Source organism: Homarus americanus, unplaced genomic scaffold, assembly GCF_018991925.1.
Source record: "Homarus americanus isolate GMGI-L3 unplaced genomic scaffold, GMGI_Hamer_2.0 scaffold47967, whole genome shotgun sequence".
Taxonomy (NCBI): domain Eukaryota; kingdom Metazoa; phylum Arthropoda; class Malacostraca; order Decapoda; family Nephropidae; genus Homarus; species Homarus americanus.
The window spans coordinates 1,905,813-2,008,196 of record NW_024731965.1 but is presented as its reverse complement, the minus strand read 5'-3'; the positions used below and the strand labels follow the sequence as shown (position 1 = coordinate 2,008,196).

Genomic DNA, 102,384 nt, shown 5'->3' with positions numbered 1-102,384 from the left:
TGTCTTTAAAGTTGTAACCACGCTGCCTTCCCAGCACCAAGCTGCATTGTACATCCAATACAACATGTATATAGAGAGCACATTGTGAGTTTCCTTTCTCCATCCCATCCTGAGTGTGAACCAAACAACACATACCCCACACTACCTTTTGGCAAAGTAGATAACCAACTTTCCGGGAAAGTAGATATTTCCCATTTTCTGTGATACAAATTTCCCGTTTTTTATGATAATCTACTTCGGAAAATTAGGTAACATTTCCCCGAAAAGTCGACAATCAACTTTTCGGCAAAGTAGATTATCGACTTTTAGGGGAAGTAGATTATCGACTTTTTGGGAAATACCTAATTTTGCAAAGATTATCATAGAATAATACACAAGCCCCAAGAAATGACCTCGAAAACCCATAAGTGACAAGTAATTAGCATTGCAAAAGTAATTAAAATTTTCTAAAAGCCATTTGAACAAACAATAATCCAACTTGGACAAAATTGGTTGGATTATGTCCGACTAGGTTCCAGTAAGTCGAAATGGGTCCAAAAAGTCCAAAAAACCGTAAAAAAGTTAGGTTTGGTTAGGTTAGACAGGGTTTTGTCCAACTGGAATCATACCCTATTCTAGGTATGAATCTATTGTAGTGGAATTCTCCCCTACAAACGCTGTTTGTCGCTGCCTAGCCGACCCCACCAATTCCCCAGTGTATGCCTCGTGGTCTAGGTCAACCAGCGCCGCCATACATCACGGAGCGGGGGTCAACTACTAAGCCACGCCAACCCCCCGCTATTTAAGACCTGACCTCGTGGTGATCTGTCTCTCTTTCTACCTACACCAACCAGCCAGCAACACCTTCGCCTGCCTGGCGGTCCTCTCTCCCGCTGGCGAGCATGGCGACCCACAAGCTGTCCTTCTCTGAGCGTCCTCACCAACCAGCTCTCTCTACATCACGCTTGTAACCATGCTGCCTTCCCAGCACCAAGCTGCATTATACATCCAATACAACATGTATATAGAGAGCACATTGTGAGTTTCCTTTCTCCATCCCATCCTGAGTGTGAACCAAACATCTTGAACCCCACAAATGGTGACTCCCGGAGATTCGCACTCACACAGGATGGAGGAGAAACTGATCACGCTCCCAGTCTTCAAGCAACATGGAAGATTGGCTTATCCACACAAAAGCAGCTCTCATCGACTCTACAACTACTGTTTCTACACCGCAGGTTAGACACCCTAGAGCAGCTCTGCTACTCTAAGCAGACACCAGCTCCTCTTCCTGCCCCAAGCACCACGTCCTGCCTCAGACGCCGACGCCGACCCCGGCCCAGCAGTAACCCCTGCCGCCCCTGATGCGGCCTCTGTTCCTAAGTGCGGACCCACACACCCCTCTTTTCTCCCTCAGGTACTCCCTGCTAACGTCCTGCATCCTGCTGCTGTCGTGGACCCAGCTGCTGTCACGAGCCCTCATCCGCTTCTGCTGACGCAGCCCCTGCTCCTGATCCAGGCCCACACACCCTAGCAGGCGCATTTGGCGACTCTGTACCTGCCGTGAGGGAAGCACAACATTCATCGCCTCCACACACCCTTTTTCTCCCTCTCTACTCCCACAGATAGTGTGTATATAGACAGTTGTATCCAGCGACCGGCTCATCCACGCCATCGCCGTTGTCTCACATGAGGCATGCACCGCCCGTTCTGCCTCACATGTGCTAAGCAACTCTGCAGACAACAAGTCTCCTACACCGCCTGGAGGGAAGGGGGAGTATTGTAGTGGAATTCTCCCCTACAAACGCTGTTTGTCGCTGCCTAGCCGACCCCACCAATTCCCCAGTGTATGCCTCGTGGTCTAGGTCAACCAGCGCCGCCATACATCACGGAGCGGGGGTCAACTACTAAGCCACGCCTACCCCCGCTATTTAAGACCTGACCTCGTGGTGATCTGTCTCTCTTTCTACCTACACCAACCAGCCAGCAACACCTTCCGCCTGCCTGGCGGTCCTCTCTCCCGCTGGCGAGCATGGCGACCCACAAGCTGTCCTTCTCTGAGCGTCCTCACCAACCAGCTCTCTCTACATCACGCTTGTAACCATGCTGCCTTCCCAGCACCAAGCTGCATTGTACATCCAATACAACATGTATATAGAGAGCACATTGTGAGTTTCCTTTCTCCATCCCATCCTGAGTGTGAACCAAACATCTTGAACCCCACAAATCCTTCCGTATTCTGGGGTGGAAACCTAACGTCCTCTTGGCAAGATTCCTACCCTATTATGGGATGGAGTCCCACCATATTCTGAGGCGGAATCCTACCGTATTCTGAGGTGGAATCCAAACCTCTCCTGGGGCAGAATCCTACTGTATTTTTGGCACAATCCTACCCTTTTCATGGGCAGAATCCTAACATATTCTGGGACAGAATCCTACCGTCTTCTGGGGCACAATCCTACCCTATTCTGGGACAGAATCCCTACCGTCTTCTGGGGCGGATTCCTACCGTATTCTGAGGTGGAATCCAAACGTCTCCTGGAGCGGAATCCTACCGTATTTTGAGGCGGAATCCTACCGTCTCCTGCGGCAGAATCCTACTGTATTTTAGGCGGAATCCTACCCTATTCTGGGACGGAATCCTACCGTCTTATGGGGCGGAATCCTATGGTTCTAGTATTCCAAAGAAGCACTTTTACAATTTGTGAATATAGCCTGTCACAAAAAGACAAGTCAGGCAGTTTTCTTTGTTGGAAAATCAAACAAAACCTATTTAATCTGATGGATAACTCATATATTTTCTAATTTTTATGTTTTATTGGTTAGGTTAGGTTAGGTCCAAATAGGTTAGGTTAGGTATGATTCTGGCCAAGAATAGGGTAGGATTCCGCCTAAAATATGGTAGGATTCTGCCCCAGAAGACGGTAGGATTCTGCCCCAGGAGACTGTAGGATTCCGCCTCAGAATAAGGTAGGATTCCGTCCCAGAATACGCTAGGATTCTGCCCAAGGAAACGATAGGATATCGCTCAAGAAAACGGTATGATTCTGCGCCAGCAGACTGTAGGATTCTGTCCTCAAAGACGGTAAGATTCTGGCCCAGAAAGTGGTCGGATTCTGCCCAGAATACGGTAGAATTTCGCTCCAGATTATGAGAGAATTCTGCGACAGAATACGGTAGGATTCCTCCCTAGCAAATGGTAGGAATCCACCCCAGAAGACGGTAGGATCCCGCCCCAGAAGATGGTAGGGTTTTGCCCCAGAATACAGTAGGATTCTGCCCCAGAATATGATAGGATCCCGCCCTACAACATGGTAAGGTTCTGCACCAGAATAGGGTAGGGTTCTAACCCGGAATAGGGTAGCATCCCGCCCAAAAATAGGGGAGGATTCTGCCCCAAAATACGGTTGGATTCTGCCGTAGGAGACGGTAGGATTCCACCTCAGAATAAGGTAGGATTCTGTCCCAGAATAAGGTAGGATTCCACCACAGAATACACGAGGATTCTGCCCAAGGAGACGGTAGTATATCACTCCAGAAAAACGGTATGATTCTGCGCCAGCAGACTGTAGGATTCTGTCCTCAAAGACAGTTAGATTCTGGCCCAGGAAACTGTCGGATTCCGCTCCAGAACACGATAGGATTCTGTGTCAGAATATGGTAGGGTTCCTCCCTAGAAGATGGTAGGAATCCGCCCCAGAAGAGGGTAGGATTGTGCTCCAGAATACGGTAGGATTGTGCTCCAGAAGATGGTAGGATTCTGCCCCAGAATAAGGTACTGTAGGATTGTGCCCGAGAATATGGTAGAATTCTGCCCCAGAATAGGGTAGGATTCCACCCCATATATGGTAGGATTCTGCCCTAGGAAACGGTAGGATTCCTCCTCAGAATAAGGTAGGATTAGGTCCCAGAAGAGGGTAGGATTCCGCCCCAGAATACGCTAGGATTCTGCCAGAGGAGACGGTAGAATATTCCTCCAGAAAACGGTAGGATTCTGTGCCAGCAGACGATAGGATTCTATCCTCAAAGATGGCAAGATTCTGGCCCAGGAAAAAGTAAGATTCCGCCAAGAATACGGAAGGATTCCGCTCCAGATTACGGTAGAATTCTGCACCAGAATATGGAAGGATTCTACCCCAGAATACGCTTGGATTCTGCCAGAAGAAACGGTAGCATATCCTTCCAGAAAACGGTAGGATTCTGTCCTCAAAGAAGGTAAGATTCTGGCTCATGAAACGGTCGGATTCCGCCCAGAAGACGGTAGGATTCTCCTCCAGAATACGGAAGGATCTCGCCCCAGAAGAGGGTAGGATTCTGTGCCAGAATAGGGTAGGATTCCGCCCCAGAATAGAATAGGATTCCGCCCAAAATACGGTAGGATTATGCCCCAGGAAACGGTAGGACTCAGCCTCAGAATAAGGCAGGATTCTGCCCAAGGAGACGGTAGGAGATCGCTCCAGATAACGGTAGGATTATGCACCAGCAGACGGTAGAATTCTGCCCTAGAATATGGTAGGATTCTCCTCCAGAATGTGGAAAGGATCCCGCCCCAGAAGAGGGTAGGGTTCTGCCTCAGAATAGGGTAAATTCCGCCCCAGAATAGGGCAAGTTTCCGCCCCAGAATAGGGCAGGATTCCGCCCCAGAATAGGGTAGGATTCCGCCCCAGAATAAGATAAGATTCTGCTTTCGGAGATAGTAGGAATCCGCCCAAGAAGACGGTAGGATTCTGCCCCAGAAGACGGTAGGATCCCGCCCCAGAAAATCGTAGGGTTCTGCCCCAGAATAGGGTAGGTTTACGCCCCAGAATAGGGTAGATTTCCACCCCAGAATAAGATAGGATTCCACCCAAAATACGATAGGATTCTGCCCCAGAAGACGTTAGGATTCCACCTCAGAAATAGGTAGCATTCCTTCCCAGAATAGGGTAAGATTCCGCCACAGAATACGTTAGGATTCTGCCCAAGGAGACGGTAGGATAACGCTCCAGAAAATGGTAGGATTCTGCGCCAGCAGACGGTAGGATTCTGTCCTCAAAGACGGTAAGATTCTGGCCCAGGAAACGGTCGGATTCTGCCCAGAATACGGTAGGATTCCGCTCCAGATTACGGTAGAATTCTGCAACAGAATACAGTAGGATCCCGTCCCAGAAGATGGTAGGGTTCTGCCCCAGAATAGGGTAGGATTCCGCACCAGAATAGGGTTGGATTCCACACCAGAATAGAATAGGATTCCTCCCAAAATACAGTAGGATTATGCCCCAGGAAACGGTAGGATCCCGCCTCGGAATAATGTAGGGTTCTGACCCAGAATACGCTATGATTCTGCCCAAGGAGACGGTAGGATATCGCACTAGAAAACGGTAGGATTCCACCCTTGAAGATGGTAGGAATTCGCCCCAGAAGACGGTAGGATCCCACCCCAGAAGATGGTAGGGTTCTGCCCCAGATAGGGTAGGATTCCACCACAGAACAGGGTAGGATTCTGCCCCAGAATAGGGCAAGATTCCGCCCCAAAATAGGATAGGACTCTGCCCAAAATACGGTATGATTCTGCCCCAGGAGACGGTAGAATTTTGCCCCAGAACACGGTAGGATTCTGCGCCAGAATACGGTAGGATTCCGCCCTAGAAGATGGAAGGAATCCGCCCCAGAAGAGGGTAGGATTGTGCTCCAGAATACGGTAGGATTCCGCCCCAGAAGATGGTAGGGTTCTGCCCCAGATAGGGTAGGATTCCACCCCAGCATAGGGTAGGATGCTGTCCCCAAGGACGGAAAGATTCTGCCCCGGAAAAGGGTCGGATTCCGCCCACAGTACAGTAGGATTCCGCTCCAGAATACGGTAGAATTCTGTCCCAGAATACGGTCAGATTCTGCTCCAGAATACGGTAGGATTCTGCTCTAGAAAATGGTAGGATTTTGCCCCAGAATTAATCCGCCCGAGAATAGAGTAGGTTTCTGCCCCAGAATAGGGTAGGATTCCACCCCAAATATGGTAGGATTCTGCCCCAGGTAACGGTAGGTTTACACTCCAGAATACGGTAGAATTCTGTCCCAGAATACGGTAGGATTCTGCCCCAGAATACGGTAGGTTCCCACCCCAGAAAATGGTAGGTTTCTGCCCCAGAATAGGGTAGGATGCCGTCCCAGAATAGGGTAGGATTCCACCCCAGAATACGCTAGGATACCGCCCCAGAAGATGGTAGGGTTCTGCCCCAGAATAGGGAAGGATTCTGTTCGAGAATAGGGTAGGATTCTGCCCCAGAATACGCTAAGATTCTGCCCAAGGAGACGGTAGAACATTGCTCTAAAAGACGGTAGGATTCCACTCACAATAAGGTAGGATTCCGTTCCAGAATATGGTAAAATTCTGCCCGAGAATACGGTAGAATTCTGCGCGAGAATAAGGTAGAATTCCGCCCTCGAAGATGGTAGGAATCCAACCCAGAAGACGGTAGGATTCCACTCCAGAAGATAGTAGAGTTCTGCCCCAGAATAGGGTAGTATTCTGCCCCAGAATAGGGCAGGATTCCGCCACCAGAATACTGTACAGTAGGATAGCATTCCTCCCAAAATACGGTAGGATTCTGCCCCAGAAGACGGTAGGATTCCGCCTCAGAATAAGGTAGGATTCGTCCGAGAATAGGGTAAGATTCCGCCCCAAAATACGCTAGGATTCTGCCCAAGGAGACAGTAGCATATAGCTCCAGAAAACGGAAGGATTCTGTCCCCAAAGACGGTAAGATTCTGCCTCAGAATACGGTAGGATTCCGCCCGAGAATAGGGTAGGATTTTGCCCCAGAAAACGCTAGGACTCTGCTCAAGGAGATAGTAGGATATCTCTCAAGAAAACGGTAGGATTCTGCGCCAGCAGACGGTAAGATTCTGCCCCAGAAAACGGTCGGATTCCACCCACAATACGGTAGGATTCCGCTCCAGAATACAGTAGATTTCTGGGCCAGAATACGGTAAGATTCCGCCTTCGAAGATAGTAGGAATCCGCCCCAGAAGATGGGAGGATTCTGCCACAGAAAATGGTAGGATCCTGCCCCAGAAAATGGTTGGGTTATGCCCCAGAATAGGGTAGAATTCCGCCCCAGAATAGGGCAGGATTCCGCCCCAGAATAAGATAGGATTCCGCCCCAGACGACAGTAGGATCCTGCCCCAGAAAATGGTTGGGTTATACCCCAGAATAGGGTAGAATTCCGCCCCAGAATAGGGCAGGATTCCGTCCCAGTATAGGGTAAGATTCCACCCCAGAATACACTAGGATTCTGCCCAAGGAGACGGTACGATATCGCTGCAGAAAACGGAAGGATTCTGCCCACAATACAGTAGGATTCCGCTCCAGAATACGGTAGTATATATTAAATGCGTCCTCCAAGCGTGAAATTGCTTCCAGAGTTTAAGTTAATTCATGTACAGTATAATTCTTCTGATAAACTCCCTATGTGCTTATGTTTGAAATAATGAATGTACAGTATATACAGTATCTTTCTCGTCAGAAACGGTCATCCCAACGATTATAAATAAACTCATTTAGAAATACATCATTACTTCAGGACGAAATCAGATTGGTTTGCAACAGCCAATCAGCTGTAGCTCTTGAGGGGGTGTAGGGCATCTCTTCTCAGCTGAGAATAAATGCACTATAGTGCTGTGGTGAACATGTAGTACTAGTGTTGTACAGTAGGCTCTCGCCAATAACGACTTCCACAATAACGTTTTCGACAATAACGGTAAGTTACAATAGATACCCATTTTTGATAATGTCTGGATTCTCTTGAATAACGAAAATTTCGCAGGAAGCGTCCGAGCGCATTTGTTTGCCGCCATGTTGACGACGTAGTTGTCCACTCCGCCTCACTCTCACTCACGCTCAGTGGAATACAGCGCTGCGCCCATGTGTGAGATTTTCGCCACTATAACCAGTGGTTGTTAGGGTCGGTGATCAATAATGGCTTCCGCATTTTTGCCTGTGGGGGCTAGGGGAGGTAGTGGAGGGAGTGATTTGCCACCTGAATGACTGGGAACTTTAAAAGTGAGGAAATTGAACTGTCCTGAGTCTACAGTGCAAAATATTAAGAGGAACTTAGAGGAGACCAAGAAGAGTATTGTGCTGGCTAAAAATATTTCGGTAGTGATGGAAATGCGAGGCGAGCTATGAATGATAAAGGCAATAGAAACAGGTTGTTAGTGATAACAGAGCATTTTCTTGTGAAATGGTTAGCTTGTATAATGAAAGACAGTGCAAGTGTTAGCCGCCCTCAGATATGGAACAATCATCACACCAAGCACCTCAAAAACTAAGTGTTATATTACTCAAACTCTTTATTTTGATGATTGAATAGCAATTCTTTTTATTTCAGCTAACAAAAGTGTTAGGAGGGCTTCAAGGGGAAAAAATGGGTGAAATTCTTATGGCGGCGGCACCAATAAACCCTTTTTACATGTATTTTAATGTCACACAAATAACGTTTTTGCTAATAAGGGTGTTTTTCAGGCACCTATTAAACGTTATTGGTGAGAGCCTACTGTAGTGAACAACTGGACTTTTTACAAGAAATTAGGGTTGTTTGTGTGCAAGGAGAGTACAAGGGATCCCCAGGTTATGAACAGGTTCTGTTCCTGAGGACATTCTTTAGTCGGATTTGTACGTAAGTTGGAACGCATTCTATGTGCATACCGTACTTAGAGAACAATGTTTAAAATTATACTACTGTATATCATACCCTAAGTCTTTATACAGGGTGTTACTCATAATTCAAGGTGTGTATTCCTGAGACATAAATAAAGATAAATTACTAAATGATCAAATTGTCAATTCTCAATAGTTTCAGAGTTACAGCACATGACATGTATGGTAGGAATGTGATGAAACCTATGGTTACCTGACATAAATTTCCTTGATTTTTACCTGTGGGGTCACATAAAAAGCAAGGTGTATGTTACAGAGGTTCGCAAACTGTGAAGAATTGTGGCGCCGTGTACAGGACAGTGTGACAAACTTTTGCAACACCCCTGGGGCTTTGAACGTGTGGGACACTCACTTGTGACGGGTTGAGCCCTGCAATGAGCAAGAGGGGCAGAACTTGAACATTTCCTCTAAATGTCAATACCAATACAAATCACCTGGCATTACAGGTATTATTGTTAATAAACGTCACTAGCACAGTGTATTGGATGTTTCAAATACACCCCATATAGGTTTCATCACATTCCTACCAAGCATGTCATGTGCTGTAACTCAGAAACTATTGAGAATTGACGGTTTGGTCATTTATCTTTATTTATGTCGCAAAAATACACCCCGAGATTTATGAAAGGTATTTGTGGGACACCCTATAAACATTCAAAATCCCTTAATTTAAGACAAAAGAAGAAATAAGAATGACAAAATATAGTAAATGAAAGTAAAAAATAAGTCATCAGGTAAATAAAATGCTATAAAGTTCAAGTTCAACCTTGTGCCTAAGGCAAGTATAGGCAATCGTCATTACAGTACAGTTGGGTCTTCATTTATGCGGTCAATTGAACCCGCGGAGTACCGCGTAAAACAAATAACAAAACATAAGGGATTAATTGAAATAGAGACTGGGCCGACCCCCAAACTCCACTTTTTCCGACACAATACGTACCTTGTAGTCAAAATAACATCTTAATTTTATGATGGTATGCACACACAATTAATAATTAAGAGAAATATCAATAATATTAGGTTTTCTAACACTTACATTAGTAGAAAAGATGGTTGGGCACACGGGTAATGGGGGGGTTGGTTCCGAGGCAGAGGGCAGATTATCAGCCCTCACGTGTATCACTATCCACCACAGAGGCTTGCAGGGCCTCTTTGTCAAACCCCTCAAAGTCCATACAAGTCCATATCCTCACTATCACTGACTTGGGCCAGCTGTGGTGGGTGAAGAACTCGGTAATGTTTTGATGACTGGGCGACCTTGTGCGCACCCTGCCCGCGCCGCTTCCCGCGTAAATGACCAAATTTGCCGCGTAAAGCAAGCATTTCAATTCTGGCAAGGCACCGCTTAAATGACAAAACGCTTAAACCAAAACCACGTAAATCCAGACTCAAGTGTATTTTTACATCCAGGTCTCGGTGAAAGAGAAGAAAAACAACATTCAAAGTATGCTTGAACACTACAAAATTTATTTTGTTAATATTCATATCATCCTTAATGCCATGGCATTTTCTAAGGGATCAATGTTACATGAAATTGGGTCACATAAGATTTACAGCCCAATTAGGACAGTGTGAATGCAGCACACAGTATACCAAGCCTTTGGTATACAAGGAGGCAGGATGGTTTACACTGCATTTGATTGACCTTACTTCCAATTACAGCTGGGTGGACTGCGATGCCTTGGACATGACTCAACACCCTTAAAGAATGTAGATAAGCATGGTCTCCACTAATGTATGTAAGCACTATATTCACTCAGCTGCCTCACTCCACAAAAAGGAATTTATAAGAATACAACTGGAAACCTAAGACAGTTTATTTTCTCTAAGTTATTAATATCTAGAAAACATGGGATGTGTGACGACGTAGCAACCATGTTGGATATGAAAGTGGCACTCTAGTCAGTCCTCGTCTGCCAGGGACGTGATGCAGGAGTTTTGGCAACAATTACACCATATATCATAACATTCCTCAAGTTGTATTTTGAAAATACACAGTACAGTGTTTCACTTATAAAACGTAATAAATCAATAGTTTCATGAATTAATTTAATTTCATGTTATATTCTTGAAGTGGAATATCAGGAATGGCAAGTCTTTTCACATGAGAAATATGTAAAACATATTATGGGATAAGAACATTTTTCACAAGATGGATAAAATTTTTTAGTCTCTCAACGGAGGTCCCCTTAATTTCAATTACTCAGAATGTTAACCACAAAATTTCTTATGGGATTATGCATGCAGTGCCAACACTTGGAATGTTATGACAAAATGGATAAAATATTACTGAAAAGTTTTTTTGTTTTGTTTTTGCCTTGTTCACAAGGATTATATAGCCAACCAACCTGCTAGTTCAGTTTAACAAAGAGATGGGGAGAAAGATATTAACTATAGTTATGCACAATTTCTACAAGATTGAAAAAAGAAGAATTAACAATATCTTTAATCTTCTTTAAGTTCAATAAACTCAGACATTTAATATGACTTGTTCAATAACATTAAGAGAAAAAACACCACTTATTTTTACTTATCAAACACAGATTAGAACAGGAAATGTATAAAACAGCAAAGTAAGGATCTCCCACCATGCACCTCCTGCTAACACTAAGACAAATCACAGTGACTGTCCCCAGCAATGCCTCTTTCCTGACCAGTGGCAAACAACACAACATAATACAAGCTAGTAAATTTCCAATGTTTTAAATAAAGTACCTTATATTTCTATTGTCATTTTTTTTCTTAATTTTGTTTAGGGTCTATCACCATTTACTGGGATTTACAGGGAAGACCTCTTGTAGCCCCACAGCATCAGTGAGACATGTGGCCACTGGTCCCATTAACTGCTCTGGTGAATAACAATAGCAGGGGTACTGCACTGACTAACCACGTCTTGGAAATTATTAAATATCAATAATTTATAAACTACAAACACTATACATGGAAAATAAGAATTCTTCTTTACAAATGGTTTCTACACAATATACAAATTTGTCCTCACTGCTATCTAATGGGAGACTGGTGTCACGAAATGACATGCTACTGCTAGATAAAAGCTTCAAACATTACCCGACCATCAACGAGGTCTTTTATGACAAATGCATAAAGGAAGCATCAGTGTTCACGAAAACAACATACAACTTGTACATGACCTACAGGAAAGTCTGGTGACTTTGACATTAAAACAACTTGTCATAACCCACATAGAAGAGTGGCTGGCCTTGGCAAATGTTCACCCACAAAAAAACTTTGTTCTAATCCTCCAATTCTCTGAACTTTGAATTAATGCTAAAGAACTTCAAGCAACTAATGCTATACATATAATGTGCCAATGGTGCCTAACAATATTAACTAAGGGCCCAATAGTTTCCTACCAACGAGTCCATGTAAATGCATTGCACACGCACATGGTGAGGCACCCCAAGGATGTAGCAGAAAAAAAACTTCAGTATTAAGTACACATAAAGACATCATCTTTAAACAGCGAGGAAACACAAGCAGAACACAATGTCACCGAGAGCTTCACCAAAACCACAGCCTTCAACCTTTTCTCTTGAATTATTCCTATAACCTGAGGGAAGCAGACTGGAAATAGTAAATGTTTTCTATTACCAAATTTCCACCTGACAACTCCAACATGGCAACTGTGAGGTTGTACAGCAACATGACAATGAGGGACAAAAATATACACAACAATGGAAAAATTCCATGAACATGACAAATGAATATGAGTACATTAATATTCATATTTTGCAATTGTAACACATTCAACTCTAAATTTGTGAGTAAAAACGTAAAAATCTTTGAGATAAAGGAAACATAGTACAATAAAGTATTTACAAAATGACAGGGACCAAAGAATGCAAGTGTCTAAGTATAGGTGACTTCATTAGACACACAAGCTTGAGACTGTCATGGTCTCTGTAATATCACAATGGTAGCAACACAACCAGGCCTTGTGGCATCACAACAACTCCACACAACTTTACACATACAAACAATCACCAGGAATGATTTCAGTAGCTGAGCTACTTTCCTTAACATTTTAAGACTTGTCCAGAAAGAGAGGAAGATTTCATCACAGGCTGCAAGTGTCTCCTTACTTCTTGTTGGAGTAGACATGCCGCGGTCCTGCCCAAAATACACACAAGTGTTGAAGGCACAAATCAGTGCCACTTGGGACTGCAGGCAGGCCAGCGGTGGGCCAACCCTAGGAGGTACCCTCTTTCTCCTTGCCTGCCTTGAACAGTTCCCGTTTTTCTTGTGCAGTACGACGAGATTCTCGCTTACTGTCTTCTCTGCGCAAATCCCTCGAGTCTCTACGACCACGGCTGTCGCTACGAGCTTTTTCTCGCCCCTCTGCATGATCCTTACTGCCTCTCCTCTCAACCATTTGGCAACTCCCTTGACCACTTGGTATAGGAATGCCTTGTTGAGATTTTTCTTTGCAGCATGATGATCCTGAAACTCCGACGCCCCCACAGCAAGCATTGTTAGTCCCTGGCAGTGATCCTCTGCCTCCCTGGGGGCCCTCACAAAAATTTGCTCGCGCCGCCTCTTGTCTTTCTGGTGAATCCAATTCCTCTGGCGCCTCTTCCAAAGTGCCTGATGGAAGTGTGGGCGGAAGGCTGACTGCACTGCTAAAGCGCTGGGTAAGCAATGTGGGAGCAACTGATCGAACAACACTTGGCGTTTCATAATTTGGAGCCGACTGTGATGTTATTGTGAGTCTTGGTGGATTGTTCGCCAACTTTGGAGAAGGTGTAGCCAAAGGACTGATGGTTGCAGTGCCCTTTGCTTCCGCTGATCTTGGGTGGAGACGATCAGGTGACAGTGCTCGACGAAGTAATGGAGAACCAGGTTCTGCACTTTTGGGCCTCCCTAAACATTTTTTGGTAGCTGGTCCAGGAGTGAGAGATGATCCAGGGGAGTAAGTCTGAGTGGTATTGGAGGAACCAGGACAATGATGATGATAGTGATGGTGGTGATGGTGGTGGTTGTGGTTGTGATGGTGAACCAATGGTGAAGGGGATCTCGTTGGAGAAGCTGGTAAAGGGGAAGGGGAAGGAGTGCGTGCTAGAGGAGAGAGGGGAATGTGTCCAACTGATTTCCGTCTATTTGGAGAACGGTAACTTTTTACGTTTGTTACTTTGTGGTTAACAACATGCAACGATGAAGGGCGCTGATGAAGTGTTGATGACCCTGCTGGGGAGTTAGGCACAGAAGATGTTGGTGACGATGATCCAGAAGAATTAAGGGGAGACTGAACTTGTTCCACAGATGGAGAGAAGAGTCTTGAAGTTGGGGGCGAGTGAGGAGATTTGCAGCGAGTAGGGGAACTGGGGATGCTGTCCTGAGAGGAAACTGAGCGATTCAAGGACTGAAAGCTTCGACTTGGCGTCAACATTGGTGGCGATGCCGAAGCAGCAAGCTGTAAAGATAAATCCAGTTAAGTTAGCTATTACTATCAATCCATTTGTACCTGTAAATTCTTCTAGGAACAACAGAAGATGAGACGTTAGATAAATTACTTAACTGAAGCTTTAGATATCCACCAGCACAGAATATGTCATGTAAAACTCTCAACAATAAACCTTTAAGGAGAATCAAGATCATTAGCTACACTCAAAGTAATATTTGGTCAATCTTTATAACTACTCAAAACAGTTACAGTATATATATATATATTGTAAAATAATTCAACACAACTGATGTTAAATATCAAGTCTGTGATACTGACAGTCTTTCAAAGTGGGGAACAAATGCATTTAAGAAAAAAATTTGAATGAATATTAGTGACATGCAAGTGCTGCAGCTATCTAACCTTGTCTTACAGGTTAACCCTGAAACTTATTTTTTTATTAAACTGGACTATTTTTCATGGGTGGGTCACTTTGTTGTCCCATAAGTATTCTATTCTAAGAACTATTACTATACAGAGACGACTATATTTGTACAACAGAAACTACTCCATACACAGGCTTGAAAGTCATGTTATGTACAGGAGGACAGGATCAAACACTGATGGGTGGACACTATACTGGGTTCCACAACTGCACCCTTACCTTCCCCCAATACCTACTGACAACACTGCCAAACTTAAAATACACTTTACAGGGAAATAAGAAAGGGAGAGTAATTCTATTGGTAAACTTGATAAATCATAAATGTATAGACAAGGGCCACCTGAATTATATACCCAGAACTATTGGTGTTTGGAGAGATCAAGAGAAGCAATATTCCAATGCTTCTGAATCTAGTACAATACCGTACTATAAATACCATATGTTTTAGTGTCTGCCTTTGCTTACTAAGTTGAAAGGGAAACAACACAGCTAAGATACTGGTGGTTATGGAACACATATTCTTCACATTTGGGTGAAAGTATATCATTCCAAGACAGGAAAGCTGTTGACAATTATCTTCCCAATGTTACACTAAGGGAAGTAACATTTACTAACAAGTTTTGGTACTATATAATTTTAAGTATAATCAACTTATTACATACAAGCTAATTCCAAGGTTTTGAAATTGTCAGAGAAATATCCATAAGAGTATTCTCTCTTAAGCCCTTCAGTTGATTTTTATTTGTTACAATTTCATTAAATAATGGGGCAAATAATAAAAAAAAAAAACATAAATGCTCTCATCATATGGTTATGAAGATTATTCGTGTGTACCAACAAAAGAATCCCCACTACATACTATCCTCTTCATATTTGGTGTTGATGTCAAGTATCGTCCTGTATGTAATCAGACTCCATCACAAAGTGGTGTTTACAAAATTATAAGGGGGATGAGTCCTTACAATTCTCTAATTATTCACATGAAGGATACAACTCCACGACTGTATTATGTAGTTGATTTAAACATGAATATTCATAGGTTTATCTTATCATCCTCCCTTTTCAAAACCTCTTAAATATTTACTAGACGACAAAGATCATACGTAGTTCCCAGTGACCATCTTAAAATACCTTGCAAAAATTTAATAATTATGATTTTCAAAAGAATCCATAACCTGCTGTAAGTTCTCAGAGACACTAAATTTTATATTCCAGAGATCAGCTAAATGGAAAGACTCAAGTTTGGCCTTAGTGTTTTATATTGCAGCTACCACAAGGTGCCCCAACAGGTTTGTTGTATTGTACTTTAAAACATCAATGATGATTCTGACTCGTGTGACCATGGATGTAGTGGAAATCCTGAAATTCACCCATTGTTAGTGTCCAGGGATTTGTTAGGGTGTAAACCTGTTAACATAATTAGCTTTTACAAAACACTGAACAATTAGTTGAGGAAAACTAATATTAAACAAAATAACTGGTTTCTGCAACAATTAAACACACTGGGGAAAAACAGACTGTCATAAGCCCCCAGCAGTGAACAAACACTTGGTAACAAACTTGTACTGCCCACAGCAACACGTAATACATATACATTGTAGTTTTGTTATCATATTTAAGAGTTTTTTTAAATGGAAATAAAACAAAATTCTGTGTAAGCATAGACAAGAGGGCCTCATAAGACCTAGTGTGTTAAGGCCCCTTCAGATTAAAATCTTACATACACTGTCACAATACTAAAGTGAGCCTAATAGCTAGTCAACTACCCTTTGTACAATCTAATTTTGAAAACACTGCAGTACAGTAGTCAGAGTGGCCAAGCTACAGATATAATACAAGACAATATTTTCAAACCTTGCTTAGTATGAGTACATATTTTTTGTTCCATTGACCCCTTGTAGCCAATTACCATGAATGCACATAACTCTTATTTGCTATTTTGGTTAAATTTTGGAACCCATATGAGAATTCAAGCACAAAACTTAAATAATCACAGGTGTTGACAGATAATATATTGTACAGCATTAGAAAACAAAATGAGAAAAAAAAAAAAAAAGAAGCAGCAGCCAATGGTCAGGCATGGTTTGCAAACAGTCGTCAGTGATGAGAGAGAAGTAGGATACAGGCAACAGAACTAGGTCAGGGGCTATTGCTGCAAGAAGCACATTATCGTACCAAAGTAGTTGAGAACTGAGGCACAAAATCAGGAGATAAAACAGGAGCCGACTGAGGGGTAGTCAGCTGCAAAAGAAATGGATGAAACGATAAAACATCATTCCAAAACAACAGAACTTGTCTCTAGTAGTGGTGAGTCGTGCACCGTACTCTGATGCTGTAACACAAAACATGTAAGTTTTAACACAGGTGTAATTAATACTCCTCATACACCTCCCTGCCAAACTCTATCATGGCAAAATCTGTTTAAAAATAAATTCATATACACTTCCTAATGCTCTGTAATCTCAGGTAAAAAGCTAAACCATAATATTCTATGATTTAATTACTCAAAAGTTTCCAAACACTACAAATTAAACCAAACAAGAGTTAACAAAAAATATGAAATATCAACATATTAATTCATTAACTAAACTTGATAGAACATTCAAAGAAATTAGTGAATATTAACTGATGGTAAAACTAAAGAAAACTAAAGTAGCATTGACAGCGAACATAAATGTTGCACATTATTGTATATACGTCCAATCTGTCTGGGAGCACCGTTTACTGTATTGTACACAACTTGGTTTTGTAGTAAACTTGTGCTAAAATGAGTGATCATCAACACACATTATTTACTTTTCCCACTAAATAAGTTCTTCTATTATGGGCTACACAAATTTGATTACACAACATTCTATTTAAGTAAAAGTGCTAGAATTCCCCTTGTTCTTTATACCGAGTTGGCTAGCCAAAGTGAAATGTTCAGTCAACATTATACAGTATTTGATATTCAGACCCCTTTAACCACACTACCTCACTCTTTATTACATCACTTCAAAATTCCTTCTTACGTCTTTATTACTAGAACATGTAGCATACACTTTGACCCTTTTTGGCCTGTATTTATTTTAGTACAGTTTTCCCTGTATTGTATGTTAAACTTTCTTTATGCATCAAGTTCAACCTTTATATATACTGTACATCACTCCCTCTACCATTACATACCCTTCTTCCCCCTTTTCTTCTTAAAATATGATATGAATAACAAGTTTTGGGAAGAGGATAAGTCCTCAAAATGTAACAGGTCTATGCTGGATACAAGCTTATGATGGGTTGAATGGACAGAGAAGTACATATATATCAGCTGTGACTGCTTATGTAATACAGTCAACCCTCGCTTTACGCGGTCCCACATTCCACGTTTACGCGGTACCCTGCCGAAACCAGAATGCTCACATTCCGCGGTGCGTGTACCCCTTTACGCGGAGAGCGGCTGGCGAGCCGCGCCATTTTTGGATCCAAACCTCCCGCCATCTCTCCCGCCCTTCGCCATGTTGTGTAAGCGGCGCGAGCAGGGTGCACACAAGGTCGCCCAGTCATCAAAACTTTACCAAGTTCTTCACCCGCCACCCACCACAGCCGGCCCAAGTCAGTGATAATTATAGTGAGGATATGGACTTATATGGACTTTGAGGGGTTTGACATAGAGGCCCTGCAAGCCTCTGTGGTGGATAGTGATACAATTGATACAAGTGATACAGGTGAGGGCCAATAATCTGCCCTCTGCCTCGGAACCAACCCCCCCATCCCCGTGTGCCCAGCCATCTTTTCTACTAATGTACAGTAAGTGTTAAAAAACCTAATATTATTGATATTTCTCTTAATTATTAATTGTGTGTGCATACCATCATAATATTAAGAAGTTATTTTTACTACAACGTAGGTATTGTGTCTGAAAAAGTGGAGTTTGGGAGTCGGCCCGGTCTCTATTTCAATTAATCCCATATGTTATGTTGTTCACTTTACGCGTTTCTCACTTTCCGCGGTACCCTGTGGGTTGAATTAACCGCGTAAAGTGAGGGTTCACTGTATAGGAAAGACATGAGCTTGGAGAGTTGTGTGTCATGGCAGTGAATAGTCGTAATAAAATTATCTTGTGTACAGCCAACAAAAACTGTCAAAAATACAAGTGAGGAAAGATAATCTGTATAAAGATATTCAATGAAAGGTTGACGGCTACTATGTCTTGATGAGGTGTGGTGTCCTCGGTTCAATGAACATCAAGATGTGGATGCAAAGGATATGATATATAGTACTTGGCTTTGTATAATTTCTCTCATTTGAAGGATGAATCCAAGATCATCATTACAAACAAGTCAGTTACCCTTCCAGTCCTATGTTCAGTCTATTTTTTGCATCCCCCAAGCCTATTTTTTTCTTTGACGAAGAAAAAGAAAAAGAAAAGAGCTTTCTAAAATAATAAATATACTGTCATGTTAAAAGCCATTAAAAAAATCGTGGTAAGCCACTTCAGTTCCTTTACGACAGCTTGTTTATATCCATGAATTAAACTTTATCATCATCATGTTCTGTTATATCACCATTTCCATCATAACTGAATATTTCTTCCCATGTTGCCACACATTTACATTTGTATTTACCACGTGCACGGGTATCACTCTCGTGGCTGCCACCTGTAGAACTTTGATGGTTAATTATTACTGCTTCTAACATGTGGCATCACTACAGGTATCCCCCGATCTGTGATTGAGTTGGGTTCTCGAAAAACCCATCGCAGGTCAAAATATCACAGACCGGGAGGTTGCTGATCAGTCGGACACTCGCCTGTATCACCGAAAACATAATTCCTACACCATAACTGAACAACACTCACCACACCATATTGAACCAGTCTGGTCATCATCACTTGTTCTATTTGAGGCTAAGGGGATTCTTGGAGGTTGAATTGAGATGTCACTCATACTCCCACACAGCCTCGGGGAAGTCTCATGCCTCTTCTCAGACATTTTCAAAGTTACACTGCTCACTTCACAAAAACATTATACAGTAATAATGATGGGGACTCAATTCTTTTATGAAAAAATGTAAGAAATGTTGATACCAGAGTCTGCAAAAGCAGTTCTAATTAAGTTAGAAACACCATTTTTCTACTAAAATAATCCTGAATGGTTTATTCAAAAGTTTGGTGAAATAAATACATCTGAGATATGATGAAGCACTCTCAAAATGGTGTAACGCATGCTACCCCGGTGATTGACAGTTTAAGCAGTTGAACTGTCAAATTGACCAAAGGATGGTTTGCAAGTGGAAGCTATTCCTTGTACGTATAATAATATATACTATAAGGAATAAATATAAATCATTCTAATAAATAAAATAAAAGAAAAAATACCATATTGTCAGTTGCAATAAATCCTCCTGCTACAATCTGTGGGTCCGTGGGTGTTATAACGACCGCACTCGTAAGAAATGTTTATTCCCTTTATGTTTTTGACCTTACAGTACAGTATGACAATTATTTCTTTTATTTTTATTGGCACAATCTGTATGAATGATTGTGTATGCAGGTAACAGAGTATAAAAAACAAACAAACATAGATCTACCCGAAAACACGATATGAAAAATAACAATAACACAGCTGACTCACGCTACCACCAGCGGTCCACCTGCTCCACAACAACACAGCCAAAGCACTTTCCATTCAAAAACAAACAAAAAATCACTCGGTCATGAAAACAGAGTATAATGTGTACTAATTAATGTATTCTCACTGTGAGAAAACAAAACAAAACACCGATGATGACCGATAAACACAAGTGACCAAGAGGAAACAATGGTTGGACTGTAGTTCACCAGATGGCCACAAGGCAGTGTTCGAGTATATGACTCTACTGCTGACAAAATTTAATGCAGTAAGTGATGCGTTCCATATTCTGAGTTGGCAGGATAATGAATATCATTAATGTGGGTTTGTTTATATTGCAAATAGGGAAGTAATACATGAGCATCATTAACGCAGATCATCGCAGAACGGGGAATACCTGCACATGGCTGCTCCAAAATACAAAAAAATGGGACGGTAAAATTTAAAATTCATCGCGCATAGCCAAAGGTCTCTGGTCCCAGGTGTACAAGGCACAGTACATCAGTAGCACCGAGAGGGCTAATGCACCATATAAATAAAACAGCAGACGAGGGCCACGTACACTCTTTCAGGCTCCTTCCCATCCCATGCATGGTGGCCACAAACAAAAGCAAACAAGCACCCTTCATCACTATCTGCCATGCTCGCTCTCCATTTACTTTACTCTTGCAAACTGCTGCTGCTGCTTCCTGGATGTCCAGCCCCTCACATCTAGTGCCTCCTTTCTCCATATCCTTCTTGGTCTTCTCTTCCTCCTAAATTCACTCTCTGACATACTGTAGTTGTGTTTGTATCATTTTTTTTATTTCCCATTCACCCAACATATCTATACAATCTTAACAGGTCTAGATTTCCTCTCTACCAAAAGATTGTATCGATTCCCCATATCCATCTTCATTATTTCTCATTCTCTGCATCCAATTTACCTCGCATAAAAGTCTACAGTAGGTTATTTCTGTTACTTTTAATATACTGTATATGTATATACAGTATCCTGGCTCAGGTTCCTGTACTTCACCTCCTCCAGGTTTCTCTTTGAGTTTGTTGCCCTCCCAACTCCAAATGTACTCTGGGAGAGATAAGTAGTCACCAAAGTGAAAGTATATGTGTAGTCCCACAACAGTTGTTTACCATCCTTCCAGGAAAGTAACATAATTCTGTCTGGACACCTGTTGTAACGACTGTAGACCTGCGGTTTACTGTGTGTTGGGCAACCTGCAGCTGTCAGAATCCTGTTGTTGAGGTTGTTAAATTCATTATGTCTTGTGTGCCAACCCCCATAGACCCCATATGCAATGGTGTGGTTGCTGTGTTGGTTTGCCCACTCATTTCCACAGATACACTTGTAAATGGTGTGGATAGGTGCCACAAGACAAAGTACTACTCCACCAGGTTGGGTCTGGGGACTGAAGCGAGTACCTGAGGAAGTTTGGGGTGGCCAATATCAAGTCCCCAACGTGAGGAGCAGCACTCACTGCCTGCGAACGAGCCCTCTCCTGGTCATTTATGGAGATGCAGCTCCTCCCCGACTTACGACAACCTGCACTTACGACCTGCCTCAGTCGTACCAAAATTTTGTCAAATTACGTATTTTCGAGTCCCAACGTCAGTACACAGACAAAATTCTCATTTGTAATTCACTTTAAAATGGCTGGCAAGCTTAAAAGTGAGAGTTTTGTGGTGCTGAGAAGAAAAAGAGACACCCATTTTAGATTTTCTATGTATTATTTAAGCATTTTCAACTTACGACATGGAGTTGGGTCCCCAACCCGGTAGTAAGTTGGGGAGGAGCTGTACCTGCATCCCTCGCTATCCGAATAATTGTTATCTGAAAATTTGCGTATGTGAATATTCTCTTCTTACACCTGTTTTAACTATTTGATGATGATATTCCCTTATTTGAATGCTGGTCCAATTGAATAATCAAATCACGTGCTCTAGAAAGCCTGGGAGACAGCTGGGGAGGCCACTTTGGGCCCCAGATGCATAAGGTGGTAAGGTACTGTAACATATACAGTGGTCCCTCGGTTAACGAGCGCCTCGGTTAACGAGATTTCGGTTAACGAGTTACCTTCCATAAGATTCTTAACTTCGGTTAACGAGCAATCCCTCGATTAACGAGTTTCTTACAAGCCGACCTGAACATGTTTTCGCTTGCATTTGGCGGTCCACCAGCTGTAGTATTAGTCCACCAGTACAGTAATCAGTTCTAGGGCTTACATTCCTTACCATTTTAGTAAATATCAAGAAGTTTATACTATTCAATAATCTTTAAAGTTTAATATTAAATTTTTTAGTAATTTTAACAATTATTGAACATGCCATCCAGCCTGCCAACACACCATACAGGCGTCAGTCTTTGTGTCTTTTCAGTGGAGGTAACATCTTGCTTGAGACTCTCTTCAACTAAATGCTTATTTTTTGTGTTTGCAAACAAATTATTGGTCATTTTGAAATTTATTTTACATATTGACAATATATAATGCAGTGCAGTGTTGATTTAAAGAAAATAATCTTGAATTACACCAAGAGAACTAAAATTTTATGGGTGAAATGGCACCATGGGGTGACTTCTCTTCCACCCCAATGCCTTCTCTTCTCCCTTCTCCTCCACCCCCATTCTAATTCCCATCATCATCATCATCATCATCCAGGAGCCTTCTACATACACACCTCAAAGTGTACTTTTTTACCTTTTTTGTTGAATTTAGGCAATTTTTGGTGAGCTGGAACCAATTACCCAAAAACCCATTGAAACAATGGTTTCGGTTAATGAACGACCTTCTGGAACGGATTGAGTTCGTTAACCGAGGGGTCACTATACGTACTTTCGAGTCCCGACATAAGTGATCGCGCTGTGTACTGACAAAATTTTCGTTTGCGATTCCCTTTAAAATGGCTGGCAAGCGTAAAAGTGAGAGTTCTCGTGGCGCTGAGAAGAAAAAGAGACCCATTTTAGATTTTCTATGTACCGGGTATTATTTTTGCCTTTTCGACTTACGACCTGGTGGTCGGGACGGAACCCCGTCGTAAGTTGAGGAGAGACTGTATATATATATATTAAATAATAAATAAATTTGATCAAGGATAGTTGACCAAGCCATGAGAGGCTTGTTTCCAGTAGCCCTTATGCCAGCACCATCTGGTGTTCTTAGAGCAAGGCAGTCGGTCACCCATCCAAGTACTAACTAGACCCAACATTGGTTAACTTCATCGATTGGACAAGAAGCGATGTTTCCAACGTGGTACTGTACTATGGTTATGTTTTTGTTGGTATTTTATACAGTACTATATTGTATTTCATGTTATTCTTTTCAATTTCCAAGTGTTTCTGTACACACACACAAAAATTCTTTTAAGAGGCATGATTGTGAGAATCATATGAAGTTATTTGACAATAGATATTGAGTATTGTAATTACAAGTACACAAATAAAACTGAACACAGCTTCTAACTTATGATATTTTGATAAGCAGGAACACCAATAAGAGAACTGATGCAACACAATTAATGATTACGTATGGAAGATCAAACTCCTTCCTTGTGCATGAACCACTGCACGCTTGGCAATAAAATGAGTACTGTATATACCATATTAGGTGGTCTTGCTGATGGCTGAACAACTCTGGTGAACTGAGGGGGTAAGTTAACCTATTATCTCTTCAGTGCTAAGGAGTACCACCTGTCGATCCTCAATGCATCATAGCAAGAAAAAATCTTTGAAAAAATCCACAGATGCAGCAGCAGGATGGCCACAATCAAGTCTCTCTTAGCCCTGTCATGTACTCCCCTTTTAGCGGCTGTGATAGATATTTTCTGCAATGGTAGTCCTCTTGCACGACAAGACCTAGGGTTTCCTAACGACTTTCCCATCACTTCATAAAACCCAGCCTAACACATAACCATCACTTATATTGTGTATTTATTTATAGCATTGTACAACCTGGTCAATGGTCAAAATAATTATAAAAAGTAAATGTGCACAATACCCTGTCTAGTCTAGAGGTGAAATGACAAAATTATTTGTTAGCTTTGTAAAATAAAGTTGAGAAAAGAAGCAGTTCTGAGTAATGTATTATACTGTACATATTAATAAAACAGATGTATAGAGCCATTTGCATTCTGTTAATATATATCTAAGTTTAATGATGTTAATCAAAAGGATATTTTTACAATCTAATTGGTAGGTATAAAGTTATCCCTAATCTAACAATATTAATAATAAAAATTTCACCATTAATAATAACCAGTAAGTGGCAGAGGAAAGTTTAGTTTTATGTGAAGCATCGTTCCTCCTGGTTATCAAGTACTGTACTACTGCTTAGGAAAGAACGCAAGACTCTTGGACCTCACCTGTTGAATTTCAGCAGAAACGCGCTTGTTGGAGACTTTCCGGAAGAGAGAATTTTTCCGTCTTTTGTCCGAGTCTTTCTTTGTCCTCCTGTGTTTGGCAGGCAAACGCTTGGCCAGTTTTGATGCTCCGGGATTTCTTTTCCGTCCACCTACACGGCAGAGGATAAGTGTTATTCTATGGAAGTAACGGCTAACAAAAATTTTTGAAGACAACAGTATTTTATACATGAGACATACTTGTATACTTGAACATATACAGCCATACATAAAGTAAATACAGTATAAAGTACTGAACTGTATTACAGCTGTAATCAAAATACAGTACTGTACAGGGGGTAGTCATTGATAATGAAACCATTTAAAGGGAAATTAATTTCCGTAAGAATTACAAGGAATAGTGTCTAATTGGGACCATCACATTGCGACACACAGTTTAATTTGGTATCTTTTAATATATATATATATATATATATATATATATATATATATATATATATATATATATATATATATATATATATATATATATATATATATATATATATATATATATATATATATATATATAATATATATATATATATATATATATATATATATATATATATATATATATATATATATATATATATATATATATATATATATATATATATATATATATATATATATGCTGATAACCACAAGGAAACAAGAAAACACGAAATTCCCAAGCGCTTTCGTGTAATTCACATCTTCAGGGGTGAGTACAGACTAAGGAGAAATATTTGACAAGGCTAATATATACAGTAGCGGAGAGTGAGATCAAGTCCCTAGGGGACAGCAGGGGTCCACAATGCTACGGTCATAAGGCAGTGACCCTTACTAATCTTCTAAATCCAGAAAAATTTACCATGCCATCTCTAAGCACAACAGCTGTCTGTAGTCAGGTCATAGGGTAAGATGACCCAACCTTCTCACCTGGTTACAAATCTTCTTAATCACAAAATTGTCTAGTTTGTACATACCATTACTCAAATTCATGTTGACAGATTCGGTATGTTTAGTGAGACTGGATTCTATAATGTTCCTACTGACAATTGAATTACAAGGTAATGTTGAGGAGGCATTATCCCAGTCAATGCAATGCTTATTATCTATCAAGTGAATTTCACGAAAGTGCTTGGGAACTTCGTGTTTTCTTGCCCCTTATAACACCATCTGTGAGGGAATTACTACACCACATCAGGCCCCTCATAACACCATCTGTGAGGGAATTACTACACCACATCAGGCCCCTCAGAACACCATCTGTGAGGGAGTTACTACACCATGTGATGCCCCTCATAACACCATCTGCGAGGGAATTACTACACCACATCAGGTCCCTCATAACACCATCTGTGAGGGAACTACTACACCATGTGAGGTCCCTCCTAACACCATCTGGGAGGGAGTTATTACACTTCGTGTTTGCTGTTCAACACCTGCATTAATCTGTATGTTGATTGTATGTTCCTTTACCTTTCTCTAATGAAGGCTTTTGTTAAACCACCAATGTATGTAATAAGTCATTTATGTCCAATGTAGATTTTCAGCCTTCGGGCTGCAGAACTTTTTCAATAAACCGTTAATTATTATTCTTATTAAAAACACACACACACACGCACGCACGCACACACCAGCAATTAACAGGAACCAGATGTACTTTATTGTTGTCTGTTAAATTCCCTTATTCATATAACCACACTGTGCAGTAGTTAGCTGAACTGTCATCACTTAGTGACTGGTCACAACTAGTGTAGTGTTGACTTCAAAATTTGGTTCAGTTCTTCTTATGGCACTATTAAATAAATACAATGTAAACTTATATTTATTAATATACTATATATTGTACACTAATATAGACGTATGTACAGTATCGCTTAAAATCAACATGTAATAATTATAAGTTCATGTAAATGCTGTACTGTTCTCACCTGCTCTGATAGAGGTCTGGTCAAGTGGCATGGACCTGAGAGAGACGTGGTCGGTAGAACTCATTAGTAGAGTGACAACTTGGGTATGGAACATGCCTTGAATGGGTTCTCCATTAATGTGAGTAATTAAGTCCCCAGGGCGCAGACCAGCTTCAAATGCTGGACTACGTTGGTCAACATCCTGTGAAACAAAGATGAAAGTTCAGTTTAGTTTATATATTAATATAAATATTAATACTTACTGAGTAAACAAGTCACTATAATAAAAGAACATGTAATTTTATTGCTAAGCAAGTTCCTTTACTTTATTTATATAAACCAAAAAATTTACTTAATTCAGCTACACGTGCCAATATTGCCCTGCACTTACCATCACCAAGTGATGTACAGTATAATAGTCAGAATCCCCAAAGTAAACCCTAATGGCTCGGATAGTAAAACCAAAGCCCTGTGGACCTCGGCGGATGATTGTAGGAGGTTTTAGGGAGTTGACAAGAGGGGAAATTTCCCTGGAAGGTGAGGCATCACGAGATGAAGCAGTGCTGGACCCTCCTGGAGACTGTATGGGCTGAGGCACGCTATCTTCTGGAAGCAAGAGAAAGCTATTTTAGGCTTTCACACTAAGGAAAAAAGAATATAAAATACTGTACCCTGTACGAACTTTATAAAATTCTTTATGTAAAATATTCATGATGAGGTTGAAATGGTTAATTTTTTCTTCAAAATTTGCTATTTCACAATTCTACATTACCTTTTAAAGACTTATTTCCTAATTTAATGTTTTTTTGCTACTTCCTCTACCCCTTGAAATAAATTGTGTGGCATCCATATACCATAAATATTTCCTGTGCAATAAAAGGTTTAGTTAAAATCTCTTCACAAAGTTCTACTATTCTGTCATTATAGAGGCAGTCTTTATCCCCTCTTGGTGTGGAGGAATTTTACATTTCAACATAAACTGAACAGACCATCTTTAATACAAGTCTTCACAACATGAGTTATCCATTAACCCAAACCCCAGTTATCAAATGGGGGTGTAGCGTGGATGGTTAAGCTTCCACAACTGATATATGTAGTAACAAGAATATTATAGTGAAGGACATCAAGATTGGAAGGAGGACAAAACAATTACTTCCTGTTGCCTATAATTTTTTTCTGACCAAACTTCTTCCCACAAAAATTTTCAAACATGATGCCTAAAACTTCTTCCCTGCCTTCATCTCCTCCTCAAGCTTGATCTCCCCGATCTGGTAGGTAAACCAGATTACCCGCCTAGTTACAGTGATTCTTCTTTAACCTTTGGAATAAATCATACAATCGTGGCTCTCAGGACGATGGCATGGCAGGGCTTATGACCCAATACTGTAAGGAAGAAGACAGATAACTTACCTGAAGGGATCATCAAGGATAACCCAGACGCTGAAGCACTTTTGATCACTTGACGAGTTCTGTGCTTGAAGGCCGGTGATGAAGGTGGGATATTGACTCGAGGTGTAGACAATCGTTCAGACGCTCCCGGCCGCTCATCAACTGGAGAGAGCTCGCGCAGGCTCCCGCTTTCCATGCTGGGGAAAAGCAAACTACCGTGTCTGTCATCTACCATACTCACTCAACAATATTTGTTATGACCATTACACACTAAAGAACATTTTTCTAAAACAAAAGTGGTACAAAAGATCACAAACAAAATAGTTTCATAAATAAAAATACAATTAACAGTTTGGTTTCATCTTTTCACTAAAAAAGAGTAAGCCAGAGTCCTATAAAAATCTGTTGTTGTACATTTTTTGTAATAAGTTCGACTAATATTGTGTTAATTCTTATCTTATGCATTTTTGGCACACTAAGCACAGGTGAGTGTTATCCAGACTCAAGGATCATTGACCATATCCACAACTCAGAGTAGAGAAGGTCTGAAGCCAAGCCTGAAACACTTGACAAAGGGTTTGGCTAGCATGCAGGTAAAGCAGCTAATGCCCGTGTGTATTCTAAATAAATAAGAATGTGTGGAAAAATTGAGGATTGCCTATAGGTTTTAAGCACTGGGCATTATTCCAGAACAGAAAGATGATGAATTACAAGGATTTATGAAAAACATATACAGTAAAGCCTCCGATAATGACGGCTCTACTAACGACGATTCATATTTAAGACCCTGGTTAATTTAGGACCCAATTCAATTTACGCCATTATTTTCTTCGTATTTACAATGAAATTAGAAGAAAAAAAATTCATTTTCATACAAGTAATAACTAAATCCCGATATTTATTATATAAAAAATAAAACACGCCTTGCGCACGGAGGCTGCCAGGCTTGTGAGTGGTGACGCCAGCATCACTAGTATAAATAGTCACAGCTGGCAGGCCCTTTGTTTTCACGCATCTGAACAGGAAAAGGAGAAAAACATTCTCAGGTTTCTTACGGCATTTTTGCGTCTCTATTCAACATGAGCAAGTGATGGTAGTGCTGGTTCAAAATCTAATAAGTGTATAACCTTAGCCGAGAAACTAGATGAGTTAAAACAATATGAAAAAGGTGAGAGGACTGTGGGTATTATAAGGAGCAAACAATGAACATATTTTCTGAAGTGGATCCACGAACAGAACAAAGCATTAAAATTAAAATAAATGCAAATGACCTCTATATAAAGATGTATAATGAGAAAAGAAAGCAGCTGTGCAAGGTTCTTTTGACAGCTTTATTAATCGAAGGCCTAAACCACCAACTTCAGCTACACCATCAAATTCAGCATCATAAGCAGCTTCAACAACAACTTCAGGTTCAGTAATGGTTTTATGGAAACCTACAGCTTCAGCCAGAGTTGAACCTACAGCTTAAGCCACAGTTGAACCTACAGCTTAAGCCACAGTTAAACCTACAGCTTAAGCCACAGTTGAACCTGATGACTTCATCATCTGAGCAAAAACTCACACATCATCATTGGCTGCCCTTATGTTTTAGACTTTACCACCATTGGTGAGTAAAATTTTTGTTTTACATTAGTAAGTATTATTTAAAACATATGTGAACAGTAATAAGTGTAGAGAAATGACGATGTTTTCACATGTACGCACTTACATACGAGGAGTTCCCAATTTATTTTGTTATTCTTTACTGTTAACGGTTAGCTACTTCTATTTTTCCATTTATTAACATTAAATAACATTAGTTAAAACATATTCATTTTTTACATTAATTTTCCTACAGCAACAATCAGTCTTAATTTCCTTAGTTTCTTATGTAGAACCATCGTCACGGACTCACGGGTGTAAACATTAACAAAAACAGTGCCGTTTTGTCTCCTCTTGTGTGTTTTAATACTCTACATATTATTAATGAATTGTATTGTTCATTTCCCATATATAAAGATAAATTCAATCAAATGCATATTCAGTAATAAACAATAATGAATCTTTTGTACATATTCTTTAGATAAATGACGCGGTATCCTTAAATGTGCACGTATATATTGGCGTTCCCAATCCATCTCCCTTTTTTCTTTGCCATTAATGGTTAGCTACTTCTATTGTTCCATTTATTAACATTAAATAACATTACTGTACTTAAAACATATATACTAATTTTTTTTTTACATTAATTTTACTACAGCTACAACCAGGGTCTTATTTTCTCCATTTTCTCATGTAGAACTATCGTCCTGGACTCTCGGCTGTAAATACTAATGAAAACAATGGCGTTCCATCTCCTCTTGTGTGGCCATATTATTATTCATTTATATTGTATAAGGTGCATTCATAAACATTATTTAAAGAATATAGTTGGCATTTTTCATAATTGTATTGTTTTGGGGGAAAAGAGGGTAAAAAGCCACACAAAAGATATGAAAAGGTCACAGTTGGGAACGCATCTCATTATTATTGCTTTATTTTAATAGTAATTAATGATTCACGAAACAATGATTCACCTTACACTGCAATATTGGAGGACACATTACAGTCGCTATTTGAGGCTTTACTGTATAGGAAAGTCGTATAAAACAGAGTAATACGGTACCAAGAGAGACAGAAAGAAGATGAAGTACAAGGAATTATTCTTAGTCAGAAGGGTAAGTCTGTGGCATTTAACCATTTTCACTCGGTCAAACCATGGAACTCTCTGTATTTGTGCTGTGTTACGAGTGCCGTGGTGTGTGTTACGAGTGCCGTGGTGTGTGTTACGAGTGCCGTGGTGTGACCGAGTGAAAACTATTAGATGCCACTGTTGGGTCATGCGATTCCTGATAACTCTCAGGATTATGTCAAGTCTTTCTGTAATATTAGGCTACATTTATACACAATATTAGGTACCTAACTGATAATAGTTATTCGGGTATGGGAATTATTTAGGGTTCTCAAATAAAAAAAAATCACCCTGTGTATTAACAACTCTTGATATCCACCCTTGAATCTCAGCAAAAGTTACCAGTGACATCATCCAACCTCCCCTAATGTTTGGCCCCAAGGTAAGGCGACTCTCTGTCTGGGAGAATGACAACCTATGATAGTGGAAGCTGTCATGAAGGATGGTGACTGTCCTCCTTTCTCACGATAACTGATCTTTACTGGCCACTAGCCCACGATGTGTCTGACAGTACAACTCATCTTATAACTCTAAAATTATGTTACCTTTTATACCTCCTATTAGTTTCTCATTCTCTTCCTGATTCTCCTTACACGCATGCACCCCCCCACACACACACACATTGTCTATTCATTTATACTGCTGTAAAATAATAGTTCCAATAAGGTATGTACTCATCACCTAAGCAGACCTGGATTCATTCTACCAAACACTTCTTTCTCTTTCACATTTTATTTCTGTATTTTGCATTCCCTCTACTTATTTATCACATATGTTGCTCTCAAACACAGCATTTCTATTGTTCATTCCTCTTACACCCCAAGTCCAAGGTTTGTGCCTCAAAAATAATAATAATAGTAATAATAATAATAGTGGTTCAATCTCACTATGCTGTATAATCTCATCTTTTTCTCTGTATATTTCAAAATCCACCCATTAACTTTCTATTCCTTAACTACTCTCTGGTTCATTGTATGTCTTCATTCCCGAACAGTAAAACCTCCATATAACGGACTTCTCTCTCCGTATAATCCGTCAGTTAGGGGGATTTCACGAGTAATAGACCCTAGATATAACGGAATTTCGTCTCCACGTATAGTCTATTAAATAAAGGTTTCATTGTATCCAACACCTCCACTCCTACGTCTCTGAAACACTATAACACTTTCTCTTGTCTGTCACCAATCAGGCTAACTTTTCCATCTCCATGTATCTCTCTTCTCCCTTTATTTTAATCACTTTAATTTTGTCCACAGTCACTAACAACATTCTCCTAGTACAGTAAACAAACATGCCGTAACTTTTCTTCTGAATTATCCACTGTAAACTGCAGCCGATTCACTTCCAATTTAAATCCCACACCATTACTCATCAAACATGCATCTCTCTTCAATACTCTTACAACATCCTCATTTCAAGTAGTATCCCCTTGGCCATGGGTTAGTCAAGACATCCCCATCCTCTCCCTCCTGAAGGGAGAGGGACACCACACAAGAGTCCTCCACCACCACTCCGTCCTGTGGACCGTCGTTGACACGAGACTAAGCGTGTTAACCTAGGTTGTTATCCCCGTGGAATTATCACGTGTGGATGCCTGGTTGCAACAAGAGCAATCCAGGCTGGCCTATCAAACCTACAGTAAATGATTAATCAATTCACGCTTAGAGTTCTCCTGCATGACATCCGACTACAGTGACCGTGATCGACACGAGACTAAGTGTGTTAACCTAGGTTTGTTATCCCCGTGGAAATATCACGTGTGGAAGCCTGGTTGCGACAAAAGCAATCCAGGCTGGTCTATTGCACCTATGTGGTTAATTCAAGTCAAGGTTACCAGTTCTCTTTGCCGCGACAACCGTCTACGGTGACTGTCAGTGACAGGAGACTACAGTATGTGTGGTAACCCAAGAGTACCTTTTTGTTGTTATTGTCCGTGGAAAGAAGTTCTTGTGATGAAGCCTGGTTGCAACAAAAGCAATCCAGGCTGGCAGTAAATGTATCACTTGAAGAATTAAGGCTCTGTTAGGTCATACCCACAGAAGAGTAATCACATGTGTCCCAAAGTTGAAATTTCCCTCTTTTAGAGATTAATTTTATACAGCGTGAACGTGAGTGACTCGTATATCCATGCAAATTGTAAATCATTGTATGGAAGCTTGACAAATAAATGTAAGTGCAATTATCTGCCCGTATCTGTGATCCTATCTTATTATTACTAAAGGTAATGCCTGATTGGTTATGACAAAGTATAACCAATAACTGAGATGGATGTTGAAAATTAATGGAACTCATTAAATCATCATTTATCAAGTATATATCATGGAATGTCGGGCGGTGGGGTGAACTTCTACGTAGATATGCCATAATCTCCTGTAAGTAACCAGTGTGAAGGTATCGAACTCTACGGTAAGAAATATAAGAAACACAACATATTATAATCTTTATACAGTAGTACCCCATTTTTACGCGGTCAATTGAACCCACAGGGTACCGCGGAAAGTGAACAACAGAACATATGGGATTAATTCCAATAGAGACTGGCCCGACCCCCAAACTCCACTTTTTCCGACACAATACCTATGTTGTAGTAAAAATAACATCTAAATTTTATGATGGTATGCTCACAATATTAATATTTAAGAGAAATACAGTCGCCAGGTTAATGTCCATTCAAATAATGGACTCAAATCCCCCCCCCCCTCTTCCCAGCTCACTAGCTCCTACCTCTCTGAGAAATGATTAGGTGAAAACACTAGATTTTAACGTTTAGTAATAAATAATACCTCAGACTAATGTTAGGATAATATAATTGACATTTCTGGATTCCTTGCTGGTCAGGGAATATTTTGAATGTAAACTTCATATATTTTGCACAAAAGATAAAATATTTGCTTTGTGTAAACCAAATTATTACATTAGATCTAAAATTTGTATGTCAAATGCAAAATCCATGATGTTTATATTCAAAATGATCATCATATTGTAAGAATTCCAGCAATGTAAATTATATTCTGGCCGGGTAATTTGTATGAATTTTATGAGCTAAATAAATAAAAAAAAAATTATACTTCACCCCGTATATGAGTAGATGCACCGCGGAAACTGAAAGTCCGGTTCTGGCAAGGTACCGCATAAATGAGAAATCGCGGAAAGTGAAACCGTGTAAAGCAGGGTAATGCTGTATAATATAAACCACTCTTACCACCCCGAAAACCAAAACCATGACAGTATCAATAAAATAAGTTAAAGGAAGATGATCATTTCACTCAAGTATAAAAGATTTCACTCCCTGCATTTTGTTTTCACCTTTCTTAATGAGTTTCCTATTACAGTGCAGGAAACTAGAACTCAAGCAAACACAAGGAGACTCTCCCCTAAGTCATAATCATTCAAGTTTTCATATTCACCTTAAACATTATTTCATCATTCTCCATTATCAATCAGTCATTCTACCATCTATCTTTCAAGTTACAATGCTCCTTACCATCTGCCCTTTATAATGTCCCAAAATAAAACCTGCAACATTGCAAGAGTATATAAGTAAAAACAAAATGTGCATTATACAAGATTTTTCTTTTTCTTTTTTCAATCTAAAAAAATAATTTCCTTCAACATTTACTTCCATATTTCTCTAATTTCTGTTTTTTGTCAATAAAAATATAAGACTTTTTAACCATATAGACAAGTCAACCCTTCTACATCACAAGATATGTGTTTAAATTACTATCTATAAATCCCTTTATTTTATTTTAGTTTTCCACTTTACTACACTAGTTCTCTTATGTTCTTTTGTGTCTACTTCCTAACTTGTATCTCCCTTCATGAACATAACCAAAGGAACTCTCATTCTTGTTCTATATTATATCTTATGTAAACAGGATGAACTTCGCTACAGTGGTAATTGTTATACTGTACTGTGAGGTAGTCCATTATCCCTGAATATTGATCTCCAGTGAGGAGGTAATGTGTTATTGATATTCAGTGTGTGAGACAGTGCTGTATACCAGTCACCATTTACCCTCTATCTTGCCAACAAAACCCAACTGGCTTACAGATGTCTACCAGGGAAAGATATACTTGTGGGTTGTACAGACACCGAGGTAACTCAAAAAAGTTCTAAGAGTACAAAATTCCAGAAGGAGACTCCCACGACCCTTTCAGTGAGGATGCCTTAACTTGCCCACACATTTTCCAACACTGGGTAATGTACAGCACAAGTGGATCTTGTCTCACATAAAACTCTGTGCAATTTTCTTCAAAGACCTTTACTAAGTTCCTTAGAATGCCTGTTACCTCCCATAATCATAATAATCATAATAATAATAATAAAAAATTCTTTGTCACTTGTTTCTAACTGACCATTTCACAAAATATTGGGGAGATGAACAGCTAACACTACTATTGGCTGGATAACCACGGAAGGAAATGTTTTCCTTCACTGAAGATGCTACATCTACTTGAAGCAATTATAGCCATATGGCTAAACTTAACTGTAGATATAAGTTAGAGTTAATTGAAATTAAGAGCATCTTGCCAACTCGTTTTTTTTTCATTTTTTTAATCAAGTATGACTCATACCTTAACCAGTCTTCTTCCCCTGATATAGAGAATCTTGGCAGAGAATCTCTAGAGTGAGAGTGGAGACGTCTTCTCCTCTGTACCTGGGGAGACACATCCTCACTTTCGGTCTGCGATGATTCTGGTGTACTCTGGCACACAGGCACTCCTTCTAATTTACCAGCATTCCTTAAATGATTATAATAAAATATGTAGTGAATTTTATCTCATGAAACAAAGCTGAAAAATAGTAAACAATAAAAAATAATATAATAATTTTATCAAATAAGGTCGCAAAAAAAATTCCTTTTGCCTTTTCTGTTGCTCCACGAGCCCAGTGATTCAGACTCATGACCCCAAAGCAGTAGACACTGATGCATTATTCTGACCATAAATACCTCGGATTCACGAGTTTGAATCTCAGGGTTCGTGGAGCAGCAGATGTGACACGACCTTTGTTCCCACCTGTACAAGATATTAAAATAAAAATTAATCTCTATTTGTGTCATTTTCCCATTAAATCATGTTCTTCTAGGTATTAATGTCTTACTTAAGAATAAGTCCTTGTTTTATTACGGAAAATGTGCACCGCTTCTGACATACTATTACTGATATGACCTTGCTTGACTCCCTCAATTAAAACCAACTTTCTCAAAATTAAGAGAGTTAATTGGGACTCCATAAACTGAGAACTTTATATAAAAAAATAAAAACATAAGATAACAATATTAAGTAACATCTCACATAAAAATAGGAAATAAAACCACATCCATTAAATAAAATTAAAAATGACATTAACATATGAAACAGAATGAGGAAATAACATACCATCAATTAAATAAACTTAAAAAATAAATGAAAGACCCATGAATACCATTTCCCACTGACTAACTGACGGAACTATCCTCAACATGAAACAAAAAACTGGAACTGATAAAAAGAACACAACACTGTCAGATCTTCCTTCTATTAAAGCTTTAAATTTAGTTGTGTGTGAACAGAACATTTTACTACACAATGGTGGGTGGATAATATGTGGGTGGGTATTAAGTGGGTGGGTATTAAGTGGGTGGGTATTAAGTGGGTGGGTAATAAGTGGGTGGGTAATCTGAGTGAGTAGAATAGAAAACTGCTTGAAATAAGTGGAGGTAAGACACATTGCTCTTCATGTAAATACTGTTAAACAAGGATAGTCAATGTCATAGTTATAAAGGAAGAAATTTATATAAGTCAGAAAGAATGACATGACACTGAAGGGGGTCTCGGCTTCATTCTCCCGACAAACATCAAACTGTCCGAGAACTGAACGTAAACACAATGTCCTTCATAAACACAGAAAGGGCTTACAACAGCAAATGTTAAACGTGACCAAGAACTTGCCAGTATTAAGCTCCATGAAAACTTAGTTACAGTTCATGTGCTGTACTGAATGTTATGTTAAGTGGAAACCAATGATGTTGCATCTTTACAACCTTTCTAAATTGATAAAGGCTATAAGTTATTAATAAAAACCAATTGACAATAATGAAAGTAGTAAAATAAAGTAACCCGTGTTCAGGGAAGTGATTAGATATCTCTATGATCATGTCCATCATGTGTGGTGATTGTGACTCATAATGACCCACTTAAAACCATTACCTTCGCTCTGAGGTTTGGTCATGATAGAAGAGCCTCCATGGTGTACTATCATTGTATGGGTTCTTTGCCCTCTCTTTTGACCCTATCCCCTCCTCTGTCCTCCCCTAAATATATTATTCCTCCTTTCCCTCCCACAATGCATAAGCCACTTTATCTCTGTACACCTTATTTACTGACCTCTCCTCCTCCGTCCTTCCCTTACCATCTCAACATCTTCATCATTTCATTGCAGCCGAATTAACACCATCTGCTTTCCCCGTCATCCAAAACACCTCATAAATAACACCAAATTCTCTCTCTTCTACATATTTTACCATCTGTCTACTTTTGATTACAAATGCTCTCAACATTCTCCTGGTAAACACTTCCAAACTCATTCATTAACATTTGTAACATTTCCCCTGAACTGCACAATTAAAAGGAGCAGCCAACTTAAACATCACATTTACAAAGGCGATCATTTTTCAGCACATACACTTCATTTACTGGGAAGCATTTTCTCTCTTCCTCTGACACATGCTTCACTCTCCCCATAAAATCTTGTAAATAGTATTCAATAATTTCTCACATCCATTTCTAACTACAGTTTTGTATTTTATCAAACTTTTTAAATAATCACATACATCTGTAATAACTTCTGCACTCCCTCTTTTCCTCCTCTCTTCCGACCTGATAACTCTATAGCCAACTCTCCCCCTGATAAAGCCAATCTCTTTGGCACCTTATTCTTCTCTAATTCCACCTTAGACAATTCCAAGCCTATCCCTCCTACTGAACCTATGCACTTTCCTATAATCTCCACTCGCAGGGTTGCTGGTGTGTTATCCAGGTTGGATGTGAGTAAGGCGCATGGACCGTACGGAATACCCCCTCATGTTCTGAGGGAGTGTGCTGAAGTTCTGGCCCCTGTGCTTGCTCACCTCTTTCGCCTTTGCCTCAAGACCCAAACTTTTCCTTCTTCTTGGAAGCATGCCTCGGTTCAGCCCATCCCGAAGAAGGGTGACCATTCCAATCCCTCTAACTATCGCCACATTACCCTATCTTCATCCCTCTCCAAGATTTTTGAAACTATCTTAAACTCTCATTTTCTCCGTCACCTTGAACGCCATTCTCTTTTATCGGATCACCAGTATGGCTTTCACCAGGCGAGATCTACTGGTGATCTGCTCTCCTTCTGCACCCATCTTTGGTCAGCCTCTCTTAGGGATTATGTGGAAACTTTTGTCGTGGCCCTCGACATGTCTAAAGCATTTAACAGGGTATGGCACAAGTCTTTGCTTTCTAAACTTCCCTCTTATGGTTTCCCTCCCCCACTTTGTTTTCTAATCTCTGGCTTTCTTGAGAATCGATCCATGGCAGTTGTTGTTGAGGGATCAATCTCTCGCTCTTTTTCTACCAATAGTGGTGTTCCACAGGGTTCTCTTCTTTCACATACTTTTTATCAATGATTTACTTCAAACTACAACTAATTCTATCCATTCTTATGCTGATGATTCTACTCTTCACTCTTCTTCACGTTTTCCCCTTCCCCCTAATTCTCAAACTAGATCTGTTTCTAAGGCTGATATCATTATTATGTATCAATGCGGATCAGTGCAACATCTCCGAATGGGGAGGTAGAAACTTGGTTAAATTCAATAGTAATTAAACTCGGTATTTACCAATTACACTTTCCAAATTAGATGATCTTCCACCAATCACATTTCAGGATGCTGTCATTCTGCCAAATTCTAAAATAGATTTGCTAGGTCTCACCATTTCCTCTAATATATCATGGAAGCCACACATCCTCAACATTGCTAAAGCTGCCCCCCGAAAGCTTGGAATGCTGTACAGATGCCGTAGCTACTTCACTCCTGAGCAGTTGCTTCAAGTATATTAGGGATTCATTCGTCCTAACTTGGAATACTGCTCTCATATCTGGGGTGGCTCTTCTTCTGTTCAAATGTTAGATAAAGTGGAATCAAAGGCATTTCATCTTATTAACTCTCCTCCTCTAGTTGATAATCTTTCTTCCCTTTCTCTTCGCCGCAATGTTGCTTCACTCTCTCTCTTTTACAGGTAATTTAACGGGCAATGTTCGGTGGATTTGGCATCCTGTGTACCGCCGGCAAGACCGGGGACTCGTAACACACGTCTTGCCAGCGGTGCCCACCGTTTCTCTGTGGATGTCGGTCACACTAGAATAACCTGTTATAGTACATCCTTCTTTCCTCACACAGCCTAACTGTGAAATGTTCTGCCTTCTTCTGTGTTTCCACACTCATACAATCTGTCTCACTTGAAAAAGCTGGTTTTCTGGCATCTTCACAATATAGATTAATATAACCTTTTCCTTTTCTATTTTTAATTTCTTTTTATTCTTATTTTTTTGCCCCCTAGGCCCCGTTGTGGGTCAATGACCTGTGCCCGGGTGGGCTATTCCCGGTAAAAAAAAAAATAAATAAAAATGACATTACTTTTAAGTTTTAGTAAAATGTATATACAACTTACACATCAGGTGTAACAGGCAGATCTTGGCTCTCAGTATCAGGAGTATTGGTGGACGACTCGAGGGTTGAGCGTGACGACTCAGATTGGTCACTGTGACCAGAGTCTCCACGGGACACAATGCCTCGTCCAACATCCGCCCCCTCCGCCCCACCTTCAGTTGATGTCTCATTCTGTAAGTTATTGAGTTATATATTTATTTACAATAAGAATTTGTGATCTTGAACCTTACATCAAAAATATATATATACAATACATTGTACAGTATCTGTATATCATTTCAATGTCTCACAGTACATTCCCAATTACTAAGAACAAGTGTCGAGTTGTATGAATCTTCTTTTTGTTTATAAGGAGCAGTAACAAGATGACAACTAATAAATAAATTATATATATAAATAAGGAAAATTATTTAGCTCTATTCTCAAATCTGTTTTTCATCATTATTTTTATAAAATGTCTAAAGAAAGTTATTTTTCTTTATATCTGGTCAATTTCAGTTTTATTGTGCAAATAACAACTTACTACATCAAGTATATCAATGTGAAAATATTTTATTTTTCATTCAGGATGAGAGCAGTGCTGTAGCCATAATCTTCAGGCTATTGGTAATTTTGTTAAGCATTTAAGCTGCAGTCCAATCTTATTGTATTGTTTCTTAACTATGCACATCTAGCATATTTAAATAAAAACTAAATACAAAATTAATAAGAACTTGATGAACATTGCCCGAGTAACTGAAAATATAGAGCAAATTTTCCTACCTGCTTCCTCACCTGAAAGCTGGAGTCAAGCTGGGGAGCATCGGCAGAGTGGGATGAAGTGAACTTGTGATACCTGGGAGAATAAGAGGAGAAAGATGGGAATGCCCCTCCTTCCCCTCCCTCCTCACTATCCTCTTCTAGTTCATGGTTATACCGATCCAAACGAGCTGCAAGGACACAAACAAACACAAAAAATTTTAATGTACAGTGTAAACTTATTCTTCCACTCCTCTAATCACTTTCTTGCATCAAGGTCTTAGAAAATTCCTTGTACACCTGTATACAATGATAGAACCATGTTAATGAAAGAAGTTATATTGCCAACCCTATCCAGCTTATCTATATATGAGATAATATGGTACTTAAGGGGTGTGTGTGTGTGTTGTTACACTGTGCCGTGAAACTCACTGTCAAAGTAGCTGGTGTCTTCCTCGTGATCCAACTGTGGTACAAATTCTGCCTTCATCCTTAACAGTGAGTCCCAGTCAACGAAGATAAAGAATGGATGCTCCTTGACTTCCAGGGCTCCTCCCACTGTCCCGAGGCGGTCCAGAGGTGAGTGGTGAAGCAGTGCCGTAATCAGGTCCTTGGTGTCATCCATGACTGGCCAATCCTCTTCACTTGGCCACTCGATGTCATCGTTGACGGTGTGTGCAAACAGCTCTTCCGGTGTCTCTCCAAAAAAGGGGACGCACCCAATGAGAAATTCATAGAGAATAACTCCCATTGCCCACCAGTCCACAGGCTTGCCATATCCTTGTCTGGAATTGATACAAGAAAATTAACACATCACCGTAAAAAAAATCTAAACGTAACAAAAATTCTGTTTTTGCCGATACAGGTTTGAGAGGACATGCTGCCGATGAGTGATGCTGGTGGGTGTGTGTGTGTGTGTGTGTGTGTGTGTGTGTGTGTGTGGTTTTATTAATTCTGGTCATCCAAATTTAACCAAAACAAATCATAAAAGTGTACAAAAAAAAGTCTGATTTTGCAGATCAAGTTCCTCTGGTGAATGATTTAGAAGAATTACAAAAGTTAGTGAATGGACGTGGAAGAGTTTAAGTTAAGAGAAAGTTAAAAGGAATGTGAACAAAGTAATGAGAGTAATTACTGATGGCGGACTGGGAATATTAAACCTTGATGTGAAGGAAGACGACAGTCCACAGGAAAAAAATTGAGATGTTCTAGATATTTGGGAATAAAAGTAAATGAAGTGTGTAAGAGAGGTCAGAGAGAAGCCCTAATGACCTAATTCTAATATGATGAAGTGTGTAAGAGAGGTCAGAGAGAAGCCCTAATGACCTAATTCTAATATGTGTAAACTATGATGTATAATTTTTTACTGTTAAGGTATTTAAAAGAGTTAAGCCAAACTATATCTGAAATGGCAACCAAAGTATTTTGTTTTATATTTATCTCTACATCAACAAGGATCTGCCCACTATGGGTGGCAGGAATCAAGAGGTCAGAGACTCCTTCCAGTCACTTGCCCTAACACAACAGATCTTTTCAGTTTGGTGTTCCCCTTCACAATAAAGACCCAATATATCCACGTGGATTATCTGATTATCCACATTATTTCATTTAGTTACTGTATTTCTATAAAGGCAAGTTTGATGATGCAAGACAAACATATTTATACTTAAACATAGACGTGAAAAAATTTAAGAAATGTGTTGCTGAAATGTTATTAAAAAATGGAAGTCGAATGATCTTAAGTAGTAACAATAATTATTAATTAGAAATAATAATAATTATTCTGTACTAATATGTACTACAAAAAGTGCAATCACAATTTACTGCTTCAATATTACACAACTCACCTCAATATAACTTCAGGTGCAATGTATTCAGGCGTCCCATAAACTTGCTTGTCGGAGAACTGTCGGGTTTCCTTATCAATGTAGCCTTCGTAGAGGTTTGTGGCCAGTGACATCAAGCCCATCTTACTCAGGCCAAAATCTGTCAGCTTTATGTGCCCCAGAGCAGTGATCAGCAAGTTGTCTGGTTTTAGGTCGCGATGCACAATACCGTAGCTACAAGAGAAATTTTGAAAATGGATGTTAATAATATTTTCAGTTATGCTTCAAAGAAAAACCTTGTATTACACACTTGCTAAAACCATTTTTTTTCCATTACAGGGATTTAAATATGATAAGTTACAGCCTGATAACTAATAAATACAAGTTCATAATTTTACCATATAAAACATCTATTACATGTACTGTACTGTATTAATAAACCATCAATGGTGACTCACCTATGTAAATATTCAACAGCTAATACGGTTTCAGCAAAGTAGAACCTGGCCATGTCTGGTGGGAGAGGACCCATGTTCTTGAGCAGGGTGGCACAGTCTCCACCCTCTACGTACTCCATCACTAAACACAAATGTCTTTTGGTTTCAAAACTGCAGATCATTGACACTACGAAGGGGTTATCTGTGAAGCTCATTATGTCACGCTCGTTAAACACTTGCTCCACCTGACAGAAAAAAAGGTCAGAATTATTTTTCATGTAATTTTTAATATTGTAAGCTTTCTGCCATACTGTACTTCACATTAATAAATATAGAGTAATGAGGTTAACTTGGTTACCTATGACAATACCGTGTGTGTGTGTGTGTGTGTGTGTAATAATAATAATAATAATAATAATAATAATAATAATAATAATAATAATAATAATAATAATAATTATTAACGGTTTATTGAAAAAATTCTGCAGCCCGAGGACTGAAAATATACATTGGACATAAATGACTTATTACATACATTGGTGGTTTAACAAAAGCCTTCATTAGAGAAAGGTAAAGGAACATACAGTGAACATACAGATTAATGTAGGTGTTGAACAGCAAACTCGTAGTGTAGTAACTCTCTCCCAGATGGTGTTATGAGGGACTTGGCGTGGTGTAGTAATTCCCACGCAGATGGTGTTATGAGGGGCCTCACGTGGTGTAGTAATTCCCTTACAGATGGTGTTATGAGGGACTTCACGTGGTGTAGTAATTACCTCACAAATGGTGTTATGAGGGGCCTCACGTGGTGTAGTAATTACCTCACAAATGGTGTTATGAGGGGCCTCACGTGGTGTAGTAACTCCCTCACAGATGGTGTTATGAGGGGCATCACGTGGTGTAGTAATTCCCTCACAGATGGTGTTATGAGGGGCCTGACGTGGTGTAGTAATTCCCTCACATATGGTGTTATGAGGGACCTCACGTGGTGTAGTAACTCACAGATGGTGTTATATGAGTGAGGTTTGGTCTTAGGCCTTCCTATCGTAGACGGATTAACACATCGCTGGTTGTTGTTGGGTCTCACGGGCCGTTATCACTGGGTACCTGGGACCTCACTGTGTGAAGGTTAACTTGGGTACGACTGTTACTGTTGAGTTGTTCTCACTGACTTAAGCACTGTTCACCACTGTTCACCTCTGTTTAACACTGGTTCCGTTCCTTTCCTAAATGAAATTGTAACTTCTGGCGAGAACTTGTTGATATTCCGGTGGGGAGGAGGGTTCAGGGGAGGGGGTTGGTATGGGCCAACTTAACAGTTGACCTGGCTGCTCCGAGAGGAGCGCCAGGTACGTCTTGACCCTTCGGTGGTCAAGGATGTAGTGTGTGTGTGTGTGTGTGTGTGTGTGTGTGTGTGTGTGTGTGTGTGTGTGTGTGTGTGTGTGTGTGTGTGTGTGTGTGTGTGTGTGTGTGTGTGTGTGTAAGTGTGTGTGTGTGTGTAAGTGTGTGTAAGTGTGTGTGTGTAAGTGTGTGTGTGTAAGTGTGTGTGTGTAAGTGTGTGTGTGTGTGTGTGTGTGTGTAAGTGTGTGTGTGTGTAAGTGTGTGTGTGTGTGTGTGTGTGTGTGTGTGTAAGTGTGTGTGTGTAGTGTGTGTGTGTGTGTGTGTGTGTGTGTGTGTGTGTGTGTGTGTGTGTAAGTGTGTGTGTGTAAGTGTGTGTGTGTGTGTGTGTGTGTGTGTGTGTAAGTGTGTGTGTGTGTGTGTGTGTGTAAGTGTGTGTGTGTGTAAGTGTGTGTGTGTGTGTGTGTGTGTGTGTGTGTGTGTGTAAGTGTGTGTGTGTAAGTGTGTGTGTGTAAGTGTGTGTGTGTGTAAGTGTGTGTGTGTAAGTGTGTGTGTGTGTGTGTGTGTGCATTGTCTCTTATGAAATTGTTTTTATTGTCTAATTTTCTTTTCAGAGCCCCTTGGCAATCTACTTTTTATTTTCAAATTTACACTCTTTATTCAAGGACCACTATTATTTCTACCCATTGTTTAAGTTATCCCTACCAAGTCAGCAGCACTTGAAGGTGTAAACCCAATACAAGACCAAAATCCTTTTCTGGTACAGTATATGCTGTCTCATTTATACAAGATGATGCCAATAAGGAACAATAATAAATCAAGGTAAAATTTCTTCCAATTTTGCTATTTAACAATCTGCAACACCTATAAATAACCAAAGTGAATAATATAACAAATATATATGTTCACACACCTGGTTCCTCAACATGAGGTTGTGTTTACTGATCTTCTTCATGGCAAACCGCTCTTTACTCATTTTGTGTCGGACGAGGTAAACGGCGCCATAAGCTCCATTTGATATAAGTTTGACATTTTCATAATCCTCTTCTTTTGGGGAGCTTCTAGAGGGTGGGCTGGAGTGAGTGGAAGACTGTCCAGGGGAGTACTCTGAATTGGAAGTTTTTCTGTTGGTTGCACCACTAGCTGCACTTGTGCCACTGCCTGTGCTGTCCTCTGCGTCACCATCCCCAGCTAAGTCATCACTCAGCTCTACAAACATTGGTTACATTATTTACAATGACTACAGAAATATTTGAAGACAAGTAATTTACTGTTGCAGTTATTATGGGTCAGACAGATTGATTGTGTATAAGCCTCTTTGACATTTAAATAGCCTAATGGTTTAGATAATTCATAATAAACTATCACAAAAACCTTTAAAAATATTCCTTTTAACATGATAAGGAAAGCTTTAGGTAAACAAGAATTTTTTTTTAATTAAGTTCAATTCGTATTAACTCACCAGCCAGGGGATCTCTGTTAAGACCCAGTTTAGTAATGATATACTGAGGAATGTCAGTCTTGATGCCTTGGCTGATTCTGGCCTGACCCTCAGCTTGTTCCAGTAAATGGTAGAATTCCTCTGGATCAAACTCTAAGCATTCTAACAGTCTGGCTGGTCGAGATACAATGAGCAACAGCTTCTTGATCAGGGACGTGAGATGTGCTGCAGCATCCGGGGATTTTTCACGTGTCTGGAGAAAAAGAATATATATTTAAAAGTACCTGATGGAAGACAATCTGTCATTCTCATTCAAATTTAGGTAGACTGGTCCACACATCATACATTAATTATTAAATGGCGAGTTTTTAATTCTAATTTAGGTACTTATCACACTCGAGTCAAAACAAGAACAATTTAAGATATAATATTATGTTCACACTTTACATATATAAGATGAGTCTGAACAATTGAACACAAATTATAATAACTTCATTTGAGTTTAATTTAAGCAAACACTATGTAGAGTATAAAAAAATTATGTGTAATGAATACATATTGACACTGAAACAGTTTATTTGGCCAGAAAAATAGACACACACACGGAGATGACAATAACAACAATTGTGACAAAGCCGAGAGGATGGTAGAGTAACATTACTGTACGACTCTTAACACTGTACAGTACTAATAAAAGACAAACTTACTCACTCCAACCCAGAAATAATAAAGATATGAAGCTCTTCTGGAATGAACTTCCCCTTATACTTATGTACATTTGACTATATAGTAATAAGAGAAATTATCAAGTCCCACATTGGCCCTGTAGTAATGACACCACAGAATCTATGCCCCCTGAGTTGAAGGCAGATGATCCAATTAGATATTTTGGTAGAAACTTCCACACCCACAATCTGAAACTTTCTCCAAACTTTAATATTTCTAGTCTATTATCCTTCCTCCACATTACTGCCATGAATGACTTCTATTTTACATATAACCACTGTTAACAATATTGAGATGTTTATATTCCTCTTAGTTTTTTTTTTAGCTTTTGATAAAATAAAAGTAAAATTTACCATAAAAATTTCTCAGCAGTTTTAATGTTCTATGGCAATTCCCCCCACCCCCCAAAAAAAACAATGCTTCATAAATAATCTCCAAATCGGGGATTACCTTTAACCATTTATGAGCACACTGGCAGCCTTTAAATGTATATAACAAAATACTAACTCAACTTACCTCACAGAGTAGTTTTTCAAGGTTTTCAGAGAGCTCATAAAAGTATCTGCTTGTTATCAACTTTTCCTGTGACTTTTGGAGGCAATCCTTAGCCATTTCTATGACCTGGTGGTGGACAAAGCGAGCAATGGCCACACCGTCTTGGGCGATATCTGAGCTCCCTTGTACTTCCAGAGTTCTGTTGTCCTCTATGAATGTGTTCAACCTCTCCTCCATCTGCTGTGTGGCCTGTTAATACATAGAGATGTCTTAAATAACAGTATATAATACAACTTAACAACACAATAACTATCAAAGTAAGACAACAAACTTGCCAGCAAATTGCAGTTTAGATAATATTACAATGAGAAGAAATGGAGACAGGATGAAGACAGTTAGTTGTTTCAGAGAATCATTTAATGAACAGTATTACATTGTATCATATCATCAGGATGTTGAGTTTTCACACAGTTGAAGAAGTTTAATTCTGTCAACACACTCTTACCTTTGGAAAACGTTCTTTGTACAGAGTATTCATCATGATAATCTCGTTGTCAACGACTGGTGATCGAATTGGACTACTGCACATGGGAATAAAAAGAGTTGTGTCATTTGATGTAAAAAAATTAAATTAAATAAAAATCGGACCATACATATTTGATACTGTACAAAACCAAGTATCGTAATAGTAAATATAGTATAAACACAAGCACAGAAATATTGGTAAGAATAAAATAAAATTATAACTATGGGGAGACCAAGATGTTCTCCCTGTGAATGAAACACCAATTCCATCACATAGAGAAAAAACAGTAACAAAGAAAATATAATCACTACCTTCTTATCTATCTATTACTCTGTCATATTAAAACCATTACAATTTTAGTTACCAGTCTATGTTTTGTATAACATGCGTGCATATCCAGTGTAGATACTATTTTCCTACAAAGTTTAAGAAAAGGCCATCATCTAAATTTTCCCCTTACTCATGTTAAAAAGTTTCAAATTCTTACATGATCACTTATTCCTTACTTTTCTTTTAATACAACTTCCTCTCACACTGTGACCAATTACTCTAAAATATCTGATCCCTTCTTTCCCACACACACCCAAACTCACAGAATAACGTCAACTCGACTCTACTTCCATCCACTGGCCTCCTGAGTTTGGGACCCATGTCAGGAAGCATCTCTTAGCAGTCATTTGCAACACTTCTCCCAAGCCACCGGGATGCAATGAGATGAAATGCATTATCCATTGTTTGTTTATATTTCTAACAAAAGGGAGCCATCACCTTACGGCATCTGTCTTGCCGTTGAAAGTGATGCTTCAACAAGCTCACCTAAGAGTCACAAAAGGAACCCCAACCTTGGCATCCAAAACAAGGTACAATTATTAGATCACCTGCCCAAGAATGGTGACAGCATTGCCTTTAACTGTTCATTTACCTCAACCCCTTTTTTGGTACAGTATTTAACCTCAAGATCAAAAGAGGGGGTCCACCATACACCAGTTTTAATTTAAGGTAAAGAGAATTAATTGCTTTTTCTCATGTACAAGTCTTCTTACTTATTGTCCATCAGTTATATTTTCCAGTCTGATGACAGGTTCAGCCAAACATACAAGGGTAAAGGGTAATACATACCTGCACTGCCTCATCAAGCAATAACCTCCACCAACATGCTATTGAGAGATCACCCGATTTATCTAATGGCCGCCTAAACTAGAGGTGTTCGTCACCTTACTGAACTTGTCCTCCATCTCTCGGCTGACAGTGAAACTCAAGTACAGTATCAAAAAATCAACTCCACTTCATTCAGTTTGTTTTGATTTTCAGTCACTGTTCTGACACTTATTTTCATAAACTTATAAATAATGTAAACAACCTTAATGTTCACTTATAAGAACTTGAAAAGTATGTTGGCTGCTACTGATGAGAACTTGCTGCCCAAGGGAACTATATTATCCTTAATCTTTTATTACACCAAATTTCTATCTTTATTATTCATTTTTCCTTCATTACTTACTGTATTTCCCTACTGTACATACATATACTTAGGCATTATTCATTATTGTCACTTATAAGTCTTCTTCACTTTCAGTTCCAAGGGGAAATAAATCCTTAATATACGTCACAAGAAAACTAATACTAAGGGCATTCATCATTTTATGTACAGTACGGAGCTCTGGGTCTTCAAACTGACAGGTAAGACACTGATCTACAAGTGTGCACAAGACTCAGCATGAACTAACTCTATGTACAGTAACACCAGAACATTTTAGGCACATACTAAACTTACAGCTACACTATTAAAGTAAACTCTCACTCATATTCACAAAACAACGTCAAATTTCACTCGTATAACTAGTTCGTGTGTGTGTGTAACTTGACCATCATCCTCCATCACCATAACAATGCCCTTTGTACAACCTCTTCAAACACTGAAATTCCAGGAAATCTCACAAAAATCAAACATAATTTCACCCACACTCTGTCTCCTTTTGCCTTGTGAATGTCATGTCACTATAACACATCATTACAGTATATGCACAGTAATATGCAGTCCTACAATATGTATTCTTTATAACCTGCTCCATAGTTACTTCCTAAAGCCAGGTGACTATAATGGATAAGAGGGTAGTGACTATACTCAGGCAGATAGAAAGGCATGAAAATATTCTCAGGAAAAACATATAAGCAACAAATTTGAAGGATAACTGATGCACACTGCATACCAAGATGGCAGTCAACAGATATATACAGCAAAAGATTTCTGAGTAAAGAAATTAAAAAAAAACATTTTCCTTTTATAAAACACTATTCAATAAACACAGAGCTAGATCAGGGTATTTATCTTATAAAATACTAAACATATTCTCTCTAAAACTAACAACTTTAAAAATAACAGCTAACAATAAAAACCTATCAATATCCTTTTCAAATACTAGGTACGTATATTAATAATCTTTTAATCTAACATAATATAAGTGAGGTAATGTACTGTACAGCATTACTAATAAAACATATTGCCACACCAATAATGCATTACTGAGGACACTCTTGATGCAGTATTAACTAACTGTCCTCATGAACAATCTACAGCACTAACAAAGAGTATTCACCTCTCACAGTTTGTACTTCAAATGGCACGCTCTTACAAGGTCAGGCTAATGGTAAACTATTCTGTACTTGCTGTGCACTTGATGATCAACAATTTGTTGAAAGGTGAAACCCTAATTGTGATGCAATCAGTCATATTGAGTCTTGAATATGTGACTTTATATTTACTGGGGAGTAGAATAATATATTCTGATATTTAAAGACGACCGCTAACCTCCTTACGCCGTACCCTACACTATGTGGGGTAGGGACCTCCAGGTGAGAAGGGTTAACATAACCCACGACAATGTCATGGCTGGTGGCCGACTTACCACACATTACAGCAGAATAACCCTCCATCAACCCAGCCAGGCCACAGGACTAAACCTGTGTTCTATGACATGAGAACTCAGAGCTACCAACTGAGCCATGAGAACAGTGACAACCGCATAAGAAAATTAAAGATCAAACAGCAACACCTGAAGTATCTGATCACCAAGAAGTCTGCATTCTTGCTCAGTATTACAAAGGTGAATCCTTTGCCAACTGTTGCATTTAGAAAAAAATAAGCAAAAGATGAGGTGTCTGGGCATGTATACCAAGTGGAGGAAATAAAAGTCAAGAATTATAAAGCAAAAATACTGTGAAACAAAATGAGACAAAGAATGAGATAAAGATGGGGAAAATAATCTCTGAAAGACTAAAGACAACACTACAGTACAAGCGAATGTGGGAGTTCATCACTTTCACCACTACAACACTGTGTGGGTTACCCAACAATTCTTTACAGTTTGGTAGCTTCCACCATTATGAACAATTACAGATTAAATTATTTATTTAATCTTTAATCCTCACAGCATATAGTAATTATTTGTTTCATTAATGTTTTCTCAATTATTTCTATTAACAATATACAGAAATAAAAAAATATAAAGCCTCTCTTAACACTGTCACTATTCTGTAGCGCACACACACACACACACTATTGTTCAATCAGGCAGTAAGAGAGGGAGATAAGGACCTTTCTCTAATTCATGGTCCTTTTCTTTGGCCTCCACCCACACTCACTAGCATCCTTTTTGTCTGTTATTGTTCCCACTATGGTGTCTCCATCTTTTCCTTCCTTTTATTTTCTAGTGTCAGAGTACTGTACTGTACTGTAAGCTAACATCCATTACTTTACTTCCCAGAACCTGTCAAGTGGCAGTTGAAAACATACAATACCAAATCTCCTATTGCTATACCTCCTTGGCCAAGATTCTGAACCTATATATCTTGGCTTGGGAGTCCAGACCACTATTAACTGAATGATGTATAAGTAGACACACACACACTCCTGTTTCTCAGTAGTGTACAGACAAGAGGCAACTGTTTTGTTGTCAAAACCTAGAAAATAAACATAAGATTTTTGCAGCAAAGGTTTTGTGCTACTGCATAGACTTCAAGGTGCAATGATGATCAGGTGTTGAAATGTTTGAGGATGGCTTTACCCATGCAGCCAATCTCTCCAAAAGAATTTCTTGTGGGCAGGAGGAACCACAGAGAAGTAAGTAAACAAATAAATAAAGACTCGTATATCTGATAGCATCACTAGTCGAACCATGACAGTCCAAAGAGCAGTAGGTAGCAAGGGAATGGTGCTTTCCAATGGGTAACAAAATGAGTGGACAGGGTGGCATATACAACCAGTTGACTGTGTCGTGGAACACTGGCAAAGAGAAGAGGGAGAGGGAGAGAGATGAGGTGAGTTTGATATCTTACTCAAGTGTGGAGATGCAGAGCCAGGCCAGACTAGAGCCGCACAAAGTGAAGAAAACAAACATAAAAATTATTGTCAAGTCAACCAAACTCATTGTAAAGTGTCTATGTGCCACTAAAAGCAGCAGATAATGTTAGCCCGTTAAAGCAAGTGATGCATTTCAAGACGTATAGATCTAGCTCATCTGAAAAAAGGATTAAAAAAAAAAAAAAAAAAAAAATTGCTGTGGCATAGGGAAAAAATATATGTATAAAAAAATTTCATTGTGGCTCTTATGTACAGTACATAAAAATATACTAGGAGTAAAGAAGTTATGGGTAGGATAAACTACTACTGGTTAGGTTCCATGACAGAATAATGAAATAAATTAGCCAAAGGAATATTAAAAAAATAAATAAAAAATAATTAGTTCCTATGATTCTTGGATACAGTACATTACAAACTCCTGGAGGGGAAGAGGGGGAGGGAAGAGGGAGGGAGAAGAGGGGGAGACAACCTTAGGCACCAGGATGTAAGGTGGAAAATATTAAGAGGCTGGTGGTGGGGTGGGGGGGGTGGTGTTAAAAATCACACACACACACGGTAGATAATTCACCGACTTCCAGATTAACAAACCATGAATAAATATATCATGGATCAGGGGATTAAACAGGGTAATTTAGTAGAGTCATAATATCCACACAAAACTTCTTCACAGATTTCCTTGACTGCTAAAAAAAATGCCTACATTACTTCTATTGCAAAAGCTGACATATCTATCAAGCAACTGGATAAACAAAGAAAAATCCATATACTATTATTTTTTTAAAGCACTCTACTTGAGGTGAAAATGACTGGCAGTGTATTAGTCCTCAGGGAAGAGAAGAAAAAAATTAAAATTATGAATTATTCCTGACATAACCTCTGGGGTGTCATTACAGTGTCTTTTCCCCGGGGAGGTTACAGCATTAAACCATTTTTATGTCAGTACAGTATGACTCTACACCAACCAATATGACCTAACCTTATGATTTTAGGTTGGTTTGGTTGGGATAGGTTGGTAAGGCTGGGATAGGTTCATTAGGCTGGGGTAGTTTGGTTCAGTTGGAATAGTTTTGTTCAGTTGGAATAGGTTGGTTCTGTGGGATAGTTAGGTTAGGTCGTGCTGATTCGCGTCACATGTCATAAAATGTTTCACTGCCACGTAGCTTCAGTAACGACCCAGAGGACTAGAATCACCGTTTCCTACGTCGTCTTTCAAACAACGCTTAACATCTGTGTTCGGGCTGTCACTAGCCTCTCACACTCCTTTAATCCTATCACAAGAAAATGCCACGAGTCTTCATCCTTAATATTCGACATCTGAAAATTAAAACCAGTCAAATAAAACTAACATGCTAAACTTAATACGATACTTGACGAACCAATGCCATTTTTTGGGAGGGTGGGGGTGGTGGGGGATTATACTAGTTTGGGTTCATTCTCCAAGAAACACAAAATAAGACATTTCTACAGATCTTCTCAACCTTGACCACATATACCATCACTCTGTCTGGCTTCCCAACAAAGAGTTTCTTCCTGGAAACTTTAATTACATATCAAAACTCTCAGTCATTCCTCTCATGTACCCTGTACCACATTTTACCTCTACCAATATGCCTACACTGACCTCACCCTATTGTAATACTTGACTGTAACTAACGCAGACATCTTTTGTTAACCTTCACAATTTTTTCACAAAAACCTTTCATTCTTGGTGAAATGGATAACATAGTGGAGATGACAATAAGAACACCTGTGTTGTACTGTAGTCATTAGTAAGAACATGTCTACCATCTTATTATTAATTAATACCGAGTGATAAATTTTTCATCATTACATAGATTTTGGTATTCAGTTTATTCAAAACAATTTACTCCTTTCATGAAAAAAAAAATAAAACTTGTTAACATTTATGTTGTACCAAAAATATTTAGCCTTCAAATTAAAAGTTTTCCATTAATGTTCTTATGAAAGCTCTTGTGATAAAACTGTACTCACTTAATGCTTTATAATAACCAGATACTATATGCATATTGTAGTACAGTGATATCCTCGTGAGCCGGAACAATTGGTGTTGGGCACTTCCGCGAGAATGAGAGATTTCCGGGTAACGAGATGACTCTCAAAGCCAGAAAAAAAAATCCCTCATCCCCGGAATTTTCCGGGTATCGGGAAAATTTTCTCTGAATTTTCAGGAAAATGAGCCCCTCGGAAAATCGTCCCCAAAGCCGGAATTTTCCGGAAAATTCCGGCTCTGGGAACGATTTTCTGGGAAAATTTCAATTCCGGCTATTGGAGAGTTCCGGGTTTGAGGGATTCTGGCTAATAGAGACATTACTGTACTGTACTGCTATGTCTTTACATTCCCATAGCACATAACTGTACAGTATACAGTATGTTGTTTACTGTACTGTATAGTACAGTATAGGAGCAAGCTGGAATGAGGTAGTTATATCCCTCTGAAATCATACTTCATAATTACAAGTATAATCTCCACTTTTTTTTGTGAAGTCTTCCCAATTTTAAACCAGAAAAAAATTAAATTAAAGAAAACAATAAAGATTTAAGAAACAGAAGACCGACTGACAATAATATAGTCACCTCAGAGAGCGTGATCGTGGTCGATTCATTGGCGAACGGCGGCCATCTTCATCCAGAGAAGGGTTACTCTCCCCCGAGGAAAAATGGCGGTGGGCATGACGGACTTCATCTATGGCTGGAGAACCTACATTTGATGGGGTTCCAGCACCGACCGATCCACTACCACCGCTGGCTCCGGCTTGTCCTCCCCCTATCTGGTGAAGTCTCTCTTGGCTTGAACACTGTGACTGTAACACAACAAATACCGGTGTAACTTTATTTCATACACATGATCCCCCGATTCTTAACATCCAGCAGCTACTGTACTGGGTTATCTAAGCCCCTCACCAGGATGTTAGTCCAGGCAAGGGTAGTCCCAGCATCAGCAAGTGTACCTGACAGTATATAGTGCAGTAGCTACTCATTTTATTATGTGCACAAAGGTTAGTGAATAAGGAAGAAAGAAAGTTCACACTGTCATGTCTTCTTCACAAACAGGTAAATATACAGCACGATAACCCTCCGGTGTAAGTTGTGGTGCAGCTGATTATTGTTTGTTTGCTGGGTTTGATTATCAGTGTATATACAGTATAAGGTAAGTGTCATTATGCCATTACAACAGATCATTAGAATCTATGTCCATGAAAATGTATAAAATACTCTTTAAAACATTCTGGTTAATGTCTCCCATTTCTATAAGACAAGTGTGTAACTGCTGTCTCTTAATAAAAATACTAGACAACTGACTGATGGTAATGTTTAAGATGACCACCACTTAATTTCCTGATAATTTTAATAGGGTGTATGTAGATGTTTCTTTTAATATATAAAATGCAAAACTCCATTTACAATTTTGGTGTCCTGACTAAAGCATTTATCTTTCCTTGGTCGACAAAGGTACTGTACTGTACTGTATGTCATTATTTCAGGTAGTTTGCCTCCCACACACATCAATGTAGCTGTAGAGTGCTGGATCACTCAGTATCAGTGATGTGGTTGATGAGTGTGGCCTGTTTGCCCTTCTCTAATGAGGAGCTCTTCCCTCATATGCATAATGTAGAACTAAAAAATCATATCCCACCATTATTAAATTAAAACAATGAGTCTTGAGTCATTCTAAGATTCAAATAAGACAAAACTGACATTACTTCTTCACCAATATAAAAATAACAATCATTACCATTACAGTATATTAGGATTTTTCTTCCATTTTATTATTTATATCAAACTGTAGTCATTAGGATACTGTACTGTACTGCAGTAAGGTTTTATACAAATGAAACACTCATGAGGGAAAAATAAAGCAGAAAAGAGCCACGACTCCCAACTGTACACTCACGGAAACATTAGATGATCCAGGAGTGGTGCCATAGCCGGAGGAAGGGAGGGACGCCACAGACCACCGGCGACCATCCCTGCTCTTCACTGGAGCAAATGCAAAGTGTTGAAGTGGAGACATGTTGCGTGGGGATTCCATGGGACTACCTGATGGACAGAGAGTTGGATATTACAATACTGCACTGGCTACTACTGGCCTAAGGTTCCAAATTAAATTCATAGTTGCTAGAACACATTTAATATAGTTTTTAATTTCTCAAACATCGATAATTCCTTTACTGTACTTATTATTGATACACCATAGATACTAAAACAACCCCAGCATAACAACAACACACGGCTTTAACTCTGGTGCGCCACAACACTACAGTACTGTAATTAACTCCACGACCTTGAAGTTCAACTTATACTAAGCTTATCATAATTAAGTATGTCAGACAGAGATGTACATTCACATGAAACTAAATACTCTACCAAGTAATTTTCCCCGAGAGATGACATTTACGCATCAGGTCAGAGATTAAATTCATTAATAATAAGTAACAATTTGACCAACGAGACTTCATCAAATATGGTTGGTTACGTACAGTAGTAACTTACACCACAGTTTATTGGTCTAAAGGTAAAGAAAAACCATCAAAATAATAAAACACGAAACATCACCCGGGTTAAAATGACATTACAGAGACTTGAAGTGTCGTCAGAGAGCATTAGGGATCACCAAACCCACCAAGAGAAATTGAAACAACATGAAATACACCTACTGTACTGTACCATCTTTAGCTTAAACCCACCATAAACAACAGAATACACGGTGGGTTAGCTACACCAACAACTATGAACTACTCTAGACAGTACAGTACAAAGTAAAAAAGGCCTCCATAATAAAAAATCACTAAGATCAGTTCAACTATTATAAATCAGGTACAATATATATATATACACGGGTACAGTACTAAGAGTTAAAGGGACTGGCACAAAATACCTGACCAATAAAAATAACTCGACCTATTTCTGGTTAACTTACCAATAAGGACAAAGTGAGCTATCAATGGCTTAGCTGGACAAACATTAGCTAACATCTACAGTATACTGGCACTTTACACACTGATAGTACTGTAGTGTGCATCTGTGGTGTAATGGTCAGCATGCTCACCTCGCAAGCGAGTGGACCCGGGTTTGATCCCCGGGCAGGGTGAAACTATGGGCAAGTTTCTTATGTCATTTGCCTCTGTCTACCCAGCAGTAATTGGGAACCTGGATGTTAATCGATTTGTGTTCCCGGGTAATGGTTACCCAGTGCAGTTGGCGAGTTGTCCGGTCTTTTCGGACTATTCCTTGACACTGGGTCATGTAGCTCGTTAATTTAGGGTGTGGTTGTTGTGTTGGCGACAGCTTCTACACCTTAAACAAATTCACGCCGAGGTGGCCCTTGGGCTGGCCGTCCTTGTTACATGTTGGGCAATCATTACGTACGGTATGTCATGATATAAAACTGTATCAAATCAAATTATCAAAAGTAATATAGAAAAAGTTGTTGAACATCAAGGTGGAACATTTACTGAAAGAGAGGAATGATCTGGCAGGTAAATTGTACACTAACGCCACCAGGGAACGGTTTATGTAGTGGTCACGGCCATCGACCTTTTTCTTCTTTTTTCCCATCCGCCCAGGTCGACCTCGATGGCCATATAATTGCGATTTCGCTTTTGAGCAATAAGGGCGGTGGCTTACTGCTGGCCATAAGCACTAGGCACTGTACCATAAATAGCTACAATATTTCCTAAGAGGGAAAAACTTGTCAAAGGCCCCAAGGAAACTAAACACATTATCAAGATGGGTATGTTAAGTAGGTACTGTACTACAATATGGGCATACTAAGTGGGTACTGTACTACAATATGGGCATACTAAGTGGGTACTGTACTACAATATGGGCATACTAAGTGGGTACTGTACTACAATATGGGCATACTAAGTGGGTACTGTACTACAATATAGGCATACTAAGAGGGTACTGTACTACAATATGGGCATACTAAGTGGGTACTGTACTACAATATAGGCATACTAAGAGGGTACTGTACTACAATATAGGCATACTAAGTGGGTACTGTACTACAATATGGGCATACTAAGTGGGTACTGTACTACAATATAGGCATACTAAGAGGGTACTGTACTACAATATGGGCATACTAAGTGGGTACTGACTACAATATGGGCATACTAAGTGGGTACTGTACTACAAAAGGTACTCTGGGCTATTTCACAAGTACAGTATTATTCTACGTCAATCATATGAGACGACCAGTACTGTATGTAACTCCGACTTAAGTACTATAGTGTAAATCAACTAAAAACACATTTCAGATTATTTGAGATTAAAAACAACGTTTGGTTAACATTCATTATATTTACCTACTCCAACATTCACCACCTCCACCAACATTAATAACAACATTCACCACCACCACCAACATTTACAATTACAGAAACAAAACATTACATAAATAAAATCATAATTGATTAAGGGAAACGATAATTACACTGTACTGTACACTAATGAGTGACGCCATATATAAAGGTGGGGGTTGCTATTGGCAATAACCATCCCTTCTATAATGGGGAGGGGAGGGAATGGGGAGGGGAGGGAATGGGGGCGAGGCTAAATTGGCCCATTTGTCCCCCTTCTCTATGGTAATCAACATGGGATTACCAAAACCACCTCAATCACTATCACCATCACCACCACTATCATCTACAATTCTACATCATCATCACCCTCATCACTATCATCTACATCTACACCATCACTATCACCAACACCATCATCACTATCATCTACACCATCATCACTATCATCTACACCATCATCACTATCATCTACACCATCATCACTATCATCTACACCATCATTACTATCACCAACACCATCATCACTATCATATACACCACCACTATCACCAACACCATCATCAATATCATCTACACCATCATCACTATCATCTACACCATCATCACTATCATCTACACCATCATCACTATACACCATCACATCATCACTATCATATACACCATCATCACTATCATACACCATCATCACTCCTCCATCAACCACGCCATCTATTGTCACTACCTACCCACCACCACGAGCAACGCCATCTAGGGATGAGACACGAGTATGACTCGTCTTAGTTACCACTCCGAGGTTTCCCTTCTCCATATCCTGGGTTGCGTCACCTCCTCAGTCTTCTTTGTCAGCTCCAATTCGAGGAGAGGGACTTGGCTCTGGGAAGTGACCACAGGATCATCTATCCTCTAAACCTACGTGCAGTGACTACCTACCGTCTTCTACAATACTCAGCCTTACTCGTCAGCCATCTCAGCTCCTCACTTAAGTACATGTATCTTGTATTACCTCCCCCACGTCCACTTGCTTCAAAATTGTTTATGTTGTATTAATATGTATATACTGTTAATGTTTAGGTTAAGTTTGGTTAAGGGTAATTTATAAGCTGAATATTTTGTTAAGGGATTTATGGTACTCTATTATATACAACGAAAACTCGCATCCTTTGTCTACCCTTTTATAGTCCGATTGTCTTTGTTTTTTTTTTTTTTGTTGTTACCTGTTGGGATCTGGGTAGACATAACTATATTCTAAATCCCCAACTCAGAACAAATATCCAAGATTGCAGGTTCGTCCTGTACACATTTGTTCTGGTTGGGGATTTAGAATATAGTTATCATCTACAGATCCCCAACTCAACAACATCATCACCATCATCACTATCATCTAGAGTTTTAGTGAAAGAAGAAAACTACATCAAGGAGACAGAAATAATCCTACAATAAAAACTTTGTAAATATATATAACACCTGTACACAGAACTGAGTAAGGTAAGGGAAGGTAAGGTAAGGTAAGGGAAGGTAAGGTGAGGTGAGGTAAGGTAAGGTGAGGTTAGGTTAGGTAAGGTTAGGTTGAAATTTGATTGAGACGGGAGTGAGAAGGAGTTATGCTTACTGAGAGGGAGGTGAGAGGGAGTTATGGTGACTGAGAGGGACTTAAACAGACTGAGACGAGAAGCAAAAGGGACTTAAAACATTGAGAGTAAAATGAGAGGTACATACAAACAGAGAGAGGGAGAGAGAGAGAGGAGAGTGGGAAGTACTTACTCTGACTAAGAGGGGAATGGCATCGCGGCAGTGTAGGGGACGTGGTGGCTATGAAACTTTTCCTCTGGCCAGGGACACGGTTGCCTCGCCGGACAAGACTCAACTCCTTCTGCAAAATGAACCAAAAAAAAAACCCATATTACATCGCGTGTCTCATATTTATAATGCAAATAAAAAATCCGACCATTATTTATAAGAATAGTCTTTTAATTAATGTAATATATATCTGGTAACTGATACATGTATTTACAATCTATTAAAGGATACTCTCACATTTAATAATTATACATACTGGTAAAATGTTGCCAAAGAAAATGGTCACTGATGCCGTCAAAGAAAATTTTAGTCGGATAAATAATATACTCGTAGGTAAATAAATAAAACATATTTAGTCTTAAGTGCATTTCTTCAGTGCACAATATTTCCAGTGTGGTGTCATCCACCCACGACCACGCACAGACAAGAGGCAGATACTGTATACCTGATAGCTGTCTCTATGATCATTAAACCTTTCCCTGACAGTCGTGTATGTGTGTGTGTAAACCAGGAACTCGAAACCTGACACCTGAACGAGGTAGTTGTCTGTGGTACCATTGACACTAATAGGAGACTACTGGCACCATTAAGGGACCATTGGCACTATCATGAGACCACCGGCATTCTCATCCAGTGTTGGGCAGGTGCGTCATGGGTGGACGTGGTCAGGAATCACCTTCAACTGTCAGTAGCCGCCCCCAGGCAGCCCCAAACACCATGACCACGTCCTTCCTCTACGCTAGTCTCAACTTCCGGTGGCCGTGGTACTGTCGCGCGCTCTCTCACACACACACATTGTCTTTCCTCCCTCTCTCTCACTTTCCTCTCTCTCTTTTCTCCTCTAACTCTTCCCCCCTTCTCTCTCACCCCCCCTCCCCTTCACCCCCTCTTTCAATGACCAGGGCTAAAGCGTGGGAGACTCCGCTTAACCACACACCTGTGAAGGCCTTTAGTGTTTGAGGGGGTGAGGTCATTACGGCTCAGCATGCTTATTACTACCACTACTAACCTACCCAACCTACCTATACTTAACCTAACCTACCCAACCTACCTATCTAACCTACCTACCTACCTACTTACCTTACCTTACCTAACCAACCTACCTACCTACCTACCCTACCACTCGTTCAGGTGATCGTGTACTTGTGTGGTGGTTGTGGTACTGGTGGTTGTGTGGTGATTGTGGTACAGGGGAGAGGGGTGGGTGTTAGAAGATGTTTATCATGTCTCGTGAATAAAGATAATGTTAACTGGAGGAGATGGTTGAGATAATGACGTTCTTGATTGATTGATGCGATGGAGTGTTGGAGATACAAGGCAGATCCCCTTCCGTGTGTGAGCGAGAATGTGGTGTACGTGTAGGAAGCGAGGAGAGTCGTCCAGCCTTCACCATCACAGCACCACTTTCATGATGGGGTTTTTAAGCACTGTGAGACAATCCCCTCAGGCTGTGGGATTGAGGGGGGGGGGGGCTGTGGGGGTGAGGGGGCTGTCGATAGAGGGTCTGGCAACTCCTCCCCAACACACACACACACACACTAAAAAAACACCTCCATTGTATACACTACACAAGGTCAGGGAAGAGACTGTTTTTAATAGATCATAAAAACACTCTTCTGAATTCCTGTCAACACCACACACCATCAACACCACACACCATCAACACCACAGGAACACACAGACCCAATAGCTCTCACTCGATTGTGTATTAGTAAAACACTCATCTCGCCTCTCGACGTCTAAGGCCAGAATGCAATCAACAAAAACTATTTCAGAATTATAAGGCGGGTGAGGCCTAACTTCCTCTACGTCCATCATACAACTTTCACACCAGACTCATTCACTATCTCTGCCCCCTACAGCTGCCTTACTCACCCCTGTAGAACCTTAAAGAGAAGTTCTGTAGTGGATGTACTGTATTAGGTGAGCTGGCAACATAAGATTAAATAGCCAAGTGAGGGAGCTGATAACACTAACACACACACACACACACACACACACACACACACACACACACACACACACACCTATCTCTGTGTCACCACTGCATTGGCCTAACACCAGCAGCCATTTCCCAACCATTCACACAACGCAGTCATTCATATTCCTCCTCGCGGCCTTGAGATATTTGCTGTGAACTTTTCCCCTAATCACCACACAGACAAGAGTTTCCCCTTCCGCCTGTCACCGTGCGCCAACACCTCCCTCGTTCACTCACCACATTAGAGGATGTTTACAATCTGGTTAATAATGACCTCAAGATCTGTGGTAATAATGTTGACGTGCAGGCCACTAGTGACGCCATTATCACCTACCAGGGTACTGTGGAGAGATGGCGACATCCATTGTGACGTCATGGCGGTACCTGGGATCATCATACCACTGTCTAGGGCCCTTCCTCCTCTCTTTTCCTCTCCCTCTCTTCCCCACTCTCTCACTCGCCCACTCTTTCTCTCTAACAGCCCCCATAATGCTCTCTCTCTCTCTCTCTCTGGTACGTTCTCACATCTCCAGACAGGGGGGGTGGTGGACGGTGAGGTGTGTGGCAGGTGAGGCGAGTCACTATGGTCACTTGGGTCTCCAGTCCTGATGGTCACCAATCTTAATGGAAGCCAACAGTAATGGGTAAGTCAGGTTAGTCCGGGGTCTATTATGACTTGACCTATACCCGCTGTGATAACCCAGCCGTGTAGACCCGATCCTTCCCATCACCTCTTATTAGGGACAATATTATAGGGAACTTCCCCCATTACACCTAATTAACCCACAGGCTGCCGCGTCTGAGGTAGTGGGCTCCTGTGGTGATGACTTATGGTGCAAGACCTGAGGATGACGATGACGACGGGGGTCCAGTGCTGCAGACAACCGTGAGGAGGTGGGCGTCAACAACTGTGAGGGTGCAGTAGTGGAAAAGAAAGCAGTGAGTGTGGTGCTGGTGAGTGCGACAAGTGTGAAATAAAGTGCGTCATGCAAGTGTGTGCAGGTGTGGCGGCAGCGGCTGGTGAGGCGCCTCCAGCTGCTGGCTGAGGGTGGGTGTACCTTGAAGTGCATTAAGGAGGTGACGGGTAGGGGGAGGTGTAGCGCCGCACGGGAGGCCGCCTGTCGTAGCGTGGAGTCGGATACTGAGCGAGACATGCCGCGGCCGCCCACGCCCGTCACTAGCGACTCTGCGTCAGGGGCACGGGGGGGCCGAAGGGGCGGGAGCTGATCGTCGGCCTCCCCCGTCACCCCCGCCGCCTCGCCCGGCACTGACCCTGACCTCACCAAGGGCGAGGGCCCATGCGGCAGTGTGGGCGTATGGGCGGCCATAGGCGTGGCGGGGGTGGAGCTGGCGTGCTGCTGGTGGTGGTGGTAGTGGTGCCAGGTGCCCCCCATGCAGTAGGCGCGAATGGGCGGAGGTCCCAGCACTGGGGTGGGTGCCGGGGAGGGCCGGCCGCCCACCACCATCACCGTAAGGGGGGCCGCCGCGCCATGAAGGGGGCCTGCAGAAGCCATACATTAGGGTGGGCAAGCTGAAGGCCACCCACACCCACGCTGCCGACACCAGTTCATAGTCCGCACGCTAACAAATGTCCAAGAGGCACAGACAATTACCTTAATACGGGCAGATGGTTACCTCGAGTGCCAGCCGTGTACTGACGCTAGACTGTGTGTGTGCAAACGGCTCCACACAAAAGCCAAGATGTGAAGTCTAAGTAAAACGCTTGTCAAGTCGTGCGTGAAGACCGTGGCATCACCCTCTACATAAAACACACACACACACACACACACACACACACACACACACACACACCTTACATAATAAATATCACTGTTTAAAGTTATGTCACAGCCCAAATACAAATGATCATTTCATCATCCGTAACAAAATATGCTAAGGTATTCATTAAAATCAAAGCACAACAAAGCTCCTGTACAAAACATCACCAACATTATTATCCAACAGTGTTTACATTGTTTCAATATTAAAAATCATTATTATCTTCAAAATATTCATAAACAACACTAAGTTCAGGGTTTAGGTACGAATATTCAGAAGTATTAATAGAAGTACAAGCTTACGTACAAGTACAGGTTTTCTCAAGTGCTAGTACAGGTTTAGGTTTAAGTACGGAGAAATACAAGTACAAGTAATGGTACAGTGTTAGGTGGATGTACAGTATTTTGAGCTGGTGGACGGTGTTGGGAGGCGGTGGGGGGAGGCTGCAGCTGGGTGAGCGGCGGCAGGGTAAAGGGCCAGCTGGCAGGAGGCAGGGGAAGGGGTGAGACCAGCCAGGACCCGCCGCCTAGGTTATGGCGACGCAGAAGTAGACCAACCACACCAAGATGGCCGGGCATGGTGGCGGGTCTGGGACACTACTCAAGGGTGCATAGGGAGGAAGGGATGGTTGAGAGAAGGGGTGGAAGGCAGGGAGAGAAGGATGGAAGGAGGACAGGGAACAACACCTACTACTGGGGAGACAATAACGACGCCACGACCTCTGTCTCACAGCGAGGACACTATACGACTACAGTGCGCGACGCATACACGGAGGATGCCAAGGCGGGGAGTGTGGGCGTGGGCGTGACTGGTTGAGGAGTAAGGGGCAGGTGGACGTGACTGGCGAGTGACAAGGGGAGAGGGGTGAGTGGGTGAGGGTGGACAGAGGGGTGAGGGTGGGCCTGGTATCTCGTGGTATGTCTTACCTTGTATCGCCCACATGTCTTTGGACGAAGCCTCACCCCCAATTCCAGGGTGCGGGTGATGGAGGACGGCACCACGGGCGTGAACACGTGGATCATGTCACAGATCACACACATGGTCACGGTCGCCTCACCAAACTCTCTACACGGCGGACACTTGGGCTACAGTACGTCGCCACTAATACACCATCGTTGCTTCCAGTCACCCCCTTAGTTTCCTGGTCATGGGCTGTAACACACGACACTTTTCACACTGTCTCTCTGTCCTTTTCCCAGGCTCCAAGATGCGGGTAATACTTCCTAGATCCAAGTTTAAATATTTCATCCGTGAGTGATAGTCTACTTACAAGACACAACATGGTATGGGCACAATGAGGTGTAGTAAAGGCAGGAGAGTTATCACACCGTAACGGGTAAGTGTGGTGAACAGACGGAAGTGAACTGTGATAAGGGGGACACGGGGAGATTTGCTTATCCCAGTTAACGATTCCACTATCGTGCTAATACTGGCAGTGATGTTTGTGTTTTAAGTTAGAATCATCCAATTCTGCCATTGTATATGAGATACTAGCCCGTAAGACACTTAAGTCTAGGACCCCAGTAGTTGATGAACCTATGGTTTCAGAGTCCCCAGCTTAGTGTTTATACATATGTTTGTAACATGGTTAGGCTTATGTATAGGATGTTTATCTGCGAGTTTAGTGTAGTCCTCGCGGAACTCGGATGGTAGGTGACCGAGCGATGTAATGCCCCGTTTCATAAACAGAAGAATTATATAGATGGGTTAATTACATTTGATTTATATACTGATTCATCCCCTGTAACTTTCCACCAGCTACGAGGTGACATGTTCAGTGCACGTGATAGGGTGTGCCCACGGGAAGCTGCGTCATACTATGCTGAGTTAAGGCATTTAGTAGCCGGCTCCCTGGCCACCTAAAGCGGGCAGTAGGTTGATATCCTTGACTAGAGGAAGAAGTTATTTGAGAGCCATCGTGGATGGTTCCGTCTTCCGTCGAGGGAGGACGACGTGCCTATTCCGTTCTCCCTCGATGGGTCACTACTCATAGACTCTCCCTCAACGACTCATATAGGAAAGACGTCTTTAAGCAGGTCTATTTACATAGCCTCCGTCCTTCTCTTAACACTCATAGTTACAGTGATAAGTTACGGTTGATTTACACTTTGGAATTGTCTTAGTTGTTCCTGAATAAATGGATAAGACAACTTGGGTTTTGCTACTAAGGCCCAATAAAATATAAACGTTCCAGCCTAGTTAACTTCGACAGAACCTACAGTTAACGGGCGATGACAAGGAGAAAAATGACTGGTATGTGTGAGAGGCATGAGGGGGAAGCACACGATGGTCAGACGAAGGTACACTCACGCGCCATAGTTTCGACGCACCCTTTACCCCTACTCCTGACTAGATGGAAGTCGTAGCCTTGGCTTCATGCCGAACGTCCCCTCCCCCACCCATCGTTCAGTGGTGCAATGTGGTAGCTCGAAGCTTCGCTGGATTGTATGAATAACAGTTCATGATGTAATATTTGAGAGAATATATACACGATACAGGTTATTTTAGTGACTTCACAACACTATATTTATCATCACTATACTTAACATCACTATACAAGAGGGAGTGTTCGGTTTGCAGCCCTGACTACGACTTCCCTCGAGTCAGGAGTAGGGTGCATCGAAACTATGGCCCGTGAGTGTACCGAGCGTGTGTACGGTATATATAGTAATCATTCACAGGTGTGGAGTGTCGGGGGTGACAACGAAATTTCTCATGGTTCAAATTCCCTGCTGGATGGAAAACTTTGTGATGATAAATGAAGGAATTTAAAGAAGAAAAAAATGTTGCCAGATTTGCGTGTGAGAACAAGTGTGGTGGTGGTGGTGTACCGGTCTTGTTGAATGACCCACGCCCAGGGGCAACACAAGTCTCTACTCTCGTACCCTGGGCAGCAACACCCTCACCTCACCACTCCTCTCCTCCAGTGCCCCACCACCACAACACCCACTACCACCACTACACCCACTACCATCACTACACCCACCATCTGTTCCGATCAGCATCCTAGCACCAGTCCATTACCCACTATCCCTGGACGACCTTTCTCTACCTCATCCCACCAAGAGAACTCCAAAAGGTCAGAAAAACGACTCAAAGCTTCCACATCACCGCCATGATCTGTAACGCACCACCACACACCCAGCCAACCACCACCACCACACGACCAACCAACCACCACCACCACCACACACCCAACCAACCACAACCTACTGACGGTACACATAATCGATGAGTTCACTTTTGCTGTGACCTAAAACCTTTCAAAATTACCTTGTATAAAAAAAAAAAATCCGCGTTGGTCAATATTAACTTGTGCTTCTCAAGGTAGAGTAAATATGGATATGCCTCACTTAACAAAACACACACACACGGCTACTAGGAGTATCCCTCGATCTAACTCAGCCACGTCGCCAAATGGGATAATCTTTAATCTGAGTTTAAATGATGGACGTGTGAAGGTGAGGGAGGGGAGGGAGGAAGAGAGGGAGGTGAGGTGAGGGATTTTGAGGGAGAGGTGTGAGGGATTTTGTGGGGAGAGAGGCGAGGGATTTTGAGGGAGAGAGGTGAGGAAGGGTAAGGGAGAGGCAGGTGAGGGAGTGAAGGAATGGTGAATGCTTTATTCCATATACTACTACTACCACCACCACCATTACATTTAGCTACCACTACCTACCACCACCACTTAACCCACTACCTACCACCACCACTTGACCCACTAGCCACCACTACCACTTGACCCACTAGCCACCACCACCACTTGACCCACTAGCCACCACCACCACTTGACCCACTAGCCACCACTGCCACTTGACCCACTACCTACCACCACCACTTGACCCACTAGCCACCACTACCACTTGACCCACTAGCCACCACTACCACTATGCCGAATCACTGGATAAAGGCGCACCTCCAACATCCACCTTCCGAGAGTTTACACGCACCATTAGGCCTGAGTATGGCGGACAGACCTTGATGGCGCCTCTAATACCCAACAACCCCCCAACCTCATGCCCATTCAAGGTCAGGCTAACGTCTTAATGGCCCTAAACATAAATTAGCCCCAAGATAATAACAACGTCGACTTGGTTACTTCACACCCCCTTCCGCGCTCTGTTTCATGGCCGATGTGGTTTTTTTAATTCCAGTTTCAAAAAAAAAATAAAATAAAAATGTTCCACTTATTTTTTCCCCCAAGGATTAGTTAAGTGAGTTTTTTGATCAAGTTTCTGGCCATTGTCTTCGGTCATTCAGTCAGTCTACCACACAAGCTACCACTAGACTAACATCATCATGAACACAAGGTCTCCCAACACCACCACCACCACCACCCTCCCCCCTCATTGACCCTAATTCCAGGTTATGTTTTAGGTGGACTTCCTCTTGCCGTGTAACACAACGAGCGACACGGGCACCCCACCCTATATACGATCACTTCCTCCCTGTGTTTTATAACTCTACACACACACACATCCCAACGCTCCCATAACTGCACCACTACACACCACTACCACGTTTATACACACAAGTTTGAACGCATACATAAACTGTACCCCCCCCCCTTCCCCCTCCCGTCCATTACTCTGCCCTTCCACATGGTTGAGGGAAGGGAAGGGGAAAATTCTCACTAATATGGCCACCGCCTAACTTTCAGTAGCGATAATTTATACAAGCACCAATACCCCCGCTACATGCAACACGTTAGAACGCCTCTCTTACCCACAGCTAACACTGCCTTCACACACAACACAACACACACACACACACAACGAGGTATCTAGAATGCGGAGACTTCCTTAATTATTGGCGACACAACAAGAAGTTCAAGGTATTATCTAAGTGTGGCAGTGTGACGCTCTGACGTCTGGGGGAGAGAGGTGAATGGGGTCGAGAGTCAAGGGGGGGAAGGGAGAGGGAGGCGAACATCACCAGGCGAGGACTATTGAAGCACACAGATACCAAGAGCTGTGAGTGACGGGGCAACATCCACTCATCCATAAACACTCACTCTGTCACTCACTATAACACAAAGTCTCTATATAGTGAAACACACACACACACACGCACACGCACACGCACTCACTCTCTCTCTCTCTCTCTCTCTCTCTCCATTATATTCCGTTAGATGAGGGGTTTCACATTTCATGAACCCTCGATATAACGGAAGCTCCTCGTCATATAGTCCGTTAAACAGAGGTTCCAGTGTATACCCATTACTGTAAACCACCGCTGCATGAGGTAATTCTTAACACCAAACACTGACTGACTCATTTCCTAACGTCCATCTGACTATTGTACGCAGCGACCCAAAATAGCCACTGACGAACCTAATATTAACAAGATTATTTGGGCAGCCGTGACAAGCCCCCTGCACGCTGCACATGTTTACGTCCGGCCCATCAGAGGCGGTGAATGAACGAACAGTAAAGTACACGTGGGTCTTAACTAACTCGTGGATATGGTGCCATTCGGATATTTACAGGAAACTACGGCCTATTTACAGGGAACTTCGGCCCACTTACAGGAAACTACGGCCTATTTACAGGAAACTACGGCCTATTTACAGGAAACTACGGCCTATTTACAGGAAACTACGGCCTATTTACAGGAAACTACGGCCTATTTACAGGAAACTACGGCCTATTTACAGGAAACTTCGGCCTATTTACAGGAAACTTCGGCCTATTTACAGGAAACTTCGGCCTATTTACAGGAAACTTCGGCCTATTTACAGGAAACTTCGGCCTATTTACAGGAAACTTCGGCCTATTTACAGGAAACTTCGGCCTATTTACAGGAAACTACGGCCTATTTACACGAAACTACGGCCTATTTACACGAAACTACGGCTCTAGTAGTTGTTTGGTACTAATCACCCGCTACTCATGGCAAGTATACGAGTAAACACCATTTTTTAAAACTCTTGTATCACACCAAGTTAACACATATGTCCCACACACCCGTGAAGTGAGTGAGTTAGCCAAGAGATTTCTGTCCGGTCAACAGTCGAGTGAACACTGAAGGACTGTACATCATGGTGTTATCCTTATACCTGAGTACCTGTTGATTAATCCCCCCACAGGTATAAACTTCACCATCGTTACAGGTACATATTTTAATATCTCTACAATTAGGATTTTATTAAGAGAAATTGGCTTTTTTTTTTTCTAGAAAGTGTTGAGGGAAAGTTTACATTACAGAAATAACCAGGTAGATAGTCTGCTTTCCCTCCCGTTACAGGTGTACCGGATAACTACATGGTCACACACACACACACACACACACTACCACTTAGATGCGTGCAACATTGAGCTGGTGTGTAGGCACGTCATCACGCTCACTGATATTCCACTAATTCATTAATTACTCTTCCCGAGAACACACCTTGTTTCACCTGCCGTCTCGTCCCGCGCCTCTACATTTGATTACCTGTCTACCTAATAATACCTAGTTACCTGTCTAATGCTGTCTAGAATTACCTGTATAGTACTGACAAGAGTTGTTATTTAATACCGACTAGTTACCTGTCTATAAGAGAACTACCTGTTTAATACTAATTAATATTACCTGCCCAGTACAGCCATAACCTAATTAGGAGTTCACTCTCATCCATCATCGACCCTCTCCCTCCCACCCACACCACGCCACACCCACCACCTACACCACGCCCCACCTACCCACCACACCCCTCTCCCACCCACCACCTACACCACGCCCCACCCACCCACCACCCACACCACGCCCCACCCACCCACCACCCACACCACACCCCCTACACCACGCCCCACCTACCCACCACACCCCTCTCCCACCCACCACCTACACCACGCCCCACCCACCCACCACCCACACCACGCCCCACCCACCCACCACCCACACCACACCCCGCCCATTACCCACACCTCCTCTTCCTCCCTCCCAAGCAAGTCATTCAACCCCTCACACATTGCCCTCATGTTATACAGTGTGTGTGTGTGTGTGTGTGTGTGTGTGTGTGTGTGTGTGTGTGTGTGTGTGTGTGCAGGTAGCCACGTACACACGTCCCACCATGAACAAAACATTAGGAGTAGCACGAGAGGCACGCCCAGGTGACTCACTCAAGTAAAGAAAGAACAAAAAAACGAAAGAAAAAAGAAAGAAAAAAGAAAACGAAAAAAGAAAGAAAAGGAAAGAAAAGGAAAAAAAAAGAAAAATTAAAGAAAAAAGAAAAGAAAAATGAAAAAAGAAAAACGAAAGAAAGAAAAGAATGTATAGGGGGTGAAAGGGACAGAGGGCTCGGGGGAGACAATAAAAAGCATCAAGAAAGTTAAGAGGGCAATATTAAGTGAGGGCAGCAGGTGAACGGCACACGGCAGCAGCCTTCACGACCTGAGTCATTTAGTCTACACTTCACTATAGAGTTAATAACAATACTATTAACCTGTTATTATTTCTATGTTGTTCTTGAGAGAGAGAGAGAGAGAGAGAGAGAGAGAGAGAGAGAGAGAGCAAATCCTTCACTCAAATAAACCTTAGATATTACTCTTTCCACACACACACACACAGTCGGATGAGTATGCGTGGCTTGTGTGCGCGAGAGTACATGGTGAAAGAGGTGTGTGTGTGTGTGTGTGTGTGTGTGTGTGTGTGTGTGTGTGTACAATTTACAATCATTATTTGAGTGAGGGAGTTCTCTCTCTCTCTCTCCGTCAAGAAGCCAATGGTAATAATAATAATAATGTGATGTATTTAATTCAGGATGAAATATATGGAGATGAAAGCGTGAAGAAGCCTGTCACTGTGGGGAGGGGGAGGGAGTCAGTCACATGCAGGGGGGAGGGGTGATGAAAAGTTGGGGTAGGGGAGGAGGGTGACGGGGGAGGGTGAGTCAGTCAAGATAGCAGGGGGGAGGGGTGATGTGGGTGCCGGGGGGTGCAGGGGAGGGGGGAGGGGTGATTCATGGATGATGTGGTTTTGTCCCCTAGTATATATATGAGGAGGGGAAGGGGGGAAGGGGGTGGGGGGGCTAAAAATAAAAGTGATGACAGTAAGAAGATTGATGATGATGATAATAATAACAGAAATAACGACGTAATTAAAGCTAACTCACTATCCAAATCACCAATCACAAACCTCTTGTTCCACCTTAATACACCCCATGTTGTACTGCTTCCCTCCCTTATCATATTAATGTATATCAACACCACTGTAAAATATGTATATACTTATAATATAATTGTAAATAATAAATAAATAACTAAGTGATAACCATGGTAACATGTTATTACCACCAAGCTATGAGTACTATACTAAATGTTCCATAATACTTCCTTGAGATAAATGTACAGTATATATCAGGTGCAGCTCAGGCTCTCAACTGGCTCAGTCATGTTAATATTGTTATTATTATCCACTCTGTATCTGTGTTCTTATGGCTATATAAACTGTTTTAACATCAATAACAACATCACCATTTCACTGACTAACTAATCACCACTAAAAACCCAAACTAATTTAAAACGACATCTTATACCTACACCCTCACAACACCACCTACACCCTCGTAACACCACCTACACCCTCACAACACCACCTACACCCTCGTAACACCACCTACACCCTCACAACACCACCACACCCTCACAACACCACCCACACCCCTCACAACACCACCCACACCCTCACAACACCACCTACACCCTCGAACACCACCCACACCCTCGCAACACCACCCACACCCTCACAACACCACACCCACACCCCGTAACACCACCCACACCCCACCACCTACACCCTGCAACACCACCCACACCCTGCAACACCACCCACACCCTCACAACACCACCTACACCCTCACAACACCACCTACACCTCGTAACACCACCTACACCTCACAACACCACCCACCCTCACAACACCACCCACACCTCGCAACACCACCCACACCTCGTAACACCACCACACCCTCACACAACACCACCCACACCCTGCAACACCACCCACACCCTCGCAACACCACCCACACCCCCACACCACCACCCACACCCTCGTAACACCACCCACACCCCTCTACCACCCAACTGCAACACCACCCACACCCTGCAACACCACCCACACCCTGCAACACCACCCACCCCACACCACCCACACCCTCACACACCACCCACACCCCCCAACACCACCCACACCCACCACCACACCTACACCTCGCAACACCACCCACACCCCCGCAACACCACCCACACCCTCACAACACCACCCACACCTCACAACACCACCCACACCACCACCCACACCCCACACCACCACCTACACCCTCACACCACCACCCACCCACCACCCACACCCCGCACCACCACCCACACCCTCACAACACCACCCACACCCCACAACACCACCCACACCCTCGCAACACCACCCACAACCCCACACCACCACCCACACCCAACACCACCCACACCGCACCACCACCCACACCCCACAACACCACCTACACCCTCACCCAACACCACCTACACCCTCACAACACCACCCTACACCCTCCCAACACCACCTACACCCTCACAACACCACCTACACCTCGCAACACCACCTACACCCTCACAACACCACCTACACCCTCACAACACCCCACAAACTTGTAACTTTCCTTCCTGAGTGAGGCAACATGAGGTGTTCTCCTTGGTCTGGTATAAGGAACTCTCACTACTCCTCAGTCCCTCCCTGTGTGCCCAGAGGAGATGAAGTAACAGTAACAACACAACCTAGTACTCGGGCGACGCTGAAGGAGGCCAGGGTGATGCTGCTGGTGGTGGTGGTAGAGGTGAGTGTTAGTGGTGGGGTGGTAGTGAGTGGTAGTGAGGGTGGTAGTGATGGTGGTGGTGCTAGTGCTGCAGTATAGTAATAAAAGTCCCATGGGTTCCTCTCAGCTTCCCTCATTACCACCACACCACACACACCCCCTCCTCCCGCCGTCAGTCCCTCCACCCCAGCACACACCAACTCCCCTCCACACACACACACACACCAACACCCCTCACACACACACACACACACCAACACACACCTCCACACACAACACCTCACACACACACAACAACACCCCCCACACACACACACACCCCCACACACACCCCCCCACACACACACACACACCAACACCCCTCCCACACACACACTAAAAAATATATCTTAAAACATAACGGGCGAAAAAATCACCCCCCTCAAAAAAAAAAAATAATATGAAAGAAGAGAAAATATAGCAGTGATAAGATAAGCGGTGAGATGGCGGCTCTTTGTTTGGGGTGAAGTGGCTCACATCTTCCCACAAGAGTCGCCACAAAACACCAGTTGATAGAAAAAAAAATATTCCTTTATGATCCACAAAAAAGAGAAAGTGTGATAGAGAGCGCTAGTGGCCACGACCAGCCTGGCGAAGTCTCTTGTACTGTGTGTGCAGGTGGCCAGGTCTCCCCTCCCACAGGGTACACTAGCTGCAGGGGTGATTGGTCCTCATTCTGGCTCAAGCGAAGCCCAACAGCATATATGTAGCCATCAAATGTACACCCTCCCCCCACTAATCTTACAAGCTCTCCTTTACAACACGGGAGGACCTGTGGTAGTGTTACGTCACGGTGGCTGATGGGGTGTTTTGTGGTTGGGGGGGTGTGAAGTGGCTGAGCAACACCCCCTCACCAGGGATGCTGGGAGGTGGGGGGCAGGGAGGGGGTCTTGTGGCTGGCTGCGGCTTCTCTCCCCACAGATCAGTCATCCTAGAGGAGCGTTACTCACACAGCCCCCGCTAATAATCACCTGCCGTCACGCCACCTGCCGTCACGAAGGACACAAGAGTGGCCGCCATCAACCAGAGACCAGCGTAACGGTGCCGCCCGCACGCTGACTCACCTCGCAAAAACTCCTGTAGGGTCTCCCACTACCACGCTCCCCCGCCCACACCTGCTCACGCCCATCCATGACTGTAAACTGTTAGAGTGGATGGATGACGTAGCATCACTCAGCATATACAGTTCCTCAACACAGTCAACAGGTTAATTATCCTCTGCTTTAAGGCTTCTGACCCTTAATCCACCCCACACACAGGTGAAGCGGAGGTAACGATCATACAGACAGGTAAGTCATTAGACGGACAGGTAAATAAACGGATAGAAGAAATTGGTTGTTGCCAGGCCAGACCAGACCTCCCACCAGTGTTGTAAACTTCACAACACACTGGACGCGTTAGACTAAATATTACATACTAGTGTGTGTGTTGGTCACTTCTCGGCCCGTGAAGGAGGACCTTGAGCGCCTCAGCAACACACTGGTGGGAGGCAGCCTTGAGCATCTGATCCTTTCTCACCCCCACGACAAACCGTACACACACACACACACACACACACAGTATGCCATCCAACCCAACCATCCACTCTATCACCCAACCCAACCCACCAATACCCACCCTGCGTCTATTACTACCCACCTTGACAACATTACTACCCACCTTGACAACCACCCACAACCACAGCAGCAGTAGCCCGACGCCACCAGGACCAGGGGGAGGCAGCGGAACACACAGCAGCATCAAAACATGTAGGGGAGAGCAGCAGCAGCTGATATAGCTCGGTGGACGTGACCCAGGGAGACTTACCTTCCTCCCACAACACATTAACGTCACTATCTCACACTCACACCCCCACACACCTCTCTAACACCCCACACACCTCTCTAACACCCCCACACACCTCCCTAACACACCCCACACCTCCCAACACCCCCACACACACACCTCCCCACACACCTCCCTAACACCCCACACACCTCCTACACACCCCACACACACCCACACACCTCCCCACACCCCACACACACCTCTAACACCCCACACACCTCCCCTAACACACCCCACACACCTCTAACACCTCCCCCAACACCCCCACACACCTCCCAACACCACACACCACCAACACCCCACACACCCCACCCACACACCTCCCAACAGACCCCACACACCTCCCCAACACCCCACACACCTCCCCACACACACCCCCACACACCTCCCTAACACCCCACACCTCCCACACAACCCCACACACCTCCCACACACCCCACACACCTCCCCACACCCCCCACACACCTCCCTAACACCCCCCACACACCTTACCACCCCACACACCCTCCTAACACCCCCTACACACCCCTAACACCCCCACACACCTCCCCACACACCCTTCTACATTACCATCCTTCTCCACTAACATACAAGCCTTTGAGAGCTGTGTACTTTATATATAATATACACAGGTGTTCCTCTTACCTGTTGGGGGTTCTAATTAGTGACACGGAGAAGGAGCCCTGCTACTGCTCTTACACAACCTTCCACCTCTAGCTGAGTAAGATGTAAGGATGATTGACAGAAACGGTGATGAAGATGAGGGGGGAATAAGGAGGAAGAAGGAGAATGGCGAGGGAGGAGGAATGGCGAAGTAAAGATGGAATGGCGAGGTAAAGATGGAATGAGGTAGAGGTAGGAAGGGTTGTAGAAAGGAGCCCTGAGGGTGATGGTAGGTGCCAGACAGGATTAACTGGGAGTGCCCAAGGACGACCCCCCCCACCCTCATGTGCCCTATCCCTCCTCCTGCCTATCCATCCATCCATCCACCCCTCACTCATTCCTCACCGTACAAACACCCCCTCCCCCCCCACACCACACCCCTCCCTCCCCCCCCCAACCTCCTCCTCCCCATCCCCACACCACACAACCTCCCTCCCATCCCCACCAACCTCCTCCCCCATCCCCACACCACAACCTCCCTCCCATCCCCATCCCACACCTCCTCCTCCTTCCCCACACCCTCCTCCCCATCCCCCACCTAACCTCCTCATCATCCCCCACACCTACTCCAAGCTCTGACTGGGACGAGAGCTGCTGTTCGTGACTGGAGTCTTATTTATGAAGAAAAACTAAAATCCGCCCGCCGGACATGTTTGTAGACGACGCCATTTAGTATGACGTCATTAGAGCTTCACAACTCCGCCACCAGAGGACAGAACCCGACCAATGTCTCTTGATATTTACATCTGAGTTAAATACCATTATACGTATAGCTAAAGGTATATATGTTTACCTATATACACAAGCTTCCACATACGGCAGACACACACCAGCCGACTTGATTTATACACCAAGACTTCAAACAAATACAAAGTACTATACTATACGACACTACATGACACTATACCCACATTACACGAGACTATACAACACTACACCACACCCACATTCAACACTACACTACACAAAACATACGGAAGTGTGTACCGGTTTGTGAAGGCAGAATGATACCGGTATGTACATTAAGAATAATTTATAACATGGGGCTGACTCATCGACATACCTGAGTGATAAATCTCCACGTACTGTTACAGTGAGTCAGGGAAGTTGATGTTAGGCACGTGTCTCAGATCTGGGGAATGTCTCTCAGATTTTTTTTGTGGGGTGTCTCAGATTTTTTTTTTTTCAGGGGGAGAGCTACTCGGGCTTTTGTGGGGTGTCTCAGATTTTGGGAGTGTGTGTCTCAACAACACTACTTTCCCCGTGTCACAACACCGACAAAGGCATCAATAACAGCTATCTGCAACACCATGCTTATCAACAACAGTAGAGGGGACAACGACACCAGCACCACCCCTAACAATGGACTGAATACCTGGAGAAACGCGTTAGAGCAGTTACATAATGCAGTCAGTCTCACACAGCCACCTCCTTGTATATCAATGACTTACAATAATAAACACAGGTATTACGACGTTTTTTCCTCGATATGAAAGAGAGAATGTTGCGACGGCGTGTGCGGGGAAGAGTGAGGAGGGGGGAGGGGGTTCGTGGGGACGGTGTGGATGACTCAGAGTGGGCCGCGTTCGTTCCCTTCCACCTTTTACCACCACCTCATCGTCCACCTGCATCACCTACCAGCCCCTCATCCACCTTTATCACCCAACACTCGTCTAACGCTGACTCAATCGTCTCCTTCAAGCATTCGAGGTCCTCCCTTGTCGAGGTCCATGTACTTCCATCTTTCAAAAGCCTTCAGTGCCTTGACTTCATCCACCTAACACACCTCACACCTTCCCTCCATCCTTATCAGCATCCAAGACCTTCCTTCCCTCCCTCCCAGCACAAGACCCTACATCACTCCGTCTTTCCCAGCATCCAAAACTTTCCCGCCCTCTCTCCTAGTCATTCAAGACCTTCCCTCCTCCCTTCCAGTACTCAAACCCTTCCCTCCCTGCACTCTACACCCACCCACCCTCCCTCCCTATCACGGGTGTTAATCTAAGATCGACAGCAACCCTCCCTTACCACACACAGGTGGACGGCATCTCAAAACACTAACTCAATCACACAGTATACACACAGTCTTACAGCCACACCAACCAACACTGTCTGCTCTTGGTAGCGATTCATTCCTCCCCCGACACACCTGCGAAGAGGGGTGTGGAGTGCTGTACTTCCCTCCTGCCTCGTCACACCTGCGAGGATAAAGTAGGATGTGATAGGGCGTGTGGGTACTTAAATCACAGTGAGGGACGGAGCCAGACCAGCCACACACACACACACCTGGTCGCGGCAGGATAAAGGGAAGCTTGAAGCACCTCACCACTTCCCCTGCCAACACCACCCCTCACCCCTCCACGCCATCCCAAAATAATAAAAATAAAAAGTAAAGTGGCCTCGTAAACTTGTTATGGTATTGCGCACTCGTAGTAAATGTATTTCAGTAAGCGGTGTGTTGCATGGCGGCTATCCACAAGGAATGGTGAATACTGTATGGTGTTGTAGTGATTATGAGAGGCAATAAAAGGAGGAGGAGAGAGAGAAGGAGAGAGATGGGGAAAGGAGGGGGTGGTGGAGGAGGAGCCTCGCCTCAGCAGCCGCACCCAGAGACAAGTCAGACCTGCACAACCTCAATAATGTCTGGTTCAACTGACCACCTTTACACACCCACACCACCTCCCCCCCCTCCACCCATACTCACACCCACACTACCTCCTTTCTCTTCCACCCACATCACCTCATCCTCTTCTTCCTCACACATGCAAACTTCCTCCCTTCTCTTCACGCCCACACCCTCCTCCACCCACCTCACAACCCACACCTCCTCCACCCACCTCACAACCCACACCTCCTACACCCACCTCACCACACTCCTGTAACACATACCAAGCACGATCTCCTCTCCGATTGGCTCCTGGTTATACACTCCATAACAAGCTCTGTGTGTGTGTGTTGGAGGGCAGCCACTGACCGAATACGACACCTCATCTATATGACAAGCCCCTGTAAACACACTAGTGAAGGGGACTGTACCTAGGCTATATGACGAGCCTCTGTAAACGCACTAGTGAAGGGGACTGCACCTAGGCTATATGACGAGCCTCTGTAAACGCACTAGTGAAGGGGACTGTACCTGGGCTATATGACGAACCCCTGTAAACGCACTAGTGAAGGAAACTATACGTCTCTCTGGGCGACATAAACACCGGGAAACGTTCATAAGCCAACGTTTTAGACCTTCCACAACGTTTACATGACATAAGGTGGAGGATGTGTGATGACGAGGGCGACAAGTGTGTGACGTGGGAAAGATATCAAGAGGGAGTTCCCAGAGCTGGTACGTGTGTATGGGTGTGTGTAGTTTTATGACTGTTTAAGTGTGTAGGTTTATGACTGTGTAAGTGTGTAGGTTTATGACTGTGTGTAAGTGTGTAGGTTTATGACTGTGTATAAGTGTGTAGGTTTATGACTGTGTATAAGTGTGTAGGTTTATGACTGTGTGTAAGTGTGTAGGTTTATGACTGTGTGTAAGTGTGTAGGTTTATGACTGTGTAAGTGTGTAGGTTTATGACTGTGTATAAGTGTGGAGGTTTATGACTGTGTATAAGTGTGGAGGTTTATGACTGTGTGTAAGTGTGTAGGTTTATGATTGTGTGTAAGTGTGTAGGTTTATGACTGTGTCTAAGTGTGTAGGTTTATGATTGTGTGTAAGTGTGTAGGTTTATGACTGTGCATGTAAGCGTGTATGTATATTTCAACGTGTTAGTGTGTATGCGTGTTTATGGTTCAAGGTGTGTGTGTGTATGTATGTGTGTATGTGCGTGTATGTATGTATGTATGTATGTGTGTGTGTGTGTGTGTGTGTTGTGCGTGTATGTATGTATGTATGTATGTGTGTGTGTGTGTGTGTGTGTTTCCATGTGCAAATGTGTAAGCGAGAGTTCATAGTGTGTACGCTTATGCTACTATGTGTAAGTGAATGGGTATGTATGTATGTATGTATGTATGTATGTATGTATGTATGTATGTATGTATGTGTGTGTGTGTGTTTATACCTTACGAGGAAGCGTGGCTAACTAAATGCATTGGCATGTCCGTTTATGCTCGTATTTGTAATTGCAAATGTATGTTCATATGAGGTGACCGTTCTTATTAGTATGTGTGAACAGAGAGAGAGAGAGAGAGAGAGAGAGAGAGAGAGAGAGAGAGAGAGAGAAATGAGGTGAATAATTGAAGCAGATAGACAGGTGAGAGACAGGCAGGTAGAGAGCATGACTCATAGCCTCCTGAAGGGGGCAAGTAAGCCAACCCACACTATCCTCTCCTCGCTCGCCTTCCGCTGCCCACACCCCCACAAACATGATTACAAATAAATAAAATCACAGTGGAAAAAAGTTAAGCAGTCAGTACCGTAAAAAAGTCATGGGAAAAAAAAAATTAAAATCTTGTTACACTTTATATTTAATGATGACTTAAGGGGGAGAAATCTAGAGCCTTTCTCTTTGGTAGGTACAAGAGAACATGAACCAGATCTAGTGATACCTATTATTGTACGTGGTTCATTGTTACTACCACCATTATCACGGTTCTACCCACACCATCACCACCACCACCTTAATATTAGCAACTACCACCACCACCACAATCCATCACCCACCCCAAGTATCTACCACCATTATAGTCAACCACCATCTACTATTAACCACAACTCAAGTACACAATACACAGGTGACGAGAGACTGTCAACATGATCAATCAGGCATAAGGTGGCTTCTCCCCTCCCCCCCACCAAAAAGACAAAAACGCCCACCAGCCAGCCCGCCCATAAGCTGAGGCGACTCTGCCTCCATCCAGCCTCCAGCCCGCCCACACGCCCGCATGAATCATCGTAACTCGTCAATCTCAAAAATACACGCAGGGGAGGGAAAGGGAGGGAGGAGGAAAGAGGGAGGAAGGAGGAAGGAAGGGAAGTGGGGAAGGAAGAGGAGAGTGATGACATGTGGATGATCAAGATATAATTCTCAGTCTCTCTTGGTGTGGAGAGAGAGAGAGAGACGTGAGCTGGAATACAGAAAACCATTGGGTGCGGCAGTGTTCGCGCCGCCCCATGATTCTGTATTCTGCTCCACCTCAGCCCAACCAGGGCCGGGGAGGAGGAAGGGAAAGGGGGAGGAGGAAGAGCAGTATAGGAAGGGGTTGAGACATGATGGAAGAGAAGGAGGAAGGGGGGTGAGGGGCGGAGATCATGCAGGGAAAGGACTTGGAGATGGGGGGATGGAGGGGTGGTTGGGGGGTGGGGGTACAGGTCACCGCCACATCCGCCGCCGCCGCCAACAATGAGGCCGCTTCCTCAACTTGTTGCTCCTAACACACACACACACACACACACACACACACACACAACGTGTTCTTACTCAACATTCTCGAGAAAAAAAAATAAGTATCCAACAAGAGAAATAAATTGGCCTCATATAAGAGAAGACCCGACAAGAGAAGATCAACTCCAGAGGAAATAAAGTGAATTTGACCATATAGAAATGTTCTAATCTACCAGACTATAGGTAGCCATACGGAGCGACACCTACACCCGCGTCTATAAACTCCTACTTAAACCTCTATAATCATTTCTTTTATAACCATAGTGGAGATTAGATCTTTACAACCGGTAAGAATATTACGTTTGTCACATTTTTTTTTTTACCTAACTCACACAAAAAAAAGCGGTCGTAACTCTTGACAAAAATGGTGTACACGAAATGGGTAGACCACATGCACACCAACACCTGCTGGTCACTCGGGCCATGTTTGGGAGGCCACGGCTACAACCCAACCATGGCCCGCCAGCACAGGCAATTTACCCACTGGGATAATGATGAGCACCTGGGGTAACCTTATGAGTCACCTGGTATCATTATGAACATCTGTGAGTCACCTGGTATCATTATGAGCATCTGTGAGTCACCTGGTATCATTATGAACATCTGTGAGTCACCTGGTATCATTATGAACACCTGTGAGTCACCTGGTATCATTATGAACACCTGGGGGTCACCTGGAAACACAATGAACACCTGGGGATCACCTGGAAACACAATGAACACCTGGGAGTTCCTATGGTGCCCCCTGTGAGAGACCTGGCACCATTGTGAACACCTGCGGGGGCATCTGGACTCATTGTAAATACCTGAAGCCTAAGTGTTGATTACCCTGGCATCCCTCTGTTGACTAAACCCTAATCTCAGGTGAACTGCTCAGGTGCGTGTGAGTGGGTTCGATGCACGCTACGGGTATATATATATACATTATGTTGACTAGTGACAATATCGCCATTACACACACACAGGGACAGTACACGCCTTCACGACTTGATGTAGGGTGTTGGGTAGGAGGGGTGAGGAGGAAAGGGAAAGGGAAAGACGGGGAGAGGTCAAGGGAAATGAGGGTGGAAGGGGGAGGGGTAAGGGTGAGTAAGGGAGAGGGGGTTAAGAACTACTCCCTCGGTGAACTACTTCGTTGGATGCGTGTTGACCTGAATTGTTTAAATCTATCTCGTAAATGTAGTGGTCGTGTTGTATTAGGTTAGGTTAGGTTAAGTTAGGTTAGGATAGGTTAGGTTAGGTTAAGTTACGATAGGTTAGGATAGGTTAGGTTAAGTTAGGATAGGTTAGGTTAAGTTACGATAGGTTAGGTTAGGTTAGATTAGGATAGGACAGGTTAGGTTAGATTAGGTTACGAATTATTGACATTTTGGGTCGAGGTGTGTGTGTGTGTGTGTGTGTAGTGTGTGCGTGTAGTGTGTGTGTGTGTGTGTAGTGTGTGTGTGTGTGGACTGCTCACATCAGGCAACTCCTCAGTGACTAAACAAACAGCAGGGGGGGGGGGGGGGTGGTAGGCCATGACTAGTACACAGTGTGGCAGTGTTGACTGGCGTTACCACACCTTGGCTCTGGGGAGGATGTGGTCATGATACACAACTCTGGCCACGAGGAAAACACTTAACCTAACCTAACCACGCAAACACTTACACACACGCCTACTCTAACGCACACAGCCACACAAACACTAACGCACACACGCCTACTCTAACGCACACAGCCACATAAACTAACGCACACACGCCTACACTAACACACACACACACACGCCTACACTAACGCACACAGCCACACACACCCACCAACGCAATCACCAACACACAAACTCTACCTACCAACGCACTTTACACAGGCCACACTACTTCAGGAAAATACATTATGAAACACTATAAACTGTACTATACTTACCCATAATAAAGATAAATACTACTCAAGTTAGGGACATATCTACAATGTAACGTAACATACATTTCTATAACACCATTAATTAACACACGTGGACAGGTAAGCCAACAGGTGAGCAGCAAAGAGAAGTAAAACTATATACATCAGGTGTAGGAATTTATCTCTGGTTTTTTTTTTAAAGTTTGACCCAAAGGTTGTGTTGTTGATAGTGACCAGCCAAGGCTATCTACAAGTATTCGTATATTTTCACCAAAGATTAAAAAATATATATTTCTAGTCTATATTTTACTAGTTTTCTATTACATTACCATTATTATTTTTGTTATGTGTCCAATATAATACGTTTATACAGCACTGAATTTCACAAGGATGTCGTATAGTACAGGTGAGGGGAGTCTCTTGAGGGAGGCACTGCACACTATACTGGCTGAAGTAAGGGACTCCTGACTGACTGACTGACTGACTGACTGACTGACCCACCCAACCCCACCCACCACCGAGGCGGATAAGGACGTCCCTCATTTAGTTAACTTACACCACCAATAGGAACATCCCGCGTAGTTACATATCCGTACACCTAACGACTGCGACGCTCTCATAATACGGTAGCTCAGTCTAATAGGCCTCAGTCCTGACAGGTCCCCAATCTACCCACAGTCTAGAATTGAGTCTACTATCGACTGGCGCCAAATCCCAATGCTTAGTGTAAGTTGAGGCCTGGGAACTGGGGGCCCCGAGGGGTCTAATTAGCCAACCTACCGTATGACATAACTGTGTGTGTTGACCGGGGTCCGTCGCTGACTTACCACCACCAGACACACACACGGACGGACACCCTCATGAACAGTGTATAGAGAGGTCTGACTTGCAGGGTACGGCACCAGGAGGGGGATGTGGTCACAGGTTACACATAAATACTTGAACACCTGGGCCACACACACACAACACCTGGCTCACACACACACACAACACCTGGCTCACACAACACCTGGGCCACACACACACACAACACCTGGGCCACACACACACAACACCTGGCTCACACACACACACACACAACACCTGGCTCACACAACACCTGAGAGAGTCGATGGTTGCAGAAGATACAGCCTCCAGTTCTAATAGGTTCCAAATCTATATACCCGAACCTAGCCATTAGGAACTCGGACCTATAATACGGTTAGGGTGTAATAGGTACGGTTCCATATCATCTACGGGTATAGTTGAGATTCGATTAGACAGAACTAGTAGGACTAAAGGGGGGGGATTGGAGGGGGGGATTGGAGGGGGGGCGCACATCTGACCAGTAACTTATGGAGGTTGAAGCACGACCTCGAGTAAGAAGAATCACAGGTCAAGGAAGACTAGACCATCACTATACGGTCGATTGAACAGACAAGAGAGGCCATGATGGTGAGAGCTACTGTAGTAAGAGTCAAACAAGAGACGGACACAACATTCTCTACAGCTTAACCAGTTTTGATCAATCACGGAGACCAACAATAACAACAACAGAACCAATCACTAAGACAAACAAGAACAAGTCTTCCAAATTACTCCCAGGGGTCAACAGTCTATGATCCTCGCTACTACAGGTAAGGATAAATGACAGACAGACACAACTGAGGTGAAGACGGGTAACAAAGACAGGCAGACAGACAGGCAGACAGACAGGCAGGCGACAATATAGCCCCAATATCCGTGTCGACTCACCTTATCATATATTGCCATATTAAGTCTTTTAACTCATCATATTGCTATATTAGGTGATGTGAAAAGCCGTTCATGTCGCGCCATCTAGAGGTGAGGAGGGACCTTCTCTGAGGGGGAGGGAGGGGGACCTTCTCTCACCAGGCACGAGGGAGGAAGAAGAGGGAGGGAGGGTGGACCTTCTCTCACCAGGCACGAGGGAGGGGGAAGAAGAGGGGGGGGAGGGAGGGGAAAGGTAGGGGTCACAGAATCGTCAAGTCATTTTTGTAAAGCAGATCAGAAACGAAAGTAATCCTAACCTAACCAAAAACTACCCCAAATTAGGTTGTTAATTGTTTCGTGGGTCTTTCTTTCAGGTAGTGGTACTTCTCACAACATTCCCAATCTACGGTCGTGTTCGTAGTACTTGTCCCAACATTCTACTTACCTACCCCCCCACCACCCCCTCCCTCCACCACCATCAACCATAAGTAACACACACACACACCCCACACACACACACCACAACTACCACCATCATAAACATTACGTCACCACCCCCCCCCCGGCAAGTACCACTAAATTACGTAACAACAAATCCCACACACAGACCCTCTGCCATACACAAGGGATAATTAAATAAACTTTCCAATCCTAGATATTTCATTAAGTCTTATTCTCAAGAGTTGACATAGTTACCAATATCTAGACTGACACAGCCGACATGTTTGACGGGGGGTTGGGGGTAGGGGAAGGGGGTAGAGGAAAGGGTAGGGGTAGAGGAAAGGGGAAGGGGTAAGAGGGAATCAAACCTTTCGTGGCTCCATGACTGACCTAAGTTACCTGAAGGGTGAAGAGGATAAGTCGTACTCTTATGTGGTGAAAATAATCCTGTATCCATCACCACACAGCTGACACGATAGAGACCCGAGAAGAACCTCCGTCGATACAGATTGTGAGGCAGGACCGCAAGGCTAGATTCATTTGCATAGGTGATTAAGTGATTTTTACTGCGTTTGTGTGTGTGTGTGAGAGAGAGAGAGAGAGAGAGAGAGAGAGAGAGAGAGAGAGATGGTGCGTGTGTGTGTGTAGAGATAACAATACCACAATCACCACCACAATCACACACACACACCTCCACCCCTTCCTCCCATCACCGCAACTACCCCCCTTTAACCCCTGATGTTATGAGGGGTCGATGGGATTACTGGTGCCTCGATACGGAAAAGTAAGGAGAGAAAGGGAGGAGAAGAGGGAGGGAGAGAGAGGGGGGGACAATAATAATTTCCATAAAACGAGTGCCATACAGAGGTGCCTCCATTCTAGGGGGGGAGGATGAGAAGGGAGGAATGGAAGGATGGAATAGGAGAGGAATAGGAGAGGAATAGGAAAAGCACAGAGAGAGAGGTAAGGCTGACCCCCCCCACCACAAACCCCCACAGATATACCGGGGGGGGACACACACACACCTACCCCCCACTGAACTTGCCCAATCTCGGCCCTCTCCCAGGCAGGATCTCACTTACCCACTGTACCAGAACGAGTGTGTGTGTGTGTGTGTGTGTGTGTGTGTGTGTGTTTTAAGAGGATGGTGAGGCTGGACTGGACAACAGGTTATCATTCCAGCGGGCCAGAAACATACTCAAGGCCACACACACACACACACACACAACACACACACACACACACACTAAGGGCCCCCTCCACATTACCGTACAATATTCTAGCCCACCTTGTAACCTCACCTACCGAAGTAATTACCAAGGTAAGACATTTAACATATATTTCTTTGGTTCACCTGAACAATCCCCACCATACCCCACCCCCTACCCCACCCCCACCCTCACCCCACCCCCACATTCTTCAGGTAAACCGTATAATATCCTAGTTCACCTTGTAACTTCACCTACCAAATGACCAAGGTGTGACATAAGACATTTTTTTGTCTTATAAGTCAGGTGGGGGAAGGAGGGGGAGGGAGGGGAGGAATGTTGCTAGTAGAGATAACGAGCACTTGTGTACCAGAGAGGCTAACAAGGTCATAGTAACAACCTCTACTACGCATATGACACCTCGACCCCACTCACCACACCACCCTCCTCTACCACACTCCTCCACCACACTCCTCTACCACACAATACCAAGTCCCCGGATGAGTAATGATAAGTATGGTAACTATTCCTCCTTGGTCAAGCTTTAAGTGCACGTCTATTGTTTTAAATTATAACCAATACACAAATTAAAATCCATTATGGTATTGAAATTATACTGAGACTTGACTTTACTTACACACGTTCACTTAACAACCAATTATTACCACGTTCACTTAACACCAAATTATCATAACGTTCACTTAACACAAAATAAAAGACAATATGAAAGTAAATCATTTGTTTTCTTATTAATCCATACTTTTTGTCGGATAGCTCCCTAACCTACCCCACTTCATTAGCTTTGGAACGGGAGAAGAACGGAGGCGCAGGAGGAAGGGGGGGGGGAGAGGAAGGAGGGAGAGAAGGGAGATGATGTAACAAGAGGATGTGGGAGCCAAGGGGAGGAGGAAGGGGAGATAACATTGGAAGGAGGGAGAGAAGGGGAGGTAACAATGAAGGAGTTGGGACGACGAGTCATACACAGAGGGGAGCATCACGACCATCAGTTCACCCCAACCCACCCTCCCGACCCACCCAACCCACCCTCCCGACCCACCCAACCCACCATCGCCAGCAGCAAGACAGACGGACGTACAGGAGAACATCATCAACAAATACTCACCTGTCATCGTAACAACAACACTACAATACCTGAACTCATCCACCTATTGTAAGAAAAAGACAATCAAGGTCTCTCTCTCTCTCTCTCTCTCTCTCTCTCTCTCTCTCTCAACATGACAATCTTTCAATATAAACCTTCATTAAAATAACATAACCTTGATTTAAGTTGTAATTAAAAGCCCCAATTATACATGTAAACATATCGATATATCTAACATATATAATTAACTTTAATTAATTACGCCTTGAGATAATTAAGATACGATTAATTATACTGTGAGATAATTAACATATGACAAATTATGCTGTAACTTGTATATTTCTAAAAATAAACTTCAAATAATACCCCCAAAAAAATTCAACCTTCCTCCCGTGAGTTGTCCAGTCTGGCATGGTAACCTGTAACACCTCGTCCCCAGCATGGACGGATCCAAGTGCGCATATACTGTGGGTGGGTGGGGTGTTGTGCCCGCCCACTGATACGTACGCTAATATCCTGTTCCATAAGTCCCTCCCTCCCTCCCTCCTTCATTTTTTCCTGTTCTCTCTTGCCTCATTCCCTCCCTCAACCCAACCCTTGCCTCCCCCTGTTCTCCCTTGCCTCATTCCCTCCCTCAACCCAACCCTTGCCTCCCCCTGTTCTCCCTTGCCTCATTCCCTCCCTCAATCCAACCCTTGCCTCATTCCCTCCCTCAACCTAACCCTTACCTCCTGTCTCTCCTCCAACCCTTCCCCCACCTCCCTCTCTCCACACCTCATGACACAAGACTTTAAAAATGTAATTCCGACAAACTTATCACTCGTAATTGTTGACAGAAAAGTGCCACAAAATCTCCCGTTTCCAACCCTGTCTCCCCCCCCCCCACCGTCTAAAAGTCATCTTCCAGAAATTAAATAACTTTTCGAGTGTTGTGATGGCCGCTGGAAACTGTTTTCATTGCAGTGACTTTCTTGCTGGATGTTAATTGCTTCCAGTTAAAAAATAATAATTCTACAAATAAAATGTTAAAATGTAAATAAACACAAAAACAAGAACAGTACTATATTAAGTTTAAAATGTAATTAATTAAGAAACAAAAGAGGAACAGGAATATAATAAACGAATAATGCAAAAGAAAATAAAAGAAAAATATTAAAATTAATTCACAGGAAGGACGAAAATTATTGATACAAAAAAAAAATTACACCCACACGAGGATAATAACCTAACCATCACTCAATATATCAACGGATATTTTCTTTAAGGCGACAAATTATTCATAAACAGAACAAGAGACGATGCTGGTAGGTGTGTAGGTTGGGTGGGTCTTAAAACACACGATTCCTCAAAACATCCCACCGATGGTAACAGGGGGATATTTACACACACAGTATATATCAGGAATAAAATGATCAGCATAGTGACCTTCAACGCTGTAATACTCTGTACAACATAAAGTCAACAAGGAAGAATAGGATGGTGGCTTCTTGAATAATGCATACAACCGCAGCGGCCACACAACCGGAGCAGCCACCCGCCACATATTGAACACTGCAGCCAGCCAGCGCCGCAGCTCTCAGGGACAACTAGACGCAGGAACACTAGTCCAGGCATTTTAGCAACACTTGTGGGGGGGTGGCAGCTGGAATCTAATGCTGGTTTAATCACAAGATTCTCAACATTTGCTGCTACGGTATTACACTTTTTAAGACAGTTCCACCACTCTCTCTCTCTCTCCTGCCTTATATTCTCCACAACATAGCGAGTTATTTTCACTCGCCATAAAATACTCTGAATGGCTCTTGTTAGGAAGACGTTAACCAGCCAACCACGTAACAACCAACACAGACAATAACAAGCAGAATGAGTGAGGACATGAACTGAACAGGTTTTCGACCATCCAGAATATAATACCAATTCACACAGGTATTCTAAGACGTCACTTAAACTCAGGTGTGACCACGAGATTGACTCATCCCCCCACCCTCCCCAACACAGTGACAAACAAGCTGGTAAACCACAACATAAACGACTATCACAAGGTCAGGCTATGCTCGGCGGGTTGGGTCAACTTGAATACCTTAAATAATATAACGTTTTTAATAATTCCAGGAGAAGCAAGAGTCGGGGGGCGATACTGGGGGGAGGAGAAGCAAGAGTCGGGGGGCGATACTGGGGGGAGGAGGTACTCTGGGGTGGGTAGATGGGGGGTACTGGGAGTGGGTGGGGAAGTACTGGGAGTGGGTGGATGGGGTGCTGGGGAGTGGGTGGATGGGGGTGCTGGGGTGGGTGGATGGGGGTGGGGTGGGTGGATGGGTGCTGGGGTGGGTGGATGGGGTGCTGGGTGGGTGGATGGGTGCTGGGTTGGGTGGATGGTGCTGGGGTGGATGGGTTGCTGGGTTGGGTGGATGGGTTGCTGGGTGGATGGGGTGCTGGATTGGGTGGGTTGCTGGGGTGGGTGGGGTGCTGGGTGCTGGGTGGGTGGATGGGGTGCTGGGGTGCGTTAGATGGGGTGCTGGGGTCTGGGTGGGGGGGGTACTGGGTGGGTGGATGGGGTGCTGGATTGGGTGGATGGGGTGCTGGGGTGGGTGGATGGGGGTGCTGGGGTGGGTGGATGGGTGCTGGGGTGGGTGGATGGGGTGCTGGGGTTAGTTGGGGGTGCTGGGGTGGGTGGGTGCTGGGGTGGGGGTGCTGGGTGGGTGCGTGGGGTGCTGGGTTGGGTGGGGTGCTGGGGTGGGTGGGGGGTGCTGGGTGGGTGGGTGTTACTGGAGTGGGTAGATAGGGGGGTACTGGGAGTGGGTAGATGGGGGTACTGGTAGTGGGTAGCCCCTCTAAACTAGAAACACCTCTACTGTTCACATCATTATTCGGTTAAATCAATCTTTAAAAAAAAAAGTCAATCTAGGAACAGTATACCTAATGATACAAGTAGGCCTCAGGTGGACAGGTAACGTTCACCACCTAACACAACACTGTACTTCGCCCTTACAAGCTGACACACAGGGAGGCATGAGGTCTCTATTACGTGTGATCAGATAGTATCATTATTATTATTATTAGTAGAACATCACGGCATAACAGCTAAAAAGAACGAAGAACAATGAACAAGAGAGGCTATGTATGTATATGTGTGTGTTCGAGGGCATAGGCGTGCAAGAATCGATAAGAAACTGTTATTAGTTTTTAATACCATTAATGCTTCGTAAAATGGCCCGGCATACAAAGCGATGAAAGGCCACTCAAACACTTCCGAGGAGGGAATGGTTCGAGCGAGACAAGGACTAAGTCATCGTATTCAAGGGGTTAAGTCATCGTATTCAAGGGGTTAAGTCATCATACTGAAGGGGTTAAGCCATACTCAAGGGGTTAAGCCACCATACTGAAGGGGTTAAGTCATCATACTGAAGGGGCTAAGCCATCATACTGAAGGGGTTAAGTCATACTGAAGGGGTTAAGCCACCATACTGAAGGGGTTAAGTCATCATACTGAAGGGGTTAAGTCATCATACTCAAGGGGTTAAGCCACCATACTGAAGGGGTTAAGTCATCATACTGAAGGGGTTAAGTCATCATACTCAAGGGGTTAAGTCATCATACACACACACTGTTCAGCTCTAGGTAATCCTCATGTTGGTGTGGGGTGTAGGTAACGAGGCAGGCATATTGGGCCGGGCGGACTGAAACACGTTATAATGAAGGAGAGACATGTAGTATGGGGGAAATAGAGTGGAATAATGGTTAAGGGGAAGGAGTTAACAGGTTGGAATAATGAACGAACAGAAGCGAGAGTGGAGGAGGGTGGGGAGGGTTGGTGGGGAGGGTGGTGGGGAGGGTTGGTGGTGGGGAGGGTGGTGGTGGGAGGGGGTGGTGGTGGGGAGGAGTTGGTGGGGAGGGTGGTGGTGGGGAGGGTGGTGGTGGGGAGGGGGTGGTGGTGGGGAGGGGTTGGTGGTGAGAGAAAGGGGTTGGTGGTGGGGGAGGGGGGAAGGAGGAGGGTTTGAGGTATAGGTCAACCATTACGACACTTCACAAAATATCTCAAAGTCGTGAACAGTATATAACTTTTTTTTTTTACTTCCGGGTTGCTGTCGTGTTTGTCGTGCCGGGTGATGCAACAAAAAAAATACAAATAAATAATAATAATAATTAAATAAACGCCAATTAATATTTTCCAGTTATTTATTAGCCAACAAGAAAAATATTCCCAACATACTGTACACTGAGAAATTGTCTTAATTGTTGTTTACGAGGCAGTCATATGGTAAGCTCAAGTGGTCCTTAAACACACACACACACGCACACAGAGAGAGATTTCACAATGATGCAGTAAAACTTGACCACACTACGACGCAGATAACACTTACCACCACCAGGACGTTCTCACACTTATAGACGTTCAAGTGAAGTGACTCACACACACACACTTGTCGCTCACACTTGAACCGTCTCACACATCCACACATTCTTTTCTCATTCTTCTTTCTCACTGAGGCATCACACACACATATTGACCGCTTGGCTGAACTGCGTGTTAGTCCAGAATTCTCCAGCGGTATTTATTATTTTCACCGGATAGGAGAAACCAAACCAAACCTAACCTAACCCAACCTAACCTAACTTAACCTCAGTACCAAACCTATCCCAATAACTTACGTAGGCTGATCCAACTTAAACTTTCGAACCTAAACTACACTACTACACAAATGGGTGCAGGGACTAATTTTGTAGGGGAAGGGGTTAATTTTGTAGGGGAGGGGGCTAATTTTGTAGGGGAAGTGGGTAATTTTGTAGGGGAGGGGGCTAATTTTGTTGCTAGGGGTAGGGAGGGGCTAATTTTGTGGGGGTAGGGGAGGGAGTAATTTATGGGGAGGAGTAATTTTGTAGGGGAGTGGGGAGGGCTAATTTTGTAGGGGAGGCGGTAATTTTACCAGGAAGGGGGCTAATTTGTAGGAGGCTTCGGGAGGATGCAATCACCATACTCTTATTTTCACACGTCACAGGTGGTGCTGGTCACGTGTCTGGCCAGCACGTGCACACCAAGTTTATAAACCACTAGTTGTTGTTGTCATCCAGCAGTGAGGTGGAAGGGGTGGGAAGGAGGGGGTGGGTGGGAAGGAGGGAGAGGGAGAGAGAGGGAAGGAGGGAGAGAGGGAAGAAGTATATAATTCCCAAGCTGACTCTCAATATAGCAATATGTCACACGGTCTCTCTCTCTTAAATCCACCTAAAATGTATTCAGCGTTTGAAGATGTGAACACGAGGAGCCAGAGGGTGTGACCAACCAGGTGTGTCCCAGGAGGCGAGGTTGGCTCTCCCTCAAGTGCCTTGACTGTGACCATGCTGGGACTCACTCCACCAAACGTGCCACCAAAATCTTGCTCAACATTTTAACACAAATATTATTATCACCTGTGGCTTTAACCTTCCCACGTGGTAGATTATTACAGGTGATGCGGTCAAGCTTTTGTCATCAACGTTTAACAATAATAACTATCATAGCATTTAATTTAAGAAGAAACACGTGTCTAAGTTTTATAAATCTCGTAACTATACATATGTGAATAAGGGTGATTATAATACCTGTAAGTAATGATTCTCTGTTGTAACTAGGCAGTTAAAGTGTCCTCACGTGTGGGCTGGGTCATCTGTTTTTCCAGCTGTGACAATGTATATTAAAGTTTATTATCTGTCTACGTCACTCAGTAGAGTCTACGCAGTAACTACCATCTGTAAAAGGCATCATCAGTCTTATAACAATTCTAGTATGTGTTCCGTCTACCCTAGTCCACTCCCCATACTTTCTGGATTACAGTACAGAACTCTCTGGCATAGTATATAGATGAGATCATGAGAGGAGTGCGGGACCAAAATATTTAGTGCGGTGGGTGTAAGGGGACAGCGTGCAGGAGCAGGTCTACCTGGCAGGGTGGACACAAGCACCACCACACACACGGTCCTCAAACACAGATACGGCGGAGACGCGGGTCATTCACCTCTCCCTCTCTCGTGCCGGCTGTTACTCAACTGTAACGACCCAAGAGGAGGATGCAGCACAAATTCTGCTCAATAACCACGAGGAAGATTTCCTTTAACGTAAACCGATGCATTGTTACAACGCCACAGTCAGCAAGTCGTAAAGCTTAACCCGCCAACTGGGGCGATGCCAACGAGCTCCTTCCTCATGAAGAAACCTCCAAATGTTTCACTGTTATAAAGTTGTTTTGTGTGTGTGTAATAGGCGAGAGTGGGGAGGGACTATAGCTAACAGGATGACCCAGGTATAAGACCCTCGCTCTGCACCTGGCCCCTAAAAACACACTCACAGTAACTTTTCCACGCGCAAAATGCTAAATTTACCATAAAGTTATAATCCTGGCTGCGACGCACTAATGGTTTGTGTACGTAAATGATTCATCCAACTTCACATCAGACATCTTAATAGATATATTTTTGTTTACTTTAACAACTAAAGATGGGTGTAGCAGCTGTGTGTGTGAGAGAGAGAGAGATCAGACTCCCTGCCCCCCACAGCAACTAGCATGTACTGTATAATCAGGGAGCGAAAGGTAAGTCCCAGATATCTATAACAGTAGATAATGGTATAAAAGTTTCACATTGAGCTATTTCAACCTTTAACTTAATCAGCTTAATGTGACACGGCGATATAAACCAGCAGTGAAGTTTAGTAGAGCTGTAATGCAACACAACCTGAGATATTTTAGGTGGTAAAAATAATGGTGAAATGCCCACACACTCGTGAAACTATACTTTGACTTATTGACAGGACACACACACACACACACACGCTGTCATAGCCTCCAATCAAGCAACTTGACACCAATGACAACAGTGGCGGTCAAGAGGAGAAATCTGAGAAACCAGTTGAGGAAGTGAGTCACCACTGCTGGCCTCCCTGCCGCTGTTATCATCGTATCTCGGCTTACAGAGGTGATTATCCTGGCTAGTGAACTCTATTATAAGACGATCAGTACGGATGCTTCACACAGGAGTCAGGTTGGCTGCCAGCCCCATCTCAACATCACTGTGTAAATATACTCACAAACATTGATTTTTTATTTGGCTAAAACCTGCCAAGTGTGTTAACCTTCTGTTATGTTCAATATTTACTCAACAAGATCACCACAGATATATACACACACTAAAGTCTTTACAAACATCAAAATATAAATACAGAAAAATAGTTTATCGATAACTTAAGTAGTTTACTAAATTGCTTGTTTAAGGTGAGGAAGGGAGGTAGGGTGCCGTGAAGCATGCGTGAGCAGGAAACAGAAGGTGGGAGGGGTGGAGTCGTCACTGGAGTATTTCCTTCCCGGTTAACATTCGTCATTGGTGAGCTGTTACTCACCCCCCAAGATTGATTACTTGTCGTCACTCAATATACTGTATACGGCACTGGCCAATCCCCACCATGTCACACAGATATGGATTTCCCATATGCGGATACGTTATTTCCGTCCCGATTACGGGTGGAGTATAATTATAAAACAAAAGAAATTAATTTAAAAAAGAAGACAAATTCTTACATGAACTATGGTCTCTACGCCCAGCCCGTTAAACTGTGACAAAGACCAGTAACTCTTCTTGTGGGGATGTTAAGTGACAGGGACCGACAAACACGTCCTTCAAGAACACAGTACAAAGCCTTGGTAAGTGTGGTGCCGCCCAGCTCACTCCTGTACGCTGGCCACAACAAAACAATTAATGGTATGACAATATTTACGTAACCAATAGTGATTTACCACACTGGAACATGACGTGCACTCAATCTAAACACTGTCAGTCACATTCGTGTTATTCTCAACTGTGTGACAACCAGCAAAAGTGGAAATTCAGAGCAACAAAAACTGAGGTGTTAAAGCCGATGACGTGATTTGGACACCAAGTAGCGGCTGTTTACGTAATTCCGGTACCCTTCTGGGCATGATGTTTGGCTAAATGACTCTCATAGGTATGTGACATGATGTAACTTCCCAACCTCGCCTGCCTGGCAAACTTCCCAGATTATATTTTGCCCACACAACGTCCCCTTATGACACTGATTTATTAAGGCTTACCGCAACGCTTTACACACGGATAATGCGTCATATCTATCTGGTTAAGTGATATGGTCTAAAAATGTCCATTGTGTACAGTAACTAATGTGTAAACTGGTGTAAAACCTTCAATTATTTTGTTATATAATCCACATGTGCTATATATTTCTGTGTCGCATTATTCTGTATACTAAACCAACATTCCCTGAAGCACCCCTCAGCCTTCTAAATACCATATGTGGCTGCAACAAATTTTCAGACTATATAAACGATTTTAACTCGGCAGTATAACAAGAAGTTCTGCTGATAAAGTTAACTCGACAATTTTGGCAAGAGTTACACAGTAGGAACGAGGAGCGAAAATTTATTATCCATTTACACAGATTTTTCTTGGCATTGCGGTGGCACAGCGCAGCATTGTGTTACTTTGACGTAGAGCCATCACACGGACATGACCCCACAAGATGATGCCAGATAGCTGTCAATTGTTGTACAAATTTAGACTATAAATGACATAGAAAAAACTAAAACTATGCCAACAGAGCCTGTGATTGGTTACACTTGGCATTAATTACGACGTTAAACAGAGCACCGAAAACTCAGTCTGTCAGCGCTGGTTATTTCAACATCATTTAAATTGCATATCGGCTTGCAATTAAAATTCTCATTAACAAACAGAAATGACTTGCACGGAGCTACAGCTGGAAGAGTTAAATTTTGTATCACATTCTTCATACATTTACCGTTTATATCTTATTTCATCTGAAAATTGCGACAAAATCCCGCTGAAAAATAAAGTATCCATAAATGTTTCATATTTTTATTAATCTCGTATACAGTAAAGTTAAATTCTAATTAATTAATATATTGACGTTGAACCACTGAACGAAAACTCTACTTGGAAATTCCTAATCAGACAACAAGAGTTAGCCAACATAGCCTGCCAAATAAAATAATTCCTGAGGTACTTTTCGTTAGGTTATGTTTGTTTTAGTGATTCAACTCCTAAATGGTTCCCAAAATCGATTTTCCTTGCACTTCAGCCATGTTCACTATACGTATTAATACACACATTTGTTACCTACCACTAAAAATCCCGTTGAACAAGCAAAAACAAGACGCTGTTAAATATCGAATCAAGTAAGAATGGCAACAGAATAACTCGATATTAATTACTGCATTTACTTATTCATTGTTTGTCTTCATTCTTTCCTTAAGACGCACGTCATTATTGGCATTAAGTAATATTACCACACAGTTTAATACCTTGTTGGTTAAGTAAACTGTTGGGCAACTCACGGGTTTGACGCAAGAAGGAAATAAATGTTAATAACGTATTTCCCCATAAACACATAGTTAAGACAATAATACAGTACAGGATAATCTATATAGACCTGCAGGTATTTGTTCCTTTGTTATAAAAATAAGTAAACCAAGGAAAATGGATCATGTAGAAGGCGGAGTCACAAGTACAGTACTGTATATTATATCGAACGGTGAACGTCTAGACAAGTTAGTCGTATTGATTATAAAGTACCGAGACACTGGCTCCTGAAAAAGACAGTAAATCTTAATAATTGTAAGGTATGGTCTTATTCACCCTACCATAACCTATGTTTACAGCACGTTACCATGGACAAGGCACTTCACTCGGTGCCTCACAGACGTCAACTAAATAAAATGCATTGTTTCTAAAAATCATGGACCATAATTACTACTGTATATTAGTGTGGAAGAATATTTTTTTTGTAATATGTCATTAAGTATGCGTCGCTTTCTGAACAAATAACAATGATTTAAAATTTTTCCAACAAGAATAACACTGACTGCTAAACAATACCACCCATATATTGTGTTAACCTGCGGTACCTAATATTGTTGTCATAATACAGTCAAGGTAAATTTCCTGTGAGGTCTACACGAGATAGGGCCTAACAATGAACCATGAACTGTTAGTGTAACACAATGTTGGCATCATCAAATCACCCCCGACTTTAGTATGCCTGTGGTGGTGTAGTGAAAGGGGTAGGGCAGCAAACATGGGTCCTGTGGTGGTGTAGTGAAAGGGGTAGGGCAGCAAACATGGGTCCTGTGGTGGTGTGGTGAAAGGGGTAGGGCAGCTAACATGGGTCCTGTGGTGGTGTAGTGAAAGGGGTAGGGCAGCAAACATGGGTCCTGTGGTGGTGTAGTGAAAGGGGTAGGGCAGCAAACATGGGTCCTGTGGTGGTGTAGTGAAAGGGGTAGGGCAGCAAACATATGGGTCCTGTGGTGGTGTAGTGAAGGGTGAACCTAACATGGGTCCTGGTGGTGTAGTAGGGTAGGGCAGCAAACATGGGTCCTGTGGTGGTGTAGTGAAAGGGTAGGGCAGCAAACATGGGTCCTGTGGTGGTGTAGTGAAAGGGGGTAGGGCAGCTAACATGGGTCCTGTGGTGGTGTAGTGAAAGGGGTAGGGCAGCACCATGGGTCCTGTGGTGGTGTAGTGAAAGGGGTAGGGCAGCAAACATGGGTCCTGTGGTGGTGTAGTGAAAGGGGTAGGGCAGCTAACATGGGTCCTGTGGTGGTGTAGTGAAAGGGGTAGGGCAGCTAACATGGGTCCTGTGGTGGTGTAGTGAAGGGGGTAGGGCAGCTAACATGGGTCCTGTGGTGGTAGGGCAGCTAACAGTAGGGCAGCACCATGGGGTAGGGCAGCTAACATGGGTCCTGTGGTGTGGTAGGGCAGCACCATGGGTCCTGCTCTACCACAAACGGTTGAGAGGGGGAGACTCACCAACTTCCAGATAACCATATCCATGGTTTTGTCCTGTTTGATCCTCCTGTCTTGCATGGTGTTGTGTTATACTCACTCACACAATACACCCAAAGTCTAACATCACAAGTGTCAATTGTAAAAGTATAGGGCTAAGTGTACAACGATAGCACACAGACAAATACCAATTTTGCCTACCCATCACCGCGTGCAGCACTCACCGCGACCACAACTAAGAGGTAACTGAGTAAAGAACCAAGTTTACTGAGAATGCTGGTTGCCGCCTACTGGCAAGCGCCCAAACTGTCGTACTCAACGTAAGGAGATTATTAGATCGACATGAAATGACAGACAAATTCTAAGATTTCCACCCATGATTTCTTATCGATGATTAAACGCCCAGGGTCTGAGTTTCACATAACTCATTCCTAACACGTTCTTATTGGTACTTAATATATTTAAATCGTACGTCTGGCCACTCATTGTGTTCGGCCAGAGACTGCCTGGGCTAACATCCAAACATTTCTTATCCAATTAATCCTTGGGAATGATTAACGGCATTATTAATCAGCTCATAAAAAAGCAACATGCTTGAGGTATCTGTAACTGACAGCCTGAAATGACGTGTGTCAGCATGGTGGGTACTGACACAATCTGGGCAGCGAAAACGAACATTTAAACCGTCCACGTCACCCTACCCGCGGGAACCTTTGTCAACATGTGCGTATCCTCACTACAGTATATTGTTTTTACCCCAAAGACCAGCTAATCTCTCTAAGCCAATTTATCGTACATCTAAATAATAAAATATATTAAAGATAACTAATAATAATAACAATTAACAAAGGTAGCAATAATATTTTAATGCATAATGAAGAGGAAAATGATAATGGGTAAGGATTTATATGTATGAATGGTGGAGACATGTGGTGGGAGGGTACAGGGAAGCGAGTCATTGCAGTGTAGGAGCAGCAGTAGCACGAGAGGGTGAAAGCTGGCACACACACACACACAACCCGGGTCTGTATGTCTGTTCACTCCTCCTGGCGGTGTTTTTTCAATTTAAACAGTTTATTTAACCAGAAAAATACATATACAGAGTGGATAATATTAACATGGCTGAGCTAGTTGAGAACCTGAGCTCTCCTGTAGGTACCTGATATATATACTGTACATTTATCTCAAGGAAGTATTATGTAACATTTAGTATCATTATTATTATTATTATTATACATGCTTCTGACGCACTCCACCTCCTATCAACAGTGACGTGTCTCTTCATGTGTATTGCGAGCCAGTGTTAAGCCCCTGCCTATGTCACCCCTCCACTGTACGTGCCTGCCTCTCTCCCTCCTGGCCCTTACTCTCTGTCCCCTTCCTCCCCCCTGGTCCACTCTCCCCACCTCCCATCCCTCGCTCTCTCCCCACCTCCCATCCCTCGTTCTCTCCCCATCTCCCAGAATACCTCACTCTGCCCTCTGCTGACTTTTCACGTAAACACACTAGACTCCTCTTGTGTTTGAGGTGAGCTAAAAACTGTTAAGCCAGGAACCCAACACCCCTCCCTTCTGTCTGCCTGTCTAAATCTCTCGCCCGTGTGTCTGTCTGTCTAAATTCCTCGCCTGTGTGTATGTCTGTCTAAACTTCCACGACTGTTTCTACAAAAAGAAATATATTTAGATCAAGTTTAGGAGGTGACAACATATTATTTGGTTTGGTTACACTGTACAGGCACAGAAATGTATACTGTACTGTATTCTCAAGGGGTAACTTGTGTATTATTATTATTATTATTATTATTATTATTATTATTATTATTATTATTATTATTATTATTATTATTATTATTATTGGTATTTTTTTATTATTATTATTATTATTATTATTATACGTGTGACCGCAGCCTTTGTTAAGCGGTAACTTGCCCAGGTGGGAGGAGTGGCAGGTGATGTGTTCACCTTTACCGGATTAGGTGTTAGTTCATGCTGGAAGATCCCTCCCTCCCTCCCTCCTCCTCCACTCCTTTCCTCCTCCACTCCTTTCTTCCCTCCTACTCCACTCTTTCTTCCACTCCCGTTCCTCTCCCCATTCCTTCATTAACCTCCTGAGTCCTTCTCTCCAGTAACTTCTCTCAGTAATGGAAGGCTGACCAGTGATGTACTGCCGCACCCCCAACTACTTTCCCCTCCCTAGACTTTCACTCCCCCCAGGCCCGGGCCACACCTGCCACACTCCCCCAGGCTCGGGCCACACCTGCCACACTCCCCCAGGCTCGGGCCACATCTACCACACTCACTAATGTACTGTGGCCGAGAGAGAGAGAGAGTTCAACCTAACCTACAACACAACATATTTCGAGCCACTCTTGTCGACAATATCAGACATCCTCCTGAGCCCCAAAATGTTAGTTACCTTCCCTTGACCACACCTGTCTGTCACCACGACACGCGACGGTAAGTGCTGGCCAGGTGACAGGTGAAGCCAGGTGTGGTCGTGTGAGCTGGGGGTGGGGGAGGGGGGTAAAAATTGTGGTTGTGAAGGTGAGAATTGTGGTGATAGTGAGTGAAAATTATGATGGTGAGAGTGGGAATTGTGGTTAGTGAGAATGATAATTGTGGTGGTGAGGGTGATGAGGTGAGGCATACATGTGGTGATGACTCTTTCCCCATACGAAGACTCACTCACCACCACCACCACCACCATCACCACCATCATCATCATCATCACCATCATCACCATCACCACCACAAAGTCACCCAGTATGGCCAAATATAGTTACCAGTATGGCTAAATATTTGCAACAGTGTAGTCACAAATTCACCAATATGGCCAGACATCTTCAGAAAATAGCCAATTTGTTCATCATTATGGCCACACTTCACCATTAGGGCCACACTTCATCATTATGGCCACACTTCACCAGTATTGCCACACATTCACAATATTGCCAGATATGTTCATTCACCTATATGGCCACACCACATCAGTATGAGACAGGTGTAGTGGCCATCACCAGTAACAACAAGAGCACCGCAGTTACACTCACAGACAAGTCAAAGCTAATTGTGCAAGATCTTGGTATCATGGCCACAGTCTTGCCCGCCGGAGTACAGTTACCAACACACACACACACAACTGATGAACTAACACTGTAGCCAGAAGAGTATTGAGAAGACCCGGGATAACGTGAGGCTTCCTAATGGTCTTATATACTGTGTTTTGGTCATCACCACCTACACCGCCACCTCACCCCCCTACCCTCACCTACTGCAAGCACAACTTTTACTGCTTCACTTGGGAACGACACACAACACAACACACACAGATTGCACAGAACTAGGGTATGCAAAATCGGTGCAGGCTTCAACAAGATTGCCAAAGCGAGGTATTCACTTGTTCTGGTTTACGTGAGAATATTTTGTAAAATGTTTTTGAAGGAGACGCAAATGTGCATTACCGGAACAAGGTTGTGGCAGAGGTAGGAGACTGGGTTTTACCTCACCGATCCTTCAGTTATGTTACGTCGGTGTGGGAGGGTAACGTGGTGATGTTGATTCCATTACCTCGACCCAAACACAAGTTTTCATCAACGACGGAGGAGGAGGAGGAGGAAGACTGGGAAGAAGAAGAAGAAGAAGAAGAAGAAGAACCATACAGGAAATACCTAACCTATCCTAACCTCTGAAGACCTAAACACCGCTTTACAAACACTTTACTGGCCAAGCAAACACTCATCTTCAAGTCATTCTATCATCGCTACGTCTAAAATTATCTAATAAATTTCTTTTAATAAAAGTTAGTCTGTATATAAACATTTATTCGAAACATCTGGAAGTATTATTATTATTTTTTAGTAATTGGCTGAGAGGAAGGAGGGGGGTAGAGGAGGGAGGAGGGTAGAGAAGAGAGGGAAGGGGAGAGGAAGGGGAGGAGAGGGGAAGGGGAAGGATGACTAGAAGGGCCATATATAGTCCTCTTGTGGCAGGGGCTTCGTGTGCCTTGGTGAGAACTGAGGTGTTTATCCTTTTCACACACACACACACACACCTGTAATTATACCTGAGTCATAACAATAAACTCATTAAGCCACAATCAGGTGTTCTACTTCCTCTCCTGGACACGTGAGGGCCTCGTGACACACACACACACACTTAACATAGCAAAGGTGTGAGAAGATGACGGAGGACTTTATCACAACCCACCCACCCACCTCCACCCACCCACCCACCCACCTACCCAAGTCCCACCAGCCCACTTACTCCTCAGGTGGACTCGAGGTATAGGTGTGTCTTGGGGGAGAAGGGTCTCTATTAAGTATCTGAAGTGTGTCCCTGTTGCACTGGTCGTATATTGCAAAGGGGGTGAGGAGGAGGAGAGGGAAGAGGGGTGGGGGGTGGGTGGGGGGTGGGTGGGGGCAGGTGAGAAAGAAGGAAATGCTGAAAGCTTGTAGTGGTTGACAAGCATTCTCTGCTTGAATCCCAGGTCTTAGTGTTTACAGACAAGATTGGCACACACACACACACACACACACACACACACACACACACACACACACACACACGGGGC

At 42.8% G+C, this 102,384-nt stretch overlaps 1 protein-coding gene across 14 annotated transcripts; it reads right to left on the bottom strand.

The window, feature by feature from the left end:
* Positions 1 to 10,478: 10,478 nt before the first annotated feature.
* On the bottom strand, positions 10,479 to 98,061 carry LOC121868118 (microtubule-associated serine/threonine-protein kinase 3-like). Of its 14 annotated transcripts, none has more exons than XM_042368410.1 (21): positions 97,840 to 98,061; positions 59,184 to 59,292; positions 55,007 to 55,152; positions 53,689 to 53,915; positions 51,069 to 51,098; positions 46,713 to 46,788; positions 46,229 to 46,456; positions 45,008 to 45,239; positions 44,459 to 44,754; positions 42,229 to 42,452; positions 41,792 to 42,004; positions 40,377 to 40,729; positions 39,969 to 40,135; positions 39,208 to 39,377; positions 35,098 to 35,265; positions 27,828 to 28,018; positions 26,809 to 27,023; positions 26,439 to 26,619; positions 24,481 to 24,629; positions 16,697 to 16,762; positions 10,479 to 14,106 (listed from the first exon to the last, which is right to left on the bottom strand). In XM_042368410.1, the coding sequence occupies exons 1-21, from the start codon at positions 97,894 to 97,896 to the stop codon at positions 12,886 to 12,888; spliced, it is 4,719 nt and encodes a 1,572-aa protein (XP_042224344.1). In that variant the 5' UTR covers positions 97,897 to 98,061; the 3' UTR covers positions 10,479 to 12,885. The 14 variants fall into 14 exon arrangements, with proteins under 14 accessions (XP_042224344.1, XP_042224346.1, XP_042224343.1 ...); XM_042368412.1 differs by lacking the exon at positions 97,840 to 98,061 and adding an exon at positions 82,884 to 82,902; XM_042368409.1 differs by lacking the exon at positions 97,840 to 98,061 and adding an exon at positions 63,906 to 64,160.
* Between the last annotated feature and the right edge of the window lie 4,323 nt (positions 98,062 to 102,384).

Coding starts and splice junctions, on each gene's coding strand:
- LOC121868118 (XM_042368400.1), bottom strand. CDS start 62,666: ATGGTGGTGGGCGGCCGGCCCTCCCCGGCACCCACCCCAGTGCTGGGA. Junction 53,916..55,006: donor CTGGATCATCTAATGTTTCC/GTGAGTGTACAG, acceptor GTTGTGTTACAG/TCACAGTGTTCAAGCCAAGA. Junction 24,630..26,438: donor CCAGACCTCTATCAGAGCAG/GTGAGAACAGTA, acceptor TCTGCCGTGTAG/GTGGACGGAAAAGAAATCCC.